The sequence below is a fragment of the Ictidomys tridecemlineatus genome, chromosome 1, assembly GCF_052094955.1.
Source record: "Ictidomys tridecemlineatus isolate mIctTri1 chromosome 1, mIctTri1.hap1, whole genome shotgun sequence".
Taxonomy (NCBI): domain Eukaryota; kingdom Metazoa; phylum Chordata; class Mammalia; order Rodentia; family Sciuridae; genus Ictidomys; species Ictidomys tridecemlineatus.
In genome coordinates this window covers 184,444,093-184,588,271 of record NC_135477.1, presented here as the reverse complement: position 1 = coordinate 184,588,271, position 144,179 = coordinate 184,444,093, and the positions used below count along the sequence as shown (strand labels likewise).

General features: G+C 37.6%; 1 protein-coding gene and 2 pseudogenes across 1 annotated transcript; all 3 read left to right on the top strand.

Annotated features, from left to right (window-relative positions):
* Nucleotides 1–43,854: 43,854 nt before the first annotated feature.
* LOC101958316 (olfactory receptor 14C36-like) lies at nucleotides 43,855–92,977 on the top strand (annotated as a pseudogene).
* A 9,420-nt stretch (nucleotides 92,978–102,397) lies between these two features.
* LOC101958595 (olfactory receptor 14C36-like) lies at nucleotides 102,398–103,343 on the top strand (annotated as a pseudogene).
* Nucleotides 103,344–126,384: 23,041 nt separating this feature from the next.
* LOC101959168 (olfactory receptor 14C36) lies at nucleotides 126,385–127,311 on the top strand. The gene has a single exon (XM_005334137.1). It carries the CDS (start codon nucleotides 126,385–126,387, stop codon nucleotides 127,309–127,311), a length of 927 nt encoding a protein of 308 aa, XP_005334194.1.
* Nucleotides 127,312–144,179: the final 16,868 nt, after the last annotated feature.

The following is a 144,179-nucleotide window of genomic DNA, read 5'->3' as shown; positions in this document are numbered from 1 at the left end:
GTATTAAATAGCTAAAAATACATGTTAATCTAAATGTTGAGCCTTCCAAGATAGAGAAGAATGACAAAAACAACCTTGTGGGGGCAATAGCACTGAATGAAAACCTCACAGTTACTAAATGGAAAGATTAACCAAATACCCAAAGAATGGAGACAGAGATGACTCAAAGAACATACAATGAAGAGAAGTTTTTTTCTTCAAGAGAATATTGAGTCTTGGAGTAAATAATTTAAAAAAGTAAACAAGGAGTGAGAAACAAATGTTCATCTTAAGTCCAAATCTGTGCTCATAATGAGAAGGTGCTTGAAGAATATTCTGGTTCCTACTTTCATATTCATGAAATTTCCCTGATGAGTTTTCTTCTTCTTCATGGCACTAATTCAAGATAACTCACCTGAATTTATACATCCCAGATATCAAAAGAAAATTCAAACTTAAATCATATTTTTAGAATTCAGTAGTTAAATAATAGTCATCTCATGCATGCTATGTTATTTAGAACACTTCATTCTATAGAAATTTTTTTCTAAGCCAGGTGTGGTGGTGCACCTCTGTAATCCCAGTGGCTTGGGAGGCTAAGACAGGAGGATCGCAAGTTCAAAGCCAGCCTCAGCAATGGTGAGGCTCTAAGCAACTCAGTGAGACTCTGTCTCTAAATAAAATACAAAATAGGGCTTGGGATGTGGCTCAGTGGTAAAGTGCCCCTGAGTTCAATCTTTAGTACCAAAAACAAAAAAAAAAAAGAAAAGAAAAGAAAAAAAAGAAAAAGAAAGATTTTTTTCATCTGTTTTTACACAATTATTCATGTTCAAAAAATTAAGAAGCTATTTTCTTATGTTTGAACTATATTGTAGCTGCTCCAGGATATATGCAAATATATTTACTAGCCTTGACTAGCTTATTAAAATTTAAAAAGCTTTTAAATGAATATTTAAATAACTAAGTAAAAAACTTCTAAAATATGAGATCTCAGAATGTGACATAAGCATTTAAATATTTTAAAACACTATGATACAAAAAATATAAATCTAAAGTCTTATCATATAGTTATTGAGAGTCTATGCCTCCAGTAGTGGTTATTATTTTTCACAAGATATCTATTTTTCAATTAGATAAAGAGTTTTAAATATACTCTTAGTGGAAAGAGTCAGAAGGCATGAAGAAATCCCTTTTTAATGCAAACATTTTTATAATGTTATTATATTTTTATACATTTATTTACTTAGTTTTATATGATGCTGAGGATTGAACCCCTTGCCTCACAGTACATGGTAGGCAAGTACTATACCACTGAGCTACAACTGCAGCCCCTAATCTAAACATTAATATACTTATTCTAAATGTGTATGTTTCCATAATTTCTAATGTTACTTTAGTGTAAAAATGGAGCCAAGGATAGAAATAATGGAAAAAGCCTGCAAGAAATATATTGAGTAAAATATAAAGGGTCTAATAAAAAAAACCTCTATCCAATGTGCCTTATTTATTTCAAATTAAAGGCATGAGGGAAATTTCTTGATTCTACAAAAACTAATTTTTGCATGAGTATTATAAATCATGTAATTATGATTTAAAGTCACACTAATGTAAATATAACAAAAATTCCTTGACCAAATTTCCTATTGCTTCTGCAATATGAAATTTATTCCTGATGCAATTTTTCTATCAATATGTATTTACCAGTACAATGGTTCTTCAATCCCCCACCAAACTAAATTCCTTAAGGGAACATTGGCATTTGTACAAGTTAAAAAATATCAACATAATTCTCTTAAAATGATTTTGTCTGAGCAAATTTGCATAAAATAGATTAGGAAACCATTGCTAAGTTTTAACATCACACAACCAAAAATTCAGAGCAAGAAAATTGATTTCACAAAAATCATTTTACCTTGTCATAATATTTATAGATGGCCTCATCCAAGGTGGGACAATGATCATCAGGATCAGTTTTATTGGAAATCCTGTAAAGCAAAAATGTATAATAAAGTAGATGGATAGTATTTTTAATAAACTCTGGTAAAAACTTAGATTTAACTTTATTAAATTGTATTTCTTGACTGATATGATTTAAACATAACTTCTGTTTTATAAAGCTCTTTCTGCCTCCACTTTTATTAAACTATGAAATATTCAATGAAGGTAGTCTTAAGTCCATTTCAGACTGACAGTCAATGTAATGGCAGAACATGAGAATAACTTATTCTCAGAAACTGTCTGTCTTGAAGGCTGAACTTAAAATCCAATTAATAGCTCACACACACACACACACACACACACACACACACACACACACACACACACAAACACATACACTTTTTTTTAACCTTAAGTGGAACACCATTTTATAACCCAAGACAAGGTAGCAAGAAACACAATGGCTTCTTTCTTGATTATCCATGGATCAAAGACTAACTAGTTTAAAATGGTGGTATTAGTTCTTCAGCATGGATATCACCTACTGAAAATACCCCATTGTGCAGCTTGTGGTGATGCATGCTTGTAATCACAGCAAATTGGGAGGTTGAGGCAGGAGTATTCATGTTTGAAGACAGTCTCAGTGAATTAGTGAGGCCCCCAACAATTTGGTGACATCTTGTCTCAAAACAAAACATAAAACAATAGGGCTGGAGATGTGTCTCTGTGTTCAAGCACCCCTAGGTTTTGTCCCCATTGCAAAGAAGAAAAAAAATCAAAAAGAAGACAGCAAAAGTGAGGCACTAAGCAACTCAGTGAGACCCTGTATCTAAATAAAATAAAAAGTAGGGCTAGGGAAATGGCTCAGTGGGCAAATGCCTCTGAGTTCAATCCCTGGTACCAGAAAAAAAAAGAAAAAGAAAACATGAAACCTTAAAAAAAAAGTGAACACTGAATGTTCAAAGTCAAGAAATGAATGTATATGTAATTATTGGTAATACTTATTATTAATGTATTATAAATACATTTTTTCCTGTATAGATCCCAGTTTATTCAAATCTACATAAACTAGCAAGCACCTATAACCTTTACAGGCCCTCAGATACCCAAGTGGAAATATTGCTAGGAAAACAGAGTACTGGTAATCATACCTGTGTTTCCCTAAATATTATTTAAATATCCTCCTATCTCTGGGATTCCACTCCCCAATCTCTCATCTGCAGGACTCAGTGGAACCCTCTAAACTTTAAATCTACATTCTATGAAGATGCAAATTCCTGATACAAGTTACACTCAAAGGACCAAGAGTCACAGTTCTTTCTGCTTGTGGGAAACAAACTGAATGGAGTCTCAGTCACAGGCCTTAGCATAAACATTTTCCCAACTACCTAACTAAAGCTCTTCGATGACTTTTCCAGTCAATTATTTTCATGATCTACTATATGTGCATGTAAGAAGGACATCAATGAGTTAAGAAGAGAAGTAGAGGAGAATGGACACTTGCTATAAGCTGTAGATCCATGTGTCCAACAAATTCTAGTCCCCTGGGTTTTTAGAGTCCGTAAGCCACTCTCACATCTCTAAACTCTGGAGACTTTTCCCAGTGGCTCAAATTATTTTGACATCTTTCAAAAAAACCTTGAATTTTGTCACATCTTACAGTTAAACAAACAAGAAAATAACAACCTATAAGGACTTCCTTCAAATCCTATTTTTAATAGGCCTTTATAGAGAGCTTCCAATATTCTATGTCCTTAATATCCATTTTGTGTTAATCAAGCTGGTCATAAACTCCAAGGTTTTGGTCGATTTTCTGCAACTCTTATTTCTTCTCAACACAGTGCTGTTTCTCTTCAGTTTTGCCCTTCCCTTTGTTAATGTCACTCTGATACTCTATCACTGGGCTTACTTAGTAATCCCAGTCTTATCCACTTTAGTTGGGTTTCTACAGACCCTCTCTAATCTGTTATGAACACATTTACTACACAATGATAATCAGGAAAAGTACTAAGTTAGCATGAAGGAACCTCAGTTTGAATCTTATTGCTATTCCTTTCTATATCCACAAAAGTCCCTTTCCTATCTATACGTTTCAGGGTCATCATTATGACAATCATTTGGCCAGCATGTCAAATATATATTGAAGGGTGAGAGGGTACATTGATAGGTGAAAATTCCTTAAAATTCTTAAATTCTCTGAGCTTTTGATTCTGTCAATAGGAAAAACATGAATATTCAATTGACACAACTTTAAAAAAATAAAGAGAGCACAACAAAAAGTAAAAATAAAAATTCAAGAAAAGATTTTAATCATAGAAAAAAACAAGATTATAAAGAAAAATTCTTCATAAAAGTAAATAGGAAGGAAATTGTAGCTCTTTATTTAATAAGCAGTTTTTAAAAACAGATGTCAAAGATACATGGGGGTAGAATACTGAAGGAAACCAAACTGGGAAATCAGGAAGTAGAGATATCAATTAAAATATTCTCTATATGGAGCCTTAATATATTTAATATAACATGGTTTACACAAAGGTATCCTTAACTTCAAGTAAAATGATTCCTTTCCAGGACTCGTCTGATCTTCTGTATAAAGAAAACACGATACCACAGCTTTGTGATGAACAACAAAAAAAATTTTGTTATCAGTGAAACTGTCAAAAATATAAGGACAAAATCTATACCCAGGCTTCTCAGGTAAATTATGAATCAGAATTAACACACAACTGACTTTGACTTTCTGAATTGATGATACAAATCTGCTTCTTGATTCTAGTACAGCACTGGCATCAACCTACACAGTAGGGCAATACAATGAAGTTGTCAGCCAGGCAAGCTTACAGTGTAACTACAGGCCTGGTACTTATTAATTGTGGGAATATGGGACAATTAGTCAACTTCTATGAATGAGTGAGAACTGCTTAATTAGCAAATAACAGGTTATAATAACACAGGCATTTTCAAAGTCATTGCGATGACTTTAACAAACAAGTGTTAGATACAATTGTCTGTCCTAGACTGGAACACTCAACAAATATTTGTTCCTTTCATCTTCATTCTATAAGTAGCTATCATACAATTTTTTTACTCTATAAAATCTTACCTTTTTAAATTGTCATCCATAGACTCTTCATCCACTAATAAAGAAAAGAGTTAAATATGTATTTAATCAACAATAGAAAATATAAAACATTAAAAGTGTATGAGTCTGATGCTTTTTTATAGAGTATTCCTCTAGGCCCATATATGGAGCCTTTTCTAGAATTAATATTAATTATATTTCTGATAGGAAATTAATGCACTAAGAACTCTTCAGTCCCATACTTTGTACTTTTTAAATGCAAGGAAGATGCATGGGATTTATCAAAATTTGATACCTAAAAGTAAAGGTAAACAGTCCCATGACTGTACTTTTATCTAAAAGTTACAAGATGGACAGAAAACAATATCATTAGCAGATTCAGGAGCATAGAGATGAAAGTGTCAAACAAATACCATGATTTTTCTGGACTAATTGCAGTAGGAATAAATATCAGAGAATATTCTTAGGCTGTTATGATACACAATAGCTCCAGATTTTCAGTCAAAACTGCTCAGGTTAAAATGAAACCCTTTACCACAAGGAAGGTGGATGCATGGACAGTGTAGTTTGCCGCATGGCAAAACTCAAGAAAACAGACCAGGCATTGGAATGCTTACATAGACATTCCAGGTTAAATTTGAGGAGAGCTAAATAGAAATTGATATGTTTACCCTCACTAATCCTGTTCTGCTGAAGATATTATTCTCTTATTTCCAGATGCTTTCTCTCTTATGTGTCATACAAACAAGGCATTACCTTCAATGCGGGCAGTGTGTGTGGGGGGGGCACTAAAAAGATGACATCCTGTAATTATTTTTTCTTTGTTTTTATTGGTTCTTTTAATTTAAACATAAGGATTCATTTTGATCAAATTCTACAGCTTTGTTTTTTCTTTTAAATTCAGCCCCCAGTAGATACCCCTTTTCTTCCCCCCTTGCTTTGTTCCCTTTCATCTACTGTACTGAACTGTTATTTATTAATATACTTTTTTAAAAAAAAATTAGTACCTTGGGGATATACATGTTGATGAGATACACTATGGGGCAGTCATAATTGTACATAGCAAATTTCATTGAGATTCTGTTTTAGTCATATTTTTTATTGTTGTGACTACAGGACCTGACCAGAACAATTATAGTGGGGAAAAAGTTTATTTGAAGATTGCAGAGGTATCAGTCAATTGACTGCCAACTCCATTCCCTGGGACTCAAGATGAGGCTGAACATCATGGTGGAATAGTAAGGCATAGGGAAACAGCTCACTTGTTGAACAGAAAGCAGAGAGAGACTCTACTCACCAGATATAAAATATCAAAGGCAAACCTCCAATGATGCACATCTTTAGCTGCACTTTACCCGCCTTCAGTTACCACCCAGTTAATTCCATCAGGGGATTAATTCACTGATTGGTTTAAGACTCTCTTAGCCCAATCATTTCCCCTCTAAACCTTCTTGCATTATATCATACATGAGCTTTTTGGGGACACCTCACATCCACACCATCAAAGATTCATTCTGACAACTGAAGAGGAGATAACTCTAATTCATGTTTACTATTCGCTTTCTAGAAAGTTTTCCTAAAGCAAGGCTGTAAAATACTTTTTGATGACCACTATATAAACTATGACTTCTTGAGATTGTCAGATTCCACTGAGAAGATTTTATCTGATCCCAGTAGAGTAGGATATTACAGATAGTACTGTGTTGTACAGCATGATCCAATTTTTTTCATTCCTTTTTTATTATGTGGCAAATCGTTATAGACTTCCTGCTTTTCTGCATGTAATCCATATGCCCTCATGTCCTATACTGGTGAACAAAAATTGGAAAACAAGGGCTATAAATGTAGCTCACTCATAGACAATGTGCCTATATCACTTGATGTAATGTATTCAATCACTAGCACCACAAAAGAAAGAAAAACTAAAAAGTATTTTGTAAATGACTACATTTAATTACATTGGAACTTTAATATTTTAAATATACTATACTTTTCCAAATATAAGGTTACTCTGGAAAAAAATATTCCGGATATAATAGAGATCAGTGGTTGGAAGGGGTTACATGTGTGTTGAGGTGATTAGGAAGAGGATAAGGACAATAAAACATTCTGTTTCTGAAGCTACAACTATGAATACATGCTATTATCCATTTTTCTAAAAACCACAGGTTGTATAGCACCAAGAAAGAATCCTAATATAAATTAAATATGTGAGTGATAATAATGTATAAATGTAGGCTCATCATTGGTAGCAAGAGTATGCCCCTTGTAGTGGACATTGATAATGGAGGAGGACGTGAAAGTAAAGTAATCACAGAAGAAAATATCTCTGTGCCTTCCATATTTTTCTGTGAATTTAAAAATATGTATTAGGGACCAAGGATATAACTCAGTGGTAGAGCACTTATCTGGATGCATAATGCCCTGGATTTGATTACAGTACTGTACACACAAAAAGTTACTAAATAAAAAAAAAAAAAACATACTCTCTGAGCTGATCATTAACAGTTAATATATATTATGGCAAGATAGTCACCTCCAAATTGGTGATAAAGATCAAAGCAATAGAATATAGTTATTCTCATAAATTAAAGAAATTGAAAATACACAAATGAATAATTTAATTACATATTTACGCAATAAAATAGTTTAAAAATGCCACAGAGTATTTCACCTCATTTTAATGAGACAACTCATTTTTAGTCACACAAATAACTAATTTTTATTTACTAAATATATTCAGCTTATAGAAAAAAAATACATTTGCTCTTTGGAGCAATCTCAATTCATATTTTGGGTAGATACTGGAGTTCAACATTTGACACATCCCTGGACACACAGACTATAGTTCTTTCTTTTTTTGAGAGAGAGAGGGGAAGAGAGAGAGAGAGAGAGTGAGAGAGAGAGAGAGAGAGAGAGAGAGAGAGAGAGAGAGAGAATTTTAATATTTATTTATTTATTTTTTTTAGTTTTTTGGGGACACAACATCTTTGTATGTGGTGCTGAGGATCGAACCCGAGCCGCACACATGCCAGGCGAGAGCGCTACCACTTGAGCCACATCCCCAGCCCACACAGACTATAATTCTACAGGCAGAATATATGACTTTCTGGCACAACCCTCATAATGCCAAAGTTCTGCAGGTATAAAGGGCTTGCTGCTATGCAGGCATTGACCATTGCCCTGGGCACAAACTAGGACAGTGTGTGCACATACAACTCATGTAAAAGAAATTCTTGACTAGATCTTGCTTTGTGTTTCTTTCTTTTTAATTATTACTTTGTCATTCTGTTTCATTATTTTTATCTTATTGTCATAATTCAATAGAATTTTAAAAATTTTCTTCCAATTTCTCATTCTTTCTTTTTGTAAAATAATTTTTACTTTTATGAACCTTTAACAATTTAGTGGATCCTAAATATTTTATCCCTTTCTTCTCTGTTGTTACTGGTATTCCTTTTTTTTCTTGTTGATTGTTTCTGTATACCTATATCTAGTTTTCCTTCATGCTATATTATTGTTGTTTGTCTTCTTTCATCTGCATTGAGGATCCAGCCCCATTCCTTGAACACATTGGCAGGTATTTTGCAACTTCTAAAACCCACAGCAAAGGTAAGAAAAAATGCATCTTACTTTCCACCAAAGACATACGGACCCACTTATAACTTGACAGGTACTTCAAGTCAAATAACAGGGTAAATAAAAGCCCCCAGCTGACATGTACCCATGTAGGTATGGATCGAATGTACTATAATCCAGTGTCTGGCAGCCACCCTCATAGCATGAGCAGAGAGAGGTGAAACAACTCTGTTTACAGAGTTGTGCAGGTATGAAGTCTGCACCAAGCAGCACCTCAGCCAAGATTGTTGGAGGCCATGACCAAGTCAAGATGGCGCCTGGCAGTTTGCCAGGAGGAGTGGCTTGTAAGGCAGTGCCACTGAGCCATCAAGATGGTGGGGACTCCTTATTGGCTGATTGCTGTATCTATAGGGGAGCAATGCTATGATTGGATGATGCTGATTGGGTCATGCTTTATGTAAATCAGTTAGATATATATACCTCTGCTGTTCCTCAATAAAGCAGTTAACTTCAGTTACCTTCAGTTCCTGCTTCAACCTTCGGTTTCTTGTCACCTCTCGGTTACTTTTCCCAGCTGGACTGTGGCACTAGGTCTCTCCCGTGCCTTTGCAGATGGAAAATTATTAACAAGGCTACAGTAATGACCACAAAAAAAATGCAGCCCACATAATCCACTGCCTACATCATGTGACTCCATTCTCACAAGATTGACAAAGTTGGTCCTTCAGGCTATGATAGTACAAACTGTGACAAAACCCATGAATCACAGTCAGGTAAAACACAAAAGTCTATATAATACAGAGTCGATAATTTGGAAATAATCTCCACAAAATAAACCAGTAGCCAAGGATACATCATCAAGAGAAGGTTATTTCCTAAGAAGACTCTCACATAAATGTAGAATAAACATATATACCCATGGATGCACAAAATTTAGCACAAATATAAGAAATATGAACAAATAAGGTAACATGGATCCTCTAAATGTTCATAACTCTCTAGCAACTGATTCCAATGACACTACAGTAGACAAAACGCCAGAAAAAGGATTAAAAAGATATTAAAAATAATGTATGAATTCAAAGATGATACAAATAGAAGATGAATAAAGTAATAAAAACCTTACAAGGCATTAGAGAACAGTGCAAAAATAGAGCTTCTTAAAAGAAATCAAACAGCAAACTTGAAAATAAATAGCTTAATATTTCAAATAAAAAAAATAAGTCTAATTTTCAATCATAGACTAGATTAAGCAGAAGAAAAAATATCAGAGTTGGAAGGCAATAATGAATGTTACCTTTAGTTAGTTATGACAATGAAAAGAAGAAGAAACAGAATATACAAAGTCCTTGGTACCTGATTTATAGACTAAACTCATGAATTATGAACATAGACAATGATGTATTAGTACAGGCTCACAGGCAATGCAATTTATTTGGAGAAAAAAATAGCAGAAAATTTCTTAAATTTTTTGAATGCTATGGATGTCCAGATACAGGAAGCATTTAGAACACCAAATGGACATGACCAGAATAGAACTTCTCCACGTTCGTTTATAAAAATTGCCCAAAGTACATTGAAAGTTGTAAAAAAGACCAAACCACTTATAGAATAAACTCATAAGAAGAACATAAGAGTTATCAACAGAAACTTTGAAGGCCAGGGAACATGAAATAGTATATTTCAAGCCCTTAAGAGAAATGAAAGAAGCAAAGACAAAAACTTAAGATGGGTGGAAATGATGGCTGTTATGTTAAGCAGAATAAGTCAGAAACATAAATTAAATATCACATTCTCTATAATATATGCAATTTGAAAACAAATTAAGAATGACTAGGAAATGTAAAAGGGGTTATTAGGGAAGAGGAAAGGTAAAAGGGATGAAGAAATGAAGGGACAGATAGAAATGGAAGTAGGGAAAGTGGTTGGGATTCAAGTACTATTTACATATGTATGAAAATATCACTGTAAAATCCACGGATTTGTATACACAGTAAGAGTTGATATCTATAATAAAAATAGAACATTTCTTTTTATTACAAGTCCACTTTGCTACAATGTCATTATATAGGAAAGACAACATAGTAATTTGAATTTTTTACTTATTTTTGCACATAAATATAAAATTTCAGGGGCCAAGATTAAGTTAGCCTAAAATTTCTTCAGACAATATCATTTCTGATTATAAATTTCCTACAATTAATGGCTTAAATAATCATGAATTCTAGATTATTAAGAAAAAAATAAGAACAATATGAATGTAACACATTAATTTTTCCATTGTTCCTTTGCAATCCAAACTTTCTTACTCCTATTTATATACTTACTTTGGTACCTGGAATTGAGCCCAGGAGAGCTTAACCACTGATAGACATCCCAGTCCTTTTGTAATTTTTGAGAAAGTGTCTTGCTAAGTTGCTTAGGGCCTTGCTAAATTGCTGAGGTTGACTTTGTACTTGCAGTCCTCTTGCCTCAGCCTCCTGAGCCACCCGATTACAGGCTTGCCAACATTGCACCTGGCATACTCTTACTTTTCTTATATAAGCCACTAATATCATGATCAATTCACTTTCAGAAGTCTTACCTGGTTTGATATTTTCAGGATGTTTAGATTCTACTGTCATATATTGAAGAACTAATTCCTTGAGGCTATAGATAAAAAATTAATCAAATTAGCATTTTAATATTGATATAAAAACAATAACTAAACATTAAATATATAATAGTATTTTAAACAATATTAGATCTTATATCAGAGCTTTATAATATGCACTTAAAATCTGTAAGCCCATACATTTTATTAACTTGACAATTATTTGTAAATTGTTTGGTTTTCTTTTGTTTTTGAGATGGGATTTCACAATGATGCACAGGCTAGTCTGGAATTCCTTGGTTCTAGCAATTCTCCTGCCTCATTCTCTCCCCCAAGTAGCTGTGTTAAATACACATGCCATTGCACCCATAAGCTTATATTAAGAAAACAAAGTAAGATGAAATGATCATGAATTGAGAACAATATAGGTAAGTATATTAACTGTTATAGCTAGCACTCAGAAAATGTCATGTAAATAATAGCTCTTTCTTCTTGCACAATTAATTTCTTTTAAAATTAAGGGCTTCTGAAAAATAAGGGTTGTACCACTTTAGTTTACAAAGTTGTTAGGAAGACTCAATGAGGTAATATTAAAACATGTCAAAAGAAATAGGAAAATAATGGCATAATTTGATCTTTTTATTCAACTATAATTGGAATCCCAAATAAACCAATGTGTATTCTTCACAGGTTCTAATATTTAAGTGTTGAAATTACTGAAAAATGCTTCTGAGTTCTAATTTTGATTATTGATTGTAGTCTTTTTTGTGCTTTATGTCTCAGGGCAAATTAGACATTAAATAATTTATAACAATTTATTTATAAGTATCATATCTCTTTAGAGAATATATTTATCCCCTATTGTGAAACTAATAAATAACACCAAAAATGGGAAATTAACCAATGCCAAGAATTGGCTTGGACTGCTACTATTTCTTCTCCACCTAGTTGAAAAGAATCAATGGATAATTTTTAGAGGAAGCTAAATCTCCATGTCGAGCTCTGACTGACTTGGAAGACCAAATCCTCTTTACACATGGATACTAATAAGTCATAATGAGGCTTAGCGCTCTAAGATTCAATGAATCTACTTTAAGCTCAGAGAACTTATCTCTTCCTTGTAAGGGAGAACTTGATATATTCTGAAAACTTTAGACTGATTGCAATAGTTTGGGAAATTTTCTTACTTTGGAAAGCAAATCACTAGACACATCCAACCTGGGAAACATTAATATTGGACCTCCTGCAGTAAAAGAAAATATACTTCGAGGGATGAGAGGTTTCGAGGAACAGATATTTTAGGAAAAATGATTGGAAATTCTCATCTCTTCAGTGATATTATTTGAAGCTATCTGATAGTTCTGAATGATTAGATTATGCAAGAATAGACAAAGTCTCAAAGGATAATGCACCCGGAAGGTCTAGGCTAACATGGGGGTTGTTTCACATAAAGGTTTGAGTTGTGAGACAGGGCCAGAATTCTTAATATGTGTGTGGCTAAAGCTAGGAGGCCAAGTTGCCAAAACAGAATTCTGCTGTTTGGGAATAATAGCTGAATAAACAAGCATATGTATATATGAACTAAAAATAGCATTGTAATTTTTAAATCTAAGTGTGCATTACCATGAATACTCAGGGATTGGGAATCAATCAGGACATTTTGTAGTAAAAGTTAATCATCACCAAACTGAAGAGCCAGTTCTAATAGCAACACCACAGCAACAGAATTGACAGAGGAAAATTAACATTTTAAAAGTCCTTCTACCCGCTCTTTAGACTTTACAGAAATTCTCAGGTCCTTGGGAAATTAAAGAAGGGTGGTAGAAAAGCTAACTTTCATAGGAGGGTAAAAATATTTTCTGCTCAACTGGGCATTTTAAGACCCAAATAGCTAATTATAAAAATCAAAGTGTGACACTATTTCTACTCCACAGTGAGGAGTTATATTTGGAATGAAAGAGATAAGACTGGGAATCATAATGATAAAGTTTTTTTTTAAAGAATCCTAAGATGCTGATGAGTGATGTATCTCAGTGGTAGAGAAACTTACTAGCATGTATAAGGGAAAAAGTAAAAAAAAAAAAAAACAGAGAAGAAAGGAACCTCTGAGAAGACTCTTACATTCATCACTATTTTTGTCTAGACTTTTGCAGGGTTCCTGGCTGATGAACTCTAATAACTCATTATTGTTCCACATATAGCTGTACTATAAAAATCTCACCTCATGTGTAAAATGCAATAGTTTTAATTATTTTCAGCCTCCAATCAATATTGATTAGTATTTTAATGTAAATACTTACCTTCTATCACCACTAGCAATAGCATAAGCTAATGCCATCTGCCCAAAGTTATCTGCAGCACAGACATCAATACCATTCTGAAGAAGCATCTCAACTATGTATTTTGATTTTTGTTCCAAAGCAATCATGAGGGCTGTTCTATAATAAGAGAGATAACTTCAACTTTAAGTATTTTAATAAAGTTATTCAAAGAGCTAATTTATAATATTTTCCCAATTCGACATCTTATTTTACAGATACTAATAGACATAAACATCTAAGAGAATAAATATTCACTTTGCAAATCATCTCAAAGTCTAAAAAGAAAAAAAAGGAAATCTCTTTTCCCGATGAGGGAGATGTTAACAAACTTAAAATCCTTTAATGGACAGTAACTATGATGAGGTCTTTTATCTGAAATTGGTAAAACTTTCAATGAAGAAAGCTCTATTTCCTTCCTAATGTGACACAATGTACTGTAACTCACAGTCAGCTAAAGGTCAAGCAGAAAAGGCTATTTGCATGCTAATAATGATAATAAAAATAATAGTCATTATTTCAATTAATGATACTGATAAGTATTTGCTAGACATTGAATGCAATGCAATATGTACAATTTCACAATCATCCTTCAAGCATGTATTATCCTATTTTTCATATCAGGAAATATATTTAGTTATAAGTATTGTTTTTAAGGTGATGTACTACAAAAGCTAGAAATAAAATCCAACTGTGTGAGAATCTAAGGCTTTTTTTTTCTTTTTAAAACCTGCCTATGTCTTATATTTATTAAAGAAAACATTTATTTCTCTAAAGCTACTTTCTTCCCTCTGTATCTTCCAATTAAAATTAAAAGCACCAAAATATGTTAAAAATGAATAGCATTTGGCAGTAACAATGAATAAACTTTTAGGAATAAACTAACATCAATATTCTACATGGAAAGCAATTTAGAACAGTCAACCAAATAAAAAAAATAATTTCCAATGCCTATTTATGATCAACACATCTTTTCCAAAAGAAAAATAAATCAGACACAGAAGTTAAAAATATAATAGAAACCAAAACGTAAACTAAAACTCCATATTTTACAAAACTAATAGTAATAGTAAAACTCTTTATTTAATACAAAATCATGTGACCAACAAACTAATATCAAATATCTGCCAATAATTTTGAATCATATTAATATACTTAGTTGTATTTCTCAATTCGAATAATTGATTTTTTTACCTTAATTGTGGTTTGTTTTTTATATCACTGTATTCTAAATATGTTAATATTGACCTTCTCATTAAACAAGTCATTTTTCCTTGAGTGATTGTTACTATATAAATTATATAATATGTATATAAAATACTATACCTTCCCTTCTGGTCAACTGCATGTATATTTGCTTTGTTCTGAATTAATGTTTCAACCATCTGCTCTCTGTTTTGCTCTATGGCAAGTAAAAGTGGTGTATAGCCACTCTGGAAAACAACAAAAAGTTTACAAAATTATTCAACTGAACTGAACCTCTTACAAAGTGCTGTCTGAACAAATAATATAACAAATAATGTAAATTAAGAGTAACCTCTTTCTTCTAATCTCATTCCACTTTTATATTTTCTGACCCTTAACTTTGCAATGTCTCTCCTCTACTTAGAGTGGCCACATAAACTCTAGTCATTTCTTGAAGACAGAGACCTCTTTTCTCAATATCCCTGTACCCTAAAACAATTAGTAAAGGATTTAAATATTATATTTAATAAGCCAAATTTTTAACTCTATATCATCAGGGTTTATTAATCTACATACCAAAGAATACATACATTTTCAGAAATACCAACCCTTATCAGAAATGTTCCTTGATTCACTGTTAGAGAAACTTTACAAGACTGTGCATTATATATCCAGTACTACAGAAATATCTTTAGTATTGCTTAACACTTCTTTGACATTGATTTTTCATAGCAAACATTTACACATGAAGAACTAAAGTTGCAGGTATATACTTTCCAATAAACATGGAAGTTTTCTTCATGTTACTCAAGTCCTCTTGATTCTATTCCATTTATGGTGTCAGAATCCCACATACCAATATCAGGCATTTGTGCTCCAAATTGTTCACAAAAGAAGGGGGCTCTGAATTGAAAGAATAGACTTTGAGTAGACTATGCTGCTTTTTTCTTAAAGGAAAGGAATTGAGTTTTGTTTTCTGCTATTATTAGATAAAAAAATATTTACCTTCCATGTTATAAAGATGAATACAAAAATATATTCTCCCTGGGAATCAGTGAAAGTCTGTCAGCTACTCAACTAATAGGGGGTTAACATCCAGAATATATAACACACACAACATTATACCCCCAAAACAACCTATTCCAATAAATGGGCAAATGAACTGAGGAGATATTTTTCAAAAGAAGAAAATGAATGAACAACAAATATATAAACAAATGTTCAACATCTCTAGCAATCAGATAAATGCTACAATAAGGGATAATATCACTCCATTTGGAATGGTAATGAGCAAGAATACAAACAACAATAAATGCTGGCAAGGTTGTGTGGATAAAGGAACATTTGTACATTGTTGGAAACAGTGAAGACTAGTATGTTCACTCTGCAAAGAAGTTTGAATATTCCTATAAAATTATAGGGATCAAACCACAATAGAACCAAGAAATTTCACTCCTGGTTATTTTTGTAAAAGAACTAAATAAAATCAGCATTCTATAGTGATATAGGTACTTCAAGTTTATAGTAGTCCAATTCTTAATGACTACATTGTAAAATCAACCCAGATGCCCACTGATGGATGAAAAGATTAAGAAATTGTTGTATGTATACACAATGTCATTCTACTCACCCATAAAGAATAATTAAATTATAGAATTTGCTAGTTAGTGGGTGGAAATGGAGAATATCATGTTAAGTGAAAAAAGTAAAACTCAGAAACTCAAGGGTTGAATGTATTCTCTAATATGCGGAAGCTAGGGTAAAATGAAGAAAAGGAGGAAGGAAGGATAGGATATCAAAAAGACACAGGGAAGATCAGTAGTGTAGTAGGAGAAGATTGAGGTGCCAAGTAGAAGGATAACAAAGGAGAATCAACAAATAATGAATTCTTCAAAAATTATGTTATGTGCATATGTAAATATAACACAGGAAATTTCATCTTTCTGTTTAAGTAAAAAGAACCAATCAAAACTAAATAAATAAAGAAGGGAGCATATGTCTATCAGAGTAGAGGAAAGAGAACAATGGAGGACAGGAAGGACAGAGGGAGAGAGGGTCAGGAAAGGAACTGAATCTTGAACTGAAATCAAATTCCATGCATGTATAATTTTGTTGGGATTAAACCCGACAAAACTACTAAGTATAACAATGACTATATATACTACTATGTATTCAACTTCTATGTATAACTATTATAATCTAATAAAAATAAGATCATAACATATATCCTCATTTTTAATGGTAATTCTGGTACCCTAATTAACATCTGGTTTTCAAGATTCTTTTACTCTTATGCCATTTTAGTTGCTACTTAAAACAATTTATAAATTGAGGCAAAATGTAATTCAGAAATTTTGCATATTGATGAGCTTCATAGTGATCTATATCGATGAACTGTTTTTTTGCATAATGAAAGACACTAAACCAATTGCATTTTTAAGGGAAAAAACTGAAGAGAAAGAGATAGTATTCCTCGCAGTGTGAATAATTGTTTTTTTTTAATTTATAACAATGTGTAACCTAAATAGGCTTTAAAAATTCCAATGGGAATATAATTTTTATAGTATACATAAGAAAATGTGTTTAAAATTCTAATTTATGAGAACTGGAAGATAGCAGAATAAAGAAAGCTGCATTCCAAGCTGTGCTGTGTTAAAAGACCAAATAAGTGGGTATATAGCTTTTCAGCCTAGGTAGGTAAAGGAGAAATTTCACCAAAATTAAATATTGGACATTCAAAGAGACTTAGGGATTTCAAAATTTGAGTGCAAAAAAACTGAAGAAAGAAAGTGCCATAGCCCATAACCAATGGCTGCCAGAAGTGAATTTGGCACAGACTTGTTGACTTACAAGGAGATGTAAAGGAGTTTGCATAGCAAGCTGCATCTTTGGAGTATCTTGATTCAGAGAAATCTCACATCAGAAACACTGACTAAACTCATGTGATCCAGAGACTGCATGCTTAAAAATCATGCTCTGTTGGAAGGGGAAAGGGGAGTTTTATTCATTTCTCCTTTGTGTTTGGCAGCTCAAAGACCATCTGAAAGGGGCCAACAATATGAGTGGTTGAGGGGGAATGCAGTCAAGGCCTAAATCCAGAAAGGCTATGCTCTGGGACTCCAGTGATTGTAGAATCATCCCCCATGAACCACAATTAGATTTCTTGGGAGGATTCTGAGAACCAGATCCATTGAAGAAATTGGCTGCTGTGTAGCCTAAGAGTAGGTCAATCTAGTTTCTTCAAAGAAAGCCAGGTGCAACAAAACCTAATTAGACCTGAGGCCAACTAGATCTCAGTGCCAGCAGCTAGAACATCCCTTAAAGAAAGCTGCAGAAGTGGTAGCCCAGGAGTGCATCAAACTGGTCCTAATGGACACTACTAACTCATCCCACTTCATGCAGGAAAGAAGAAAATATCTCTTATGTAAAACAGCTTCAATCTTAGGCTACTCCAACTAGTAACAAAAAAAAAGCAAGAAGAGGTTAACACCCACTTCCTTTGCACTATCAGTACATAACTAAAAGTTATACACAATTTTAGTATATAATTTTTAGTTGTAGATGGACATAATACTTTCATTTTATTTATTTTTTATGTGGTGCTAATGATCAAATGCAGTGCCTCATATGTGCTAGGCAAGTGCTCCACGACTGCATAACCATCCCAGCCCTCTCATTCTCTCTTATCTTCTGGTAACAACCAAATTCTATTGTTCTCTCTCCCTCTCTTCCAATACCTCTTTTCTTCTATTTTCCTTATCTTCTTCTAATCATTAGTGCCAAATATCTTCTGCACTCTCTCTGTTCACTTTCTTATAAATCTTAACTAACTTTGTTAAGACATTTCTTTTTTTCTACTTAACTGCATTTTTAACATTGTAGTTCCTGCCCCCCCTTTAATGCTAATACAATCATTAGTATTGTAGGTTGTATGACTGACACCTTCCATTGGCTTTAAAGCCACAGCTAGTTCATGGTTATTGTTTATAATTTGACAATTGCTAAATTCACTACTCCTCTTTATGGCTACATTAATGTTGAGACGTCAGAGCAGGATCTAGGTATTAATGTTAACTCTGTGGTATATTATTTGGAACAGTTATCACTACTGTTTCTTTCAACCCTATTCTGTCATGTGTTGAGAAGCCACAGGGACACTAAGAATTCACAGGTTAAAAAATGTGCTGCTGAACTAAACATTTCCTGACATTACTTTATCCCAAACAAGTAAGGAGATAAATCCCCTGAACTATCAACAAGAATCCAAGGAGGAACAAAAGAGAGGAAACTCGGGGCACATAAGTTTGTCAAAGTAAACCAAAGTACCATTTATAATTATAAAACTATAATAATAATTTTAAAAGAAAGAAAATTGCCAATTTCTAAATTCTAAAATTTAATCCCATTTCAAAGATTTTTATAGTTTGTTATACAATCCAAATTCTTTTTAATTGATAAAAATACCAAGGAAAGTATGAATTCTTTATAAAAATATACTATAAAACAAGGGTTGTATATTTATTTATTGAGGAAATATAGATCATCTGAGTGAATGCTACATTTTGCCAGCCGCAAACTAGAGAACACTTATCTATGCTATGTAGGAGGCACTCTCTGCCCACCACACCACACAGTAACATTGCTCAAAGAGGACCTCATTTGGTTCCAGATTTCTGCATCAGTCATCTTAATTTTAAATATGGACACAATGCTTAGATGTAAATTAAATAAATTCATGAGATAAAAATGATGAAGATGGACAGAAATTTCAACAACGTTACTATTCTGATCAATAAAACCCTGCTTAAAAATCCACATTTGTTGAAGAATGTCACACTTAAAACAAATGTATTTTAAATATTTTGGAAATAATCATGTTTGGTGTATACCGTAGTTCTGGCTTCTATATTTGCATTGAGTGAAAGCAGTTTTTCTGCTAGTGATGTTTTCTTCAGAGAAACAGCAAAGTGAAGAGGAGTTTCATTTCGGTTGTTGTGAGCATTTGGATCGGCACCATTTTCTAAAAGGATAGTTGCACATTTCTCTTGCAGATATTGTAGGGCCTGTTGGGTTTATACCAAGAAATAAACTGTAAATTTTGACAATCCAAGAAAAACATTTCATATGTTTTACTAATTAATCACATTAAATAGAATTAATCACTTTTTCTTCTAAGTATTTCTATCATTTTTTTTTTCTGCAGATATTCTTGGCTACATCTACCTTCATCAATGGTGTGTTACCATCACGGTCACAGAGGTGAATATTACATTTTCTCTTCATTAAAAAATCCACCAATTCTGGGTGGCCAAAGGCACAGGCATAATGTAGAGCAGTCCTATGAAGGCAAGAGGCTTTGTTAGAAGTTTATAAAGCATGCTCTCAAAATACATGATTATTTATGCAATTATCAACATTAAATAGTATGCAAGTCCTCTACTATCTTCTAAAGAAAGTACAATATTTACTAGCTGTTAGTACACACTAATAAATTAGCAGCCTATTCTGTTGATTTTTTTTGTTTTTCTTTTTTGGATACTGCTAGGGACTGAAGCCAGGAGCACTCAATCCAGGAGCCATATCCTAAGCCCATTTTTATTATGATGATTTTTTTTTAATTTTGAGGCAGAGTCTCCATAAGTTTCCCAGGCTGTCATTGAACTTGCAATGCTTCTGCTTCATTCTCCCAAGCAACTAGAAATATAGGCATGAGCTACTGGGTCTGGTCCCATTGATCTTTTATTTTTTATTATTTTGTTTTTTTGGTGCTGGCATAGAAACCAGGACCTGGAGCCTCCTAGATAAAGTCTCTACCATGGAGCTATATCCCATCCCAGAGTGTCCTACTTGCCTAGAAAGAGCATGGACCTTGAATTTAGCTCAACATTTGCTTGAATTCTACTTTAACCTCTGTGATATGCTATTTAGTAATCCTATCCATCAATTTTATCTCCAATAAAATACTGATTAAAATTAGTAGTTACCTACTGAGATGATAATGTGATGCTTAAAATTAAAATCTATGTTAAATGTTTGAACAGTTTCTAGCACAAGCAACAGCTCAATAATTGTTGGCTATTGTAATTATTACTATTATTATAAATCAACAGAGTATTTCACTTAATGAAGAAGTACTATTATAGTGATTTTACAAATATCTTATAGGGACTATATATTTCAATTAGTCTTAGAAGCTCTTTTTTTCTATCATTTTGACATCACTGACATTGAAAAGCCACTACAAGTATAATGGCAGCATTCAATTTTTTATTCATACATGAAATAAAGGACCATCACACAGTACCTTACCTTAAGTAAAATGTGATACACACAAGAGGTCTTCAGTGGTTATAGTCATATGAGTGGCATTTAAATTAATTTTAGTTGTTAAAAAACTATAGGTAAGGACAGATGAACAATAAAACAATAATAAAAGACCAAATTAAAACCATAGTAATCCTTGATTTTCTTTTTTTAAAGTAATTTAAAGCTAAAGGAAATGTAGGACTCAAATTAATTAGCATGGTTCAATCTATTCAATATTTAGATTTATAGGATATACATAAATCATATATTTCCAATGTTCAGTTTTTAACATTGTCTTAACTTTTGAAATGGGCAGTTTATAATTTCCTACCACCAGAGTGCTTCTATTTAAAATGGAAGAGGAAACGTTTTACTTGAAATTGAGTCCTATCTCTGAAGTTTTAAATTTCTGATCAATCAAACATAAAGCTTTTGAGGAAGAGTCTTAAGAGTCATTATGTCAATTACATACTAGGTATTCAGAGTATGAGTATAAAAGAATAAAAGAACAGATAAGTATACTTGAGTTCAGTTTTTTAAGCACAAATTATGAAGGAAAGCAATAATTTGGCAGTGGTAATAACCTTTATTACTTGTTTTATTTTTTATCAGCATGCCACTAAAACAGAATTATTAACCCATAATTGCATGTATGTAACAAAACATATCTATAAGAAATGTAATAATATCTATAAGCACAGATGAAAAGTTCCCCTTTGCTTCTACATAGAAATGTACTAGAAGAAAACACAAATGCCTCTTTATACATTTTATATTTGAAAGAACTTTCCTAAGAAAGAAAGAACTTAAAAGAAGACTTCTTTTTTTCTGACCTCTTTTAAAAATATTTTTTTTATTTATTTATTTATTTATTTATTTATTTATTTATTTAATTCTGGTGCTGAGGATTGAATGCATGGCCTTGAGTTTGCTAAAGCCAAAATGATTATATTGAACAATGTACTCTTTTTCAGATGTTCAAGTAGGAAAAATATTTGTGTTTCTGGTAAGAGAAGGAATTTAACAAGAAATGAAATATATTTCAGAGTTACAAAATTTTGAGGATGCAGAGATGTTGTACTTACTCTGCAGCTTAAGGTTCAGCTACTTAAGACTCACTCCTCAAATAGATGATTTGATGCTAAGTTCTGTGCAACATTTAGAAAGTATATGTTTCTACCCACCAATTTTAGTATACTAAATATTCTTTCAGATATTTTCATGTTTTGTATTTTATCCTGACGTACTCACTTATATTTTGGCTGTTGGCAAAGAAGTAATTCATAAAAGTTTACAATGTATTTTGATACCCAGATTGGCAAGACTTTGTCTACTACATAAATATTTTCGTAGTGTCATCATGATCTTAAATACTGCAAGCAGGTGGGACTCAAAAATGTTATAACCCTGATATTTTAATTAATTTTTTATTTTAAAATTTTTATGAAATTGGTAACCATGGAAACACATGGAGACAATGAGTATTCCTTTTCACAAACACTGTCACCAGGGCAAAGACCTACTATGGATAGCCTTTTTTCCCTTGAGAACAAGGCAGAGCAAGGGACATTAGGGGAGAATCAGGCCGCTTGTGTAGCCTGGGAACCTTCTGTTTGCTGCTCTCTTGTTCTTCTGACTGAAGGCCTACACTGCCTGATCCTGTGGACCAATGCTCTGCTCTCTCTGTTTAAATAAATGAATAAACAGTAAGAGATAACTTCAGAAAGTATATTGGAACAGGGGAATCAACAATTTTGTGCAGAAAGCTTTTGGCACATTTTTTAAAAGTGTAATCTGCCTGAAGTGGTACAAAATTAGGAAAGCAACATGTGTTTGATGCTTAGAAAATGGGAAAGCTGCCAGTGAACTCTATTGTCTGCTCTCTTGAAAAGTAACTTAAGTGAATGAAATATTTGCAAAAAATTCAGGGCTATTCAACAAGCCTTGCTATGAAGTTGGTTGGCTAATGAAGATGACATCAAGTTATCCTTCAGAATTTGATGAACTAGTGAGTTAGGCATGTGAGAAATAAATAATATCTAGTGAGGAGTGAAAGTGTTCCTCCTAAATGTACTAGTGTGAATTAAGGTAAAAACCAAAAGAACAACAACAAACGTGGAGCCATGTTCTTAATTCAAAGAGCTCTAATAAAGCTTCCTCAGTAGACAACAGATGGTGGGTTATATTTGAAGAATTTTTTAGTCCTCTTGTTGCTATATTATGAGTAATATTTTTCTCATTATGCACTTTTCTTCAATGTATGTGACCTATTTGTGAAAATGTGTACATTAACAATAAACTGCTGTATGTACTTAATCGTTAAACAATTAGTTTAACAATTAGGAATTATATGCCCCTGGGAAACCAGCTACAGATTTGTTTTTGTTTTACTGCTCATTAAGTCTGCCTGGGTGCTAGACATCCAAGGTTTGCAGGTACCTGGTACAGAAACCTCCATGGGGATATGAAAGTCAAGTATCCTGTTGAAAGAAGGGTTGGTCTCACTCTTGCTCTGCCCCCATGGGCACAGCTTCAATAGTGAAGACCCATTACCATGCTTTCCCCAGTTGGCCCCTTGCCCTTCAGCCCCTGACTTCCCAGATCCCATACCTGTACTTTCTATCTGTGTCATCAACGTGACTTCCTCCACGAGTTAGGAAATATCTCACTCGACGTAAGTCACCATTTCTGACAGCCTCGTGATATTTGTAAATCTTATTTTCCAAGCGGTAGGCAGCAATTTTCCTCCAGGCGGAGCTCATTGTGAGGCATTGGATACTCGCTCCCCTAGGGGGCTTCCTCTGCCTCCAACTCGGATTCTTGGAACTAAAGATTATCTGAACTAAATCGCTGCAAAGCGCCCAACAGTATAGCCGCTGCGAGATTAGTATCTCTCTAGGGTAAAATAGCCGTTGCCAGGCAACACCAATAAACAGAATTCTTTTGGGGGGGCATGGCCTCTTGCTGGGTAGAATCAGCTAGGCCACCAGTGATTGGCTCCTGGCAGATTCACCACCTACTAGTCAGCTATTGGCTCTTCTGTCCAGTAGTAGATAGAAGTGTAGGATATGCAGTATTATACGTGGCACTAGAGCGGAAGTAAAAGTGGTTGCCTCAGGCCCAATACATCCAATATTGATGGGGGAAGGAAAGTTTCACCTTGACATCACAGCTTGCTGCTGCTGCTGCAAGAGATAGAGCTGGATGAATTTTAAGCCTCATGTTGGCAAAACAAAACTTACTGAGCATGGTGCAAGGAGAAGACCTAACTGAGCTTATGGAAGGACAATCTGTGGCATGTAGATTCACTATCTCCAAGGCCACCCTGCTGCACCCAACATTCATGGCAGGCCACCTGGAGTCCCCAATACCCAGGGGCCAGTCTGTAGTTTAGAGAGGGTGGAGTGATGTTTGGACTCACTCTCTTTGGGGCCTATACTCTGGCCCAGCTCTTCTTTGGAGTCCCTGGGTTCTAGCGTCCTAGGCAGCCCAGAGTCATGGCTTGAGATTTTCCACCATGTTGCATGCCCTGTAGTATGCCAGGAAGTACCCTGCCTGAGCTGGAGCAGACACCCACAGGCTAAGAATAAGATTCTGCCAGTTCAGCTGTCCCTGTGTCACTGGGGATATCCCCTCCAAGACAGCTGCCCTTTCCAAGCTGTAGTTGTTTACCTCCATGAAGGCTGAGGACACTGGGATGAGGCTCCAGGTGATGGCTCAAAGTCTGAATTTGTCCAGGGTACCTTCTCTGCAGCCTTCCTGACACCAGACGCTGATGACTGGGTAGATCAGAACATCAGGATGCTGAATGCCTGGTCTCCAAGAAAACTAGCTTAACACAGTCTCCTCAAACCTATATATCCCTCCCATATCCACTTGGTTCCTAGCATGGCTCTAGGGGAATTTAGCACATGCAGTAACAGAGACACAAACTTTTGAGGAGAAGCCAGTAAATTCTCCAGATATAATAAAAAACATTTCTGCTTGCCCCCTGCCCCTTCCCATCGAATTAGCTTTCCTTATATGCTTTCTTCTATTTAATTTCCCATTTTAAAGCTGTAATCAGTCCATGATTTATTGTGGATCATGGTAGCAAGGTGTAAAGCTTAGGAAAGACTTTTTTCCACTGATATTTATTTATTTATGAGGGAGGAAGATGGAGGGCTAGAGGGAGGCAACATCTTGTATTTCTCTGTGATCCAGATCTCACCTAGTCAGAATACTGCATCTCTGAGAGTGTTAGAAGATGCCTATACACCTGCTCTCTGCAGAAATAACCAGCACTGTGATTCTGCACAGGGTTATGGGCCTCAGTTTTAGATCAGGACACCTGGCATTGAAGCAGGACTCAAAGCCCAAAGTTCTAGCCAAAGCAGGGCTTATGAGCACCTTAGCGAAATCACCTATCAACACATCTGCAGATCTCCAAGACTTCACTCTACTCCCATGCAAGTCACTCAGCTGCTACCTTCCCACAGCACAACACCATCGCCCAGCTTCCCCCACCTCACCAGACTCGCTGGCACTGAAAGAAGACTGCCTCTATCTTGGCTCAACAGTATCACCATACTAGGTGGGGGCAGCTCCCAGATCAGATCTTCAGCAGCCAGGTACCAAAATCCCATCCTTCCCCCGTCTCCAGCATTGTTAACCCAACATAGTAGCTGCCCAACACAGGTGTGCAGTGCAACCAAGGAGCTTCCCATGGGAGCCCCTGTGTGAGAGGTTCTTTAATTGAGAACTGCTAAGGGAGACAGGATGAAAGTTTGGAGCCTAACAGAGAAACCAGGAAGTAGGGAATCTCCAGGCAAGATACGGAGATAGTACCAGGTGCTCAAGTCATAGAAGTGACCCCTAAAAAGAGACTCATGAGGTGCAGTCTCCCTGCAGGGACTGGCAGGTGCTACTCCCTGCTTCCAGAATCCCTGCACCAGGACCAATCTTTCCACCCTGGTTACCTCCACCCTCCTGAGGGCAGAGACATCACCTTACAACGGACAACCCCTTCTATTGGATGAGAAGAGAAGCATGAAAGATACAGATCTCTAAAATTAGCAACAACCCTGGTTTCTTCCTTTGAGATATTTTCCCCCTCTTCTTCTCCTCTATCCTCTGGCCCTCACATCTCCAACATATGTGAAAACAAGGACTTTGCATGAAATAGGACTTAGAGGACTGAGTCATCTGAATAATATAGTATAGAGTTATTGTATCTGCCCTTTCTTTCTTTTCCTTTTTCTTCTTTCATTTTTCTTTCCCCTTCCATAATTTGCTATTTTAACATGTGCATTTTTCTAAATACATATGTGTGTTGGTTTTATGTATTCTACTGTCTTCCCAAGTACTTGTCTACCCTAAATTACTTCCTGTCTATTCTCTTGCTACTAACCCTCTCCATTAGATTTCTTTTTTACACTTCCTAAGGTATATTAACTCTATATGCTCACATTCTACTTCCTCAGGATATTATCTTATACTCCACACCCAGTTCAGAAACAGTAAACCTTTTTACAAAACTACTGATTATATTTTAGATAATAATTGAATCCAACATTTCTGTACATTGAGACTAAACTGTAAACGTCTTAATAACAACAAGTTGTTCCTAGGTGGTATATTGTTGATATTGGGTTCTGTTAACATTGTCCTTCCCCACAAAGGAAAAGACCCCCACAAAGGAAAGGTCTTGGAACCCTACAAGAGCACTAAAAACCTATAGGGTAAAACCAATAACACTCCAGACCCACAGAGATGAAAAGGAAGACACATGAGCAACATGAAAAGAAAAATAAATAAAATGTCCCAAATAAATCAAGACACCAAATTATTAGAATCATTGTCAGCCACATCAGAAGAAATTACAGATAAGGAGATCAGGGTGTACATGGTTATAATGTTCTGTGAACTCAAGGAAGATATAAGAGAGCAAATACAGGCAGTGAAAGATCACTTTGACAAAAAGCTACATAAACAAACACAGGAAGCAAAAGATCATCTCAACAGGGAGACAGAGGTTCTAAAAAAGGAAACAACAACAACAATAACAAAAAAATCCATAAATATTAAACCAAATTGAAAGCTCAAATTAAAGTATCACCAACAGAATAGACCACTTGGAAGATAGGATATGAGACAATGAAAGAAAAATATATAATCTTGAAAAGAACAGAGGTCACACAATAAAAATGATAGGAAATCATGAGCAGAACAGTCAAGAAATATTGGATAGCATAAAAAGACCAAATGTAAGAGTTATTGGGATAGAGGAAGGCATAGAGATCCAAATCAAATGAATGAACAATCTATTCAATGAAATAATATCAGAAAACTTTTCAAACATGAAGAATGAATTGGAAATCCAAATTCAAGAAGCCTACAGGGTGTCAAATATAAAAAGTCACATCAGATCCACACCACGGCACATAATAATGAAAACGCCCAATATACAGAATAAAGAGAGAATTTTAAAAGCCACAAGAGAAAGAAATTAGATTACATATAGGAGAAAACCAACTAGGATAACAGTAGATTTTTCAACATAAACCCTGAATGCTAGAAGATGCTGGTACAACATATATCAAGCTCTGAAAGAAAATGGATGCCAACCGAGAATCTTGTATCCAGCAAAATTAAGCTTTAGACTTGAAAATGAAATAAAAACCTTCCATGATAAATAAAAGTTAAAAGAATTTATAGCTAGAAAACTGGCACTGCAAAACATCCTTGGAAAAATATTCCATGAATAGGAAGTGAAAAAAAAATAATAAAATCATCAGAGGGAGGTAGTAGTATCCCAAAGGAAAAGATAATCAAAGAAGAAAATCAAGTCAAGTTAAATAACAAAAATAATCAAATATGGCTGGGAATACAAACCAGGTCTCAATAATAAACCTAAATATTAATGGCTTAAACTCACCAATCAAAAGACATAGGCAAGCAGATTGGATTAAAAAAACAAGACCGAACAATATGCTGCCTCCAGGAGACTCATAGGAAAAGACATACACAGACTTTCACTTTCAAAAGTGAAAGGTTGGGAAAAATCATACCACTCACATGGACTGCAGAAGCAAGCAGGGGTTTCTACCCTCATATCAAATAAAGTAGACTTCAAGCCAAAGTTAATCAAAAGGGATAAAGATGAACATTACATATTGCTCAAGGAAACCATACACCAACAAGACAATACAATCATAAATATATATGAACCAAACAATGGTGCAGTTATGTTCATCATACAAATTCTTCTCAACCTGATATTTATTTATTTGTAATTAATAATTTATTTATTAATTAATGGGGATTGGACCCAAAGTACTTTACCATGAGATACATCCCAAGACATTTTTATTTTTATTTTGAGACATGGTCTCAGTAAACTGTTGAGGCTGGCATGGAACTTGTGCTTTTCCTGATTCTGTCCTGGATTTCTGGAATTAGAGGCATGGCTTACCTTCTCTGGTTTCACATTTTAATAGTATCATTTTTATTTTATTTTATCAACAATAATGCATTTTATATTAATTTTAATTAGTTTTACCTGATAGTAGAATTCACTTTGATTATGCACATTGATATATCTATCATACATAGGTGGGATATAATTTCTCATTTTTCTGAGTGTACATGTTGTAGATTCATACTGGTCATGCATTCACATATATACATACAGTAATAATGTCTGTTTCATTCTACTATCTTTCTTATCCCCATATCACCTCCCTTCCCCTCCCATCACTTTCTTCTACCTAGTCTAAGGCAATGCTATTCTTGCCAACTACCCCCTGCCTTATTGTGGAAATATCATCCATATATTAGAGAAAACATTTGATCCTTGGTTTTGTGGAATTGGCTTTTTTCGCTTATCATGATATTCTTGGACTCCAACCATTTTCTGGCAAATGCCATAATTTTTCTCTTCTTTAAAGCTGAGTTATAGTCCATGAACTATGTGTACCACATTTTCTTTATCCATTCATCTATTGAGAGACACCTAGTTTGGCTCCATAGTCTAGCTATTGTGAATTGAGCTGCTACAAACATTGATATGGCTGTGTCACTATATTATGCTGATTTCAAGTCCTTTGGGTATAAACCAAGGAGTGGGAGAGCTGAGTCACATGGTGGTTCTAGTTCCAATTTTCTGAGAACTTTCCATACTGCTTTCCATAGTGGTTGCACCAATTTGCAGTCCTACCTACAATGTATGAGTGTATCTTTTTCACCACATCCTCACCAACATTTATTGTTGCCTGTATTCTTGATGATTGCCATTCTTACGGGATGTTGAACTTTTTTTATACATTTGTTGATCAATTGTATTTTTTCCTCTGTGAAATGTCTGTTTTTCCATTTATTGGTTGTGTTATTTTTTTTACTTTTTTTTTTTTTTTTGGAGGTGGGTGTGATAAAGATTTTCTCCCAATCTGTAGGCTCAATCCTCATCTTATTGTTTCCTTTGCTGAGAAAAAAACTTTTTAATTTGAATCCATCACATTTATTTATTCTTGATTTTACTTCTTACCCGTTAGGAATCTTGTTAAGGAAGTCAGATCTTATATTGACATGGTAAACATTTGAGCCTAATTTTTCTTCTATTTCTAGACACTTTAGGCACAGGGTCTCTTTTCTAGTGCCTAAGTCTTTGATCCATTTGAGTTGATTTTTGTTTACGGTGAGAGATAGAAGTTTAATTGCATTTTGCTATGTGCCAATTTCCAGTTTTGCCAGTACCACTTATTGAATAGGCTATCTTTTCTCCAGTGAATGCTTTTGTCACCTTTGTCTAGTATGACATAACCATATTTATGTGTGTTTCTTTCTGAGTCCTCTATTTTGTACCATTGGTCTACAAGTCTATTTTGGTGCCAATACCATGCCATTTTTATTACTATAGCTCTGTAGTATAGTTTAAGATCTGGTATTGTGATGCCTTCTGCTTCACTTTTCTTGCTAAGGATACCTTTAACTATTCTGGGTCTCATTTTTCCAAATAAATTTCATGATTGGTTTTTTCTAATTATATGAAGTATGTCAATGGGATTTCAATAGAAATTGCATTAAATCTGTATAATGCTTTTGGTAGTATGGTCATTTTCACAAATTAATTTGGCCTATCCAGGAGCATTGGAGATCTTTTTATCTTCTGAGGTTTCTTCAATTTCTTTCTTTAGTGGTCTATAGTTTTCACTGTAGAGATCTTTCACCTCTTTTGTTATATTAATTCTTAAGTATTTTATTTATTTATTTTTGAGGCTATTGGGAATAGAGTCATTTTCCTAATTTTTCTTTCAGTGGATTCTTTGCTGACTTATAGGAACATGATTCATTTATAAGTGTTTATTGTATATCCTACTACTTTGCTGAATTCGTGTATTAGTTCTAGAAGTTTTCTGGTGAAATTTTTTGGATCTTCTAGATATAGAATCATGTCAGCAGTAAATAGTGATAGTTTGAGTTTTTCTTTACCTATTTGTATCCCTTTAATTTATTTATTTTGTCTAATTGCTCTGGCTAGAGTTTCAAGGATGATATTGAATAGAAGTGGTGAAAGAGGACATCCTTTCCTTGTTCTAGTTTGTAGTGGGAATGATTTCAATTTTCTCCATTTAGAATGATGCTTGCCTTGGGTTTAGCATATATAGCTTTTACAATGTTGAGGTATGTTCCTACTATCCCTAGTTTTCTAGTATTTTGAACATGAAGGTGTGCTGGATTTTGCCAATTGCTTTTTCTGCATCGTCAAGATGATCATATGATTCTTGTTTTTAAGTCTATTAATTTTAATTCTATTACATCTATTAATATGATGTATTATGTTTATATTTTTATATGTGGAACCAATCCTGCATCCCTGGGATGAATCCCACTTGATCATGGTGCACTATCTTTTTAATATGTTTTTGTATGTGATTTCCCAGGATTTTATTGAGAATTTTTGCATATATATTCATCAGGGATATTTGGTCTTAAGTTTTCTTTCCTTGATGGCTCTTTATCTGGTTTTGGTGTCAAGGTGATATTAGCCTCATAGAATGAGTTTGGAAGAGTTCCCTCCTTTTCTGTTTCATGGAAATTTCATGGAATACTTTGAGGAGTATTGGTGTTAATTCTTTGAAAGTCTTGTAGAATTTGGCTGAGAATCCATCTGGTCCTGGGCTTTTCTTGGTTGGTAGGCTTTTGATGGCATTTTCTATTTCATTACGTGAAATTGATCTATTTAAATCATGTATGACCTCCTCATTCAGTTTGAGTAGGTCATATGTCTCTAGAAATTTGTCAATGTCTTTCTATTTTATTAGAGTATAAATTTGCAAGTTTCCATTTTTTTCTGCATTTCAGACATGTTCGTTGTGATATTTCCTTCATCTTGTATTTTAGTAATTTGTGTTTAGTCTCTTTTTGTCTTCATTAGCATGCCAGGGGTTTATCTATTTTATTTAGTTTTTCATAGAACCAACTTTTTTTTTGTCAATTTTTTTCAATTGTTTTTGTTTGTTTGTTTCAGTGTCATTAATTTCAGCTCTGATTTTAATTATTTATTGTCTTCTGCTTTTGGTATTGATTTGTTCTTCGTTTTCTAGGACTTTAAAATGTAGTGTTAAGCCATTTATTTGTTGGCTTTTTATTCTTTTAATGAATGCATTCAATGCAATAAACTTTCCTCTTAGTACTACCTTCATAGTGTCCCAGAGATTTTGATATGTTGTATCAGTGTTCTCATTTACCTCTAAGATTTTTAAAATTTTATCCTTGATATGTTCTACTATACACTCATCATTCAATTGTGTATTATTTAGTCTCCATTTGTTACAGTAGCTTCTATTTTTTTTTTAATTTTATCATTGATTTCTATTTTCCTTCCATTGTGGTCTATTAGAATGCAGGGCATTAGCTCTGCTTCTTTGTATTTACTAAGAGTTGCTTTGTGGCATAAGATGTGATCTGTTTTAGAGAAGAAGCCATGTGCTGCTGAGAACAAAGTATATTTGCTCATTGATGGATGAAATATCCTATATATGTCTGTTAAGTCTAAGTTATTGATTGTATTATTTATTTCTATAATTTTCTTTTAGTTTTTGTTTGGAAGATCTGTTCAGTAGTGAGAGAGGTGAGTTAAAATCATCCAGTATTTTGGTCTGTTTGACTCTTGAAATTGAGAAGGGTTTGTGTGATGTACATGGATGCTCCATTGTTTGAGGCATAAATATTTATAATTGTTATATTCTGCTTATACATACTTCCCTTCTTTTTCTCTTCTGATTAACTTTGGTTTGAATCTACTTTATCTGAAATGAGAGTGGAAACTCCTACTTGTTAATGCAATCCATATGAGTGGTAAGTTTTTTTCCCATCCTTTCATCTTCAGCCTGTGGAATTCTTTGCCCATGAAGTGAGTCTCTTGAAGATAGCATATTGTTGAATCTTACATTTTAATCCAATCTGCCAATTTGTGTCTTTTTATTGATGACTTTAGGCTATTAACAGTCAAGGTTATTATTGAGATATGATTTGTATTCCATGTCATTTTGATTTATTTCTGGTTTTTGATTTGTCTTAGTTTCTCATTTGGTTGAATGTCCTCCCTTTGCTGGTTTTCACTTTTTCCCCCACTTTATCCTCAAGGAATATTTTGTTGAGAATGCTATGTAGTGTAGTCTTACTAGTTATGAATTCTTTTATTTTTGTTTATCATGGATTGTTTTAATTTTGTTTTCAAATTTGAAAATTTTGCTAAATATAAAATTCTTGGTTGGCATCCATTTTCTTTCAGAGCTTAAAATATATTATTCTAGGACCTCCTAGCTTTGAGGATCTGGGCTAAGAAATCAGTTTGGATCTGAATTGTCCCCCCCCCCCGCCCTTATATGTAATTTGATTTTCTTCTCAAAGCCTTTGGGATTTTATCTTTATTCTCTGTGTCAGTCACCTTCATTATAATGTGTCTTGGTGTGGGTCTGCTGTAATTTTGTACTTTTGGGGTTCTGTAAGCCTCTTGTATTTGATTTTCCATTCCATTCTTTAGGTTTGAAAAATTTTCTGCTATTATATCATTGAATGATTTTGGATTCCTTTGATTTGTATCTCTACTCCTTTATCTATTCTGATAACTCTTAAATTTGGACTTTTCATGTAATATCATAATTCTTGGATGTTATATTCATGGTTTCTTACCATCTTCTCCACATGTTCAACTCTACATTCAAGGCTATATATTTTGTCTTCATTGTCTGTGGTTCTGTCTTCCAAGTGATCTAATCTATTGGTGATACTTTCAATTGAATTTATAATTTGGTTTACTGATTCCTTCATTTTGAGGATTTTTATTTTTTTAACTCTTTATTGAAGTGGTCTTTCACATCCATTATTTTTCTTTGATTTCTCTCCTTATACTATACTTCACATATCAGTTTAACCATACATGGTTGAACTCCTTCTTAGACATTTCTTCTACTGTGTTATCAGTGGCTTCTGTAGTTGAAGCATCTTGGTTTGTTTGGGGTGCTTTATTCCCTTGTTTTTTCATGTTGTTAGTGTTCTTTCCTACATAAAAGTATGGATCTAAGTCAAGATAAATTCTACCCTGTAGACCTATAGAGTCCTTGAAGGTTTCCAATGCTTTGACTTTACTGGTAAGACCAATATCAACAGGACCCAATGAACACAATAACTTAACCTTATAACCTAATTACTCCCTTAAACCTAATAACTCCCACTAAGGCATCTACTGCTTTCTCACATAGAACCAAAATAATTAGTTCAATAACTATCTATAGTATAAACAAAATATTTGCTAAAACAATTTATGATTAAAATGGTGAATGAGAGAACAGAGGTAGTGTAGTATGCAATATTCATGAGGGAGGAAGATAGAAGCTAGAAGTAAAAATTCACAGGAAGTGTGGGATAATAACTGACAGAGATTGACTATTGGTCGGAGAAAGAAAGTACAAGAAAATAGAAAAGATAAAGGAAGAATACAAACAAAGAGAAAAAACTAAAGACATACGAATACAACAAAAATGCAAACCACCAATCATATATCATTGTCTTCCACACACTGATGCATAAAAAACAACCTGTTCGAAATATGGTAAAGATTAGTGAATTAAAAAATAAAATAAAATAAATCTTGCTGTAAAGTCGAACTCTCAGTGTTCATCATTTTCTCAGCCCTATCTCTGACATCTCTTGGGATCACCAAACCCAGATCAGCCCTTGCAAACCCAGCCTCTATTCCACCAATCTGAGCTTCAGATACCTCAGGATTGGCCACACTGCAGTCCCAAGATATCAATACTACTCATACTTGCTGAGAGACCACAGGGATACACTCATGCAAAGGAGCAACTCTGAGATCAGCAACAGAAGACAATGGCCACCAGCACTCTCACCAGGAAGACCCCAGGCTCCTCCAAACCTCTGGCACCCCCACACTGGACCTGCATGTCCCAGCAGGAGTCGCCAGATAGAGGCTCTTGAGGTGGTAGACCTACTGGCACCCAGGCACCCACACTGGCTGGTGTCCCCAAATGGGTGTAGTCACATGAAACCAAACCTTAAATCTCCCTCGAAGTAGTCCTCTAGGCTATGGTATCAGCGGCAGTGGTGGTCGTTGCTGGCAGAGAGTCAGCAGTAGTGGTGGTTGCAGCAGTAGCTAAAATAGCAACTGAGGGGGCATTGTCTCTAGGTGATCTCCAAGGTCAACAGCATTGTAGGCTTCAGTTGCATCCAAGGCAGTGGTTTCCTTCTGTGTCAGTAGCATCCAGGAAGAAGACCTCCATATGATCTCAGGTTGGCGGCACAGGAATCAGAGGCAGCAATGGAGTAAGCGGTGCAAGTGGCAGTTGATTGACAGGAGACTTCTGGCTCAGCAGCAGCTACCGCAGAGTTAGCAAAGGAATTCACCTCAGAGGTAACTGAGACCTTGCCCAGAGAGGAGACCACTAGCATGGCAGTGACTTCTGCGGCAGCCCAGAAAAAAGACGTCCAGGTGATCTTAGGCTGGCTGGCAGCAGCGGAATCAGAGACAGCAATGGCGGTTGAGGTGCTGGCAACGGTTGATTGACAGGAGACTTCCAGTTCAGCAGCAGCTACCTCTGAGTTAGCAAAGGAATTCACTTGCGAGGTACCTGAGGCCTTGCCCAGAGAAGAGACCTTCGGAATGTCAGTGACTTCTGTGGCAGCCCGGAAAGAAGACCTGCAGGTGATCTTAGGCTGGCTGCAGAGGAATCAGAGACAGCGATGGCGATTGCGGTGCAGGCGGTGGTTGATTGACAGGAGACTTCCGGTTCAGCAGCAGCTACCTAGGAGTTAGCAAAGGAATTCACCTCAGAGGTAACTGAGGCCTTGCCCAGAGAGGAGACCTCTAGCACGGCAGTGACTTCTGCGGCAGCCCGGAAAGAAGACCTCCAGGTGATCTTAGGCTGGCTGGTGGCAGCAGAATCAGAGACAGCAATGGCGGGTTGGGTGCCAGCGGCGGTTGATTGACAGGAGACTTCACTTCAGCAGCAGCTGAAAGGTTAATAAAATAGGTCACTCCGTTTCTCAATATGCTTAACAAAATACTGTTGAAATCTTAAGAACTGTTTGCTAATCTTGTTCCCAGAATATGTTATCCCCAACTGTGGACTTTCTGCTAATCTTGTTCCCAGAATGAGCTGTCCCCAACTGCCAAAATACAAAATGTAACTTCTCTCCCTGCCCTCTCCAGGGAAAGTATATAAGCTGTGCTCAAGCTGTTCTCAGGGCTCTATCTCTCTTTGCTATAGAGAGCTCGGGCCCCAGCATGCTGGTCGCCATATAAACCCACCCTTCTGCTGTTGCATAAGACAGTCTCTTGTAGTCTCTTCCTCCGATATTTCGCCGCACCCTTACAGGAGCAGCTACCTCGAAGTTAGCAAAGGAATTCACTTGCGAGGTACCTGAGGCCTTGCCCAGAGAAGAGACCTTCGTTAGTCAGTGACTTCTACGGTAGTCCAGAAAGAAGTCTTCCAGGTGATATTAGGCTGGAGGCAGGGGAATCAGAGACAGCAATGGCGGTTGCGGAGCAGGCAGTGGTTGATTGACAGGAGACTTCTGGTTCAGCAGCAGGTACCTCAGAGTTAGCAAAGGAATTCACCTCAGAGGTAACTGAGGCCTTGCCCAAAGAGGAGACCTCCAGCACGGCAGTTACTTCTGCGGCAACCCAGAAAAAAGATCTCTAGGTGATCTTAGGCTGGCTGCAGAGGAATCAGAGACAGCAATGGCGGTTGTGGTGCAGGTGGCGGTTAATTGACAGGGCACTTCTGGTTCAGCAGCAGCTACCTCGGAGTTAGCAAAGGAATACTCCTCAGAGCTAACTGAGGCCTTGCCCAGAGAGGAGACCACTAGCACGGCAGTGACTTCTGCGGCAGCCTAGAAAGAAGACCTCCAGGTGATCTTAGCTGGCTGGCGGCAGCGGAATCAAAGACAGAAATGGCGGGTGGGGTGCCAGCAGCAGTTGATTGACAGGAGACTTCCAGTTCAGCAGCAGCTACATCAGAGTTAGCAAAGAAATTCACTTGCGAGGTACCTGAGGCCTTGCCCAGAGAAGAGACCTTCGGAACGTAAGTGACTTCTGCGGCAGCCCTGAAAGAAGACCTGCAGGTGATCTTAGGCTGGCTACAGCGGAATCAGAGACAGCAGTGGCGATTGCGGTGCAGGAGGCAGTTGATTGACAGGACACTTCCAGTTCAGCAGCAGCTACCTTAGAGTTACTAAAGGAATTCACCTCAGAGGTAACTGAGGCCTTGCCCAGAGAGGAGACCTCCAGCACGGCAGTGAATTCTGCGGCAACCCAGAAAATAGATCTCTAGTTGATCTTAGGCGGGCTGCAGAGGAATCAGAGACAGCAACGGCGGTTGGGGTGACGGCGGCGGTTGATTGACAGGACACTTCCGGTTCAGCAGCAGCTACCTAGGAGTTAGCAAAGGAATTCACTTCAGAGGTACCTGAGGCCTTGCCCAGAGAGGAGACCTTCGGAACGTCAGTGACTTCTGCGGCAGCCCAGAAAGAAGCCCTGCAGGTGATCTTAGGCTGGCTACAGTGGAATCAGAGACAGCAGTGGTGATTGCAGTGCCAGCGGCGGTTGATTGACAGGAGACTTCCAGTTCAGGAGCAGCTGAAAAGATAATAAAAGAGGTCACTCCGTTTCTCTATATGCTTAACAAAATACTGTTGAAATCTTAAGAACTGTTTGCTAATCTTGTTCCCAGAATGTGCTGTCCCCAACTGTGGACTGTCTGCTAATCGTGTTCCCAGAATGAGCTGTCCCCAACTGCCAAAATACAAAATGTAACTTCTCTCCCTGCCCTCTCCAGGGAAAGTATATAAGCTGTGCTCAAGCTGTTCTCAGGGCTCTATCTCTCTTTGCTATAGAGAGCTTGGGCCCCAGCATGCTGGTCTCCAAATAAACCCACCCTTCTGCTGTTGCATAAGACAATCTCTTGTGGTCTCTTCCTCCGATATTTCCCAGGACCCTTAGAGCAGCAGCTACCTCGGAGTTAGCAAAGGAATTCACTTGCGAGGTACCTGAGGCCTTGCCCAGAGAAGAGACCTTCGGAACGTCAGTGACTTCTGCGGTAGTCCAGAAAGAAGTCTTCCAGGTGATATTAGGCTGGAGGCAGTGGAATCAGAGAAAGCAAAGGCAGTTGCGGTGCAGGCAGTGGTTGATTGACAGGAGACTTCCGGTTCAGCAGCAGCTACCTTGGAGTTAGCAAAGGAATTCACCTCAGAGGTAACTGAGGCCTTGCCCAAAGAGGAGACCTCCAGCACGGCAGTTACTTCTGCGGAAACCCAGAACAAAGATCTCTAGGTGATCTTATGCTGGCTGCAGAGGAATCAGAGACAGCAATGGCGGTTGTGGTGCAGGTGGCGGTTGATTGACAGGGCACTTCCGGTTCAGCAGCATCTACCTCGGAGTTAGCAAAGGAATTCACGTCAGAGGTAACTGAGACCTTGCCCAGAGAGGAGACCACTAGCACGGCAGTGACTTCTGTGGCAGCACGGAAAGAAGACCTCCAGGTGATCTTAGGCTGGCTGGCGGCAGCGGAATCAGAGACAGAAATGGCGGTTGGGGTGCTGGCGGCAGTTGACTGACAGGAGACTTCCCGTTCAGCAGCAGCTACCTTGGAGTTATCAAAGAAATTCGCTTGGGAGGTACCTCAGGCCTTGCCCAGAGAAGAGACCTTCGGAACGTAAGTGACTTCTGTGGCAGCCCGGAAAGAAGACCTGCAGGTGATCTTAGGCTGGCTGCAGCGGAATCAGAGACAGCAATGGCGATTGCAGTGCAGGAGGCGGTTGATTGACAGGAGACTTCTGGTTCAGCAGCAGCTACCTCGGAGTTAGCAAAGGAATTCACCTCAGAAGTAACTGAGGCCTTGCCCAGAGAGGAGACCTATAGCACGGCAGTGACTTCTGCAGCAGCCCGGAAAGAAGACCTCCAGGTGATCTTAGGCTGGCTGGCGGCAGCGGAATCAGAGACAGCAATGGCGGTTGGGGTGCCGGCGGCGGTTGATTGACAGGAGACTTCCAGTTCAGCAGTAGCTACCTCGGAGTTAGCAAAGAAATTCACTTGCGAGGTACGTGAGGCCTTGCCCAGAGAGAAGACCTTCAGAACATCAGTGACTTCTGTGGCAGCCCAGAAAGAAGACCTGCAGGTGATCATAGACTGGCTACAGCGGAATCAGAGACAGTAGTGGCGATTGTGGTGCAGGAGGCAGTTGATTGACAGGACACTTCCGGTTCAGCAGCAGCTACCTTGGAGTTAGCAAAGGAATTCACCTTAGAGGTAACTGAGGCCTTGCCCAGAGAGGAGACCTCCAGCATGGCAGTGACTTCTGTGGCAACCCAGAAAATAGATCTCTAGGTGATCTTAGGCTGGCTGCAGAGGAATCACAGACAGCAATGGCGATTGGGGTGCCGGCGGCGGTAGATTGACAGGAGACTTTCAGTTCAGCAGCTACCTCGAAGTTAGCAAAGGAATTCACTTGCGAGGTACCTGAGGCCTTGCCCAGAGAAGAGACCTTCGGAATGTCAGTGACTTCTGCGGTAATCCAGAAAGAAGTTCTCCAGGTGATATTAGGCTGGAGGCAGTGGAATCAGAGACAGCAATGGTGTTTGCGGTGCAGGCAGTGGTTGATTGACAGGAGACTTCCAGTTCGGCAGGAGCTACCTCCCTCGGAGTTAGCAAAGGAATTCACTTGGGAGGTACCTGAGGCCTTGCCCAGAGAGGAGACCTTCGGAATGTCAGTGACTTCTGAGGCAGCACAGAAAATAGACCTGCAGGGGATCATAGGCTGGCTGCAGCGGAATCAGAGACAGCAGTGGCGATTGCAGTGCAGGAGGTGGTTGATTGACAGGACACTTCCGGTTCAGCAGAAGCTACCTCAGAGTTAGAAAGGAATTCACCTCAGAGGTAACTGAGGCCTTGCCCAGAGAGGAGACCTCCAGCACGGCACTGACTTCTGCGGCAACCCAGAAAAAAGATCTCTAGGTGATCTTAGGCTGGCTGCAGCGGAATCAGAGACAGCAATGGCGGTTGTGGTGAAGGTGGCGGTTGATTGACAGGACACTTCCGTTTCAGCAGCAGCTACCTCGGAGTTATTAAAGGAATTCACCTCAGAGCTAACTGAGGCCTTGTCCAGAGAGGAGACCACTAGCACGGCAGTGACTTCTGTGGCAGCCTGGAAAGAAGACCTGCAGGTGATCTTAGGCTGGCTGGCGGCAGCAGAATTAGAGTGCAATGGCGGTTGGGGTGCCGGCGGCGGTGGATTGACAGGAGACTTCCAGTTCAGCAGCAGCTACCTCCCTCGGAGTTAGCAAAGGAATTCACTTGGGAGGTACCTGAGGCCTTGCCCAGAGAGGAGACCTTGGGAACGTCAGTGACTTCTGAGGCAGCCCAGAAAATAGACCTGCAGGTGATCATAGGCTGGCTGCAGCGGAATCAGAGACAGCAGTGGAGATTGCAGTGCAGGAGGCGGTTGATCGACAGGACACTTCCGGTTCAGCAGAAGCTACCTCAGAGTTAGCAAAGGAATTCACCTCAGAGGTAACTGAGGCCTTGCCCAGAGAGGAGACCTCCAGCACGGCAGTGACTTCAGTGGCACCCAGAAAAAAGATCTCTCGGTGATCTTAGGCTGGCTGCAGCGGAATCAGAGACAGCAATGGCGGTTGTGGTGAAGGTGGCGGTTGATTGACAGGACACTTCCGTTTCAGCAGCAGCTACCTCGGAGTTAGCAAAGGAATTTACCTCAGAGGTAACTGAGGCCTTGTCCAGAGAGGAGACCACTAGCACGGCAGTGACTTCTGCGGCAGCCCGGAAAGAAGACCTGCAGGTGATCTTAGGCTGGCTGGCGGCAGTGGAATTAGAGTGCAATGGCGGTTGGGGTGCCGGCGGCGGTGGATTGATAGGAGACTTCCAGTTCGGCAGCAGCTACCTCGGAGTTAGCAAAGGAATTCACTTGCGAGGTACCTGAGGCCTTGCCCAGAGAAGAGACCTTCGGAACGTCAGTGACTTCTGCTGCAGCCAGGAAAGAAGACCTGCAGGTGATCTTAGGCTGGCTGCAGCGGAATAGGAGACAGCAATGGCGATTGTGGTGCAGGCGGCGGTTGATTGACAGGACACTTCCGGTTCAGCAGCAGCTACCTCGGAGTTAGCAAAGGAATTCACTTCAGAGGTACCTGAGGCCTTGCCCAGAGAGGAGACTTGTAGCACGGCAGAGACTTCTGCAGCAGCCCGGAAAGAAGACCTCCAGGTGATCTTAGGCTGGCTGGTGGCAGCAGAATCAGAGACAGCAATGGCGGGTTGGGTGCCAGCGGCGGTTGATTGACAGGAGACTTCCAGTTCAGCAGGAGCTGAAAGGTTAATAAAATAGGTCACTCTGTTTCTCTATATGCTTAACAAAATACTGTTGAAATCTTAAGAACTGTTTGCTAATCTTGTTCCCAGCATGTGCTGTCCCCAACTGTGGACTGTCTGCTAATCGTGTTCCCAGAATGAGCTGTCCCCAACTGCCAAAATACAAAATGTAACTTCTCTCCCTGCCCTCTCCAGGGAAATTATATAAGCTCTGCTCAAGCTGTTCTCCGGGCTCTATCTCTCTTTGCTATAGAGAGCTTGGGCCCCAGCATGCTGGTCTCCAAATAAACCCACCCTTCTGCTGTTGCATAAGACAGTCTCTTGTGGTCTCTTCCTCCGATGTTTCGCCGGACCGTTACAGCAGCAGCTACCTCGGAGTTAGCAAAGGAATTCACTTGCGAGGTACCTGAGGCCTTGCCCAGAGAAGAGACCTTCGGAACGTCAGTGACTTCTGCGGTAGTCCAGAAAGAAGTCCTCCAGGTGATATTAGGCTGGAGGCAGTGGAATAAGAGACAGCAATGGCGGTTGTGGTGCAGGCGGTGGTTGATTGACAGGAGACTTCTGGTTAAGCAGCAGCTACCTCGGAGTTAGCAAAGGAATTCACCTCAGAGGTAACTGAGGGCTTGCCCAGAGAGGAGACCTCCAGCACGGCAGTGACTTCTGCGGCAACCCAGAAAAAAGATCTCTAGGTGAGCTTAGGCTTGCGGCAGCGGAATCACAGACAGCAATGGCGGTTGTGGTGCAGGAGGCGGTTGATTGACAGGATATTTCCGGTTCAGCAGCAGCTACCTCGGAGTTAGCAAAGGAATTCACTTGCGAGGTGCAGGCGGTGGTTGATTGACAGGACACTTCCGGTTCAGCAGCAGCTACCTCAGAGTTAGCCAAGGAATTCACCTCAGAGGTAACTGAGGCCTTGCCCAGAGAGGATACCACTAGCACGGCAGTGACTTCTGCGGCAGCCCGGAAAGAAGACCTCCAGGTGATCTTAGGCTGGCTTGCGGCAGCGGAATCAGAGACAGCAATGGCGGTTGGGGTGCCTGCGGTGGTTGATTGACAGGAGACTTCCAGTTCAGCAGCAGCTACCTCGGAGTTAGCAAAGGAATTCACTTGCGAGGTACCTGAGGCCTTGCCCAGAGAGGAGACCTTCGGAACATCAGTGACTTCTGTGGCAGCCCAGAAAGACGACCTGCAGGTGATCTTAGGCTGGCTACAGCGGAATCACAGACAGCAATGGCGATTGCGGTGCAGGAGGCGGTTGATTGACAGGACACTTCCGGTTCAGCAGCAGCTACCTCGGAGTTAGCAAAGGAATTCACTTGCGAGGTACCTGAGGCCTTGCCCAGAGAAGAGACCTTCGGAACGTCAGTGACTTCTGTGGCAGCCAGGAAAGAAGACCTGCAGGTGATCTTAGGCTGGCTGCAGAGGAATCAGAGACAGCAAAGGCGATTGTGGTGCAGGCGGGGATTGATTGACAGGAGACTTCCGGTTCAGCAGCAGCTACCTCGGAGTTAGCAAAGGAATTCACCTCAGAGGTAACTGAGGCCTTGCCCAGAGAGGAGACCTCTAGCACGGCAGTGACTTCTGCTGCAGCCCAGAAAGAAGACCTCCAGGTGATCTTAGGCTGGCTGGTGGCAGCAGAATCAGAGACAGCAATGGCGGTTGGGGTGCCACAGCGGTTGATTGACAGGAGACTTCCAGTTCAGCAGCAGCTGAAAGGTTAATAAAATAGGTCACTCCGTTTCTCTATATGCTTAACAAAATACTGTTGAAATACTAAGAACTGTTTGCTAATCTTGTTCCCAGAACGTGCTGTCCCCAACTGTGGACTGTCTGCTAATCTTGTTCCCAGAATGAGCTGTCCCCAACTGCCAAAATACAAAATGTAACTTCTCTCCCTGCCCTCTCCAGGGAAAGTATATAAGCTGTGCTCAAGCTGTTCTCAGGGCTCTATCTCTCTTTGCTATAGAGAGCTCGGGCCCCAGCATGCTGGTCTCCAAATAAACCCACCCTTCTGCTGTTGCATAAGACAGTCTCTTGTGGTCTCTTCCTCCGATGTTTCGCCGGACCGTTACACTAGCAGCTACCTCGGAGTTAGCAAAGGAATTCACTTGCGAGGTACCTGAGGCCTTGCCCAGAGAAGAGACCTTCGGAACGTCAGTGACTTCTGAGGTAGTCCAGAAAGAAGTCCTCCAGGTGATATTAGGCTGGAGGCAGTGGAATCAGAGACAGCAATGGCGGTTGCGGTGCAGGCGGTGGTTGATTGACAGGACACTTCTGGTTCAGCAGCAGCTACCTCGGAGTTAGCAAAGGAATTCACCTCAGAGGTAACTGAGGCCTTGCCCAGAGAGGATACCACTAGCACGGCAGTGACTTCTGCGGCAGCCCGGAAAGAAGACCTCCAGGTGATCTTAGGCTGGCTTGCGGCAGCGGAATCAGAGACAGCAATGGCGGTTGGGGTGCCTGCGGTGGTTGATTGACAGGAGACTTCCAGTTCAGCAGCAGCTACCTTGGAGTTAGCAAAGGAATTCACTTGCGAGGTACCTGAGGCCTTGCCCAGAGAGGAGACCTTCGGAACATCAGTGACTTCTGTGGCAGCCCAGAAAGACGACCTGCAGGTGATCTTAGGCTGGCTGCAGCGGAATCAGAGACAGCAATGGCGGTTGGGGTGCCGGTGGCCGTTGACTGACAGGAGACTTCTGGTTCAGCAGCAGCTACCTGGGAGTTAGCAAAGGAATTCACCTCAGAGGTAACTGAGGCCTTGCCCAGAGAGGAGACCTCTAGCATGGCAGTGACTTCGGCGGCAGCCCGGAAAGAAGACCTCCAGGTGATCTTATTCTGGCTGGCTACAGCGGAATCAGAGACAGCAATGGCGGTTGGGGTGCCGGTGGCCGTTGACTGACAGGAGACTTCCGGTTCAGCAGCAGCTACCTGGGAGTTAGCAAAGGAATTCACCTCAGAGGTAACTGAGGCCTTGCCCAGAGAGGAGACCTCTAGCATGGCAGTGACTTCGGCGGCAGCCCGGAAAGAAGACCTCCAGGTGATCTTATTCTGGCTGGTGGCAGCGGAATCAGAGACAGCAACGGCGGTTGGGTTGCCGGTTGCGGTTGATTGACAGGGGACTTCCAGTTCAGCAGCAGCTACTTGAAGTTAGCAAAGGAATTCACTTGCGAGGTACCTGAGGCCTTGCCCAGAGAAGAGACCTTCGGAAAGTCAGTGACTTCTGTGGCAGCCAGGAAAGAAGACCTGCAGGTGATCTTAGGCTGGCTACAGCGGAATCAGTGACAGCAATGGCGGTTGGGGTGCCTGTGGCCGTTGACTGACAGGAGACTTCCGGTTCAGCAGCAGCTACCTGGGAGTTAGCAAAGGAATTCACCTCAGAGGTAACTGAGGCCTTGCCCAGAGAGGAGACCTCTCGCACGGCAGTGACTTCTGCGGTAGCCCAGGAAAGAAGATGTCCAGGTGATCTCAGGCTAATAGCTACAGAATCAGAGGCAACAATGGTGAGGGCGGGGGTTGATAGACAGGAGACTTCAGATTCAGCGGCTTATTTTTAATTTTTCTTAATTAATTACATTTTTTATACTGTGTTTAGTTTGTTTTTTATTTAATTATGTCTTAAATAATTTATTTATATAATTTATTTAGATAGAATACATATGTACAGATTTGATGTTCTTATAATAAATTTAAATTTTTTAATTAAATGTACTACTATTTAATTTCAATGATTTAATAAAATACGACAAATTCTGAACCTGTTTTTGTTTTTTAGTGCATTCCAGTTATAAATAATGGTGGGATCATGGTTAACATTTTCATAAGTACAAATAGTTTTCTTCATTTCAATACTCAGTACTCCCTCTTTTCATGCTTTCTTCTGCCCCCTTGGTCCCTTTGTCCACCACTACTGTTCTTCCATTTATTTATTTATTTATTTATTTATTTATTTATTTTCATTTAAAAAACTGTTCCTTTTAGATCTACATGACAGTAGATTTTATTTTGAAATATTGCACATACATTAAGCATAACTTATTCTAATTAGCATCCCATTCTTGCAATTGGACATGATACACAGATTCATTGGTCTTATATTCATATATGAATAGAGGAGTGTTATGTCTGATCCATTCTATTGTCTTTCCTATTCCCATCCATTCTCCCTTCCCTGTATGTTCCTTTTTCTAATCAATTGTACATATATTCTTTCATCCCCCTGCTCCTTATTGTATGATAGTATCCACAGAGAGAATATGGGGCCTTTTCTTGGAGGGGGATGAGGATTGCTTATTTTACTTACCAAGATATTCTCTATTCCATCCATTTGTCAGCAAATGCTATAATTTTTTTATTCTTTATGGCTGAGCAATATTCCATTGGGATTAGTGGAAAGTGGCCTTTCTAACAGCTCTATGACTCTGAACTCAGTGAGAAAACTATTTTTCAGAGGAGTGAAAAAAAGCACTTGACTGATACTCAATAGTGGACAGATAACCTTGAAGACTGGGAAACTGACGGTACATCAGACAAAGATGAGAATAGAAATTTAGCTGAGCCCCTGGAAATTGTGAGGAAAATCAGGAGAGAAAATGGAAAAATAGTAAAAAGTGCTGGGGAATTCCTGGCATGGGAAATCCCAGGATCAGAGGGGAAGCCTTCACTGAGCTGATCTAGAGGCTATTTGCTCATTAAAATACATGAAATTCAGCTGGGTCTGTCTAAGCCCAGCATGGAGACATTTTGGTATCTCCATGCAACAGTAGCACTCAATCTGGATTGGGAACTTAGATCCATGAGTTTGCCGCTAAGTCCAATACATGAATTCAGCAGACACCAACCAAGAGCTCTAAACTGAGCCTAACAAATTAGCAGAATTTCTGGCATGGAGACCATTTTGCAGGGGGTCATACAGGTTGAAAAGGCCAGAGGAAACCCATGCTCCAATGCTCCCTTGAACCTGGCAGCACATAGGACTAGTTGTAGGTAACTCAGTGAAATCCTATCTCTAAATAAAATACAGAATAGGAGTAAAAATTTTCACTCCTCACACTTCAGATAGAGCCCTAATATCCATAGTATACAAAGAACTCAAAAAATTAAACAATAAGAAAACAAATAGCCCAATCAACAAATGGGCCAAGGACAACAGACACTTCTCAGACAATGATATACAATTAATCAACAAATACACGAAAAAAATGCTCACCATCTCTAGCAATCAGAGAAATGCAAATTAAAACCACTCTAAGATACCATCTCTCTCCAGTAAGAATGGCAGCCATTATGAAGTCAAACAGCAACAAGTGCTGGCAAGGAAGTGGGGAAAAGGGTACACTTATATGTTGCTGGTGGAACTGCAAATCGGTGCAGCCCGTCTGGAAAGCAGTATGGAGATTCCTTGGAAAGCTGGGAATGGAACCACCATTCAACCCAGCTTATTCCCCTTCGTGGATTATTCCCCAAAGACCTAAAAAGAGCGTACTATAGGGGTACAGCTACATCAATGTTCATAGCAGCACAATTCACAATAGGTAGAATGTGGAACCAACCTAGATGCCCGTCAATAGATGAATGGATAAAAAAAAAAGTGGCATTTATACACAATGGAATATTACTCAGCACTAAAAAATGATGAAATCATGGCATTTGCAGGGAAATGGATGGCATTAGAGCAGATTATGCTAAGTGAAGCTAGCCAATCCCTAAAAAACAAATGCCGAATGTCTTCTTTGATATAAGGAGGGCAACTCAAAACAGAGCAGGGAGGAAGAGCACGAGAAGAAGATTACCATTAAACAGGGATGAGAGATGGGAGGGAATGGGAGAGAGAAGGGGAATTGCATGGAAATGGAAGGAGACCCTCAATGTTATACAAAATTACATATAATAGGATATGAGGGGAAAGGGAAAAAAGAGAAATGAATTACAGTAGATGGGGTAGAGAGAGGTGATGGGAGGGGAAGGGAGGGGAGGGGGGATAGGAAGGGGATAGGAAAGGAAGCAGAATACAACAGACACTAGTATGAAAGTATGTATAAATGTGAATGTGTAACCAATGTGAATCTGCAATCTGTACACGTGGTAAAAATGGGAGTTCATAACCCACTTGAATCAAATGTATGAAATATGATATGTCAAGAGCATTGTAACGTTTTGAACAATGAATAAAAAACACAGAATAGGGCTGGCTGGCAATGTGGCTCAGTGGTCAGGTGCCCCCAAATTCAATCCCTAGTAATCCCCCTCACCCCAAACACACACAAAGAAAGGGTATTGGCTCGGAGATCTCAAAGGCAGGTACTTTCATTCACAGAGAGGTCATTGTGATTTTTTCTGTTATAGCAACAGATTCACATTCTTTGTGTTGGCTTAGTAGGTTAACCACATAGTTTGACTGAATATGTGCAGTTTGAAAACAACTTATATGAGAAGCAATGAATCACAAGAGGCAGAGGGATCCAAAGGAAGGTTCTTACTAAGATGACAGAGTGTTGGGAATTGTTCCCTGTAGCATTACCAGGTTTATATTATTCATTTGAAAGCATCAGGGCCTGTGCTGATTGTGGCCAAATATGTATAGTTTGAAAATGGCTTGTAGGTCTCCATATATGTGCTCCCATAGCCTCCAGTGAGCACTCTAGGGAAAAGAGTAAGCAGACAATCATTAGTAGGTGGTACCAGGGTTTTGTAGTCTAATGTAATCAAACATTTAAACTTTTCCTATGTTTTTAAATATTTTTACCCTTTAAATTTAATTAATTAGCTTACTTATTTATTTTATAGTTCTGGAAAAAGAACACAGAGTCAGTCTATAATATAGTTACATCTGCAGGCCTTGCTTATTTTTAGTTTTGAGGCCATCTCACTAAGTTGCTGGTACTTGCCTTCAACCTGGAATCCTCTTGCCTCTATCTCTTGAGTCACTTGGAATTAAATGCATGTACCAATGAGTCCAGACAAGTTTTGAACTTTAAAGGAAACAACAAATGTTTGTCATGAAAGTACATTGAGGAAGCTATTGGTATTACTAAAAATGTGCCATGGGTATAAGAGTTAGAATGACAGTTCTGATTGGTGGAAAGAAGCACATTAGTATATTTGCATCAACTTCACTTTGATCATGATTTGTACATGCACAATATAACCAGGGTGGAATAGAAGGTACAAATAAAGAAATAGTTCCACCCCTTGGCCTAGACATAGTTCTGACCTGCTGAGAAGTCCTGTGGTAAAGTAACTTCCCAGAGAGGCACAGACTAGGGGAAGTCAGGAAGTCCTAAACACCTCCCAGTTTTTACAGATCACAGGGCATTGCATGCACACACAATGCCACATGGCTCAGGGGAAATTTTCTTGGCAGATCTGAGGAGACAATTTCCAGTCAATGTGGGAGAACTAGGGTCTTGTCAGAAACCTAGGAATCCAACCCTCCTTTTAAGCACAGGCGTGAAGGGAAGGGAAGGTATAACAGTGGGAATTTTCAGACCCCCCTAAACCCAGGTGGGCGGGGTTCCTATGATGTTATTGTTGCATGATCTTACCTGGGAGGTGGTGCTCCCACAGTTCAGGGTGTGCAGGAAAGCTGCAACAGTTCACTAAAGCTACCTTGCATTCAAGTGCATATTTAGACACTTTTATGCTCCTTGTAGTGGCCTTGGCTAAGGCAGAGACCAGCAAAGGTACTGAGGGTGTTAGGTGATGCCACACTTTGTCATGAGCATCAACCCCGATCTTCTGCCAATGATAGAACCAAGCCTCGCTCACTGTTACCCTGAATACTATGCCTCCAGAACTTAGCATTCAGTCTAGGCTTTATCCTTTTTGTTGTGCTGTGTCTTGGAACTAGCAGTTCAAGAGGCACCAGTCTCTTCGTACAGCTCCTGAGCACCAGCTGGCAATTAATGACCTTCCCTAGATTGGCTAGGTAATTTAATGCCCCAAGTTAGGGCCCAAAGGACCTTAATAAATGTGATTCTGGGACAGCAGTATGGATGCAAGTTTTCGCACAAGGACATGTCACCACTGGCCAACAGCCTGCAGCCAAGCCAAATTCACAACTTCAGAGAAACTCTTCTGCTCCTCCTAAGAATTCATTCCTCTTTATTCTGACAGCAATCGTCTAATATGTCCTGACACTGATGCTGTTATATCCTGGTCATCACCAATTCCTATGGAAAAAAGTGTACTTCAGTTTAACCAGATTTTCCCAGGAACTTGCTCAAGACAGCATCTCTTCATCTAGCATATGGTTCCCAAACTGTGCCTAATCAAATTCCTTTTAAGTTTGTCCAGAGTAGCATTATTAATCCAATGTGCCAATATTGGACCAAGAGAACACTCAGGAATGTGACTTTCTGGGGCTCCAGACTGGGTGCTGGTTTCCACTCTTACACGGTTCCTAGCCCAACCTGGGGCCAAGTCAAGGACACTTCCTCAGAGAAAAAATTCCCTCTCCCACCCCGAATTTCCTGCTCCCTATTCTTCCATGAATTATTTCAGAATGTCTGAAGCCAGAAACCTTAAATCCCAGCTGTCCTCAATTTCTGTGGGAAGCATTCTATTTAGCTTACCATCCTTCTAATAGTAATTAAGGCAGAGCAAACTTCTCAGTCCATCCCCTGACTCCCATCTGTGATCAATACAGCTCCGAAGTCCTGACAGGGGGGGATTATTCCAGTAAGCAAATCATAGACCAGAATAACCCTGAGTGATGTGACTTTCCAAGTCCTCATCCTGGGTGCACTTATCCATTCATATGAACTTCACACCCAGACCCAAACTTGAGACCAATGACATCCAATGACCAGGAGAACCTAGGCTTCTTTTAGGACATTCTTCCTCTGTTTTTGTAACAAGAATATCCTCAGGTTGTGTGTAAAAGGCAAGTTTTTATCCTGATTCACCTACTTTAAAAGAAAATTTATCTCAACTTTAGAAAACTGATCCTAGAGTTATCACAGGTAAAGTATTTTTGTGGAGGTCCTGATACCCACATGTGACCAATCTTCTAAGTCTTGTCAGGGGAAGCATAGCTCTAATGTTCATGTTTGGCCATAAGAACCTACAGGAATGCCTTTGTAATTTGGTCCTAGTAGGAACAGATCTCCCTGCATGCAACTTTTATATGTCACCACAAATATTTGTCCTATCCAAGCATCCTCACTAATATAAATATTTCTTATATTTCCAGGAATTTCTTTGTCCCTCTTCATCCCATAAATGGCCTCAGGTTGCCTGCAGCTGGCTCAGTTGGAGACTGAGTATCACCTGCTTCTGTGGCAAAAATTTTACTTCCACTCTTTCTGCTTCTCCTAGTAGTTGGGATGCAGTAAGGTTCTTCATCCAGTCCTTGGATATTCAGCTATGAATAATAGATCTCCTTATAAAACTGTCTAGGAGAAGAGAAGTAATTTACAAGTCCAAAAGGTGTGCCAGAAGAATCCTCAGAACCCCTCATAAACATGGCTTTATAAGACATCAGACTTATTGCAGATTTTCATACATGAGCACATCACAACCCATTCATAATCTGTAGTCAAGCCAAGACTGTCCCCTGATAGAAAGTGTTGTTCTCTGCCTAGGAATTACTTCCTCACTCTTATGCCAGAAGCCACCTCAGACTATCAGAGACTGGCACTCTTACAGCATTGGTATATGCTATTTCTTTAGAAAAACTTTGACTTCTATTTACCCTTCATTTTCTTTATATCCAGCACCTGGATCCCACTTGCAATCAATTCATCACTTCCTAAGTATGACTATGGGAGGAGTATTTCACTGAGCCAAGTTTGGGACCAAGGAAACCTCAGGAATGTGGCTTTCTGGGGCCAAATCCTAGTTTCAGGGATCCAGCTCTGCATGCATCACATGCCACCACCAACATGAGGCCAAACAACTCCCATTTCTGTGGAGAACATTTTCTCCTCATTCTTGGAAATTATTTCTCATTATTCCTGCAAGAAAGGTATTCAGATGGCCTGAAAATGGTAAGTTTGCATTCTCATTTTTTTTCTACTTTTTAGTGAATCCTTTATGTCATTTTTTTTCTAAGCTGCATGTAGCGTTATCACAGGCAAGTCCCTTCATGTGTCTGCTGGCTCCCTACATGTGACCAAACTCTCCCCTTCTAACTCTGTCAAAGAAGGGGTTATTGTAATATTTACATTTGGGCCAAAAGAAACCTCAGGAATGTGACTGGGATCCCATTCTGGGATCAGGAGTCTAACCATGTGCACTATGTATCCTGCCTCCAACTTTTAGCCCAGACATGTTTGTTCAAATGTTTCTCCTATTTCCAGGAATTTCTTTACAGCTCTTTCTACCACAAATTGAGTCAAGTTGCCTACCATTGGAACACTGAATCCTGAGTGTCTCCAGATTCTTCTCCTAATGGTTTGAGTCAGACAATTCTCTTCATTTAGCTCCTAGAACCCCAGCTGAGAATAATCAAACTGTCCTTAGCCTGTCCAGGGGAGTGTAACTCCTATTCCCAAAGGTTAGGCCAGCAGTGCCCTCATGAGTGAGGCTTTCTGGGACATCAAAAATCATATAGGTTTCCGTGAATGTGAATTTCACGATCCATTCAGAGCCTGGAGCTGAGCTATGAACACCACCTCAAAAAAATTTATTACTCAGCCATAAAGAAGAATAATTTATGACTTTTACTGGTAAATGAAAGTATCTAGAGAATATCATGCTAAGTGAAATAAATCAATCTCTCAAAAGCAAAGGTTGAATGGTCTCTCTGATATGTGGATGCTAACACACAACAAGAGGAGGAGATAGAGGTTCAGTGGATTAGACAATGAATATTGAAGGGAAAAGATGGGGATAGAAATAGGAAAGATAGTAGAATGAATCTGACATAAGTTTCTTATGTATATATATAAATCCACCACAGTAACATCTCAACATTGTGTACATGCACAAGACTGGGATACTATTTAGAAAGAATAACTCCATCTTTGAATAACTGTGTCAAAAGAGACTCTACCATCATTTATAACTAAATAAAGACAATATATATATACATTTATGTATATAGAAGGAATCAGGACTAGTGTTCTAAAGTATATTAGAGTGACTATTATTAACAAAAAATTATTATTTATTTTGTGTAAAATGAGGACACAGGAGTATAAATGTTTTAAACACAAAGAAATGATAAATGTTTGAGAAGTATACTTATTATCCTGAGTAAGTCACTGCAAATTATATTCATTGATTGAAATACAACAGTGTACCCCATAGGTGTAGACAATTATAATGTGTCAATTGGAAAAGAGAAAGAGACCCTGAAGAGCTAACTAGCCCCTTCCACCACCAGGATGAAGAGATAATGCACTGACTACAAAGAATAGGCCTTAGACAGACAATGTAAATGACAGAAATTTGATCTTGAACTCTCCATCCTTCAGAACTATAAGAAATAACTGATTATTGTTTATAAGTCAAAGAATAATACAAAGTGAATGTCTGAATATAGCACAATGGGTTGTAATTTTACATATAGCTAAAATGTATCAATTAAAAAATGAATAAATTGAATGAAGACCACTAGAGTAGAGAAAGGAGACTGGGGGAGGGAGAAGGGAAGAAAAAAAGGGCATAATATGGAAATTTCAATGGCAAAAACTGTGTTATACACATTTATGAATGTCAGGATGAATCCCTACCATTATGTATACAATGTACTAAAAAGAACTCATAGTAAAATATCATAATAAAAGAGTTATTCTAATACTAGGTATTTCCTTTACCATCTTCTAGAAGAAATGGTTTCAGACTGCCTAAAACTGGCACACTTAATTCCTGTGTGTCTACTATTTCTGTGGAAAAATATTTACTTTACCCTGTCCTGCTTCTCTAGCAGTACAACAAAGGCCATTTTTTTCAGCCCTTGACTCCTCAGAGCTGATCAATAAATCTCATAAATGTGGCCAGGGAGAATTATTACAATGCACTAATGCACTAAAATTGGGTCATAAGAACCCTCAGAAATGCATCAATCTGAGAAATGTGGGTGCAGTTTTCCACACATGGAAAACTTCACATAGCAGCCATAACCTGAGATCAAGCCAAGGAAACCACCTGAGAGAAACATTTCTCCTCCTCCCAGGGACTTCTGATTGCAGCCTACCTGACCTCTTCTCAATTCCTACAACTTTCTGTGGTAGACATCCCATGTGACTGGCATCTCTTAATCTGAAGCTTTGGGTTTCTGCTCACTTCTTTGCTCATCACTCTCTGAGAGGCAGTCCACAGAGACTCTGACCCAGCTACACTTTGCCTACTCTCTCAGGCCTTCTTTTGAAACAATGTAAATTCAATAAGCAGTGGAACTCTCCATGACACCCTAACTCTAAAATTATGCAATCCTGCAGAATGAGCATCTTGTGATTGATGCCAAGATCTAAAATCATGTCAAGCAAAGCCTCCTGAGGATCACAGCTGTAGCAATCTCTGAGTGCCCAGGTAACTTATCATGGTAAAACAAATCCCTAGAGTTCTCTATGCAGAAAGAGTGCCCCACTGGTGTATTCTCAAAGAAAATTTTATTTTTATACCGTTGATCCTGAGATGAGTGTGGTTTTGATATTTCCTGGGATGTCATCAAGTCATCTTTCCTATTGTTTCTGGGGAAGGTTATTGTTGTAATCTCTTTGCCATACTTTCCTTAACCCCAATTTTAGTCACTTTTTGCCATACTTCTAGGTTTTTAATTCTTTTTTCTCTGCTTTCAGCTTATTATCACAGAAAACGTGACCAAATACTGCTAGAAATATCCATGATATACCCTGAATGCTATGCTATCTTGAAATTTCTACCTCCAGATAAATTAGTCCATTCAGCCTCAGAAAGTTTTGGAATGTTGGCAAAATGAAGACAACTTCTTTACCAGAATGTAACACAAATGGCCTCTAGTCCAATTTCTAATAGAGTCTTCCTTTTCCTCTAAACCTCATAAGTATCATTTTTACTGTCCAATGTCTTTTACATTCTGGTCTTCTGAGTTTCCTCCAGAATTACCCATTAAACTCTGCTTAAAACAATCTAAGACTTTTCCTTCTTGTATCTGTAAACTTTCCAAACTCCTTTCCTCATACTTAGCAATGGAGGAAAAAACATTGCTTGGCATTGCCATTCCTTGCCTGGTCTTTATTAATATGACTTGGTCATAAAGGGAAAGCCAAGCCTTGACTATCCTTGCCTTTTGTTGCCTTGTCTTACTTTGCTTTGTCTCACAATTCTTGGCTAAAGATTGAAAGGCCAGTTACTATGGCTTGTCTTTATTTAGAATGCATTGCTTGGATATTGAGAGGAAGCCAAACCTTTTCTTTCTATGTTTTAATAATCAAGGGGAAACCGAGTATTGCCTTGTTGCTTTGCTGTAACTTGCCTTGCCTTTCCATAGGTTGAGCATAGTGGGAACGCATTGTGTATCTGGTTTCCCTTGATTTCCATAGTTTACCTATTGGGGAAAGGCAAGGAAGTCAAGGCAGCTTTGCTTGCTGGCATATTGATAAGCCAGGCCAATCTAAGCCAATCCAATCCAAACTTTGTCTTATTTGGCCTTACCACATCATGGCTTGGCTATTAGTGGAAGCTAGACCTAGCTCATTCTTGTATGTACTTGCCTTGAATTTCCATTATTTGAATATACAGAGGAAGCAAAACATGCTCTTTCTGTGCCTTGTCTTGGCTTGCATTGCTATGCCTTGGCTCTCAAGACAAATCCAAGAATGGCCTTTACTACCTTTGTTTTGCTCTGCCTCGCCTAACTTCATCATGGTTTGGCTATCAAGGAGAAGGCCAGATTTGTCTTACCTTGCCTTGTCTTGAATCCCATGGCTTGGCTTCTAGGAGAAACCAAGCCAAACCAGGCTGAGCCATGTTTTTCCTCCCCTCTCTTGCTTGTCTGCCTGGCCTTGCCTTGCTTTGACTTTAATAGATTGGCTATTTAGGAGAAACCAAGAAAGTGTGGCTGAGCCATGCCTTTTATTGCCTTGCCTTGACATGGATTGAGAAAAAGCCAGGTCAAGCCAATTCAAGACATGCATTCAAGCCTTCTTTGTCTTGCTATCCAGATATAAACATACCATAAGAAATGAAGATGTGCCAATCCAAGACTTGCCTTGCTTATGTTATGGTGCCTGGATGTGATGTAGTTATTGAGAAAAAGGCAAGCAGCACCTTGCCTTCCTTTGACATATGTTGTCTTGCCCTGCTGTGTCCTGACTATCAAGTGGAAGCCAGACTTTATCTTGCCTTACTTTGCCTTGGGTTGTCTTACTTTGTCATGACATGGCTACTGAGAGAAAGCCAAACTAGGCCAAACTTTGCTTTGCCTTGTATTACATTGCCTTTCCATGCCTTGGCTAATAGTGATTAGCCAAGTCAAGGCAATCATAGCAAAGTCTTCTCTTGCCTCCCTTAATTTATCCTGCCTTTTTATATTTTGGCTATTTATAATCCAATTTAGATCAAACCAAGTTGTTGTGCCTTGTCTCCTCTTGTCTTTCTATGGCCTGATGTGAAGAGAAGCCAAGCTAATTCTAGCCAAGTCAAGGCATGCCTTGCCTTACCTTGCCTAGCTGTACATTTCCATGGCTTTACTTGGCTTTACTTTATTTTACTATAAAGAAGACAGGTACAGTAAAGCTATGCCAAGCCAAGCCTTGACTTACTTTGCCTTGCCTTGGCTATCAAATCAAAGCTAGGTTTGCTTTGCCTTTATATGCCTTACCTTGACTTCCCTTTCATTTCCTTGTTTTGCCATTGCTTGGTTATTGGAGGTAAGCCAACACTTTCTAGCTTTGACTTGACTAGTCTAGCCTTGCTATAGAGGGAAAGCCTTTCCTTGCTTTTCAATGGTTTTGGTATCAATTAGAAGTCAAGCATTGCCTTTATTTAACTTATTTTATGTCACCATGGCATGGGTAATGAGAAGTATTCAAGCCTTGTCTAGTCCTGACTTACCTTGATTTTTATTGTCTTGCTTTTCATTGCCTTGTCATCATATGTCTCTGGAGAAGCTAAGCTATGTCCAGTTTAGCCCAGCCCAGCCCAGCCCAGCCAAGTATTCCTTTGCCTTGTCTTGCTTTGCCTTGTTTTTCATTGCCTGGTCATGGTGTGACTCAAGGAGAAGCCAAGCCAAGCCTAGTTACACCCAATCAAACCAAGCCCAGTCATCCATTGCCTTGTCTTCCCTTGCCCTCCTTTGCCTTGCCATGTTTTTGCTATTCCGGAAAAGCCCAGACAAGCCAATCCAAGGCTTGTCTAATTTGCCTGACTTACACAGATGCCTATCCTGTCCCAGCTAATGCCTTTGTTGCTCAGGGACTCCAGCTTGTGCAAAAATCAGTTCTCCCCTGGCTGGCACTCCACTGGAAAGAAGGACTGGAAGGGTCAAAAGTTGACAGGCCTCACACAAACTCTCCTGAGGGGTTTCAGGGATTAATCCACCTAAACTGGGGGCAAGGCACCTGACAAGTACATCCTTGAGATACCTGTAACACACCACTCTCCTCTGGCCTAGAGCTTATTCTTAATGAATGGTGAGGTGGATTTGTGTTCCTACTTCCTGAACCTCCCTAGGGCTCAGTCATCTTTTCCCTTTAAGAGCAGTGTCTTGGTTTCTAGGCTCCCTCATCTTTGCTCAAGAGACCCGGGTATTGAAATTTCTAAAAGCTTTTCATAAGAGACAGGAAACTATACATAGAGGGATGATACAGAGATAATTTCTTACGAGCTGCTCAAATGGGAATAAAGAAATTTTCTTTCATGGGAGCACAACCTTCAAATTTTTCCTAAGGGCACCTTAAATTCTGACCTCATTACCCCTGGATATGTGCAATTTTAGAGTGGCTTATATGAACAAGAGTGAAATGAAAGTATCAAGTAGGTTGCAGATTCAAACTGAATTCACAAATTAGTCCTATTTGAATTGAATTCTGCTGCAGCACAGGCTTCAGTTTCTTCCCAGGGGCTTCGTAGTCAATCAGGCCCAACCAGGCATGATATCTGGATTTGAAAAAGCTAGAATGAGCAGGAGGGAAATGATACATAGTAAGCTTCTCCATACTGAATCAATCCAAATTCTTTATTTTGACATTTGGAGTCATCCCAATGTTCCCATACATCTTTGGGACCCTTTAGGTCCAGGACTCAGATTTGATGCCTATGTGCAATTTGTAAACTGATTTTTATAAAAGCCAGGGAACTTTATTTGGAGAGAGTCTTCAGATGGAATTTATTCATAAAGCTCAAGGGGGCATTAAGGAATTGTCTTTCAACACCCTATATCATGCACATTCATCCTAAGTGCAATTTTTTAGTCAGCTTTTCTTTTCTGCTGTGATTAAAAGACCTGAAAAGAACAGTTTTAGGTGGAAAAGTTTACCTGGTGGCTCACAGTCTCAGAAGTTACAGTTCAAAGAGAGCTGGCTCCATTCCTGGGGGCCCAAGGTGAAGCAGAATAGCATGTTAGAGGTATGAGGTGAAGGAGAGCACATCAGGACATGCCCACCAGGAATCAAAGAGAGAACTCTTCTCAATGTGGACAAAATATATAACCTAAATGCATGCCCCCAGGGACCCACCTGTTTTAACCACACACCACCTGCCTACTGTTACCTTTCAGTAAATACCCATCAAGAGATTAATGTATGGAACAGGTTAAGGTTCTAATAATCCAATCATTTCACCTCTAAACTCTCAGGCATTTTCTCATACATGATTGTTTGGAGGATACCAAAATCTAAACCATAACAGTACTGCAAAAATCCTGAACTCAATACAGCTAAATATTCGCATTTTGAAAACAGGTTATAAAAACAGGAGTGAAATAAATGTGTCATGTATCTTCCAGAAGCCAATTCAAATGAAACCATGAAAGAGTCTTGCAGAATTGACTCCTGCTGACACACAGGCTTCACTAATTACACTGCTCAACAGGGCCGTGTATCTGCCTTTAGAAAAGAGCTAGAAAAATCAGGAGGGAAGTGGGAAGTAGAGAAAATCTCACAATGAAGAATCAAACTGAATTCTTAATTCTGACATTTGCAGTCAACCCTTGTTTTAAGTTTAATGTTTCCAATAATATCTGTGGCCCATTAGGCACAGGACTCAGATTTGAAGCTATGAGCAATTTGTGATCCGTTTTTATAGAAGACTCAAGAGTGTACTTAGAGGGAGTTTGGAGAGATAATTACTGTCATGACACTCAAGTGGATTAAGAAATTGTCTTTCATGGCAAATAAACAAACAAAATTAAACAAAAAGACCTTTACATTCATCTTAAGAATACCATAAGACCTGAGCAAAATACAGCCAAATATGTGCATTGTGAAAACAGCTTATAAGAATAAGAGTGAAATGAAAGTGTCAGGAAAATTTTAGAAGCAGGTTCAAACTTAATTCACAAATGGGTCATACTGAATAGACTCCTGCTGCAAGACAGGCTTTACTTTCTTCTCAGGGGATTCCTAGTTAAAATGCTCATCAGATCTAATAACTAGAATGAGTAAGTAGGAAATGGTACATGTAGAAAGCTTCACAATGCAGCATCAAACTGAATTTTCAGTTCTGGCTTTTAGAGTCACTCAGAACTGTATTCTATACACCAGAATATGAGCATTTTGAAAATGCCTCATACAGGTAGGAATGAATCAAAATTAGGAGGCAGTTTCCCCATGCCAAAGCAACTGAATTCCCAAAGGGGACTTACTGAATTCATTACTTTTTCTATAGAAGATTTATCTTTCTCACCAGGGGTTTAATAAGTACATTGCTCCACAGCACTGAGTATCCACATTAAAAACTAGTAGAATGAGCAAGAGTAAAATGTTACATATAGAAAGCAGTACAATGTGTGATCAAACTGAATTCTCAATTCTTGCATTAGGAGTCAATCCTTGATGAACTACAATATGCCATACTTCTCTATAGCCCCAGGTCTCATATTTGAAGTCTAGGTACAATCTGTACATTTCTATTCATAGAAGATGGGAATTGGTAATGGTAGAGAGTAATCCAATTGAATTTCTTACATAATGCACAAGGGAGTATTAAGAAAAAAGTATTTTAAGTCCATACTGAGTTCACCTGCATTTCCAAAGCATCTTCAGGCTTTTCTCAATGTATCTGAATACCTGAATTTTGAAAATACCTAATAGGGATAGGAGTAAACTGCAAGTGGCAGGCTGTTACTGTGAAATATTATTCCTTAATGACCTTTTGTGCGTTAGATTTAAAAAAAAGTATCTACTCACTTCCTACAACTAATGTTTTCCATCTCCCACATAAGCAACTAACAAATTACACATATATTTCAAATATGAGAAGAGGTTCTAAAAGACCACAGTGAGTTATGGCAATACTGTAGTTCATTAAGAAAGGACTCCCAAAGCCAGAGTTGAACATTAAGTTTTATCATGCATTTTGAAGCTCTGTACATGTACTGTTTCACTCCTGCTCATTCTAGCAGTTTTCCTAATGCAGATATCATTTGCTGGGGAGCATAGCACCTATTATGCCCATGGGAAGAAAATGAAACTGCTGTTGCAGCAGTAATTAAAGGTAAAAAACATTTGAGAATTAAGTTTGCATCATTCTTTGCAAACTATCTGCCACTTACAATTCTGACTTACTGCTATAAGGAGTTTTCAAAATGCACATACTTGTCTGTATGTGTGCAGATACCTTGAGGACAAATGTAAAGTTTTGCTACTGTGAAACAGTACACGTTCATGCTCTCTTGAGCATTAAGAAAGAAATTTCATCTCCTAACTCCCTACCAATACTATTTTCCCATATAATGCCAAAGGCAGTTAAGAAATTGCACATAGATTTCAAATCTGAGACCTGGACTAAGAGCCTCAGTAAGGCATGCCCACATTTTGGTCCATGAAGGAATAACTCCCAATGTCAGAGTTGAGAATCAGGTTTGATCATGATTGTGAAGCTTTCTACATGTATTCTTGCTCTTTCTAGCAGTTCTTCTAATGCACATATTGGATACTATGGAGCAATATAACAATTAAGTCACTGGGAGGAAATTGAAATTGCTGTTGCTGCAGGAGAAAGTTCAATAAGAAACCTTGGTATTCACCATCAACTATCAGTTACATCAGTTTGCATAAACCTTTGGAAACACCTGCCATTTGCAATTTGTTTCTTATTCTCTAAGTTTTCAAATTGCACACTATTCATCTACATTGTATTTAGACCCAAAGATATCCTGAGGACAAACATGAAGAGAGGGTGCTGCTCTTAAATACAATTCCTTAATGTCCTTCCTCCTGAGAATTAGGTAAGAAATTACATCTATTAACTCTCTACCACTACCAGTTTCTATCTTCTAATAAAAGCAGTTTGCAAATTTCACCAAGACTTGAAATCTGAGACTAGAGCCTAAAAGGCCTCAGGGAGGTATTACAACAATATAGTTCATCAAAGAATAACTTCCAATGTCACAAAAGAGAATTCACTTTAATGATTCTTTTTTTCCTTCATTTTCCCCTACTCCCCACAAAAGTATGTTGGCTGGGCTATTGCATTATACAATTGCCTTCATAAGATTGTACATGGTGGTAATTCAGGTACTACCTAGGTTTCTTTACAGCACAAGTTCCTAGAGTGAAATGTAGTATATTTCAGTTTGTAGCAAACAGAGTCACAGCATTAGTCAGCTTTAAGTTCACATTTTAGATTTTTTTTCCTGAGGTATGAATATCTCTATGAAAGAAAAATGAACCATCTTTGAAGTACTGCACTCCTAACACAAGGATAAAAAGAAATGTGCCACCACTTTAAACCTCCTACAGCCCTGCCTTATGGAATAGGTACCCCAAAAGATACAGTGCCCATGCAGTCTGAAACCAGGCACATGGCTGTGTCCCAGAAGCCAAGTGATGGGTATGCTTTTCCTTCTTTGTAGAAACTTATTTCAGCAAAAATTTTAATACCAAGCATTAACTTAGTAGAAAGGAAAAATCCAAACTTCCACCAAGAAGTATTTTTTTCTTTTCAATTTTCTATTAAGAATTTAAAAACAAAGATTGAGTTGAATAGGATGATTGTATAAATCAGCAATAGTTGTAGTTTCTCTATAACCAGCAGAAATTAGCAATATAGTCTCTTCCTTCATGTTTCCTTTTTTGTTGTTGTTGTTATTGTTTTTGAACCCTGGCACAAATAAAAGACTACTAACTTTCGTTTTAAATCAAATTAAAGCAAGCTTGTATTTGTGTACACAAAGGCTAGCCAGCAACCATCTCACCCAAAATCCCAGGCTAGAGATCAGTATCCCAACTTTCAGGAACACAGTTTTATAGCACAAAAAGTTGCAAAGGAATGTGACTTGAGAACTTACAAATAACAGGATTTTGACAAGCATAATACAAAGGCAGATAACAGGTTAATGATGTACGTGGCATGATATTTGAAGGTAGGGAGTAAATTCAGATCCCAACATTAGAATTTATGAGGCACTGCTGAGGTTTCAGAGAGGATTGTTATCTGGTTAGGGGGAGCCAGGATTTATGAGGTTCCACTAAGGTTTAAGAGAGGGTTGTTATCTGGTCAGAGAAATCCAGGCATGGGTGAGTTCAAGGCATGGGCAGAAATTCAAAAAAGTTTAGAAATCATAATAATTTACAGTCAAACAGAAATTAACTTTTCATGAATTTGTGATGAGATGGCTCCCAATCTTAAAATGGAATTAGGCTGGGTTCATCAATCTGGGTGCCAAACAATTCATGTAGCATTCATGAAAAAGTAGCTTAATACTATATTTTAAATTCATTGTAAATGCGTGTACTTCATGATAAAATTTATAAGTAGATGTCCAAAAAGAGAAAACAGACAAATTATCCCCACTCATTTTAAAGGTTTTTATGCTTTTAAGTGTTAGTATTCACAAACCTCCTTTTAAATAAAACCTCCCATAATACATTCATAATTCTTTTATTCATATTTTAATTTTCATACAAAGCATCATTTTTTCTGAAATAACTGTAGGATCAGTGTGAAATCTATTTAACTATTCACCACATTGATTCATTTTTTTAAATTTTATTCAGCAAAGATTGTAATTGCCCACTATTCTCTTCAGCTTGTCATTATGGGAAAATTCAATGAAAAGCATAGACTTTTCTTATTACATGCTTTTTTTTTCCTGGAAGCACAGACTGATTTTTAGTGTAAAATACTGAGCTCCTACACTTTCTCCATTCTTTTGTCTTGTTGTAGCACCCCCTTTCTCCACAGAAAAGTCTTAACTGTGCTTTTACAGAAATATTCACCTTGGCTGATTTTGGAACTGTCAGCAAAAGAGTCTTTACAAAGGGTTCAATGTAAATAAACTTCCTATTTTCATGTTGCCCTGTTTTACTTGGGAAGAAATCAGCACTCCAGGTGCTGGACACCCCCTTACTAGTTTTTCACAACATTTATACAGTATACTAGTTTGTAGAAATGTGTAAACAAGTCCTCTGGCTTTGAGCTGGGCTTCACAGAGATGTCTACATTTTTAAGATAAGTTACCCACTGAGCTCCATGATAACAGCTGGCAGGGGGAAGAAAGAAAGGAGAGAAGAAGCTCTCCTCTTCCAGGTGTTGTCCTTGAAGAGTTAACTTGCCCAAAACACTGAAAGAAAAAGCTGATTTTATGTGAACTTCTGCAGACTGTGAATTTATGAGCCCCTCCCCTTACATGCTGGGTATAAAACTCTGAAATTCCCTGAACTCGGGGTTCAGGAGATTGATTGATTACAGCAAAAGCTGTGCCCTCTGAACCTGGCTGCAGCCAAATAAAACTGATTCCTGTTATCTTCGGTACCTTGCCTTGGCTGTCCCTACAACAGTCTCTTCTTTGCTTTACTCTCTCTTCCATATCCCACTTGAATTTTATGTTTATTAGGATAAACTCTCCTTTCCAGATAACTTCATGTTTCTTTTAAAGAATATTTTTAGTGCATTATAGTTACAAATGACTGTAATTTTGTTTATTTTGATATAATTTTAGAATACAGATTATAATTTCTGCCACTTCAATCCCTAGATTTCCTCCTTTAGTTTCCCTCCTCCCCCTCCTTGTTCCCTTTCCTCTATTCTAATAGACTTTCTTCTATTAGTACATTTTTTAAAAATTAGTGCATCATAGACATACAGAAATACAAAATTTACTGTGCTTTATTCATACATGTACATAATTGAGTTTGGTTAGTTTCATTCTACTGTCCATCCCCTTTTTTGTCCCTCCTCCCTTCCCCTCAATGCCCTTCCTCTACTTCACAGTTACCTTCTGTTTTCATGGGGTTCTCCCCTTTCCCCTTATTTTTGTCTAGCATCCACAGGAGAGAAAAATTTTGACCCTTGACTTTCTGGGTCTCTTATTTCCCTTAGAATTGTGTTCTCTAGTTCCATGTATTTTCCACCAAATGCCATAATTTTATTCTTCTGTATGATTCAGTTAAAGTACATTGTGCATATGCACATTTTCTTTACCCAATCATTTGGGTATGTGGACTTGTTTCATATTTTGGCCATTACAAATTGTGCTGCTCTAAACACTAATGTGGTTGTTAGTGCTGATTTTAGCTCTTTGACTATATACCAAGGAGTGGAATGGCTGGATCATATACAGATTTCATTCAGTTTCCTGAGAGATCTCCATAGTTTTCCAGAATGCTTGTACTAATTTGCAGTCTCCTGAAACATACATAAGTGAACCTTTTTCTCATATCCTTGCCAGTGTTGCTTAATAGTTTTATTATTGATAATTGCCATTGTGACTGTACTAAGATGAAATATTCATGCAGTTTTTATTTGAATTTCCCTGATTGCTAGGGAAATTCATTGAACATATTTGCATATATTGTGTTGGTTATTTCTATTTTTTTTTTTAGCAATGGGTGTTTAGTTGTTTTTTTTCCATTTAATAATTGGGATTTTTCATGTTGCTTTTGAGATTTTTATATAGTCTGGATATTATTTCCCTATATGAGGAGCAGGTGGCAAGGATTTTCCCAAGAGAGGTCCTCTCTTCACTCTCATTTTCTTTGATGTGCAGAAGCTTTGGCATTTGCTGCCATTCCACTTGTTGAGACTGGTTTTATTTCTGTACTTAAGAGTTGTGTTAAGAAAGCTGGTGCTTTTTTCAATATGTTGGAGTGTTGGGCTTAGTTTTTTTTCCTAGCAGTTGTGGTGTTTCTGGTCTACTTCCTAGGTCTTTTATTCATTTGAAGTTGATTATTGTGCAGAGTAAGAGATAGGGATCAAGTTTAATTTTTCTACTTACACATATTCAGTTTTAAGAGCATCACTGTTGAAAAGACTATCTTTTCTCCAACATAGATTTTTAGCACGTTTGTCAAGTATTAAGTGACTGTATCTTTTCATATTTGTGTCTGTATCTTCCCTTGTATTCCATGGTCTTCAGGTTTGTTTCAGTGCCAATGTGATGCATTTTTGTACTAAAGTTTTCTTATACAATATGAGATTGAATATTGTGGTATCTCCAGAATTACTCTTTTTTTCTCAGGATTGCTTTGATTGGTCTCTGTGTCTTCATTGTCTAAACAAATTTTAAAACCTTTTTTTTCTAATTCTGGAAAGAATGTCATTAACATTTCATGGGGACTACATTGAATCTGTATATTGCTTCAGGTAGTATGGCCATTTTGAGAATACTAATTCTGTCTGTACAAGAACAGGAGAGGTCTTTCCATCCTCTAAGTTCCTCAATTTTTTTCTTCAGTGTTCTATAGTTTTCATTGTTGAAGTCTTTTACCTCCTTGGTTATTTTGATTCTCAAGTATTTATATTTTTTAGGTTATAAGATAATGAGATAATTTCCCCAATTTTCTTTTCACAAATACACAATTAGGGTACAGTAAAACAATTAGTTTACCTATGTTGATCTTGTATCCTGCTCCTTTACTATTTGTTGATTTGTTTATTAACTCTCCAAGTTTTGTTGGGTCTTCCAAATAAAGGATCATGTCACCAGCAAAAAGATCATTTTAATCCTTTTTTTCCTATGTGCATACATTTGTTTTCTTCTCTTGCCTGATTGCTCTGACTAGAATTTCAAGGACTAGGTTGAATAGGAGTGGTGTTTTATTCCTGCTTCTAGAGAAAGCACTTTCCATTTTTGTCCATTCTGTATGTTGGTTGGGTTTGTCATGCACATGTCTTACAACATTGAGATTATTTTCTTCTATCTCTAGTTTCTCTAGTGTTTTAAAAATTAATGTGTGCAAAATTAAAAATAAATAATGTGTGCTGGGTGTTTTTAAATTGCTTTTTTGCATCTGTTAATTATTTATTTTTATGTCCTTGAATATGTTTATTTGATGAATTACATTTATTGACCTGCATATATTAAATCAACCTTGCATCCCAAGGATGAAAGATGCTTGATCATGATGTACTATCTTCTTAATGTGTTTTGGAATGACATTTGCCAATATTTTATTAAGTAATTTTACATCATCAGGAATATTGGTCTGAAGTTTTCTTTCATTGTTGTCTTTGTTTTCAGTATCAGGGTGATACTGCCTTCATAGAATAAATTTGGCAGTGTTTCTCTCCTGTTTCATCAAGTAATTTGAGGAGGATTGGCAATAGCTCTTCTTTAAAGGTCTGTTAGATCTTGGATGAGAATACATCTGGTTCTTGGTTTTCTTACACTAGGTTTTTGTGATCCTCCCAAATTTCCTCTACATCTGATAACATCCCTCCTTTTGGTAAACCTTGGGCACTCAAAGGGGAATTTACACAGCAGAAGGGCAGTTTAGAGTCACTAATAAACAAATTTAAATAGAAACTCCATATTGGCTGAACTTTGTTTTTCTAAGGTACTTCCCAATTATTTGAATAAACTATTTTATACATAGCACCCATGCATGCACAGATAAACATTGACATGTTCTGTTGATGACCTATTCTCAAAAATTCTTAAGACATCAGTAGGTTATTTGTCAGAAACTTCCTCTTCATGGATTAGTTCTCAGTTATTTTACATTTAATTGTAAGCTGTTTTAAATCTGCTCACAAATGCCTGCTTCAGGTGTTAGCCAGAGGTGTGGGCAGAAGGTGTCCACAAAACTTGGGGTTCCCACTATCCTCTCTGGCATTTCCCTTCATTTTCCATGAAATGTGGCTATCACTATTTTTTCTAGTTTTGCAAGCCAGTCAGAATATAGATTTTTTGACAAGTTGTTAACCCTCCATCCAGGGCCCTGTTCACATGCTAAAAAATGAATAAAAGAAGAAACTCTTTCAGTCTTGTGTCATTGTCTTCTTCAAGTGTTCAACTTTTACCTCTACCACCTTAATTTGGTCATTCTTTAGTGCCTTTGGGTAGTACTACACTGGTTTCTTTGTATAGAGTTTACAGTTTTTGTCTGTGCCTATGTGCTGGGGATATGAAAAGAGTGTCAGTTACATTTAGAAGTGAACTTCAAAGATCTCTTTTATATTCAAATGGTGTGAAAATCCATAAACTTTCATTTCAAAATTCAATACATATTACACCCAAAACTTCTTGGCACCATCTTATAAAATTTCATGCCCTGTCCATCGTTCTCTCTTCCTTCTACTTTCTTAATGACATTTTTCCTCACTTAAATCTCTCCTCAATTTTAGTGCAAAGCAGTGTGCTAGATATTCTCATCTCTTGAAACCTATTCATTTAAAATCCAAACCAAATGCAACTGTCACTAAGAACATTCCCCTCACTCCCAATGTGTAGATGTGATTGACTTTCTTCGGCCAGCCTTTAATGCTTTGTTTCTCCCAATAACATTTTATTTACTAACACTCTTACTTTTCAACACCACTGGCCTTGCTCTTAATGACATTATAAACTTCACCTTGATCAAATCAAGTATGACTCAGTTTTGCCATGTACCTGCTGCCTCACATATACTTCATTGAAGCTGAGATCTTGAAAACTATATGGGAAATTTTTGAAGAAGGAAGAAAGGATAAGAAACTCTAGGACATTAACTTTCTATGTATTCTCTTATTTGAATGAGACATTAGGTAGTAAAGCATTATTTCTTTCTGTAGAACAACACAATGGTGACAATACTTCTCTTCCTCCCCTCTCTATTCTCATTTTGTTCTTTTCTTACCCCCTTTTTCTTATTCCCACCCACTCCTTTTAACTTTTTTGTCTAATTAATTGTAGTCTTCTTCAATCGTCAGTTATTTAACCTGGCTAGTCTCCTCTTTAAAATGGGAAAAATGCATGTATCTGTATGAGACACTTTTTAATTTTAAATTATTATTGAATCTTTTTGTGCATTATATTTATATGTAATAGGCAAGTTCATTTTGATACAATCATAGAAACACAGAGTATAAGTTGCTCTAGTTCAATCACCTGTGGTTTCACCTTACCTCACTTCTTCCTATGCACAGCCAAAGAAATTTGTTGTTTAAATTATTTTAGATCAATACGAGACATATTCTTTCACCTTTGAGAACTCAAATGAAAACTCAAGTCAAAAGTTTAATGATGGGCTGGGGCTATAGCTCAGTAGTAGAGTACCTGCTTAGCATGTGTGAGGCACTGGGTTCAATCCTCAGCATCACATGAAAATAAATACATAAATAAAATAACATGTTGTGTCCATCAACAAAAAACTAAAATACAAACAACAAAAAAGTCTAGTGATATCCAAAAAAAAGGTTAGCACAACAATCCAAATACATAATATTCCTTATATTGTATAATATTGTAGTATAATGCTGTAGACTGAATTATTGGTTGCTGGCAAGGTAAAATAAAGGAAAACTAACTTATGGAGCAGTTTAAACCATAAATGAGCTGAGCTAATGAGCAGCTGAACTCAACATTTTTGTATTATGATAGTTATCAGCATTACATGTTAGCAAGCAGGAACTATAAAAATATAAGACATTTTTATATTCTTATGCCCAATTTTCCTTTCTAGATAGTGTCATGATTTTCTTAGATATGTTCTGCTGAGATAATAATCTGCTGCATGCAGCCTGTGTTATTTTGAACTTCCCTTCACCCTATTTTCTCACAAGGTCTTTCTTCAGAGAAACATCCTCAAGTATAAGATGGAGCCAAAAAACAAAATAGCATCACTCATGGCAATTAATTTTCTGCACTGTGATTTCCAAAGTTGGTAATCATGGACATTACAAATATTATATTTCCATGAACTATTATAAAAAATACTATGAAGAAGAAATTGTAAAGGTAAGTTAAAGTGAATTATACTAGTGTTTTGAAAAATATTTCTTTTTAAGCTCATTTCAAAAGATATTTAAGCAGAGATCTGTGGGGTAATATATTCCTCTGAACAAATTGAACATATCATCACATCTTCTAAGCCAGCATTTCTATTTGTAGTATCTATACTAGATATTTTTTGAGAATGAAAACCTGCCAAAATATACTTTGGTAAGTTTTGTTGAGTCCTGAAATTAATGGGAAATGATTTTTAGGAAAAAACGCTCTAAAATGTAAATATATTCCCAGACGGAAAATAATAGGTAACCTAGGCTTTCACTAACAATTTTTATTTATAACTCAAAAAAAATTAAAAAAACTAATTTAGTTATGGAAGAATCATAAGAAAGACAATCTGGTCTACTTGTTTGAAGAAAGAGCAATATAATCTTATTTAGATAAATCAGAATTTGATCTTTTAACAGAGAATCTGCATTATATACCACAAATCTTCCTTAAACACTACATTTATAAAAAATCTCCTTTTATCACCTTGGCAGTGTTGAACCTTGACACAAAGAAAAGACCACCAACTCCAATTTTAAATCAAATTAAAGCAAGCTTGTATTTGTGTACACAAAGACAGCAGATCAGCAGCTTTCTGTCCTAATTATGGCTAGGGACCAGAACCAGACAAGCTCTCTTGGAACAAGGCTTTATAGCACAAAAAGTTGCAAAGGGGAGTATCTTGAGAACTTACAGATAACAGGATTTTGACAAGCATAAAACAAAGGCTGATAGTAGGTTAATGATCTACATGGCATGATAATTCAAGGTAGGGAGTAAATTCAGATCCCAGCTGATAGTAGGTGCAGGTGTATTTCAGAGAGTGTTGTTATCTGGTCAGGGGGAGTCAGGATATATGAGGTTCCACTAACATTTTAGAGAGGGTTGTTATCTGATCGGGGAAAGTCAGGCATGGGTAGGAATTCCAAACAAGTTTAGAAATCACAGTAATTTATAGTAAAGCAAAAATTAACTTTTCATGAACTTGTAATGAGATAGCTCCTAATCTTAACATGGAATTAGGCTGGGTTCATCAGCAGAAGAGACTCTTCAATCTTATACTTTCCGAAGTTTTAAACCCTGATTCTTTGTATTTTAAATATCAAGATATATTTTCAGAATGTTGGCCATTTGGAAGTCTTGCAGAGAGCCAAAAGAGAAACACAAATCTAGAGTTTAAGAGTACCTACATTGTGAATCTCTTGTGATAGCATCTGTCTTAAATGTAGGAAAAGTTTCCTTTATACACCACATCATGGAGATATGTAGCAAGATATGTGCTTTATAAAAATCATAATTAACATTATTTCTGGTTATAAAGAGCCATAGTAACTCTAGAATCTAGAAAGTCTGCCACAGTAAATGATCATTTGTCTTACAACTGTAACAAAAAAATAAATAAATTGCTGAGTACTGAAAATTATACTTATTTCCATAAATAAGCCTAAAAATATTCCTTTCTCTCATCACCAAATGCTTTCTACTTTAAAAGTGAAAAAGAAATGCCTCCAAATTGTTTTCTTAATTTATGTTTACCACATTTTATATTCTTTACCATTCTGAATCCATGTTTAATTAAGTTCCACCAATAGTTATAGAGCTAGAGTGCTCGAAAATGTTGTCTTTCACAAATTCTTAGAAATTTCTTACATTTTTTGAAACTTCACTTTGGAATCAGTTTTAAATAGATGTTTTAATTCCAGCAAAGTTTTCTTCAGGCTTCAGGCTTCCATTTCCCAAATGGTTGGTATGCTTTTGGATCCAGGGGTAGAGAAGGGACCCAAATGCATCCGAAGACCTTCATCATAGAGAAAAAAATAAGAAATACATGATGAAGATGACTTTTATATTTCTTTACCAGTTGAATGGCCAGATACTTATAGTACCAACTAAATAACTTCATAAAAGTCACGTGTTTCTTGGTAAATAGGTTAGGTCTATTCTTAAATCCTACTCTAGATTTATGTAATCAAATAACACTCAAGATAATCTAATCTAGCTTGGACCAGGTTTCAATTTCTCCTCAGGCCTGGAATACAATAACCTATTGAACACTTAAGCATATGTGCATACATGCACGCACACACACTCCAAAAAATGTTTTAGTCTACATGTAACTTGGTTTTCTCTCATCTGTTTACTTGGGAAGTTAAAATCTATAATTTAAGAATATTTTTCTTGGGGCTGGGGTTGTATCTGAGTGGTAGAGTGCTCACTTTGCTCATGCAAAAGTTCAATTCTCAGCACCATATAAAATAAGTAAGTGAAATAAAGGTATTGTGTCCAACTACAACTAAAAAATAAGTACTTAAAAATATTTTTCTTATCCTGCTATTCTTTACACACCAAACTTCTTAAAATTACTTCCTAAAATTTTGAGCCTATTGCAAAGAATTCATGTAGAGGGCTAGATTTTGTTTCCAGATGGCAGGAATATTATTTGTCCAATATTAGAAAAAAAAGTGACCAAAATTATTGAAAAGTATGGTTAAATGATTTTCAAGCAACAGAAAATTTATCATCATATCAGTCTGTTTTGTTCCTATGTAAGCCAATGCAGTTTCAGGAAACCAGATAATTTTTCTTAAATTTTAAGGTTTTTTTTAATTTATAATTTTCTAATTTTGAAGAATATTTACAAAGATACTTAATTTTTCACTTATATCAGGTTTGCTTAAAATGTAAAGTTCACCTCTCTACCAACAAATATCAAAAATTGCTTGAGACATTCTGATTGCTATCCCAAAGACCTTTGAGGGGAAAAAAATTCATGTTTAATTTAGAGTCTATCATTTTAAATGAATTGGAGAGCTCTGGTAGACTGCACACTGATTCTGAAGGGATAAGTATTTCAGTTAAATTTTGAAAATTAGAATTCATAATTCAGAACTAGTTCTCATATCATTCTTAAGTGTAATTGTGGTTATATTTCATAAATTTAATTCCAGCTCTGGGAAAGTATTCTAAGTTATGATGTTATGCTCAAGTTTGGGACCCCCAAAAGACCCCAGAGACCAAGATCAATGTAAGCAGCAAAGAGGTGTTTATTGTGAGCTAGCTTAGTCCTCCGTGTGCACACAGCAATTGGTGATGCTGAGAGGCCCCGAGCCCAGGGTTTCCAGCAATTTTATACCCTCTTTGGGGAAGGCAGAGACTTCACGTACATCATAGCATCTCTTAGCAAATCATCACACACTGTGGGAAAATCACAAAACAACTCTAAAACATAATTAGCATATCAAATGGCTGGAAAGAATCTGGAAAGGATTATTGGTTACTTTAAGGGGTTGAAGCACTTAAAAAGATTGTTTTAAACTGTGAGGATATTACAAGGGGGTACATACCAAGCTGCAGGGCTTCTGGTTTAAATATAGGTCACCACACCTAGGTGGGGGCCATCTGGAATTTCATATATTTTGATATTTTGGCCTATCTTAGGTGATCACCATCTGCATTGAGCAGAGCTTTCTGCCAATGTCTCAGCTTGGCACCAGAATCAAGAGCCACCACACACCTTGTAGATTCAAACAGCAATTCTTTATTCCAAACTCACACTGCCTCCACACAGGTCCAGGGGCAATCCAATCTCCCACACAATTCACCTCCTAAAAACTTTTTCTCCAGGAGAACTCAGCGGGAACTCAGGCAGCAGGCACGCCCTACTCCCAGCAGCAATAATCTTCAACCTCCAACTTCCCTAAAACCCATTGTCTTAAACTGGCAATGCCTTAAACTCAAGGAGCCGGTTACTTCCTCAAACCTGATCAGCTCTAAACCCGGATCCGCCTTGGTCCTTGAGCAAGGTCACCTTATTAAAGCATGCATGCAATGTCCCATCGAATGTCCTCTAAGCAGCATGGGGTACACTTGGCAAGGAAATTTCGATGCGTCATTCCTACCTGACAATGGCCCTCAGCACTTTCTGTGGTATTTCCTGACTTTAGGATTGCAGTAGGTCAGGGGTTAAGTTTGAGAGCAAAATGAGGTCCCAAGTAAAATGAGGTTGCTTTGGTCTTTCAATGAGTTATTAGTTTCCAATTGTAGCCTTCAGAATTAATGATGTTTTTCTTTAAGAAACATCATAAATGTGTTTTCCACTTTGTTTTTTCATTTTCCATTTTATTTCTCCTAATGTGTTTTTTGATTTTTTCTTTTCTGTTTTTGTTGTTGTTGTTGTTGTTGTTGTTGTTGCTGTTTTTTGGTACCCAATGATTGAACTCAGGGACACTTAAACACTCAGCCACATACCCAGATCTGTTTTGTATTTTATTTAGAGACAAGGTCTCACCAGTTTGCTTAAAGCCTTGCTAAATTGCTGAGGCTGGCTTTGAACTCACAATACTCCTGTCTCAGCCTCCTGAGTCACTGGGATTACAGGCATGTGCCACTGGGCCCAGCTCTGAATCTAATTTTGATGTGGTTGTTACAAATAAAAATCCCAGAACAACAATATAAAGAGCACTGGGCATATCCTAGTTTGGTGGGGGAGAGGAAACTTCCTTTTAGAGTACTTAAAAAACAGAATCATAAATGTTTCAAAATCTGTAGATTGCACAATGAGACACATACAGGTTAAATAGAAAAGAGATTAGGTCAAGAAATGTAAATGCTCAACAAATCTTCTACTCACTGGACAAGGAGTGTTAGACTAACTAACATACATATAACTCGTCTAGACCTCACATTCCTCATCAATAAGACTATTTAACTAAGTCATTAAAGAAGTTACTTTCAGTATAAAATCCCATGTTTCTATATTTAGAAAATTTGGGGGTTAAAATATTTTTAAAAATACTTTCCATCTCCTAATTTGCAATATATATAGTCCTGTTTCTATTTTTCCACTTATATCTTATGAGTGAGTGTTAAGTTACTCATTCTGATTTTCCTCAGAAGAGGTTTACATTTAAAAATCTCCCAAGTGACTTTCACAAAACACCTAAAGGCAACTGCATTGCATGGAGAAGAAAGAAAATGCAAGTAACCCCCCAAAAAAATATTTCAAAGAAACATTCTGATAGGTTTGCACCCTTCAGATAAGAATAGGTCAAGGTCAAGCCCAAAGTCCCTCAAAGCTTCTGCATCTTAAGTGTTACCACAGTGAAGCACAGGAATAGACTGAATTTGGGCAGCTTCTCTACCACAGTGTGGACTGGCACCACATTCTCAGGGGACAGCTTATTATTCTTCCACCTCATCTGCCTTCAGCCCAATTTGTTTCAAAGCATCTTGTTCCAATGCATCCCTTCTTACTCAACCTCTTTGACATCCACTTAATCATGGCTCTCAAATCCCTATGCTATATGCTGATATTTGTGTTGCAGTCTATTCTTTGTCAAATGTGGTCTAATTCCCTGCATCAAAATCACTTGGGATACTGGTTAACTATGTCATCTTCTTGGCTCATACTGTAGACCAGCACTGTCCAAGAGACGCAGAATATGAGTTCCATGTGCCATTTTAATAAGTGTTCTGGTAGACACTTAAAAATAAAGAAAATAAGTGAAATTATTTTATTTTAATCCAATGCATGCAAATATAGTTTTGATTTTTAAGCAATTAGAAAACATATTGTGATATTTTATATTTTTCCCCTCATCTTTGATATCTGGAACTTTGTACCTGAAATTTATTTCAAGTGCTCAAGAGCCACTGGTTAATAGTGAATATCAAATTGGGCTGGCCTAGCCTTCGGGAGAGAGGATTAAGAGCCAGGAATTTTCCAATACCCAGGAAATTCTACATACTCAATTCTGAGGACCGCCATCTAGATTTTCCTATACACAATACATTCTTCAACCATCACTGACTAACACTTAAAAAAAAAACATTCCTTTAACAAGCCAAACCTAAGAACCTGGAAATCCCTGGTACCTCCAGTTAAGTCTACTCGGATGCCATTCAAATTTCCCTAAAAGTGGCCTTGCTCCTTCATACTACCTATTCTCCAATTAAAAAACATCTTGGGTTCTTCCTTAAAGTTTTCCTAGATGAACATGCAAATGCTCATATTTTCAATAAATATCTTTAACCATTTCAGAGGAATACCATCATTCCAGGTGTAAAAGAAAAATAAAAGTGGAGGACATAGTTTAGACATACCTGAAGTCAAGTTCCATAGCCACATAGCCAAAGTTTATGTCATCTGACATCTCAAAAAATTCTCTGTTTAGTCACAAACACAAGACTCAAGATTTATGGCCAGATATTTGACAGTATGAGCAGTGAAATCAAGCTAATATACTATAGACAAGCAAGTATAAATAGCAGTTGGTCCTAAGAAACTATTTCAGCATGCAAAAGACAATCACAAAAAAGGTCACAGCACTTCCTTCTGCTCTTGACACATTTTGCTTGGCTAAGTCTCCTGGACAACAAACTTTTAGATTCACTAACAACTTGACCTTATTGTATTTTTGACACACAGTGGAAACATAAAGAAATCATTATGCAATCGTTAACAATGAAGGAAATCCTTTGAAGTAGACTCATGTGATGACAAACTTCAGGTCAAGACCCTAAACTATCTGAGGGTCCAAAGCAAATCTCTAACATTTATGGCAATTGTTAGGTAAGACAGATATGAGCCTATTAGAAATATGAACAATGAAAGTGTATTCTTAGCTAGAGCAAAGCACACTGCAGTAGCCCTGTGTGAAAATCCACGGATAGCCAAATGTGGAAAGCAGTCATGGGCCAGATGGCTGTGGGGACAAGTTCATAAGAAATGCAGCATTGCACACTTGCTCATTCCTTGGTCATCTGGAGCACTTGCACCATTGCAAAACAGGTTTCTGTGCACCTGCACTTCACACCCACACACAGCATGCTGTATAAACCAACACAATGTCACTAGGGTAAATCACTATTTTAGTATCTCTACACATACATGTACCTCAATATAAAAGGTACAGAAAAGTACTATAGAGGACTTTTATATCACAATTGTACTCTTATGGGACCACTACCCTCTTAATAGTGATTGCTGTTGATCAAGATGTCATCATGCTACAAATGTCTGTCCTCTGAAAAACAGCCACCAAGGCAGGCAGGAGACAAAACAGGGCCAAATTTGTGAGCCTTCTTATAAAATATCTGCATTTAATCAAATACAGGTTAAATACTTTTCAAAAGAAACAGACTGAATGTCCTAAATATTATTGATTTGTTGTACCTCCTCATGCAGATATTTAATACAACTTTCTCTATGAATAGAAGTTGCATCTATTGGTAAAGATGGCACCCGGCATGCTTCTCTTCAAGGAGTTCAGGAGTGTTGGTAAAGATGGCACTTGGAGCGCTTCTCTTCCGGGAGCTGAGGTCCATGACACACTGAATGGCACGCGAACCATCACCTCCAATCCCTGTGAATGGCGCAGACTTTGAATGGTGCATCTCCAATCCCTGAAGTGGCCCAAACTCCCAGCCACTGAAGAAGCAACAGCTCACTTACCTTGCTCCTTCTCATCCTGTGTTAAGCCCATAAATATTAATACCCTGTTCGTGTTTGCTCTCTTACTCTCTCTCTTCCTCTCCCCCTCTTCCTCTCCTCCTTCTCTCTCTCTCTCTCTCTCTCTCTCTCTCTCTCTCTCTCTCTCTCTCTCTCTCTCTCTCTCCTCTCTATCTTGACTCCCTTCTCTTTTGCAACTGGCTGCTAGGGTCCTGCTAATAAAATTTTGGACAGGTAAATGGTTGTTTTGGCTTGTTGAGTTTACGGAGCTTTTTCCACCATTCTTTGCATTGGTGCTGAAACCCAGGACAGGGATCCCTGTCGCTCAAGGTGGAACCCCTTTCCCAAACTCCGAGCCCAACTGTTCCTGTTGTAGTCCTCTCCTCTGATCGCCTGACTGACATCCACGACCAGCCTGCAGACTGGTGAGTTTCCCCATCTCATGAGCGCTGTGAACTCTAACTCAACAGAATGAGGGAATTGGCTGTTGTGTGTCTGGCAATCCCTCCAGGTGTTTTGGGGGGAGGGGATGCACCTCAGCCAGACCCATCAGGGTCGAGGTGGACCCCGGGTGCTCTGCTAAGACACCCCTGGGAATTGACAACCTGGGACGTAGGATTAATTCTGTCTAACTCCTCTGTCTCCCTTCACTCTTTTTTTTTTTAAATTTTTTATTAGTTGCTCAAAACATTACAATGATCTTGACATATCATACATTTGATTCAAAATGGGGTATGAATTCTTTTTTTTCCCGTGTACAGATTGCAATATCACCTTGGTTTTACAGCCACATTTATACATATAGCCATATTAGTGTCTATTGTATTCTGCTACCCTTCCTATTCTCCCCTCTCTTCCCTTCCTCTCCCATCACCTCTCTCTACCCACTCCATGACACTTTCTCTCTCTCTCTTTTTTTTTCTTCCTCACACCGTCTTATATGTAATTTTGCATAACTATGAGGGTCTCCTTCCATCTTCCATGCAATTCCCCTTCTCTCTCCCATTCCCATGCATCTCTCATCCCTATTTAATGGTAATCTTCTTCTCATGCTCTTCCTCCCTGCTGTGTTTTGAGTCACCCCTCTTATATCAAAGAAGACATTCAGCATTTGCTCCTTAGGGATTGGCTAGCTTCACTCAGTGTAATCTGCTCTAATGCCATCCATTTCCCTGTAAATGTCATGATTTTGTTATTTTTAGTGCTGAGTAATATTCCATTGTGTATAAATTCCACATTTTTTAAATTCATTCATCTACTGAAGGGCATCTGGGTTGGTTCCACAGTCTAGCTATTGTGAATTGTGCTGGTATGAACATTAATGTAGCTGTGTCTCTGTAATATGCTCTTTTAAGGTCTTTTGGGAATAGTCAAGAAGGGGAATAGCTGGGGCAAATGGTGGTTCCATTCCCAGCTTTCCAAGGAATCTCCATACTGCTTTTCAAATTGGCTGCACCAATCTGCATTCCCACCAGCAATGTACAAGTGTACCCTTTTCCCCACATCCTCGCCAGCACTTATTATTGTTTGACTTTATAATGGCTTCCATTCTTACTGGAGTGAGATCGTATCTTAGAGTGGTTTTAATTTGCATTTCTCTGATTGCTAGAGATGGTGAGCATTTTTTCATGTATTTGTTGATTGATTGTATATCCTCTTCTGAGAAGCGTCTGTTCAGGTCCTTGGCCCATTTGTTGATTGGGTTATTTGTTTTCTTGTTGTTTAATTTTTTGAATTCTTTGTATACTCTGGAGATTAGAGTTCTACCTTAAGTGTTAGAAGTAAAAATTTATTCCCAGTATGTAGGCTCCCTATTTACATCTCTTATTGTTTCTCTTGCTGAGAAAAAAAAACTTTTTAGTTTGAGTATGTCCCATTTGTTGATTCTTGATTTTAACTCTTGTGCTATAGGTGTCCTATTAAATAGGAATTTGGAGCCCGACCCCATGAGATGGAGATTAGAGCCAACTTTTATTCTATCAGATGCAGTGTTTCTGGTTTAATCCCTAACTCCTTGATCCATTTTGAGTAAACTTTTGTGCATGGTGAGAGTAAGGGATTCAGTTTCATTTTGCTGCATATGGATTTCCAGTTTTCCCAGCACCATTTGTTGAAGACGCTATCTTTTCTCCATTGCATGCTTTTAGCGCCTTTATCAAATATAAGGTAAATGTAATTTTGTGAAATGGTCTCTGTGTCCTCTATTCTGTACCATTGGTCTACCCACCTGTTTTGGTACCAGTACCATGCTGTTTTTGTTACTATTTCTCTGTAGTATAGTTTAAAATCTGGTATCTCTATACTGCTAGTTTCACTCTTCCTGCTTAGAGTTGCTTTTGCTATTCTAGGTCTTTTATTTTTCCAGATGAATTTCATGATTGCTTTTTCTTTTTCTGTGAGGAATGTCATTGGGATTTTGATTGGCATTGCATTAAACCTACAGAGTACTTTTGGTAATATGGCCATTTTAATGATATTAGTTCTGCCTATCCATGAACAAGGTATATCTTTCCATCTTCTAAGGTCTTCTTCTATTTCTCTCTTTAGTGTTTTGTAATTTTCTTTGTATAGTTATTTCACCTCTTTTGTTAATTCCCAAGTATTTTATTTGTTTGAGGATATTGTGAATGAGGTGGTTTTTCTCATTTCCATTTCAGAGGATTTGTTACTGATATACAGGAACGCCTTTGATTTATGTGTGTTGATTTTATATCCTGCCACTTTGCTAAATTCATTTACTAGCGCTAGAATTTTCTTGGTAAAACCTTTTGGGTCTTCTAGGTATAGGATCATGTCACCCAAAAATAATGCTAATGTAAGTTCTTCTTTTCCTATCTTTATGTCTTTAATTTCTTTTGTCTGTCTAATTGCTCTGGCCAGTGTTTCGAGGACTATGTTGAATAGAAGTGGTGAGAGAGGGCATCCCTGTCTTGCTCCAGTTTTTAGAGGAAATGCCTTCAATTTTTCTCCATTTAGAATGATGCTAGCCTGAGGCTTTTCTTAAATAACTTTTACAATGTTGAGGTATATTCCTGTTATCCCTAGTTCTTCTAGTGTTTTGAACATAAAGTGATGCTGTACTTTGTCGAATGCTTTTTCTACATCTATCGAGATGATCATATGGTTCTTATCTTTAAGTCTATTGATGCAGTGAATAACGTTTATTGATTTCCATATATTGAACCAGCCTTGCATTCCAGGGATGAATCCTACTTGATCATGGTACACAAACTTTTTGATATGTTTTTGTATCCGATTTGCCAGAATTTTATTGAGGATATTTACATCTATGTTCATTACAGATATTGGTCTGTAGTTTTCTTTCTTTGAAGTGTCTTTGCCTGGTTTAGGAATCAGGGTGATGTTGGCCTTGTAGAATGAATTTGGAAGTGTTCCTTCTTTTTCAATTTCCTGAAATAGCTTGAAAAGTATTGGTATTAATTCTTCTTTATAAAACTCTGCTGTATACCCATCCGGTCCTGGGATTTTTTTTTTTTAAAGAGTGAGAGAGGAAAGAGAGAGAGAGAGAGAGAGAGAGAGAGAGAGAGAGAGAGAGAGAGAGAGAATTCCTTTTCAATATTTATTCTTCAGTTCTCGGCAGACACAACATCTTTGTTGGTATGTGGTGCTGAGGATCGAACCCGGGCCGCAAGCATGCCAGGCGAGCACGCTACCGCTTGAGCCACATCCCCAGCCCCTGGGATTTTCTTGGTTGGTAGTCTTTTGATGGCTTCTTCTATTTCCTGAATTGATACTCGTCTTTTTAAGTTGTGTGTATCCTCCTGACTCAATCTGGGCAGATCATATGACTTAAGAAATTTATCGATGCCTTCACTATCTCCTATTTTTTTGGAGTATAAGATTTCAAAATAATCTCTCATTATCTTTTGTATTTCTGTAGTGTCTGTTGTGATATTACCTTCTTCATCCCGTATGCTAGTAATTTGAGTTCTCTCTCTTCTTCTCTTCATTAGCATGGCTAAGGGTCTGTTGATGTTATTTTTTTTCAAAGAACAAACTTTTACTTTTGTCAATTTTTTCAATTGTTTCTTTTGTTTCAATTTCATTGATCTCAGCTCTGATTTTAATTATTTCTTGCCTTCTACTACATTTGCTGTTGTTTTTCTCTTCTCTTTCTATGGTTTTGAGATGGAGTGTGAGATCATTTATTTGTTGTTGTTTTTTTTTTTTCAGGAATGAACTCCAAGCAATGAATTTTCCTCTTAGAACTGCTTTCATAGTGTCCCATAGATTCTGATATGTTGTGTCTGTTTTCTTTTATCTGTAAAAAATTTTTACTTTCCTCTTTGATGTCTTCTGTAACCCATTGATCATTCAGTAACATATTGTTCTTTCTCCAAGTGATATAGGATTTTTTCTTCCTTCTTTTATCATTAATTTCCAGTTTCATTCCATTATGATCAGATAGGATGCATGGAATTATCTCTACTCCTTTATAATTTCTAAGAGTTGCCCTGTGACATAATATATGGTCAATTTTTGAGAAGTATCATGTGCCGCTGAGTAAAAAGTGTAACCACTTGATGTTGGGTGGTATATTCTATATATGTCAATTAAGTCTAAGTTATTAATTGTATTATTAAGTTCTATAGTTTCTTTATTCAACTTTTGTTTGAAAAATCTGTCCAGTGGTGAGAGAGGTGTATTGAAGTCATCCATAATAATTGTATTGTGGTCTATTTGACTCTTACACTTGAGAAGAGTTTTTTTGATGACCATAGCTGCACCATTGTTTGGGGCATATATATTAATGATTGTTATGTCTTGTTGGTGTATGGTTCCTTTGAGCAGTATGTAGTGTCCTTCTTTTCCCTTTTGGTTAATTTTGTCTTAAAGTCTATTTTATTTGATATGAATATGGACACTCCTGCTTGCTTCCAAGGTTCATGTGAGTGGTATGATTTTTCCCAATCCTTCACCTTCAGTCTATGTAGGACTTTTCCTATCAGATGAGTCTCCTGTAGGCAGTATATTGTTGGATTTTTTTTTGATCCATTCTACTAGCCTATGTCTCTTGATGGGTGAGTTTAAGCCATTAAACATTTAGGGTTACTATTGAGATATAGTTTGAACTTCCAGCCATCTTTGTTTATTTTTATTAGTTAACATGATTTGTTTTTCCTCTTTGATTAGTTTTTCCTTTACTGTACTACCTCCGACTGTTGGTTTTCATTGTTATTTTTTATTTCCTCTTCCTGTAATGTTTTGCCAAGGATGTTTTGTAGCACTGGTTTTCTAGCTGCAAATTTTTTTAACTTTTGTTTATCATGGAAGGTTTAAATTTCATCTTCAATCCTGAAGCTTAATTTCCCTGGATACACGATTCTTGGTTGAAACCCATTTTCTTTCAGCATTTGAAATATGTTGTTCCAGGATCTTCTAGCTTTCAGAGTTTGTGTTGAGAGATTAGCCATTAACCTGATTGGTCTACCCCTAAATGTAATCTGCTTCCTGTCTCTTGTAGCTTTTATAATTCTCTCTTGATTCTCTATGTTGGGCATCTTCATTATAATGTGTCTTGGTGTGGATCTCTTGTGATTTTGCACATTTGTTCTAAGGACATAATTAAGAATATATACATGGACATAGTTACAAGATTGTTTATCTCAGGATCACTTATAATAGTAAAGAATTGGAGGTAATTGCAAATGTCCAATATAAAAGGAGATTGGTAAGGTAAATTATAGTATGTGTAGACAGAGTATTTTGAAACCTTGAAAACTGATTTTGCTGAAATGCATCTACTGACATACAAGAAGTTCACAATAAACTAAGTTCTAAAAAAAGGAAAAGATTTAACATCAATGTGTCAAATATAATGCTATAACTTGAAAAAATAAATAAATAAATTTTAACAGACAAAAAAAACAAAGAAAAAAAATAAGAGACCTTACCTTGCAAGTGCACAAGCCCCTGGGCTTGCATGACCTCGCACCAGCCTGTGGAGTGAGTGCTACAGCCATGTAGAATGGACAGAGCCTATTTGGAAGCTCTTCAAGTGTAAATTAGTAGAATACAGAAAGCTAGTGCAGGTGAGTGGTCATTCAACAAAGCCACCAGGTATTAGTTCATTAACCACTGTGCAGGAAGTCCTGCACTTGCTACTAAAAGGAGAAAAACTTGAATGATACAATGTCCAAAATCAAGTAATTTGTACTAATGACTTGATTATTGATTACATAGTGATTTATTAAAAATAATATAACATACTGATTTCTAATAGTGCACAAAAGTGGAAAAAATTAAAATTCTACAAAGTCCCAGAGAAATCTATTTTATCTGAGCCTCCTGGTGTCCCAATACACAATAATGGAGAAAATTTGTTTTAAGAAAATTTCTGGTGGAATTTTTTGGATCTTCTAGGTGTAGAATCGTATCGTTGGCAAATAGTGCTAGTTTGAGTTCTTCTTTCCTATCGGTATGACTTTATTTCTTTTGTCTGTCTAATTGCTCTGGCTAGATTTTCAAGAACTATGTTGGATATAAGTGGTGAAAAAGGGCATACCTGTCTTGTTCCAGTTTTTAGAGAACATGCTTTTAATTTTTCTCCATTTAGAATGATGTTGGCCTGGGGCTTAACATAGATAGGTTTTACAATGCTGAGATATGTTCCTGTTATCCCTAGTTTTTCTAGTGTTTTGAACATGAAGGGGTGCTGTATATTTTCAAATGCTTCCTCTGCATCTATTGATATGATCATATGGTTTTTATCTATGAGTCTATTGATGTGATGATTCCATTTATTGATTTCCATATGTTGAACCAACCTTGCATCCTTGGGATGAACCCTACTTGATCATGGTGTACTATCTTTTTAATATGTTTTTGTATTCAATTTCCCAGAATTTTATTGAGAATTTTTGCATCTATATTCATTAGTGGTATTTATCTGAAGTTTTCTTTCTTTGATATATCTTTGTCTAGTTTTGGAATAAGGGTGCAATTAGCCTCACAGAATGAGTTTGAAAGTGTTCCCTTTTTTCTATTTTATTAAATACTTTGAGAAGTACTGGTATTAGTTTTTCTTTAAAGGTCTTGTAGAACTCAGCTGTGGGTCCATCTAGTCCTGGGCTTTCCTTGGTTGGTAGGCTTCTGATGGTGTCCTCTATTTCCTTGCTTGAAATCAATCTGTTTACATTGTTTATATCATCCTGATTTAGCTTCAGCACATCATATGCGTCTAGAAATTTGTCAATGTCTTCAATATTTTCTATTTTATTGGAGTGCAAATTTTCAAAATAATGTCCAATTATCTTCTGTATTTCTGTAGTGTTTGTTATGATATTTACTTTTTCATCATGTATGTTAGTGATTTGATTTTTCTCTATCCTCTTTCTTAGCATAACTAAGGGTCTGTCAATTTTATTATTTTTTTGAAAGAACCAACTTTTCGTTTTCTCAATTTTTTTCAATTGTTTCTTTTGTTTCAATTTCATTTATTTCAGCTATGATTTCAATTATTTCCCATCTTCTAATGCTTTGGGGAGTCAATTTATTTTTCTTTTTCAAGGGCTTTGAGATGTAATGTTAGGTAATTTATTTGTTGACTTTTTTTATTTGAAGGAGTAAATTTTATGCAATGAGCTTTCCTTTTAGAATTGCCTTCATAGTGTCCCAGAGATTTCTATATATTGTATCAGTGTTCTCATTTACCTCTAAGAATTTTTTAATCTCCTCCTCTCTATACCACGATGTGAGCTGACTTCATGAAAGAAGGTTTGAAAAGCCTTGAGAAAATTCTAGGAAGTTTTAAATTAAAGAGACAAGACTCTAATTACCTTTAAAACCAGCTCCAGGATGGCTCATCCCAGCTCCAGGCTCAAGCCACCAAATGTGGTAGTAAGGTTTACTGAAGAGGCTAGCGAGAGAGAAGGAGATCATGCCAAGGAGTGGACTTTTATTGGGGAACAAAAAATTCTGGGGAAAATCCCATTCAATGAATATTAAGGGGGGCAGCATCCCAAGGTCAGGGGCGATGAATGGGTCTTTGGGGCAGTGGCCAGACACGCCTCTGCACAGACAAGCCCTCAGACTTGGAGAAGGATGGGGAAAGTTCTGACAGAGCTGTGCCTAAATGCCTCTCACCCAGCCAGGGTGGTAACTCAAGTCATGTGCTAGGACGGCCTCCCACACTTCTTGATATCTTTTGCAACCCATTGTTCATTTAATAGCATATTATTTAGTCTCCAGGTGTTGAAGTAGCTTTTATTTTATATTTTGTCATTAATTTCTAATTTTATTTCATTGTGAGCTGATAGAATTCAGAGTCATATATCCACTTTTTTGGATTTGCTAACAGTTGCTCTGTGGCATAATATACAGTCTATTTTAGAAAAGGATCTGTGTGCTTCTGAGAACAAAGTGTATTCGCTCCTTGATTAATAATATATTCTATATAAGTTAATTAAGTCTAAGTTATTTATTATATTATTGAATTCTATAGTTTCTTTGTTCAGCTTTGGTTTCAAAGATCTATCCAGTGGTGAAAGAGATGTGTTGGAGTCACCCAGTATTATTGTGGGTGATCAACTTCTTATGATTGCCTTTTCAATTCATATAATCTAATACGTCTATATTCTCAATCCTACCTCATAAATATCTCAAATAATTATTATTATTTGACTCTTACACTTGAGAAGAATTTGATTGATAAACATAGATGCTCAATTTTGGGGGACATATATATTTATAATTGTTATGTCTTTTGATGTATGTTTCCCTGAAGCAGTATGAAATGTCCATCTTTATTCCTTTTGAGTAACTTTGGCTTGAGTCTATTTTGTTTAATACAAAGATGGAAATCAATGCTTGTTTATACAGACCATGGGAATAATATATTTTATTCCATCCTTTCATCTTCAGTTTGTGTATGTCTTTTCCTGTGAGATGAGTCTTTTGAAAGAAACATATTATTGGGTCTCTTTTTAAAATACAATCTATCAGCCTATGACTTTTGACTGGTGAGCTTATGCCATTAACATTCAGAGTTATTATTGAGACGTGATTTGTATTTCTGGTCATTTTTGTTTATTTTGGTATTTAACTTGACTTGTTTTCACCTTTGTTTGGTGTTTCCTTTATTATACTTCTTCCCTTTGCAGATTTTTATTGTTGTTTTTTACTTCCTCCTTGTAGAATATTTTGCCAAGAATTTTCTATTGTGCAGGCTTTCTTGCTGAAAATGCTTTAACTTTTGTTTATCATGGAAGGTTTTTATTTTGTCATCAAATATAAAGCTTAATTTTGCTGGCTATAAGATTTTGGGTTGGCATACATTATATTTTAGAACTCGATATATGTTGTTCCAGGATCTCTGCCCACCCCAGTGCCCTGTGACCAGAAAACTGGAGAGAGATGCCCCATGCTAGGTTCTTTATTTACCAAAGCATGGCTCCACAACCCAACATTAGGTTACACATAGGATTGAGGCCGTCATCACCATGAAACTGAGATATCACTGCTTCTATCAAAAAACAATGATAAGGACCTAGTAAGACATCACCCTGTTTTCACACTGTGCTTGCTATAGATTAGAGACTCAATGCATCCCTCTAAGGAAACAGCCCACAGGACAACTGGATTTGCTCCAGCCCTAAGCACAGGCCTCCCACCTCCACAGAGGCCACCATGCCTAGGAGGGGCAGGTCTCCACCCCACTTGCCCCACTCTGGAAAGTGCTTGATGAATGTTGAGTTCATGAGGAGTCTGTGGCTGGCTCTGCCCTTAACAATGTGGCTGACCTCTCCAAGGTCCTAAGGGATGGGAGGGAGGAAATAAAATTCCAATAGTCCAGGGACAGTCCAAGGCCAAGATGGACAGGATTCCAAAGCAGGTGACAGTGGTCCTTTCACTCCATGGCCTGCAGGTAGATCAGCACTGTGACCTCTGGACCCCTCTGGGCCTCCAAGAAGCCTTTTCTTCTTCTTCATTAGTCTTCACTTTCTTTCCTGTTTTCTTGATCATTCCTTCTTATAAATATAAAAACAGAGGAGTCCTTTTTATCTGGGATCCCTCACCTGTGGAACACTGCTGACGGATTGAAGAGAAGGTGTTCATCCACATCATTCTTTCTCCATTAAACTTGTTTCTAGGCATATGACTTGGTATTCTTTCATAATGGTTTTTATATTCTGTACTTTCTTCCTAGACATAGGGAAGGTTATACTAGAAATGATAGTTGACTTGTGAAAACTACACCAATCACCAGTACACCTGAGGTACTTTTGAATGCTGTTTGCAAGTATCTTGGTCTTATTTTAGAAGCTACATTGTTCTGATGACCAATACCAGGTCCTGCTCACTAGTCTCAGATAAAATGTCCATAAAGGAGTGGAGGCTGCTGGCCTTGGCCCAGGGTCTGCTGAAGATCATGAGTGAGACAAGGGGACAATGCTCATGGTTCACTCTGTGACCCTCCTTCAGCATGCTTCCCTCTGTGGCTCATCATTATCAGTGTTACTTCCCTTTGCTGGGCTCTGGGCCTTAGTTTGGTCTGTACCAATATAAGTACAGAAGGTTAAAGATTACTTTGTAACTTTTGAATTTTCAAAAATGTAGGATCACCTTCTAGCTGTACAATGCTGACCAAGTCAAATACTGAATCCTGTTCTTGGACATTTTCCTTCGTTTCATTGTCCATGAGACTCAAAGTCAAATAAGGTGCATAGATGTAATAAATAGTGTTGTCTCTACTGCAGATGAAGCCACTTACATTGTACTCTTTTCCTAGCCTTGGAGCCCCCTGGGACTGTGCAGTAATATGCCTGCTTATTGGGTCTTTCAATCTCACAGACCTAGTGGCCTGAACACCAAGGTGGCCATCATTCCTATGGCTATAGATACAGGGTTTTTGTTCTCTCTTTTTCTGGATCAACACAGATTTATTTTCTTCCTTATTTTTCCTTTAGGACAGGCACAAGGTGGGGGATGAGTAGCTAAGACAATATGGAAAAGGCCATATTGAAATGAAGACCAGAAGATAATAGATCTGATCAGAACATAGGCCAACATTCTGTACAAAACCTAGCAAAGCAAATCCAGCAGCATATCAGATGGATTATAGAACACATTCATGTGGAATTGCTCCCAGGATACAAAGAAGCCCCTATACAAGATTACCAACAAATCTCACTTCATGTTACCACAGTGAAGAGCAAAACATCTATCAGTGGATGCATGGATTTTTAAAGTGCTGGTGTATATATATAATGGACTGTTATTCATCCCTTAAAAATGAAATAGTGATAAATGCTACAATGTAAAATAATTTTGAAAACATCAAGCTGAATCCACATCATAAAAACAGCACATATTGAATGATTCTAGTCAAACAAAATGTCTGGGACATATAAATTTTTAAAAATGAAGATTATACACAGTGGTTTCCAGTGACTCTAATTAATGATAAGCAGAGATATTGTGTGTAATGGATTAGATGGTTCATTTGAAGAAATACAAATATTCTGTAACAAGATGTAGTTGGATATTGTGCAATTTTAAAATATAGTATATAACACTGAATTGATAACCATGAACTCTAGCCAAAGTTATCTTTAAATCATTTGCATTTTATCTCAAGGATAAGAAATGTTGCTGCTGAAATGCAGACACTGTTAGAGGTTTCTCACTTACAGGTTGATGAGTGAGAGTTGCCCACCACCCTTAAAGTTAACTGATCCCTGTAAACACTCCTCCTTCACATTGAGGAGGGCAGAGATTAAAACACACAGTGAACACCATCAGTCTGTCCTCAGTGTTACTCAATTTTCAATAATGACTTAGGGTGATGCTCAGCAGAGGAGTTCCACTGTGTCATCCACTGTCCACCTTGGCACATAGCCAGGTCCTCTATCCTGGGCTCTGGAGGTGCTGTTGCCTGGTGGTGTGCTCAGGCCTCCTGCTGTCTCTGCAGGCTGAGCTCTAGGCTCCCAGGGGCCCTGCTACCACTGGCCAGGCACCAAGTTCACATAAAGCACACATGACTGAGATTCCCACATACCACATTGTACAGAGCTGGCTGGACTGGTCCATCTGGCTGCAGACACAGTGGATGGGAGATGCCAAGGAGAGACAGGGTTCTGCTCCCAGGTGGAGAATGAGCGACACTCAAGAGTGAGTACTTGGAAGTTAGAGTCCAAGCTCATCTGAGCCTAATTTTGATTCTGCTCAGCAAATTGCAATCACATGCATATTTTGAGGTATCTCAATAAGTGCTTGGTTAATTGTACAAGAATAACAGGCACAGAGAAGTCTTGTAAACACTGTAGTATTTGCTGTGTACATATTAGTGTAGTTGGTTTAAAATTATTCTTTTCAAATTATTTTATTGACCATACTCTTAGAAAATGCACAAAATTATCTGCACAGATAAGAGAGGTGACCAGGAAAACATTTGTATCATGACAAGAAAGAAAATTGCCAAATAGTTGAGTTCGTTTAGCAAATGATATTCTTATTTTTCAGTAGCATTGAAAATAAAACTTCTAATATACTATAAAATTGTCATTGAAGTATTTTGAATTCACCAACTTCACCTTTCTGTCATGATGACAATTATGATCTCCTTTTCAATAATTTTTCACATTTCATACTAAAGTTATATCAGGTGTGATGAGGATTATGTGTCCAGTGTAAATAATATAAAAATACAGTGGTGCAGCCTTTGGAAGCTCATTATCAAGCTCAGCATATGATAAGTGCCTCTCAGCATTCCCCAATGGCTGATCAATAGCATTAATCCATAACTCCTAATACAGAAAAATATAATTTAGAAAATGATTAATTCCTGTCTCTTACAACCCAAGAAATAAATGGATTATGCACAGAAAAGTGAAAGAAGGGGAGGCAATGTGGAGATCAGAAGGATGGTGGAATGAGACAGACATTATTACCCACTATACATGTATGATTACACTACTAGTATGACTCTGCACCATGTTCAGCCAGAGGAAGGAGAAGTTGTGCTCAATTTGTGTACAATGTGCCAAAATGCATTCTGCTGCCATGTATAACTAATTAGAACAAACTAAAAAATTAAAAAAAACATTATGAGCCAAAAAATAAAAGAAATGCTTTGCATTTTTACTTGCGATCCATACACTTCTTCATTTTAAGCACTATCAAGAGAAGTAACAAAAGGAAAAAAAAATGTCAGCTGTCCCCGGTTACAGAGGGAAGCACTTGGAGCGGTCTCTCTACATACTTCTGGCATTAAACATATGCTAATATTTCATTGTACTTATTTTTTGTACCCTCAAGATATCTAATCTTGTTTTTCTTTATGCCCTACATTTTGGATTTTTTAAGGAAATATTCAATAAGCAATTTTCACCCATTAAAGGAGAATGTAGTTCTGAACACTCTAAAATCATGGAGGTCAAACTGCAAAAATTAAAGTCAATTTCTTATTTCACAAAATCTGGATTGATAAAGTATTCATATTTTTAAGATATGCAGGAATACTCTGAGGACCTATGAGAGTTAGGTGATAATTCATGTATTTACTGTATCACATCCATAGTCTGAAGTTTTCTAGGAGATTCATCCATGAGAAAATTAAGATAAATATAGAGAAGTTTTCAAGTTGTAGTTAAATCACATAAGCAAAAAAAGGACATCAATTAAGTAGAAGTAATTCAAAGTACTTACTAGAGAAATCACTGTTGCAAAAACAAAGATAGTAAATGGTTTAGTATAAAAAAGTGAAACAAATAAAATGCCTCAAGTGGTTCTACTCCAGCTTCCAAATCCTAACAGATAGTTGATTTTCCAACTAATATTTTACACAAATGCCTGGGGTTGGTCAGCAATCACCCATGAAGGGTCCAGAAGTCAGTACAGAAGGAGAAAAAGCTGCTAGGTTTTTAATATGGAATTATCTCATCACCCATCACATTCTCAATTTGTCATATGTATTTACACCTTATATATTGTGTTATTATATTTATCCTCTAATGGTAATCAATTTATTTTAAAATACCAATATTTTTCATCTTTTCAAATCCTCAAGGTCTGAAATACCTGTCACCATATTTATGTCCTTAGTAATATTTGTTGGGTGAGTACTGCTTTAAAGAAATCTAGATTTGTAAGTGAACTTGACCTCACACTACCCTGCACTGTGTGTGCCACAGCAGTGCAGAAGGGGCAGAGCCTACTTGGGAGCTCTTCATCTGTAAATCAGTGGCATAAAAAAAAAACAGTCTAAGTGAATGGTCTGAACTATGCCAGCTGGTTCTAGGTATTTAACCACTGCACAGGAAGTCATGCACTGCTACTGAAACGTAAAATGATGAATAATATAAGGTCCCAAATCAAGGAATTTGCACCAGAGACTTGGGGTGATGAATGTATATTGATTAGCTGAAAGGTTGTATACTATGTTGATTTCTAACACTCAACAAAATTGGAAGAAAAATTAGAGATTATGAAAAAGGTTTAAGAGGAAAGATTCCAGTAGAGTCTCCTTTAAAGCCCAATACCTACTAAGGGGAAAAATAAATTAATACATCACAGTAAAAAAAGTCAGCAGTGAACAAGAGGGTCCCTCAAGCTGAGAGTCAGGTATGTGTCAGGAAGAACAGATTGCAGGTAGACTGACCCCTTGAACTTCACATTCACCACCAAATTAACAACAACCTACATGAGTCTGACCACCCACCTATTGCCCTGGGATACACACAGACTTCCAGAGGAGCCCAGGCAGGATGAGACAAAAGGCCTTTTTTCTAAGAGCCTGTGTTGTTAACCTGGCAATGTGCTGTGGAGGACCCCAGTTTACAGAGGGCTGAGGAGATAAAGATGCAGGTGACTCAGAAGTGAATTGGACTGAACTGCTACAGAAGTGTTGAAAGTATGAGCAAAACCTTCCTTTTAGGGTTTACAGCCAGTTTCAGTTTGTGAGATTGTGACATTGATAAGAAAGCAATATAATAGTAGGTGTTACCAAGACAAGAAAGCAATATAATAGAAGGTGTTACCAAGACTAAGGCAAATTATGTTTTGGACAAAAGACGCTTAAACTTCTTGGTGCTGAACATGAAAACAGAACAAGGTAAAGGTAGAAGCTTAGGTCAATGTCAGCTGGGCTGGGACCTAGAGGTTGAAAAGAACATATGCTGCTCAGTTGGAGAGGAAAGAGCCTCAGGGAGGCTGGGACTGGTCTGGCTGAGGTCCTTTGGCCATAAGAAAGAACTATGCATGTCCTGGGGGAGCAGCAGGGAGAGTGGAGGCCTGCAGGCAAGTCCAAGTGCAGTCAGGTCACCTTAGTTTTCACAACACCGGACCTGTGAGCCTGGGTGAGAAAGTAAATTCTTGAGATGATTTCCAAATGAGCCAAATTTATTCGTGTTCATGAAGATATATTCTACACCATTATGAATAGTTTCCTATATATTAAAAAAGTAGAAAGTAATTATTATTTGCATTATTAAGTGTGAATACAATTGAAAAATAATGTGGAAATTATATTCATGGACTAAAATGAAGGTAAATAAATTGGAGAATATTAAAGAATGCACTATCAGACAGGAGGCCATGAAGGAGAAGAGGGAAATGTTGGGGTTTTTAGCCCCCCATTCCCTCCTGACCTGTGGGAGAGATGGGGGAGCACACCCCACTAGGACAGGCCAAGAAAGGTAAAGGTCGAATGGCCGCCCACACCCAGCCCTTCCTCTCTGGAGGACAATCAGACACACTAGGGAGAACTGTCAAAGCAGGATCTCCTTTAATGTGAAAACATACACAGCTAATATAATGTACAGGAGCCAATCAGGATAAAGGTCAACAGGGTGGGGAGAATTTACATCTACACCCATCCTACAGGCAGTAATATCCACAAGGGCAGAGGGGTTCTGAGCCTATCCTAGAGGTGGTTCCATTCTTCATCCCAACCCAGGGCAATGCCTTCTGGCTAATCGCTAGGTGCTCTCTGAGCCACATGTGACCCCAGGACTGGGAAGTGAGTGAAACCAGCAAGTTAATTTTCCTCTTTTCTGATGCAACATGCCCCACATTACATTATGCCCTACAGGGAAAACCCCTAGAAATGCTTCACACAGGAGTCTCAGAAGGTCACAGGAGGCCTGATGGGGAGCCGTGGACAAGCCCTGCAGTTCAGGTCCAGACCCTGGGCTGCAGACCTCCATACCTGCACCTGGAGATGCACTCCGCTCAAAATGAGTAAACATATCAGAAAACCAAGAGTGATCTTCCTCTACAGGGAAAGCAATTGCCAAATACATGAAAAATACTATGAAAAAGAATATACAAAGTAATTGCATTTTTTTTCAAATGATCAATGAATGTTTTTTAACACATGCTAGACAGGTACTCTATGACTGAGCAACAATACCAGCCCCAAGTAATTGTATTTATCATGTTCTTTTTTTCCTTCCTCTCTCTTATCTCTTTATCTTCTCAGACAACCAGAATTTCCAGAAAATGGCCAATGCCACCATGGTAACTGAATTTTTCCTCCTGGGCTCTCCTGAGGGCTCGAATCTGAGTTTCCTCTATTTCACAGTATTCCTACCTGGTTACCTTGTTAGGGAATCTTCTCATTGTCACTGTTACCAATGCTGACCAAACCTGAACACACTCATGTACTTCTTCCTCAGGAACCTATCCATCTTGGACATGGGCTTCATTTCCATCACTGTCCCCAATGCCTGTGTCAACTCTCTCACTGGCAACATGGCCATTTCAGTGCCTGGCTGTGCAACACAGATCTTCTTGGTCATTTTTTGTGCATATGTGGAGATGCTATTTCTCACCATCATGGCCTGGAACTGCTATGTGGCCATCTGCCAGCCCCTCCAGTACCCGCTCATCATGAACCCAAAGTTTTGTGTCCGCATGATCCTGGCTTCCATGCTCAGTGCTCTGCTGTATGCAGGTGTACACACTGGGAACACATTCCGGCTGTCCTTCTGACAGTCAAACGTGGTCCATCAGTTCTTCTATTATGTCCCCTCTCTGCTGAGGCTCTCCTGCTCAGACACCACCAGTAACTTGGTCCTCCTTCTTGTCTCTGCTGTGCTGATTTGTGGTAGTTGCTTTACATTTATTGCCATGTCATAAATTAACATATTTTCTGCTGTGCTGAAATTTCCCACTGGGAAGTCATCGAAGGCCTTCTCCACCTGCACTCCTCACATTCTCGTGTTTTCTGTGTTCCTCAGTTCTGGCACAGCTGTGTACCTGAGGTCCTCAGCAACCTCTGACACCCTCCAAGACATGGTTCTCTCTGCTTTTTACACCATGGTTCCTCCCTTCCTGAATCCTCTCATCTACAGTCTCAGGAACAAGCAGGTAAAAGAAGCTGTGGGGAGAGTAATGCAAAGACAGTTATTCTCAGGGAAATGATAAAGATGCATTTCAGCATCATCCTAATTTGTCTGAGTGAAGTTCAAGATTAGGGCAAATGCTCTTCATATCTGGGTGATACAAGTTAAATTGCTTACTTTAATGTCACTTTGTGTGAATATGAATCCTTTATAAAATGTGTAATTTAATCAATGTGTTTTTTAATGAGTTAATATAATTTAATATATTTGTTGAAATCATTTGTGGAGGCATACATTAAAGATTCATCAAATACGTTGCAGTGCCTGTATCAAGTATTGTCACAGAGGAAAACTTTACCAATCAAATCTGAAGAAAACTTACACTCACATAATATGCTATTATTCAGAGAAGTGTCAAGCAAAATTCTAAGCACTGTGGTACTTAACTGTATCAATTTAACTACTTTGAATATATGCAATAATTAAATACTGAAGGAGTTATAATCAATCTATTTGGAACATGAAAAGAGTAATTCCTTGTCCATAAATAAACAGAGAGCCCTGTTTACCACACCCTGTGTTCCAACAGTCAAATCCATCCACTAGAAAGAGCACCTAGTGCTTCCCTGGCAGTGGCAGCTGCCAGTCTTTTATTATGTCCATGAGTGACTCAGTGTGGGAGACAAAGCATGCAGCATGAGTTGCAGGTCAGCTCTATGATTTACCTCCCACACATCTTACTTATGTGACATCTATGCCAATGTGCCATGCCTCAAAATTATGACATGGTGGACCATTATTTCTTGGCCTAAATTTCTGATTGGGTCAACTATAAAATTCCCCCCAGTTTACTGTACTTGTTTCTTAAAGTACATCTGTCTGTACTTGTTCCCTGAAACCTTATGGAAGTGTATTTGCTCTGATTATTATTATTTTTTAACCAAAGATTGCACTTAAGGTCTCATACCCAGTCCTTTTTTGGGTTACTTACAATAGGGTCTTGCTAAGCGGTTTCAGGTCTTGCTCCCTTGCTAATGCTGTCTTGGAACCTCTGATCCTCCTGCCTTAGCCTCCTGAGGCACTATGATTGCAGGCTTGCACGACCACACCTGTCTTGTGGCAGTCTTTCATCACCTCCCACAAGTTATTTCTCCCCAAGTATTCTAGTGCCCTCACTGGCATATACTTTGAAATTATCAATAATAAATGACATATCCTGAAGGACAATTTTATTTAGGTTTACTTATATAACACAGTGAGAAAAAAATATTTATATAATATCACATTCAAGATTTTAAATTACAAATTCTGAAAAACAATTTGTTCAACATTACACTATGAAAATATGGAGAAATGCATAAATGTACTTATTACCTAAGAAAATACAAAATAATAAACATATATGATTAATTGATGAATAGACTTATTAAAGTTTTTAGGCAAGAGAATTCTTGTGATAGGAGCAGATGAGTACCCCAGCACTGACTGCTGCAGGAAGCCTTGAATTGCTTAACAGGATCCAACCATCCCCACAATGTGTCCCATGGCTTTTGGTTCTCACTGCCCCAGTGTTCCCTGCTAGAACAGAAAGACCTTCACAGAACCCCAGATGAATTCTGTACACTCCACCTTTACATGCATTTCCTCTACAACTATAGCTTACTGAATCCTAGTGAGTAGTATTGGACATTTCACATAGATGAGAGGGCTACTTAAATTAATTTTAAATTTAATGTAAAAAGTTGGAAAGAAATTAAATTATAAACACCAGTTCTTTTTTTGTATAGATGGTATTTTTTTATTTGTCCTAATTAATCAATTTCACATGGCAGCAGAAGGCATTTTGAAACATTGAACATAAATGGAGCACAACTTCTCATCGCTGGCTGTACATGAGGCAGAGTCATGTGTGGTGCGATCACACATGTATATAGAATAAAAATGTCCTCATTCCACTGTCTTCCCAACCCACACTTCCCTACCCTCACTCCCCTCTGTCCAATTTAAAGTTTCTGAATTCTTCTCTAACCCATCCACCATTACATATCAGCATCTGTGTATCAAATAAAACATTGGGCTTTTGGTTTTTAGGAATTTGTGTATTTCCATCAGCATGATATTCTGCAGCTTCGTCCATTTACCTGCAAATGTTGTAATTTCATTCTTCTTTAATGCTGAGTAATATTCCCTTTATATATACCATATTTCTTTTATCCATTCATCTGTTAAAGGGAAGTTAGGTTGGTTCCATAGTTTAGCTATTGTGAATTGAGCTGCCAAAAATATTGATGTGGTTGTGTCACAAAGTTTGCTGACATTGTCCTTTGAATATAAACCAAAGAGTGGGATAGCTGGGTCAAGTGGTGGTTTGTAGGAGATTTACATTTGAGATTGGGTCTCTGATAAACTTCATGACTGTGGCACATTTGGTGGTTAGGAAGTTTCTGTGAAAAGGTGCAGAATGCCTGGCTCTTGGAAAACTTCCATGTTATAGACATGGGAATGCCTGACCACTATAGCAATGCTCTTCCCTGAGGGTTTCCATCTTGACCTTAGGCACATAGCTCCTGGAAATAGAAGAATTTGTTGGCTAGATAACTATAATTTTTCATCAAGCATGCTTCTGGAACTGTCCATCTAACAGTAACTTCAGAAAATGGACTTTCTGGAGAGCTGTACAAAGCTCCTGACATCGCATATTGTAACTATGAAATGTAACTGCAGAATAAGCAATCTTACTGATACTGCAAATAATAATGTGGTTGTGGTACTAACGACCTAATGTAACCTATTGATATAGATAAATGTGGCCACTTGGACAAAGAGTAACTCTTCCACCTTGTTTCTATGTCTCTTTTGAGATTCTTTTCAGTGGTTCCATTCTAAATTTTCTGTGGAATCTCCATACTGTTTTCCAGAGGGTTTGCACCAATTTTCATTCCCACCTGCAATATATAAGTGCGCCTTTTTACCCATCTTCTTGCCAATGCTTATTTGTATTCTTGATAATTTCCATTCTGATTGGAATGACATAACTTAGAATAGTTTTAATTTATTTCTCTAATTTCTGCAGATGTTGAACATTTTTCATATATTTGTTGATTAATTGTATTTCTTCTTCTTGTACAGTGTATGTTCAGTTATTTAGCCCATTGATTAAATGGATTTTTTGTGGGTTTCTTCTCTCATGTTTTGAGTTAAGTTTTTTGAGTTTTTTATATATCCTGGAGATTAGCGCTCTACCTGAGTTGAATGTGGTAAAGATTTTCTCTCATTCATAGGATGCCTTTTCATGTATTGTTTATTTCTTTTCTGAGAAAAAGCTTTTTAGTTTGACTCCATTCTAAAAGTTGGCCCAAATTTTTATCATGTCAGCTTAGCATTGGACTTACTTAACAAGACTCAAAAAGCTCAAGAAGGAAAATTAAGAATCAACAAGTGGCATGGATTCAAACTAACAAGCAAACATCTGTTCTATTGAAAGGTGTCTCTCTTGATTAAAGACGTTGGATATTTAGCACCTGTTTAAAGATGTTTTTATCACAAGATCTGGTAGCAATAGATACAAAAAAAGGAAACATTGGTATAAGGACTTTGTGATATCTCAAATCTTGTGTCAAATAACACAAAACCCTGCAGGTACATGAGAAAGGTATAAAATTTCTGCAGAATTGAGCAAAAATATTTTCTTTGTGTATTAGTCATCTACAAAGAAATAGATTTTTATAGTAATACAAATTATGTGAGATACCTATTGGAAAGAGAGCTCTTCTGAAATGTTAACTCTACCCTTTAAGGAAACAATATTTAAGAATACTTGTTAGAGACCTTATTGTGATTATGTTTTTTCAGAGCTTTGTAGAATCAAAATTTCAGAAGACAAAAGACTTAGAACAACACATAGTTAGAAACTTGATGAGAGTTTAGCAACCAACAAGAAAATGTAGTAACTTATTCTATAGTGTGTTTTATGGTAATATTCATGACTGAGACTATTATGCCAGAATATTCAGAATTTTCTAAGTTTTATAAAGACTTTAGAATATTTACATTAATACCAGAGATATATTGCATTGTAAAAAAAAGCAGTTGTTTATATTAGTAGAGTTTAAAACAAAATTGGATCAGAGTTTTAAAGGGATTGTTTAGGAAACTAGGGCCAAGGAAGTTGTAATTATAATAGATACCAGCACGTAAAGAGATGCTAAGCATTTCACACAGAGACAGCAGGAAAGTGGCTGCAGCATCTAAGGATATTTTTTTTCCTTTTTGCAGTACTGGGGTTGAACTGAGGATCATTCAATCACTGATGCATATATTGGAGACAGGGCCTCACTGAGTTGGTTAGTGCCTTGCTGTTGCTGAGACTGGCTTTGAACTCGAAATTCTCCTGCCTCAGCCTCAGGAGCTGTTGGGATGATATGCATGCACCACAGTGCCTGGTGGTTTTTTGTTTTTGTTCAGGTATTTTTGTCACAGCAATGCAAAGCTCACCGAAACAGTTTCTAAACATAATCATAGAGAGTGTAGAGTGTTTACCAGAGAAGTCAAATATGGCAAAACATAAGATAACCAAACAAATCAGTCAAATTATACTAGAGAATAAAAAAATATGTCCACAATAGATATGTTGATTAAAATATTTCTGGCGTATGCAAATAATTGTTTGTCCTTAATCTTTCAGAAATGAACAAATGATGCATACTACAAGGTGGACTAATTTCAATGATGTTATGCTCACTTCAGCCAGAATACACATCATATACTGAGTGACTTTATTTATATGAAATTTCACAAGTATGTAAATTCAAAGATACAGAATACATTTAGGGTTTTCCAGTGATTGCAATTAGGGATAATATGAACAATGTGTGTAATGGGTTAGGTGGTCAATTTGAAGTAAAAAGTATTATGGAAAAAGATGTAGCTGGAAATCATACAATTATGCAGTGTGATAACTCACACTGACTTGAGAACCATAAACTGTTACAAACGTTAATTTTATATCATGTGGATTTCATCTTAATGATATGAAATTTTTTTGCTGCTGAACTGGATGTAGTTTTAGATGTTTTCCTCTTACAGGTTGGTGAATGAGTGAGAGCTGCCCACCACACTTAATTTTAACTAATCCATACAAACACCTACCACTAACTTACACTGAGGTGAAGGAGGGCAGAGATGAAAACACACAGTGAGCACCATCAGTCTCTCCTCAGTGTCATTAGTTTCTCAATAATGACTAAAGTCAATGCCCAGCGAAGGAATTTCTGTGTGTCATCCACTGTCCATACTGGCATGTGGCCAGGTCCTCTCTCCTGGGTTCTGCAGGTTTCACTGCCTGGTGGTGTGCTCAAGCCTCCTGCTGTCTCTGCAGGCTGAGCTCTGGGCTCCCAGGAGCCCTGTTCCCACTGGCTAGGCACCATGCTCACATCTAGGCACCATGCTCACATAAAGCAGTGGTGATCAAGCTCCCAACATCCTACATGGCAGTGGGCTGACTGGACAGATCCACCCTGGCTGCAGTCACAGTGGATGGGAGAAGCCAAGGAGAGATGTAGTTCTGCACCATCATGGAGAATAGGAGACACTCAGTAGTGAGGACTTGCATTTAGAGTCCAAATACATCTAAGATTCATAATTATTCTGCTCTGAAAATTGCAATTTCATCCAAAGAGTCAGCTAGCCCAGGAAGGGTTTGGTGAATTCTGAGAAGAGCACAGGAAGCACAGAGGTCCTTATAACTACATTATGGTGTTTGCTGTGATTGCCATGGCTTTAATAGGAACACAGGGACCTTGGGGACATCTGCATGGTATATGGAAGTAAAGTGTGTAATAGTTCTTTGTGTTGCTTCTTGTTGGTTTAAAATTCTTTTCTTCAGATTACTTTAACTTTTAATACACTTAGATAACACCCAAAGTAGTTTGCACAAAAATTCCATAGAAGACTAATAAAAATATTCACATTAAGACAACAAGAATAAAATGCAAAACATGGTATAGGATAGGTAGGTAGATAGGAATGATTTTACATAGCTGATACACATGCACCTAAGTCAATAACTGGGAAATATATTTAATGTAGTAGGCAAGATTCATTGAAATATTTTGAACATTAATCTCACTCCTTTCTTTTGTTCACAAATACATGTTTTCAATTATTTCTTTGTTTGTTTGGTGACAGGGATTGAACTCAGGGCTGCCTAATCATTGAGCAACATCCCAGCCCTTTTGAACATTTATTCTGAGACAGGGTCTTGACAAGTTGCTGAGGCTAGCTTTGAACTTGAAATCTTCTTGTCTCAGCCTCCTGTGCTGCTGGGATTATAGGCATGCACCACCATACCCAAGCTTTCAATTATATTCTTAATTTTTTATACTAAATATATGTTACCTATGACTATGAGGATGTGTGTGTCCAGTGGTATAAATATAAAAATAAAGTTGCGTAACATTTGGAAGCATATTTTTATTTTCAGAATATATGTACCTCAGCATTTTTAATGACTTATCAGAGACACTAGTCAATAATTCCTAATATGGAAAATATAATTTAGAAAATAATTTATTCTTATGTCTTCCAAACCAAATAATATTTGCAGTTTTGAAGTGTTCTTTTTTATTTTGTAATTCATTATTTGAAACACTATCAACAGAAATTAAAAAGAGAAAACTCTCAGCTTTTACCACTTACAGAGAAAGCACCTGGGCAGTCCCTCTTCATGTTCCTGGAGTTAAAAAATGCTAGTTCTCGTCACACACATTGTGCTGACTCTCACTTCTACCAACCCTTTCTGTTATTTATACCTGAATTTTATTGTCTTTATGAGAGAATTCTCTATAGGCATTTTTGCTCCTTTAATGAGAATGTAGAAATGAATCACACCAAAATATTAAGGCCAATCTATGCAATCTAAGCCCTACTTTTATTTTAAAAATCTAGGTTCAAAAAGTCATTCTATCTTTAGAATCTACTGAAATTATCTGAGGCTCTCTGTAAAAATTAGGCGGTGCTTTGTACATTTATTTTATTGTATTTATACATGACTTTGGATTGGTGCTCCATAAATGGAAGTTTTTGAAGGTTGATACATAAAAAAAGAAAGACAAATTCAGGAGAATTTATCAAACAAAAGCTAAATCACACAAAGGAGGACATCAAGTAAGTTAAGCCTCAAACTGGTTTGTGGAGAATTTGATGAGTTCTATTGGAGAAGGAAAGGCAGTATTTGCCTTAGTGTAGTAAACAATAATAAAGAAAATGTCTCTGTAGTTTTATGCATCTTCTAGATTTGAACCCATGTTGATGTCCCATCTGTATGTGACAGGATGTCCTGAGGTGATCAACAGGAGCTCCTATAGCTCTTGGAATCCAGGTTAAAGGGTAAAAACTTTGGCAGATTTCCTTATTAGTTAGTATCATCATATATCAAATACAGAATTTTTCATATTAATTTGAATTTTTATATATGTACCATTTTATGTTTTTTCCTTCAGAGTACTCAAATCATGTTTTTTAAAAGACAATGTTTTACTAAAACTCAGTATCTGCAGCAGATTTTGCCATATTATAAACCATTAGTAAATATTTGTCAAGATTGCCTGCTTTAAAATCATCTTTCTGCATAGAAGTGGGGGTATGTTATTTCAAATGAACACACACTGTATTCTTACAGAAGTGAAGAAAGGACATCACTGATTTAGAAGGTACTCACTTGTAAATTAGTGGAATCAAGAAACTTAGTTCATATTAGCAGTTAGTCAATTGTGCTACATTGCATTTTTATTAACTACTATGCATGAAGTCACTTACTTGCTAAAATCAAGGAATTTATACCAGTGATTTGAGTGATTAGTACATATAGATTTACTAAAAGGTATAATAACATGTTGACTTCTAACACTAACAGAAAAATTAAAGACTAAGAAAGGGTTTCAGAGAAAAAGTTACAACAAGAAACTTAGCTCATATTAGCAGTTAGTCAATTGTGCTACATTGCATTTTTATTAACTACTATGCATGAAGTCACTTACTTGCTACTAAGAGAATAAAAAGATGAATGATACAAGGTCCAAAATCAAGGAATTTATACAAGTGATTTGGGTGATTAGTACATATAGATTTACTAAAAGGTAAAATAATATGTTGACTTCTAACATTAACAGAAAAATATAAGAAAAATTAAAGACTAAGAAAGGGTTTCAGAGAAAAAGTTACATTTTACCCTCTTTAAAGAGCAGTATATACTAATAGGGTAAATTAAATCAGTTATGGCTTGGTAGAAAAGGGGCTCTGTCAACAAGTTCCAGGATATGGTGTGAACAAGGAAGTCACCGACGTGTGAGTTCAGGTTTGTGTCAGGGAAGAATGGGGGATGGGGCTAGCAAAAGATTGTAGGTAGATTAAGTAGGACACCTTAACTTCACCCACACTGTGAAATTAACAGTAATGTTCACGAGTCTGGCCACCCACCAATGACATTGGGGGACACATGCATTTTCAAAGGAGCCCAGGCAGGCTCAGCAGGAAGGTCTCTTTTCTTTTCTTTTTTTTTTTTTTTTGGAAGGTCTCTTTTCTAAGGGTGAGTGTTGTTAACATGGGAAGGTGCTAAGGTAGACCCAGGTTGCAGAGGGCTGAGGAGATAATGATTTTGGTGACAAAGGATTGAACCAGTCTGAAGTGCTGCAGGAGTGCTATAACTATGAGCAAAACGTTCCTTGTAGGGTATGCAGTCAGTAACGTTCTGTACACTTATGATAACTTTAAGAAGATTGGTATATAAGGGAGGTGTCAAAAAGAAAAGGGACAATGATTGTCTAAACAAAGGAATCTTCAACTTCATGGTGCTGATCACTGAGTAAAAACATATTAAGGTAAAAAGTAGAAGTTTAGTAGAATGTCAGCCTCTAAAGTCCTTACACTGATCTACTTGAGAGAAAAATAGCCCCTGGGGGAGCTGAAACAGGTCTGGCTGAGCATGTGTGAGTTTTTCATGTTCGTGATGATAAAGTCTCTGACACCATTCTTACAAAAATATTTATAAATTATAATTTGAATTATTTAGTGTGGATACAAAGGCAAAAAAAGTGGTGAAATTGCATTTATGGAAGGCAATGAGGTAATAAAATTACAGAGCATTAAAGAACGTATTGTCACACAGGTGATCAAACAGGAGAGAAGGTGACCAATACTTGCTAGTGCTCTGCTTAAGAGTCTCAGGAGGTTAGAGGAGCCTTGATGGGGAAACTGAAGACAAGCCCTGAAGGCCACACGTAGACCATGGGCTGAAGGCCTCCACACCTGCACTGGGAGATGCACTATGGTTAAAAATGATTAAAAATATCAGAAAAAGAAGAGTGACCTTTCCTTTGCAGGGAAAGCTAATGTGAAATACAAGAAAACACTCTGGACATAAAAATGTAAAATAATTGTATTAATTATTTTTTCCTTCCTCTTTCATCTATTTATCTTACCAGGCAACCAGAATTTCCAGCAAATGGCCAATGCCACCATGGTGACTGAATTTCTCCTCCTGGGCTCTCCTGATGGCTAGGATCTGAGTTTCCTCTATTTCACAGTATTCCCAGTGACCTACTTGGGAATACTGTGAAATAGAGGTTTCCTACCTTGTTAGGAAACCTTCTCATCATCATGGTCACCACTGATGAACAGAATCTGCATATGCCCATGTACTTCTTCCTCAGGAACCTGCCCATCTTGGACATATGCTTCATTTCCATCACTGTCCCCAATGCCTTTGTCAACTCTTTCATTATCAACTGGGTCATTTCAGTGACTTGTTATGCAACACAGATCTTCTTGGTCCTTTTTTGTGCATACGTAGGTGTTTTGATTCTCTCCATCATGGCCTGGGACTGCTATGTGGCCATCTGCCAGCCCCTCCAATGGATCCTCAGTTTTGTGTCCGCATGACCTGGGCTTCCCTGCTCAGTGGTCTGCTGTACTCAGGTGTGCACACAGGGAACACATTCCGGCTTTCCTTCTGCCAGTCAAACACGGTCCACCAGTTCTTCTGTGACATCCTCTCTCTGCTGAGGTTTTCCTGCTCTGACACCACCAGCAACAAGTTTCTTATTCTTGTCTATGCTGTGGTCATTTGTGGTGGTTACTTTACATTTATTGCCATGTCATACATTCACATATTTTCTGCTGTGCTAAAATTTCCCACCAGAGCCCCAGGGAAAGTCTTCTCCACCTGCACCCCTCACATTCTCCTGGTGTCCATTTTCCTCAGTTCTGGCTCAGGTGTGTTCCTGAGGTCCTCAGCAACCTCTGACACCCTCCAGGACATGGTTCTGTGTGCCTTTTACACCGTAGTTCCTTCCTTCCTGAATCCTCTCCTCCACAGTCTCAGAAACAAACAGGTAAAGGAAGCTGTGAGGAGAGTAATGCAAAGACAGTTGTTGTCAGGGAAATTATAAAGATGCCATTCAGCATCATCCTAATTTCATTGATCATGGTTCTTAATTAGATACAATCCTCTTCATATTTGAACTTTACAAGTTACTCTGTCTACCTTTCTATTGCATTATTAGAAGCTGAGTTATTTTGTAAGGTATATTTCTGTGACTTACCATATCATTTCAAGGGTTCCTTCATAGATTGTGTTATTTCATCAATGCATCTTTTAATGATTAAATATAATTCAATATATTTGCTAAACTCATTCGTGGTTATATATTTTAAAGAATCATCCCATATGTCAATTACCTATATTAAATACTGTCACCAAAGCAAACCTATAAAATCTGGAGATTACTTATTCTTATATAATTTGCTATTGTTCAGAACAGTGTAGAACCTACTTGTAAACACTGTGATACATAATTTGTCAATTTACTTACTATTAAAATATATAAAAAATCAATCTTAAAGAAGTTATAGCCAAAATGTAAAGAATGTCACAGTAACATTTTTCTCCATCTGAACCAGGCCAAAAAAAAAAAAAAAGAGTCTCCTTTCTGTGAAGTAAAGAGTGGCAATGATTAATGCACCTCATGTCCCAACATTCACAACTTTCCACAGGGAAAAGCAGCCTGTGCTTCTTTGGCCATGACAGGGGCTAGTCCTTGATTATGTCTATTGTAAATGGGGTAGTTTTCCTCACTTCTCTCTCAGAGTATTTGTCACTGATATACAGAAATGCCTTTAATTTATGAGTGTTGATTTTATATCCTGATACTTTGCTGAATTCATTTACTAGTTCTAGAAGTTTTCTGGTGGAGCTTTTTGGATCTTCTAGGTATAAAATCATATTTTCGTCAATTAGTGCCCATTTGAGTTTTTGTTTTCCCATGTAACTCTTTAATTGTTTTCATCTGTCTAATTGCTCTGGCCAATGTTTCAAGAACTATATTAAATAGAAGTGGTGAAAGAGGGCATCACGGTCTTGTTTCAGTTTTTAGAGGCAATGCCTTCAATTTTCTCCATTTAGAATGATGTTGGCCTGGGGCTTAGCAGAGATAGCCTTTATGATGTTGGGATATGTTCCTATTATCCCTAGTTTCCCTGGTATTTTGAACATGAAGGGGTGCTGTATTTTGTCAAATGCTTTTTCTACATCTAATGACATGATCATATGATTTTTATCTTTAAGTCTATTGGTGTGATGAATTACATTTATTGAGTTTCACATGTTGAACCAACATTGTATCCCTGGGATCAATTCCCACTTGATCTTGGTGTACAATATTTTTGACATGTTTTTGTATTTTATTTGCCAGAATTTTATTGAAAATGTTTGCATCTATGTTCATTAGAGATATCGGCTAAAGATTTTTTTTGTTTGATGTATCTTTGCCTGGTTTTGTAATCAGGATAATATTGGCACCATAGAATCAGTATGGGAGTGCTCTCTCTTTTTTATATTTAGTGAAATAAATTGAAGAGTATTGGTGTTACTTCTTCCTTAAAGGTCTTGTAGGATTTGGCTATGTATCCATCCAGTCCTAGGCTTTTCTTGGTTGACAGACGTCTGGTGGTGTATTCCATTTCATCACTTGATATTGGTCTGCTCAAATTGTGTATATCATCCTGGTTCATTCTAGGCAGATTGTATGACTTAAGGAATTTGCCAATGCCTTCAATAGCTTCTACTTTATTGGAGTATATGGTTTCAAAATAATTTCTAATTATCCTTTGTGTTTCTGTAGTATCAGTTGTGATATTACCTTTTTTATCACATATGCTGGTAATTTGAGTTTTCTCTCTCCTTCTCCTCATTAGCATAACTAAGGGTCTGTCAATTTTATTTATTTTTTCAAAGCACCAACTTCTTGTTTTGTCAGTTTTTTTAGTTGTTTCTTTTGCTTTGATTTCATTGAATTCAGCTCTAATTTTGGTTATTTCTTCTCTTCTACTGCTTTTGGTGTTGATTTGCTCTTCTTTTTCTAGGGCTTTAAGATGTAGTGTGAGGTCATTCATTTGTTGACTTTTTCTTATTTTAAGGAATTAACTCCTTGCAATAAACTTTCCTCTTAGTGCTGCCTTCATAGTTTCCCAGAGATTTGAATATGTTGTGTCTATGTTCTCATTTACCTCTAGAAAATTTTAAATTTCCTCCTTGATGTCATCTGCAACTCATTGCTCATTCAGTAGCATATTGTTCAGTCCAGATGTTGGAGGAATTTTTATTTTGTCATTGATTTTCAATTTCATTCCATTATGAGCTGATAAAATGCAGGGTAGTATCTCTACTCTGTTGTATTTGCTAAGAGTTGTTTTGTGGCATATTATTTGGTTTATTTTAGAGAAGCATCCATGTGCTGCTGAGAAGAAGGTTTATCCACTTGATGCAGGTTGAAATATTCTATATATGTCACTTAAGTCAAAGTTATTAATTGTATTATCGAGATATATAGTTTTTTATTCATTTTTTGTTTGGAAGATCTATCCAGGTATGAGAGAGGTGTGTTACAGTTGCCCAAGATTATCATGTTTTGGTCAATTTGGCTCTTGAATTTGAGAAAAATTTGTTTGAGGAACATAGCTGCTCCATTGTTTGGGAAATATATATTTATGATTGTTATGGCTTGTTGGTATGGTTCACTTGAGCAATATGTAATTTCCATCTTTTTCCCTTTTGATTAACTTTCGCTTGAAGTCTACTTTATTTGATATGAGGATAGAAACCCCTGCTTGCTTCTGCAGTCCATTTGAGTGTATGATTTTTCCCAACCTTTCATCTTCAGTCTGTGGATGTCTTTTTCTATCAGATGAGTCTCATAGAGGCAGCATATTGTTGAGTTTTTTTTAATCCAATTTTCTAGCCTATGTCTTTTTATTGGTGAGTTTAAGCCATTGACATTCAGGGTTATTATTGAGACATGTTTTGTATTCCCAGCCATCTTTATCTTTTCTTTTTTATTTAATTTAACTTGACTTGATTTTCTTCTTCGATTAGTTTTTCCTTTAGGGTACTATTTCCCTCTGCTGATTTCATTGTTTTTTTTTTTGTTTGTTTGTTTGTTTGTTTCCTCTTCAAGGAAATTGTTTCTAAGGATATCTTTTTTTTGGGGGGGGGGGGGTTATATATAACTTCTTGCATTTTGCTTTTTATTTTTATTTTTTTTATTTTTTTTTATTTTTTATTTTTTTTATTGGTTGTACACAACATTACAAAGCTCTTGACATATCATATTTCATACATTAGATTGAAGTGGATTATGAACTCCCAATTTTACCCCAAATGCAGATTGCAGAATCACGTCGGTTACACATCCACAATTTTACATAATGCCCAATTAGTAATTGTTGTATTCTGCTACCTTTCCTATCCCCTACTATCCCCCTCCCCTCCCCTCCCATCTTCTCTCTCTACCCCATCTACTGTAATTCATTACTCTCCTTGTTTATTTTCCCATTCCCCTCACAACCTCTTATATGTAATTTTGTATAGCAATGAGGGTCTCCCTTCATTTCCATGCAATTTCCCTTTACTCTTCCTTTCCCTCCCATCTCATGACTCTGTTTAATGTTAGTCTTTTCTTCCTGCTCCTCCTCCTTGCTCTGTTCATAGTTGCTCTCATTATATCAAAGAAGACATTTGTATTTTTTTTTAGGGATTGACTAGCTTCACTAAGCATAATCTGCTCTAGTGCCATCCATTTCCCTGCAAATTCTATGATTTTGTCATTTTTTATTGCTGCATAGTACTCCATTGTGTATAGATGCCACATTTTTTTTATCCATTCATCTATTGAAGGGCATCTGGGTTGGTTCCACAGTCTAGCTATTGTGAATTGTGCTGCTATGAACATCGATATGGCAGCATCCCTGTAGCATGCTCTTTTAAGGTCTTCAGGGAATAGTCCGAGAAGGGCAATAGCAGGGTCAAATGGTGGTTCCATTCCCAGCTTTCCCAGGAATCTCCAAACTGCTTTCCAAATTGGCCGCACCAATTTGCAGTCCCACCAGCAATGTACAAGAGTACCCTTTTCTCCACATCCTCGCCAGCACTTGTTGTTGTTTGACTTCATAGTGGCTGCCAATCTTACTGGAGTGAGATGGTATCTTAGGGTGGTTTTGATTTGCATTTCTCTGACTGCTAGCGATGGTGAGCATTTTTTCATGTACTTGTTGATTGATTGTATGTCCTCCTCTGAGAAGTGTCTGTTCAGATCCTTGGCCCATTTGTTGATTGGGTTATTTGTTATCTTATTGTCTAATTTTTTGAGTTCTTTGTATACTCTGGATATTAGGGCTCTATCTGAAGTGTGAGGAGTAAAAATTTGTTCACAGGATGTAGGCTCCCTATTTACCTCTCTTATTGTTTCTCTTGCTGAGAAAAAACTTTTTAGTTTAAGTAAGTCCCATTTGTTGATTCTTGTTATTAACTCTTGTGCTATGGGTGTCCTATTAAGGAATTTGGAGCCCGACCCCACAATATGTAGATCGGAGCCAACTTTTTCTTCTATCAGACACAGAGTCTCTGATTTGATATCAAGCTCCTTGATCCATTTAGAGTTAACTTTTGTGCATGGCGAGAGGAAGGGATTCAGTTTCATTTTTTTGCATATGGATTTCCAGTTTTCCCAACACCATTTGTTGAAGATGCTATCCTTCCTCCATTGCATGCTTTTAGCCCCTTTATCAAATATAAGATAGTTGTAACTTTGTGGATTAGTCTCTGTGTCCTCTATTCTATACCATTGGTCCACTCGCCTGTTTTGGTACCAGTACCATGCTGTTTTTGTCACTATTGCTCTGTAATATAGTTTGAAATCTGGTATCGCTATACCGCCTGATTCACACTTCCTGCTTAAAATTGCTTTTGCTATTCTGGGTCTTTTATTTTTCCATATGAATTTCATGATTGCTTTATCTATTTCTACAAGAAATGCCATTGGGATTTTGATTGGCATTGCATTAAACCTATAGAGAACTTTTGGTAATATCGCCATTTTGATAATGTTATTTCTGCCTATCCATGAACAGGGTATATTTTTCCATCTTCTAAGATCTTCTTCTACTTCTCTTTTTAGGGTTCTGTAGTTCTCATTGTATAAATCTTTCACCTCTTTTGTTAGGTTGATTCCCAAGTATTTTATTTTTTTGGAGGATATTGTGAATGGAGTGTTTTTCCTCATTTCCGTTTCAGAAGTTTTGTCGCTGATATACAGAAATGCCTTTGATTTATGCGTGTTGATTTTATATCCTGCCACTTTGCTGAATTCATTTATTAGTTCTAGTAGTTTCTTTGTAGACCCTTTAGGGTCTTCTAAGTATAGAATCATGTCATCTGCAAATAGTGATAATTTAAGTTCTTCTTTTCCTATTTTTATGCCTTTAATTTCTTTCGTCTGTCTAATTGCTCTGGCCAGTGTTTTGAGAACTATATTGAATAGAAGTGGTGATAGAGGGCATCCCTGTCTTGTTCCAGATTTTAGAGGGAATGCCTTCAACTTTTGTCCATTCAGAATGATGCTAGCCTGAAGCTTAGCATAGATAGCTTTTACAATGTCAAGGTACGTTCCTGTTATCCCTAGTTTTTCAAGTGTTTTGAACATAAAGGGATGCTGTACTTTGTCGAATGCTTTCTCTGCGTCTATTGAGATGATCATATGGTTCTTATCTTTAAGTCTATTGATGTGGTGAATAACATTTATTGATTTCCGTATATTGAACCAGCGTTGCATACCAGGGATGAATCCTACTTGATCATGGTGCACAATTTTTTTGATGTGTTTTTGTATTCGATTCGCCAGAATTTTATTGAGGATTTTTGCATCTAGGTTCATTAGAGATATTGGTCTGTAGTTTTCTTTCTTTGAGGTGTCTTTGTCTGGTTTCGGAATCAGGGTGATGTTGGCCTCATAGAATGAGTTTGGAAGAGCTCCCTCTTTTTCTATTTCCTGAAATAACTTGAAAAGTATTGGTATTAATTCTTCTTTAAAGGTTTTGTAAAACTCCGCTGTATACCCATCCGGTCCTGGGCTTTTCTTGGTTGGTAGTCTTTTGATGACTTCTTCAATTTCATCCATTGATATTGGTCTGTTCAAATTGTGTGTATCCTCCTGACTCAGTCTGGGTAAATCATATGACTTAAGAAATTTATCGATGTTTTCACTATCTTCTATTTTATTGGAATATAGGTTTTCAAAATAATTTCTAATTGTCTTCTGTATTTCTGTAGCATCTGTTGTGATATTGCCTTTTTCATCCCGTATGTTAGTAATTTGAGTTCTCTCTCTTCTTTGTTAGCATGGCTAAAGGTCTGTTGATCTTATTTATTTTTTCAAAGAACCAACTTTTAGTTTTGTTAATTTTTTCAATAGTTTCTTTTGTTTCAATTTCATTAATTTCCGCTCTGATTTTAATTATTTCTTGCCTTCTGCTACATTTGCTGTTGTTTTGCTCTTCCTTTTCTAGGGCTTTGAGATGAAGTGTGAGCTCATTTATTTGTTGGTTTTTTCTTTTTTTGAGGAATGACCACCAGGCGATGAATTTTCCTCTTAAAACTGCTTTCATTGTGTCCCATAGATTCCGATATGTTGTGTCTGTATTTTCATTGATCTCTAAGAATTTTTTTATTTCCTCCTTTATGTCTTCTGTAACCCATTGATCATTCAGGAACATATTGTTCATTTTCCATGTGATGTAGGATTTTTCCTTCCTTCTTTTATCATTGATTTCCAGTTTCATTCCATTATGATCAGATAAAATGCATGGTATTATCTCCACCCCTTTATATTTACTGAGGGTTGCCCTATGGCATAATATATGGTCTATTTTTGAGAAGGATCCATGTGCTGCTGAGAAAAAAGTATATCCATTTGATGATGGTTGATATATTCTATATATGTCAGTTAAGTCTAAGTTATTGATTGTGGTATTGAGTTCTATAGTTTCCTTATTCAACTTTTGTTTGGAGGATCTGTCCAATGGTGAGAGAGGTGTGTTGAAGTCACCCATAATTATTGTGTTGTGGTCTATTTGATTCTTGAACTTGAGGAGAATTTGTTTTATGAATGTCGCAGCGCCATTATTTGGTACATAAATATTGATAATTGTTATGTCTTGTTGGTGAATGGTTCCTTTTAACAGTATATAATGTCCTTCTTTATCCCTTTTGATTAACTTAGTCTTGAAGTCGATTTTATACGATATGAGGATGGCCACCCCTGCTTGCTTACGAGGACCGTGTGCGTGGTATATTTTTTCCCATCCTTTCACCTTCAGCCTGTGTATGTCTTTTCCAATCAGATGTGTCTCCTGGATGCAGCATATTGTTGGATTTGTTTTTTTAATCCATGATATCAGCCTATGTCGCTTTATTGGAGAGTTTAAGCCATTAACATTCAGATTTACTATTGATATATGGTTTGTACTTCCATCCATGTTTGATTATTTATCCTTTTTTAAAAAAAAAAATTTAGTTTGTTTTTCCATGATTATTTTTCCCCTCGCCCTCTGTCTTTACCGAGGCACTTCCCTCTGATGGTTTTGGTTATTGTTTTTCATTTCTTCCTCGTGTAGTGTTTTGCTCAAAATGCTTTGCAATGCTGGTTTTCTGGCTGCAAATTCTTTTAACTTTTGTTTATCATGAAAGATTTTTATTTCGTTGTCATACCTGAAGCTTAATTTTGCTGGATACAGAATTCTTGGTTGGCATCCATTGTCTTTCAGTGTTTGAAATACATTGTTCCATGACCTTCTTGCTTTCAGTGTCTGTGATGAAAAATCCGTTGTTAACCTTATTGGTTTACCCCTGAATGTAATCTGTCTCCTTTCTCTTGTAGCTTTTAATATTTTCTCTTTGTTCTGTATATTGGATATCTTCATAACAATGTGTCTTGGCGTTGGTCTACTGTGATTTTGTGTGCTCGGTGTCCTGTATGCATCTTCAATTTGTATATCTGTTTCCTTTTTTATTTCTAGAAAGTTTTCTGTAATTATTTCATTCAGCAGGTTACTCATTCCCTTGGTTTGAATCTCTGTACCTTCTTCTATCCCGATGACTCGTAAGTTTGGTTTTTTTATGTTATCCCATAACTCTTGGATGTTTTTCTCGTGATTTTTTACCAGCCTTTCTGAGTTGGCTAGGCTCTTTTCAAGATGAAATATTTTGTCTTCATTATCTGACGTTCTGGCTTCTACTTGCTCCACTCTGTTAGTGATACTCTCAATTGAGTTTTTAATTTGGTTTATAGTTTTCTTCATTTCTAAGATTATGGTTTGATTCTTTTTTATAATCTCTATCTCCTGATAAAGATGCTTAACTTCTTCTTTTATCTGTTTGTGTAATACATTCTCAATGTGTTCTTTCGCTGCTTGAATTTGCTGTCTCGTATCCTCTTTAAGGTTCCATTCCATGTGTCTAAGGTGTTCCTTGAGTTCTTTATATGACCATTTTTCTGATGACTCTAGGTCCTCCTGAATATTTAGGCTGTCCTGCATTGTTTGTACTCCTTTTCTTCCTTGCTTTTTGAAGCTGCTCATGTTACTTCTTGTTCTGTTTGACTGCTGAGTTACTGTTTACTCCTATAAATTTATTTGATGCCTGGGAGGAAAGGTATTAGAAGGGAAGGGAAAAAGTCACTAAAGAGAATGAGAGTAAGCAGGTAGAATTCAAGGAAGGGGGGATAAGATAATTGAAAAGAAATGAAAAGACAAAAGAAGAAAAAAATAGGAAATAAAAAAAGAAAAAAAATTTTTAAATAATAAAAAAAATTAAAATTAAAATTGGAAGAAAAAAAATTAAAAAAAATTGTAAAAAAAAATAAAAAAACAAGAAAGAAAAATGAAAATGAAAGAAAACCCGAAATCAAAGTTAAAAAAAAAAGAAAAAAACAAACAAACAAACAAACAAAAAAACTAATAAATGCAGTCTTAGAGTTTGATTAACTTCTCTTCCAGTAGGTGGCGCTGTGACCACCAGGCCAAGTTTCTCCTATCAATACGCGGAAACCAATCACTGTGCAGCAGCTCCTCCTCCCAGACTGGGCGAGTCTCCAATCCTGGGTGCCTAGGGCGTCCTCTTGTGTCTAGTCACCTCCCCACTTTTCCTCTAGCCAGGCCCCTCTCACAGGTGCCGCTCACCACAATACTGGGTACACGCCAGGTCTGCTGCTCCCAGGAGCCCTGTTGTCATGAATGACTGGGCACACTCTTTCAGTTTGCCAATCCCTCAGACCCTAAGTTTGTAGAGCTTGGGGCTGAGAATCCTCAGTGAATTTTACTGCCCCTCCGGTAGCCACACCCCCGGTAGCTGGTGCAAAAGACCTCAGCTGTCAGCACTGGTGGGAGCGGTAGTCCCGTGCCACGGGTCCCGCGCCACCTCTAATTCCCTCGGTCTGGCTACCATGCTCACGGGAAAGCTGGGAGAGGCCCTTACAGGAGAGCTGGGATTGGCCCTTAAGGTTTCCCCGATGTGTGGAGAGGGAAGGCTAGGGAATTACACACCTGTAGCTGCAGGTTTCAATAAAGTTATCCCCTCCGCCGCAGTCTGATGATGTCAGTTGTCTGCCATGGTGGTATCTCTTGCAAATGGCGACAGTTCCTTTCCCTTTGCCGGGTGACCAATGCAACGGGTGGGTCCTTACTGTCTCTCCCAAGCCCCGTTTCAAACCTGTGGCCACTACCTATGAAGGATTGGTTGGCATTTACCTCTGTAGGATCAGAAGGGCTGACCAGTTGTTTCAGCCGGATGGATTAGTGCTGAGTCACAGCTGTTTGTCTGCGGGAAGCAGGTGAACGGGAGCTTGAATTCAGCCGATCTGGGTTCAGTGTGTGTTCTGAGAGGCCCAGACTGCTCATCCCAGATCCACGTCAGCTCAGCATTGCCTAGTGATCCTGAGAAAACAGAATTAGGCTGTTTACAACTCCCTATGCCTGCACAGTTGAAGAGGTCAGAGACTTGATCTCTCCACGCCCGCCGCCATGTTGGAATCCCTCTCTAAGGATATCTTGTAGGCCAGTTTTCTAACTATAAATTCTTTTAATCTTTGTTTATCATGGAAAGTTTTTATTTCTTCATCAAATCTAAAGCTTAATATTGCTGGATACAAGATTCTTCGTTGACATCCATTTTCTTTCAGAGCTTGATATATGTTGTTCCAGGATTTTCTAGCTTTTAGGGTCTGTGTTAAAAAATCTGCAGTTATCCTAAATAGTTTCCCCCTGTGTGTAATCTGATTCTTTTTTCTCATGGCTTTTAAAATTCTTTCCTTATTCTGTGTGTTGGGTATTTTTATTATAATGTGATTTGGTGTGGATCTTTTGTGGTTTTGTACATTTGGCATTCTGTAGGCTTCTTGAATTTGGATTTCCAATTCATTCTTCATGTTTGGAAAGCTATCTAACATTATTTCATTAAATAGATCATTTATTGCTTTGGTTTGGAACTCTGTGCATCTTCAATCCCAATAACTATTAAATTTGGTCTTTTTATGATATCTCATATTTCTTGAATGTTCTGCTTATGGTTTCTTATCTTTATCACTGCATGTTATTTTCAAGATTATATATTTTGTCCTACTTCATAGGCTGAGTAGGATCCCTTGAACTTAACCCACAGTGTGCAAGAGCAGCACTCTACCTGTGTCTGGCCACGCAACATCTATCCCAGGAGACACACACATTTCCAGAGAAATCCAGGCAGGCTTAGCGGGATGGTCATTTTACTAAGGGTGAGTGTGTTTAACCTGTCAAGGTGCTGAGGAGGACCCAGGATGACAGAGGCCTGAGGAGATTATGATGATGGTGACCTGGGATTGAGGTGGTCTGAGCTGTTACAGAAGTGTTGAACTAAGAGTGAAATCTTCCTTTCAGAGTATTCAGTCAGTATTTTTGTATGATTATGAAATTGTGAAGAAACAATATAGACCTGGGTTGTGGCTCAGTGACAGAGTGCTTGCCTCACACATGTGAGGCATTGAGTTCAATCCTTAGCAACACATAAAAAGAAATAAACAAAATAAATATATTGAAATAAATAAACAAATTGATAAAATACATTGAATAAACAAATAAAGAAAATGAATAAACAAAATAAAGCTATTTAAAAGGGAAGAAAGGAATATAATGTAAGGTGTCAAGACTAAGGCAAATTAATTTTTAGACAAAGGAATCTTTAACTTCATGGTGCTGAACATGAAATAAAAACACAACAGGGTAAAAGTAGAAGTTTAGGAGAATGTCATCAGGAGTCTTTGAAGACCTTACTCTGATCTGTTGGAGAAGAAAAGAGAGCCCCAGTGCAAACAGGAACAGGTACCTGTCTGATGGTGTGACCATGAGACAGCACCACTCATGTCCTGGGGACCAGCAGAGAGAGTAGAGGACTGCAGAAAAGCCAGGTGCAGTCAGGTCACTTCAGTTTATTGTAACACCAGACCTGTGAGCTTCAAATGGAAAAGTGTGGGGGAGAACTTTCCTCATGAGAATTTTATTTTTGTTCATGAGAATAAATAATCCAGAATTATGAATCATTTCCTACCTAAAAAAATTATAAAACAAACATGATTTGAATTATTAAATGTGGAAAAATGAGAAAATAACTTGGACAATTATATTAATGAAATAAAATGAAGGTGACGAAAATGGAGAACAAAAGGAATGCACAGTGACACCCATGTTCATGGGGAAGAGGAGGTGGGCAGTCCTGGAGTGTTCTGCATGGAGTTTCAGGAGGCCTGATGGAGAGCTGAAGACAAGCTCTGAAGATCAGGCCCAGACCCTGGGCTGCAGACCTCCACACCTGAACTGGGAGGTGCACTCTGCTCAGAAATGAGTAAACACATCAGAAAACCAAGAGTACCTTCCTCTGCAGGGAAAGCTACTGAAAAGTACAAGAAAACATGTTGGACATGAATGTGTAAACTAACTGTTTTATTTTACAAATATGTTTCAGTTGTCTATGAACGTTTATATTTTATTTATTATTTTATTTATATGCAGTGCTAAGATTCGATCCCAGTGGCTAACACATTCTATTCAAGTGCTTTACCACTGAACTACAGACCCAGGCCCAAGTACTAGTTTTAATCATAATTTTGCTTCCTCTTTATTCTCTCTTTATCATCACAGACAACTAGAATTTCCACTAAATGTCGAATGCCACAATGGTTACTGAATTTCTCCCACTGGGCTCTCCTGATAGCTGTAATCTGAGTTTTCTTTATTTCACAGTATTCCCACAGACCTACCTGGGTACCTTGTTAGGGAAACTATTTCCATCACTGTCCCCAATGCCTGTGTCAACTCTCTCACTGGCAACAGGGCCATTTCAGTGGCTGGCTGTGCAACACAATTTTCCTGGTCATTTTCTGTGCATGTGTTGAACTTCTGTTTCTCACCATCATGGCCTGGGACTGCTATGTGGCCATCTTCTAGCCCCTCCAGTTCCCCTCATCATGAACCCTCAGATTTGTGTCCTCATGGACCCTGGCTTTCCTGCTCAGTGGTCTGCTGTATGCAGGTGTGCACACTGGGAACATATTCTGGCTCTCCTGCCATCAAATGTGGTCCCTCAGTTCTTCTGTGATATCCCCTGTATGCTGCGGCTCTCCTGCTCTAACACCACCAGCAACATGGTCCTTCTTTTTGTCTCTGCTATGGCAGTTGGTGGTGGTTGCTTTACTTTTATTGCCATGTCATATATTCTCATATTTTCTACGGTACGACAATTTCCCACCAGAGAGTCAGGGAGGCATGCTCCACCTGCACCTCTCACATCTTCGTGTTTTCAGTTTTCCTAAGTCCCATCATATTTGTCAAAAGATGGCCTTCAGTGACCTCTGACACAGTCCAGGACACAGTTCTCTGCCTTTGACCCCAGTGTTTCTCTCTTCTTAAAGCATCTTACATAAAGTGTCAGGTAAAAACAGGTAAAGCAAACTGTGAGAGAGTGATGGAAAGACAGTTGTTCTCAGGGAAATGATAAAGATACTTTCCAGCATTATCCTCATTTCATTGAGTGGAGTTAAATGAGATCAAATGCTCTTTTACCTTGCCTATCCTATTATCACCTCACTAAAATCTCAGTTATTTTATAGCATAATTTTTTTTATTTACCTTATTATTGCCACAGATCCTTCATAAAAGTTTAATTTTATCAATCCTTTTTAGTATATGAAATTGATCCAATATATTTTATGAAAAAAATTCTGTTGATATATATTAAAGTTTCATCAATTACTGTCTCAGATGAAATATTTACAAATAAAACATGAAGATGATGTACAGTCACATAATCTGCTGCCAAACTGTGATACAAAATTGTGTCAATTTAATCACTTTGAAAATATATATAAATCAAATCCTTAAAACTTTGTAATAAAAAATGTAGAGAGAATCACAATGATACTTTTTTCCATTTAACTTATATAAAAAATGAAGATACTCCTTGTCCATTAAGAAAAGACAGAGCAAAGTTTACATCCATCATGAACCAATATTAAAATCCATCCACTGGGGAAGAGCACCTTGGGCTCCCCCAGCTGTTATGGCTGCCAATCTTTTATTATGTCTAGGATGGTCTAGTATGGGGGACACAAACTTGGGGCTGAGTTGCAGGTAAGTTTTCTAAGGGTTTTCCTCCCATACATATTACTTCTATAATAACTATGGTAATGAGTCATACCTGATCATTATGAAAAAGTGGCCAGGAATTGTCTAGCCTCACAGTCTGACCCATGTAAACTTGAAAATTTTTCTCAGTTTTTTTGGAATTTGTAAAGTAAACCTCTAGATGCATTTCTGGCCATTTTTTTGGTTGTTGTTGCTGTAGTTGTGCTCAGCAGGACTGAACCAAGGCTGCATCCTAGACTTTTTTCTGTTTTTAATGTAGTACTCCAGGAGTTTCAGAGTCTTACTTCATACCTGTGATCATGTTCATCAGCCTCCTCATGTGTGGGATTACAGGTGTGCACCCCTGTGCTCAGTTTGTGGCAGATCATAATCTCACATGAGTTATTTCTCTCCAAACATTTTAATGTCCTCATTGGCATGTGCTTTGTTAATTGTTAATTATGACTGACATAGGCTCCATATCAAGTTACCTAGGAGTACTGATATAACAAAATGAGAATAAAATATTAATACCAAAAAACAATCAGTGTATTCAATTCCAAATTCTAAACAATCAATTTTGTTCACCAAAACACTAATAAGAAAATGTGGATTAAAAATAAAAATGAATTTATTACCTAAGGCAATATAAAAGCCTATATGTATGATATTGATTAATAAAAGCATTTCTTAAATTTTCAGACAAGGGAATACTTGCAGTAGGAGCCAAGGAGCACCCCAGTGCTGCCTGATGTGGGAAGGCTTGACTTCCTCTATATGATCCACCAGAGTTGAGGCTCCACCCACACACTATGTCCATGGTTTCTGGTTCTCACTGCTCCAATGTTTCCTGCTAGAGGAAAAGACCTTTGGAGAACTCCAGATAAATTCAGCAAACTCCATGCATTTCCTCTTCAACTATGGCTTCCTATATCTAATTTTATGAGATTTTTTTGTTGTTGGTCGTTCAAAACATTACATAGTTCTTAATATATCATATTTCAGGGGAGAGGGGATAGTAGAGGATAGGAAAGGCAGCAGAATACAATAGACATGAGTATGTCGATATGTAAATCAACGGAAGTGTAACTGATGTGATTCTGCAAGCTGTATACGGGGTAAAAATGGGAGTTCATAACCCACTTGAATCAAAATGTGAAATATGATATATCAAGAACTATGTAATGTTTTGAACAACCAACAAAAAAAATATATCATATTTCACAGTTTGATTCAAGTGGGTTATGAACTCCCAATTTTACCCCATATACAGATTGCTGTATCACATCAGTTACCCTTCCATTGATTTACATATTGCCGTTCTAGTGACTGATGTATTCTGCTGTCTATCCTATTCTATACTATCCCTCCTTTTCTCTCTCTACCCCCTCTACTGTAAATCATTTCTTCCACTTGTATTTTCTTGTCTTACCCCCTCCTTTCCTCTTATATGTAATTTTGTATAACCCTGAGGATCACCTTCCATTTCCATGCGATTTCCCTTCTCACTCCCTTTCCCTCCCACCTCTCATCCCTCTTTAATGTTAATCTTCTTCTCAAGCTCTTCATCCCTACCCTGTTCTTGGTTGCTCCCCTTATACCAAAGGAGTCATTTGGCATTTGTTTTTTAAAGATTGGCTAGCTTCACTTAGCATAATCTGCTCTAAGAGTTGAGGTGTCCACATAAATGAAGTTTAAATTTAACAGATAAAGAAGGAAAGAAATTGAATTGCAACCATCAATCCTATTGAGACGCATCCTCTGGGGTACATTTTTGGATATTTAACATATGTTTTATTTGGAAAACCTTGAGTCAAAGGAGATGAACAAAAAATATTGATATAAAGACTTTATTATAGCTCACATTGTGTGTGAAATAATGCAAAGACCCATCAATTAGTGTGGTATGGATCATATGCAGAAGTTGGTAAAAAATTTACTTTGAGTATTAGTCATGAGCCAAGAAGCATATTTTTATAATAATATCATTATGTCAAAGATATATTTTGGATAGCCAACTTTTCTGAAATATTAGGTCTATTTATTAAGCCAGTTTTCATAAAATATTAGGTTTACTCTAATAAGGAAACAATATTTAAGAGTACATGAGTTGCCACCTCCATGGCCATTAATTCAGATACAAGACAGGGATGACCAGAGATTTTTTAAAAACACACAAAAACCTTTAGAGAGAATGCTGGGATCAGGTGGGACACTCATCTCTGGTTATTTGTGGAAAAATTTCAACAAAGCAGGCAGGTGTGAGGCTCCCATACCAATGAGACATTGTGGTTCTTGTTATCTATGCTCAGAATCTCTGATCCCTGGGAGATAGTATCTCAGTTTCAAGGTTCAGACTGATAACTCTGAGCCTTTGCCCTGATTTTTCATAGGCAGAGTGTCACCATAGTAACTGGGGGATCTTCAACTGTGTATTTGCTCAGGGAGTTCCCACTGCAAGCAGCACATGACCACCATAAGACAATCACAAACCTGATGCACATCACCATGTCCCATGGTTATCAGTGTCAGTGTCTGTGGGATGAAAGCTGCAGAAGACGGAGCCTGAGCCCAGTACAGAGTTAGAAGTATAATGAAAGTTTAGCAATCAACAAGGCAATGTAGAAACTTATTCTATAGAGACTTTTAAGATAATATTCACAACTGAGAGTTATGCCAGAACCATCTGACTTTTTCCACCTTTATAAATCCTTTAGAATACTTATATCAATGACTTTAGAGTATTATATCAACTGCAAGGAATCACTTGTTTGTATCAGTAGAGTTAAAATCTAGATTTGATCAGAATTTTAAAGACATCGTTTTAAAAGTTGGATCCAAAAACTGAGTGGTTGTAAACTGACTGCAAGCCCTAAAGAGATGCAAAGTATTTCATACTTGTTCAATAGGAAAGGAGCTAAGAGCATTTAATAAATTTGTAAGACCATACCTATTGCACACTCAAGAATGTAGAAAGGAATATTCCCTTGAGAAGTGTCTTGTGGCCACCCTGTTTGCACAATGGGCACAAGAAGTTGTTTTACCATGCTAAGCAAGGAAAACATTCAGAAACCACCATTGTAATAATTTGGGGGACCCAACTATGGTGAGGTGGCATCAGGCTTTAGCATCATTTACATTGTGCCAGTTCTACAGGAATGCAGGGTGCTCAAATTAATGCCTTCCACCATCAATTCAAAGAAAGGCTTGGTAGACCAAGTGAACTGTAGCATAGTTTGGGGCCCTAAGGGCTCCCCCTTACAGGGTAAATAGGTAAAGCTGTGAATGTGAAGCCAAAGTTGGCATGGAATCCCAAGACATTAATAGTTACCAGTAGCATAAACTCTTTGCCAAGAAAAGGCAAAGAGAGACCCTGTGCTCTGCAACTGGAACTACCAAAGAGCAGGAATTACCAAACATTTTGGAAATATTGTCTTACAGTCAAGAGTCCTAGCTGTTACATGAGGAATTACAGATGGAGTTATTTTCTCAGCTGGTTTTGTATTTCCTCTACATCACCCATTCTTTCCACAGCCCTACTTAGTCCTTTTGGAATAAGAAGGTTTATGTTCTACAGTGGATATTGATGCATGTAACTTGCTTTTGATTTTTATGGGGCCTCAAAACCAAGATTTTACCTTCAGTTTTAGGTGAGATATTTGGCTCAAACTTTAGGGTAAAGTTGGAATTGTTACAACTAACAGACAGTTGGAGATGGCCTAAATTCATTTTGCATTGTGAAATGGACATGAGTTTTGAAGGTCTTGGGTTGAAACATTATGGATGGAATGTGAGGTATCTCAAAAAGTCCCTGAATTGAGACAGAATTTTAAAAGGCAGAATGATAGGATTATGAGAGCTGCAACCTAATCAATCCATCTTAATTTGAATGAATTGACTGAGTGGTAGATTTAGGCATTTAGGATATTACTGGAGAAGGTGGCCCACTGGGATTAATCCCTGATAGCTTTCCTCTAACCTGAACCCTAAACTAACACTCATTCTTCTTCCCTGTCTTTGTTTTCCTGGAGCCATATGCTGAGCATCTTCCCTCTGCTGTGTGGGTCCTCAGTGTTCCCCCACCATGGGCACAAAATCATGAAATTGGCCAAAGACAGACTAAAACTCTGAACCCCTGAGTCAAAATATGCTTTCCCAAATTGATTGGTTTTTGTTTATTGTGGGTGTGTTTTTTGTTTTTTAACCAGGTATTTTGGTCACAGCCATGCAAATCTGACACAGTTCTTTATCATAATCACGTAGAGTGCAGAGTGTATACTAGAGATGACCAAATGGCCAAACTTATAATACACAATAAATCAGTCACATTATATTACCAGATTGAGGATAAATAAGTCCACAGATAGATGTGCTGATTTAAAAATCTGTGGAATGTACCTGTAACAGAATGTCCTTCATCCTAAGGAATGTACAAACAATGCCTGTACAGGGTGGACTGATTTTGAAAAAGTTAGGGTAAGTCAAGCCAGAACATATATTGAATGATTTTATTTATATGAAATTTCACAAATATATAATTTCAGAGGTACAGAATATAACTAGAGTTTTCTAGTGTCTGTAAGACCATGTGTAACAGATTAGATGGTTCATCTGAAGTAATAAAAGTATCTGGGAACAAGTTGCAGTTGGATGTTCTACAACTTGGTAATGTAGTAAATATCACTACATTTATTACCATGAACTGTCACAAAGGTAAACTGTATGTCATGTGAATTTCATGTCAATGATAAGAAATTTTTATGCTGAACTACAGTGTGAATAGTTTCCCACTTACAAGTTGGTGAGTGAGTGAGAGTTGCTCACCAGCCTTGATGTTACCTGATCCATACCAACACCCTTAATTCATAATGAGGACAGGAGGCCAGAGATGAAAACACACAGGGAGAACCATCAGTCTTTTCAGTGTTACTCACTTCTCAGTAATGACTTACAGCCATGTGTGGCAGAGCAGTTCCACTGTCCATGCTGGCACATGGCCAGGTCCTCTCTCCTGGGCTCTGGAGGAGCTGCTTCTTGGGGGTGTGCTCAGGCCTCCTGCTGTCTCTGCAGGCTGAGCTCTGGGCTCCTGGGGGCCCTGCTCCAACTGGCCAGGCACCAGGTTCAGATAAAGCAGAGGTGACTGAGCTCCCCACATCCTACATAGCACTGTGCTAACTGGACAGATTCACCCTGGCTGCAGACACCATTGATGGGAGAAACATGGGGAGACATGGTTCTGTTCCATGTTGACAACAAGTGACACTCAGGAGTGAGTAATAAGCAGTTAGAGTTTAAATGCATCTGAGCTTCACTTTTATTCTGTTCAGAAAATTGCAATGGGGTAGAGAGAGAAGATGGGAGGGGAGGAGAGGGGGAATAGTAGAGGATAGGAAAGGTAGCAGAATACAACAGTCACTAATATGGCAGTATGTAAAAATGTGGATGTGTAACCAATGTGATTCTGCAATCTGTATTTCGGGTAAAAATGGGAGTTCATAACCCACTTGATTCTAATGTATGAAATATGATATGTCAAGAGCTTTGTAATGTTTTGAACAAACAATAAAAAAAACAACAAAGAGTCAGCAAGTCCAGGAAAGGTTTTAATTCTGAGAAGAACACAGCAAGCATGGAGAGTCCTTAAATGTGCACTATGGTTTTGGGAGTAATTGCCACTGCTGCAATAGGAACACAGGAACCTTCGGGAGGTCTGCACAGTGTATGCAAGTATAGTGTGTGAAAATTCTTCATGCTGATTCTGGATAGTTTAAAATTCTCTTCTTCAGATTACTATTCCTTATAGCATACTTGTAAAATTCCAGAGAAAAATAAATACATTCACATTAAGACAACAAGCACAAAATGCAAAATATGGTATGGGATAGGTAGGTAGATAAGAATATTTTATACAACTGATAAACATGCACATATGTAAATAACTGTGGGAAATAAGATATTTAATGTAGAACACAATTTTCATTGGAATAGTTTGAACATTAATCTCACCCCTTTCTTTTGATCACTATACATTTTTTCACTTATTCATTTTGTTACTTTTTGTTTTGGGGTTTCAGGGATTGAACCCAGGGGTGCTTAACCACTGAACCACATCCTAGCCCGTTTGATTATTTATTCTGAGACACAGTCTTGACAAGTTGGGAGGCTAGCTTTGAGTTTACCATCCTCCTGTCTCAGCCTCCTGAGCTGCTGGATTACAAGCATGTGTCACTGTGCCCAAATTTTCAATTGTATTCTTAACAATTTTTACTGAGTATATATTAAGTATGACTATAAGGATGTGTGTGTCTAGTGGTATTAATATAAATTTCAAGTTGTGCAACATTTGGAAGCATATTTCAATTTTCAGATTATATGTACCTCAGCATTCCTCAATGGCTTATCAAAGATACTAATCAATTTCCTAATAAGGAAAATGTAATTTAGAAATAATTAATTATTGAATCTTTCAAACCAAAAATTTTTTAGCAGTTTTGAAATGATCTATTTATCATATATTTAATTATTTGAAACACTATCAAGAGAAATACAAAAAATAAAAAGTCCTGGCTTTTCACGTGCAGAGAAAGCACCTGGGCAGTCCCTCTTCATGTTCCTGGAGTTAAAACATGCTAGTTCTCCTCACACACATTGTCCTGACCATCACTTTTACCAACCCTTTCTGTTATTTATGCCTTCATCTTATTGTCTTTAAGAGGGAATCTTCTATGAGTATTTTTTGCCCCTTAAATGAGGATGTCATACTGAACCATACTAAAATTTTAAATTCAACCTATGCAATCTAAGCCATATTTTTTCTAAAAAATCCACCTTCAAAAATCACCATATATTAGAATCTACTAAAATTTTCTCAGGCCCTTTGTAAAAAAAATAGGTGATGCTTTGTACATTTATTTTATTGTATTTATACACGACTTTGCATCAGTTCTCCATAATTGGAAGTTTCCCGATATTGACTGGCATATGAAAAAAAGAAAGTTGAATTGAGATGAATTTATCAAACTATACCTAACTCTCACAAGGAAAAGAGGACATGAAGTAAGTTCGTATAATTCAAACTAGTTGTGGAGAATTTTCTAAGTTCTATTGGAGAAAGAAAAGCAGTAAGTACTTTAGTGTTAAAAACCATAATAAAGAAAGAGCACTGGGGACATATCACAATTGATGGAGTGCTGGCCTCACATGCACCAGACTCTGGGTTCAACACTAAGCACCACACACACAGAAAATTAAAACATTTTTTTTTAAAAAAAAAGAAAATGTCTCTATAGTTCTATGCAACTTCTAGATTTAAACCCAAGTTTATGTTCCATCTGTATGTGACAAGATGTTCTAGGATGATCAACAAAAACTCCTGAAGATACCAGAATCTAGGATAGAAGGTGAAAAACCTGGCAGATTTCAATAAAGAAACCTGATTAGTCTAATCATATATTACTTTCAAATTTTTTCATGTTTATTTGACTTTTTACATATGTACCATTTTATTTTTCCTTCACAATACTCAAATTATGTTTTAAAGATGATAATTTACCTCTTTTACTAAAACCAGTATCCAGAGCAGATTTTCTCATGTTATTAATCATTAGTAAATATTTGTGGAAAGATTACCTAATTTGAAAAGATCTTATGTTATGCCCAAAGGCAAGTGTGACTTATTTCAGAAGAAGGAACACTGTATTTCTTACAGATGTAAAGAAAGGACTTCACCAATTTAGGAGTTACTCGATTGTAAATAAGTCAAATAAAAACTTAGTTCATGTTAACAGTTAGTTGATTATGCTATATTGCATTTTTTAGTAACTACTATGCATGATGTCATGCACTTGCTACTATGAGAATAAAACTTGAAGCAATACATGATCAAAAATCAAGGAATTTGCAACAGCATTTCCAGCGATAAATCATACTGATTTACTGAAAGGTAAAATAACATGTTGATTTCTAACACTACAGAGAAATAGAAGAATAATTAGAAGCTACAAGAGGGTTTCTGAGGAAAAGTTGCATTTGAGCCTCCTTTAAAGCTCAGTAAGTGGTAATGAGGAAAATGGAATCATTATATCACAGTAGAAAAGGGCCTCTGTCAGCAAGTTCTAGGGCATGTTGTGAACAAGGGGGTCACTGAGGTGTGAGATTCAGGTTTGTGTCACGGAGAAATGGGGAATAAGGCAAGCAAGAGATTGAAGTTAGACTGTGTAGGGGTCCTTGAAATTAACTGTGAAAGTAACACCAAATTACCTGTGTCAGGGCACAAACCCCAGTCCATGGAGGACACAAAAAATTTAAGTAAAGGCCAGACAAACTCATGAGGAAAATCGCTTTTCTAAGGATGAGTGTGGTTAACCTGGCAAGGTGCTGAGGTGGATCCAGGTTTTCAGAGTGCTGAAGAAACGATGATTTTAGTGATTTGGAATTGAATCAGTCTGAGCTGCTTCATAAGTGCTATAAATATGAGCAAAATCTTCCTTCTAGGGTATACAACCAGGATCACTTTGTATAATCATGACATTTGGAGGAAAGGATTAAAATGGAAGGTGTCAACAAGAAAATGACAAATTATTATGTAGACAAAGGAATCTTCAACTTCATAGAGCTGAACACAGAGTAAAAACACATTAAGGTAAAAAATAAAAGTTTAGGAGAATGTCAACTGGGCTGGAATCTAGAGCTTTAAATACCTCACACTGATGTGTTGGAGAGAAAAAGAGAGCCCCAGTGGGAACAAGACCAGATCCCTATCTGAGATTGTGTGGCCTGCATACAGCACCACCCCATCATGGGGAGCAGCAGGGAGACTAGGGGACTGCAGGAGAGTCCAGATGCAGTCAGATCCCCTCAGTTTACCACAGCACTGGTCCTGCAGCCCTGGAATGGGAAACTTTGAATACTTGAGATTCTTTCCTCATGAGTAAAATTTTTTCATGTTCATGGAGATAAATACTCCTACATTATGAAGAGTTTCCTATGTAAAAAATATTAGAAAATTAATTATAATTGGAATTATTAATCATACTTTGAATTATTTAGTGTGGAAAAATGGCAAAATAATGTTGAAATTGTATTCATGGAAGAGAATGTAGGTAACTATATTACTGATCATTAAAAAAATTTAAAAAAAAACATTGTCACATGCTCTGCATGGAGTATCAGGAGGTCAGGGGAGGCCTGTCATCAGGAGGAACTGAACACAAGCCCTACAGGTCACACCCAGACCCTGGGCTGCAGACATCCACACCTGAACTGGGAGGTGCACTCTGCTCAGAAATGAATAAACATATCAGAAAAACAAGAGTGACCTTCCTTTGCAGGGAATCTAACTCCAAAATACAAGAAAAAAAATGGTGCATATGAATATATAAAGTAATTGCATTGAATCTGTTTTCTTTCCACTTTTATCTCTTTATCATCCCAGTCAACCTGAATTTCCAGTAAATGGCCAATGCCACCATGGTAACTGAATTTCTCCTCCTGGGCTCTCCTGATGGCTGGAATATGAGTTTCCTCTATTTCACAATATTCTCAATGACCTACCTTGGTACCTTGTTAGGGAATCTTCTCATCGTCACTGTCACCACTGCTGACCAGAACATGCACACACCCATGTACTTCTTCCTCAGGAACCTGTCCATTTTGGATATGTGCTACATTTCCATCACTGTTCCCAATGCCTGTGTCAACTCTCTCACTGGCAACAGAGCCATTTCAGTGGCTGGCTGTACAACCCAGATCTTCTTGGTCCTTTTTTGTGCATGTGTTGAACTTCTGTTTCTCACCATCATGGCCTGGGACTGCTATGTGGCCATCTGCCAGCCCCTCCAGTACCCACTCATCATGAATCCTCAGATTTGTGTCCACATGACCCTGGCCACCCTGGTCAGTGGTCTGCTGTATGCAGATGTTCACACTGGAAACACATTCAGGATGTCCTTCTGTCAGTCAAACGTGGTCCACCAGTTCTTCTGTGATGTCCCCTCTCTGCTGAGGCTGTCCTGCTCTGACACCACCAGCAACATGGTCCTTCATTTTGTCTCTGTTGTGGCAATTGGTGATGGTTGCTTTACTCTTATTGCAATGTCATACATTCGCATATTTTCTGCTGTGCTGAAATTTCCCGAATCAGGGAAGGCCTTCTCCACCTGCACCCCTCATGTCCTCGTGGTGTCCATCTTCCTTAGTTCTGGTGCAGGTGTGTACCTGAGGTCCTCAGCAACCTCTGACACCCTCCAGAACATGGTTCTCTCTGCCTTTTACACCATGGTTCCTCCCTTCCTGAATCCTCTTATCTACAGTCTCAGGAACAAACAGGTAAAGGAAGCTGTGAGGAGAGTAATGCAAAGACAGTTGTTCTCAGGGAAATAATAAAGATGCTTTTCAGTACTATTCTAATTTCCTTGTTTGGGGTTTTTGATTCGAGATCATGCTCTTCATAGCTGTGCTTCAGAATTTATACTGCTTACTCTAATGTCACCTTATTGGGTCCTGGTTACTTCAACTTAAAAAATAATTTTTATTTTAATTTACACCATCATTTCTATTTATTCTTCATAAAATGAATAATGTTTTAAAATGCATCTTTTATAAATGAGTATAATTCAAGTTGTTTGCTATAATCATTTGAGATTATATATGTTTATGGTTCATCGAATAGTTTGTAGTACTTTTTTCAAGTAAAGTCACAGATGCAAACCTTACAAATCAATCATGAGAACATCCTGAAATCATTTGATCATATTTAGTGATTTCATTTAGTGATGTGTGAAATAAATATAGAAGATCTATGATACACAATTGTGTGAATGTAAATACATTGGAAATAACACAAAAATCAAATCCTAAAGAAGTTATAACCAAAAGTGTAGAGGGAATCATAGTAACATTTCTCTCCTTCTGGAACATAGAAAAAGAGGAAAATACTTGTCCATGAAGTAAACAGAGGCCCATGGTTACCAACCCCTGTGTCCTGACAGTCAAATCCATCCCCTGGGGAAGCCACAATGCCTTCCTAGGCCGTGTTGGATGCCAGTCTTTTTTATGTCCATGATTGACCCAGAGATGGGGACCAAACCTTAGGGGTAAGTTATAGGTGAGCATTAAGATTGTTGTCTCCCCCATGTAACTTAATTCTCTAATATTTAAGACATTTGTCTTGCCTTATAAAAATGAAATGATAGATACTAATTATCTGACCTAAGTGTCTCCCCTATGTCAACTATCAAATTTCTGTAAGTATGTAAAGTAAGCCTGTATCTGTACATGTCCTCTAATGCCTTTTTGCAGTCATTCATCCTCTCACAGAGTTTATGTCTTTTGAAATATTTTAGTGGCCAAACTGGAATGTGTTTTGCTAGTTATTAATTGCAACTGACATATACTCACTGTCAATGGATCTAGAAATTTTAATATAACAAAATAAAAAAAGAGTCCATATATATTGCAGGCAATGCATCAAACTCCAAATTCTGAGAACAATTTTTTCACCAGTTCACTAATAAGAAAATAGTGGACAAAATTATAAATATATGTATTACCTAGGAAAATACAAAAATCTAAATATATGTGAATAATGAATAACAGCATCTCTTAAAGTTTGCAGACAAGGGAATACTTGTAGTAGGAACCCATGAGCACCCAGACAATCAGCAGGAAGCCTTGACCTGCTGTAACAGGATCCAACCAGAACACAGGCTCCATCCACTGTGTCTCCCTGCTCCAATGATCCCTGCTAGAGCAGAAGGCCCTTCAGAGCACCACAGATGACTTCTGTGACCTCCACCTTTACAACTATAACCTACTGAATTCTAATGAGTGGCATTCAAAATCTTACATGAGTTGAGGTGACAATTAAGTTTAACTTTAATGTATAAATTTAGAAAAATAAATAAATAGCATAAAACCAGTCCTATTGAGAGACATCCATCTTGGTGAAAGTCATTGGATATTTAACTTGTATTTTAAAATGTTTTATACCAAAAAAAGCTGGTTGCAAAGGAGATGTGAATAACTAAATATTGGTACAAAGACTATATGGAATCCCATATTGAATTTCAAATTATACAAAGCCATGAAGATAACTTCCCAAGGACAGAAAAAAAGAGAACATCAGTTAAAAATAGATAATAGCAGCAGCTAATTATTAAGATATTTCTTTTGCATATAAAATAAGGGATTGTTTTAATCTATTTAATGTTGTTCTTTTGTTATTTATTAAATTATCTGCATCAAGAGACAATATCACCTTTACAGACATGGATATGAAAGAAGTTACTAGTGTGGTCTACTGTTAAATGATTCAAAACAGAATGATAAGTAATGTCATTGTGACTTGGTGAAATTGGCCATGTGAAGGCTCAGACTGGGGTGACAGAGGCATAGGTACTGAGTTTGGACTCTTGGGTTCAAGGGGCAAGTCTCAGCAGCATGGCTTGATGAGCCAGTTCCTAGGAGCAGACTGACAGCTGATGAGCTCACAATGGGCCCCGACTTACTGGATCAAATGAGTTTCCTGAGCAAATGCTCAAGTTACTCTGGTTTTTTATTCTGCTTTCTTTCTTTATTTCTTTCTTTAAATATTTATATGTATTTTAGTTGTAGTTGCACCCAATACCTTTATTTATACGTGGCACTGATGATCGAACCCAGGGCCTCACTCATGCTAGGCAAGTGCTCTACCACTGAGCCCTAGCCCCAGCCCCTTGATTCTATTTCTCAGTAAGAATTTACAGAACCCCATAATTTATTAGTGCATCTGGTGATGCAAAGCTGGATTGTTAGAATATGCAACCCAGAGATGGAAGTGACCAATTCAAAAATGTGCCCCAGTGTTCACTGAATTATCTGTGCAGATCGATATTTACATCAAGATCAATTCAAAGTTTTAGATGTTCTTCTAATTTTTGTAATTTTATGGATGCAAACATAGTTGTTCAACATTTAAAAAATCAAAGATGCACACCAACTTAAGCAGAAAAGTAGAATCAGAGTCTGTGGTGCATTTCCACCTGGTCCAGCAGCCAATCATGCTCCAGTCAAAGATATAAATGTTCCTTTCTAATGTACCAACAAAAGTGGATTTCCTATGAGTAAAATTGCTCCTACTTTGATTACTGGTTCTAATGCAATGGCATGAAAGTCCACAGACTTCTATAGGACATAAGATTCCCAGTAAGACAGGATGTTCTTCCATCATAGGAATCCAGCATCATGTCCAGATTTGCTCTGTCAAACTAACATGTGTCCAGCTCAGTCTATTCATCAGGGTGAATATTTTATTGTGTTTGAAATATCAGTAGCACTTTTCCCCAATTTAGCAAGCCTTATTTAAACTTAGAATTGTATAGGATCTAGGATAAAAGATGGGGTGCAGAACTTCCTTTCAAAAGTCAAATTGTTGATTTTTCAACTGGAATTGAGCTTTTATGCTACCTTAGTCACATCTCTTATGATGAAAGTGGAATATGCAAGGCCAGTATCAGTCCTAGATGTTTTAAGGGTTGATGTGAATCTAAGAAGCAATCCCTGGGAACTACCCCTGCCTGGCCTAGTACCATGACGCAACATTTGCTCAGTGGCTGTCACCACATACCCGTCCCTGTGGAAATGCAAATAATTTATTTTTGGTAAAATACCTCTTTAGAATTGTCTAATAGCACAGTGTGGGCCTCACTTCTCAAAGCTGGTATTTAGGTGGAGAGACTTCAAGTAGAAAGATCAGCAAACTGAAATAAAAATAAGCAGAAAACCCCAACTAATGAGTTTACTGTGAGGTTCCCAGATGGAAGACTTTAATTTTGTTCACTGACATCCATAGTCCTTCTCTAAGCTCCATTTTTGTGAAAGTATGGAGAAGTGCTTTTAGCCTGACACCCACACTGGCTTCATGAAAGAAGGTTTGATTGTGAGAAAATGCTAGGGAGTTTTAAATTAAAGAGATAAAACTCTAATTACCTTTAAAACCAGCTCCAGGACTGCTCCTCCCAGCTCGAGCCTCAAGCCACTGAATGTGGTAGCGAGGTTTACTGAAGTGGCTAGAGAGAGAGAGAGAACATGTGGACTTTTATTGGGGAACAGGAAATTCTGGGGAAAACCCATCCAATGAAGATTAAGGAGGGGTGATGATTGGGTCTTCAGGGCAGTTTCCAGACATGTCTCTGCAGGGACAAGCCCTTGGACCTGGAGAAGGGTGGGGAAAGCTCTGACAGCTGTGTCTAAGTGCCTCTTACCCAGCCAGGGAGCTAATTCAAATCATGTGCGAGGATGGCCTCCCACAGTGGCTAAAGTCTACAGAAGGCCAACATGTTATTTCAGCAGTCACACTCCATTCTGCCTTTTACTTACTGGGCCTCATGGAATTATGGTCACTTGCACTTGGGATATTTTCATCTAAAATGCTGTTTCATGTTTGAATGGAGTCAGGTAGGAACATAAATAAATCACCACCAAATCTTAGTAACAAGTGGATCTTGGTGACTCTCAAAGAGAAATAAGGACAAGCACAACATTGGCTTGACAGTTTTAGGCAGATCCTGAGTCAAATCAAACCACATGTTTCTTTTTCATGGAGAAAGTAGGAACATTAAGAAGAAGATGACAAGAGTGACAGGAAAGAAGAGCTCCAGTTGGTAAAAATACCATAATGCATCGTGAGTCTTAAACAGGAAGGCAGCAAAGCAAACAGCTCAGACAGGAGAAAGCACTTAGCCAAGGAACTGTGATCAGCAACTTCAGATGGACAAGGGCTGCCTGGTGTCCCAGGAACCTGGGAAGGCTTCCCTCTGCATGACAGTGAACACTGGCTCTGCAATGTCCTTTACAGAGTCCAGATTTAATTCTCCTCGTTGGCAGCCTGTAGTCATTTCCAGGATGACTGCTTAGTTTTAAGTCTGAAGGAGAAGTCCACAGGGCACACTATCAGGATCTCACTGACAGGCTAGCTAACCACAGTTGATGAAGGCTCTTTTCAAATGGATGCAAAGTCCACGTTTCTCTGCACCCTCGTCTAAACTGTAGTCTCTTATCTGTGGGGAGCATTTATCATTGTCAAGAAGTTTAAAACTATCATATCTGAGTTGCTTACTGTCTAAGAACCATTGACTTGGTTTGACTCTCTTCTTTTTGGTACTAACTATGAGCAAACAAAAAAAAGAATGAGTGCCATCTTAAACAGTGATGTGGGAGTCTCCCTGAGAGGATCCCCTGTTCTACTTTCCATGTCACTTCTGGAAACCTGTGGCCAAGCTTACAGCCACAGCAGAAGTACCATCCATCTTGTATCTCCATGCACCTGGGTGGCAGACTCACAGGGAAGCAGGAGGCTGTGTCAATGAGCCCACCTTCACTCACAGGATGCACCCAACAAACTCTGACCTCAGAAACACTGCCCTGTCTGGGGTTGGCTCCTGCTGTCCTTGGGTCAGTATCCGCCCATCAGTACCAACTCACAATCATGAGCCCTGACTGAAGGAATAAGTCTCCATGGATCCATGAAACCCCAGAGTCCCAGCTTTCCAGCACATTCCTCACCTGATCCAGGATGCAAACCTTAACTCCCAGCAAATCTTAAGATGGGTTCTGTTAGAAAGAGCCATTGAAGTCCTGCCAAAGCTGCACAGAAACTGTTAAGTGTTGCCAGCCATCTGGTAAAGACCTACAGTCTTCTACTAGGGTGACTGTGCACCAAGGGAAATAAAATAATGAGACCTTTTTTGGGCTTTCTGACATGGGCAGTTGTTTTTTCCCAGTATAATTTAGTACAGGCTACTGGAAGCAAACTTCTTTCACCTGGTAAGACCAAAAACATACCTTCAGTGTCCTGTCAGGTACATATCCACATTTCAGCCTTACATCAGGATTTTTAGCAAAAACTTGACAACCTGCATCATCTCCAGGACTAGCAATGGTCGATTGTGCAATACTGATTGGACCCACCAAACAAGAAGCAGGAACTGCTCTTGGCTGGCTGGCAATAATTTGTGTGTCAGAAACTGAATAAAAACAATAAAACCTCAGGGGTCTCACATATCAGGAAAACGGCTATGATATCATGGTCTGGGTCATTAGATTTGCCCTGTTATGTGAAGTATAAGTCATTATACCTGGTCTCTTCTACAACTGAAAAGAGTCATGCTAGATAGAGAACTTCTCTGAATCTTCAAGACATCCTACTAGTTGCATGGGTGTGCTACTTCAGCCCATTGACCAGGTAACCATGAAGCCTCTGACTCTCAGTGGGAAAGAGAAGAAGAGAAGGCTCTGTGGCAAGTCCAAGCTGGCATGCAAACTTCTAAGTCACTTGATCCCTAGGATCCAGCAGAACCAGACATGTCTGAAGTGACAGTGGCTTTCAGTGACACTGCTCAAAGCATTTGGTAGGTCCCTATATGTGAACCACAATACAGACACCAGATTTTGTAGCAGATTCTTGCCATAATCTGTGAATACATTTCTTCCTTTTAATTGGTATATATTAATTAATTTAAAATGGAGCTTTGTAGAGACACAAAGCACTACAGGAAACCAGCATGAAGAAATGCATGCTGAGCAGCAGAGGAGGAATCCTGGAGTGAGGAAAGGAATCTTAAGTTCATGCACCTGCCATAGGCCAGGTGCATGAACTACAACCTCTGTTCAGACCAGTAATGTGCAAAGTGAAAGTATCTGTGGGAAGTTATGAATCAGGCATAAAAGCATCTTCCTGAAACTTCTACTTAGCAAGGAAGACTTTATGACAAATAGATAAGATAGAACAAGAGCATGCATACAATAGGATAGGGAGAAGAGAAATTGTCATTGTCATTGTCTGATATACAGAACTCACACACGCCTGTGCAAACACACACCCAAAAATAATAATTGCAAAATTGATAGCACATTTAAAATAAAATTTTATTTTATTTACTCTGGCTTGGGGTGGTGTGATATATTTTAACCACTATTATCAGTCACATGTATCCCTGGTGCAGAAAGAAAGTTAAATATAGATGGAGAACTTCATCATCTTTAGATCTGTATCATAAGTAAACATATTGTTTGAATTGCTTAAGTTTAGGAAGATAAATTTAATATATAGCATCTGCTTTTTATCTCCAATATTTTACAAGGATAAATTTTTCAAAATTATAGTTGTATACAAGGGTAACTTTATTGATCAATGTAGATGTTAGATATTTTAAAGAATATAAAGAAAGAACTAAAGTTGAGGAAATTATGCTTCCTCCCAACTAATCATTTACTTGTAGTGTCAGCTGCCGGTGGGCACCCATTGGCACCACCAATGAGGCCATCCTGGCCATCAGCTGGCCTCATAATGCATGGTCCAAGAAATCTCCTTTCTATCTTCTGTGTCTAAAAATCTGAAAAATGACCTCCAAAGAATCTATAATAAATTGTATTTATAACACATTGCATAATGCTAATTCATTTTCAAGCAATCCATTTCATGACACCAATGTGAATCTTTGATTTTGCATGCAGCTCAACACTGATTTTGATGTAGATTATCATGTTAATTTGAAGTCTGCTCATGAAGAGTCAGATGAAAAAATACACTTGATCTTTTGATTTGGTATGCTGACATCTTTTCCCATGTTGCAAATGTTTCTCTTAAATGACTAGAATTTCATTTTACTTTTTGGAAATCATCTTTTAATATTAATGCATGCTATAATTTAACTACCTACACAATGTCTAGCATATAAAGATTGCAGTGAATATGTTGATCTAAGAAAATGAAATAGACCAATGCTTTTAACTTCAAATTTAATTTTGACTCATGTCGATTTTTATTTTATTTTTTTAGCTGAGATGTAGTGTCTGTATGTGTTAGACAGAACACCATGTTAATGTGATCCCCTGTCAAATGTGTGACGATCAAAGCTGAGCAACCTCCTTAGACCTTGGTCTTTCTGTGTGTTGGGCATGCAATCCTCCTCTTCTCTAGTCCTTGTGAGACCTCGCCCCACCTACTCTCTCCAGTAGCTTCCCACTGCCATAAGGCAGGTCCAGGGTCCAGTCCCCTCTTCTCACTGGCTGGGTGGCCACCCTGACACTTCTTTCTATCCTCCCTTCCCAGGCCTTTTGTGTCTTTAGTGATACCATCCCATTCTCTTCTTCCCTCAGATCTGCTTTTCAGCTTTCACAAATGAGTTAGAGTGTGTGGTGTCTGCTTTCTAGGTACACTTTATCCCACACAATGACCTCCCTTCCACCAGTCTGTGTCCAGCCTCAAGCGACAACATTTCATGATTTTTCACCCTGAGTACCGTTCTTTGTGACCATATTCCACATGTTTTGCCATTCACCCACTCAGGGGTATCCAGATGGAGGCCATGCTTCAGCTTCAAGGATTAGACCATCTTGAAACTGTTATTGAGATGATGTTTCTTGTTAAAATTTCTCATACTCAGACTTCATAATGTAAGTAAAATACTGTAATAAATAAGTTCATAAAAAGATGCTGTGATGTTTAAGTTTTCCTAATTCATTTTCATTATAAGTAACACATAATAATTTTGCCAATAATGAGATTCATTGTGAAAATGAATAGTAAATGTGGCTCCACCAGAAAACTTCTAGAACTAGTAAATGAATTCAGAAAAGTAGCAGGATATAAAATAAACACCCATAAATCAAAGGCATTTCTGTATATCAGTGATAAAACCTCTGAGGAGGAAATGAGGAAAACAACCCCATTCACAATAACCTCAAAAAAATAAGACACTTTGGAATCACCTTAGCGAAAGAGGTGAAAGATCTATTCAATGAAAACTACAGGACCCTAAGGAAAGAAATCAAAGAAGACCTTAAAAGATGAAAGATCTACCTTGCTCTTGGATAGGCATACTTAATATTATCAAAATAACCATTCTACCAAAAGCACTATACAGATTTAATGCAATTCTGATCAAAATCCCAATGGCATTCCTCATAGAAATAGAAAAAAGCAATCATGAAATTCATCTGGAAATATAAGAGACCCAGAATAGCTAAAGCAATCTTTAGCAGGCAGAGTGAAGCTGGTGGTATTTCTATACCAGACCTTAAACTATACTACAGAACAACAGTAAAAAAAAAAAAAAAAAAAAAAAAAAAACAGCATGGTACTGGCACCAAAACAGACTGGTAGACCAATAGTACAGAAAAGAGGACACAGAGATTAACTCACAAAATTACAATTATATTAGACAAAGGTGCCAAGAATATGCACTGGAGAAAAGATAGCATCTTCAACAAATGGTGCTAGGAAAACTGGAAATCCATATCAAAAAAAAAGAAATTAAACCTCTATATCTCACCATGCACAAAACTTCACTCAAAAATGGATCAAGGACCTAGGAATTAACACAAGGAAAAGTAGACCCTAATCTCCATCAAGTGAGATTAGGCCTCAACTTCCTTAATAAGATGTCTATAGCACAAGAATTAAAACCAAAAATCAATAAATGGGATGGAATCAAATTAAAAATTTTTTTTCTCAGAAAAAGAAACAATCTGTGAGGTGAACAGAGAGCCTACATCCTGAAAGCAAATTTTTACTCCTCACACATCAGATAGAGCACTAATCTCTAGGATGTATAAGGAACTCAAACAGCTAAGCACTGAAAAAACAAAAAACCCAATCAATAAGTGGGCCAAGGACCTGAACAGACACTTCTCAGAATATGATATATAATCAATCAACAAATATATTTAAAAAATGGCCTAGACATTCTTGACTGTCCAAATCTCCACTAAGCAAGTTTCTAAGCAGTGACTTGAGACTATGCAGGTTACTTGATTTTATAAGTGTCACCATTATTTTTGGCCTCTCAACTTACCCAGGGGATCAAGTGATAATCATGCCCCAGTGTTTAGAAACAAGCAAGCACAGTATCTCTGCAAAGCTATATCAATAATGCATGTGCCAGGAAAGGGCCCTCAGCAAATGCTTTTGTTCACCCCTCAACTGTCACTGATGGAGGACCTACTGCTATGCAGACACTGAGGCTGAAGCCACCATCACACTGAATAGATTTACGCAGATTCTTCTCTGGGTGGTCTCTGTGATTTAACTAATGTCTTCCCACATAATTTTTCTGAGCAGAAAATAAAAACTAAAGAAAAAGAGAAGCCCCTGGAGCACTCCTGTGAGAAAGCATGGTCCCAGGGAGCAGGGGAAGGGGAGGCCCTGTGCTGGGTCTCCACGCCCCTACAGGGGGTGGCACCCTATACAGGCTGGACTTCAGCCAGCTGGCTTCCTGTGCGTGAGTTTTCACATATGGCCCAGTCAGTAACTATATATTCCACTTGACACTTATGTTTCCAAACAGTGAAAAAATATGGAAAAATCCAATATTTGAAATGACAGCATTTTATACACTTAAAGAATGTGCAATTAAATTTTACCTTTGCAAATGTTCATGAAAATTAAAGGATTAATGGAAATTAAATTTAAAAAATTCATGTGTAACCAAAAGAGTAGAGATAAAAATTCATAGAATAAAACTACAAAATTGTTCAGGCAAAGATTTTTAAAAAGTAAACTATATTTTTACTGGAAAAATCCATTTGGTGCAACAATAACTGAAAACAGGAGAAAACAGCAACTGAAGATAATGACTGATAGCAGAAATACTCAAGTCCTAAGTCTATGGCTCCATTCCAGCGGCAATACAGCTTCATCAAATGCTTTTTCTTCAAAATACAGGCACTAGATGTGTTTTTGCACATGACAGGAAATTGGAAAGCTTTCTTCAAACATTAAACATGACTATAGAACTTGATATCCCAATGAAACCAGATGTCACTTAATATATAAAATATACAGAGAAGAAACTCACTTATGAGCATCAGTAGAACATTCTACCAAACTTCTAAATAAAATGGGGTATGAACAATAACACGTATACAGACACACACACACAAACACACACACACATACACACACACAATGCAGAAAATTGGAGATTAATTGACAAAAATAAGAGGTGGCAGCTTTATAGAGCATGATACAATGTGTACCTGGGCTTCTAAGACAATGCCTGCCCTCCACATGCCCAGTGTCCCTGGACTGGAATAACAATCTCTCTTCACCCTGAGGATGATATCACCAAGAATTACTGAGGGCAGAGACTGAGAAAGGTGGAATCTCAATTCAATTCCCAGTCTCTGTGAACATATATGTTAATTCCATAAACAAAATTATTTGGATATTGTAACCAAGTAGGTGTGTTGTAGGAAGCTATGGGAACATCCAGCAAGCAGTATCAAAGCTCAGACTATACTCTTTATTATGTGGGTTTATCTCAGGTTAACTTCCTTATATTCTCTTGCTTTACCTGCTACACATCACAATGACCATTCTATAATATTCAACAATGAACAAGTAAAACTCTTATATGGAACTTGAGTTATTTTTTAAATATTGAAAGAGAATTGGCATACATATAAAATACAATCTTTATTGCTGCTGTTTTCATTCATTTTCATATTATAATTAAAAATAACTAATGCTCTGTTTTGAATGTGTTTTGAGTATTTACTTTAAAGTTTTATGTGCTAGAAGAATGGTCCTCAATTAAACTATACAGGTGGTGTTTATCCTAAAGAATTAAAGTCAGCATACTGTACTGACACATGCATACCCATGTTCATAGCAGCACAATTCACAATGGCCAAACTATGAAAACAGCCCAGGTGTCTCTCCTTGGACAAATGGATAAAAAGTTTTGTGGCAATATATACAAAAAATTATTCATCCATAATGAAGCATGGAATTATGACATTAGGAAAATGAATGGAGCTTGAGAAAATTAGATTAAGTAAAATAAGCCAAACTCAGGAAATCAAGGGCCATATATTTTCTCTCAGATGTGAAAGCTAGGAAGGACAAAAAGGTGTGTGGGGGTGGATCTCATGGAAATCAAAGGGAGATCAGTAGAGTAGAGGAAAAGGTGCAGTGGAGGAAGGAGGAGAGGGAAAGGGGAAAGTTGGGGCATGCTATTGACCAAATTATATTGTTGTAGGTCATATGAATCTGTGACCATTTATCCCATCATGTACCACTGTAATGCAACAATGAAAAATAGGAAACAAAACAGTCCTGAGGTGGTGAGGCTTTGGGTGATTCCACCATCTGAGCAGCACCATCTGATGAAACTGAGTCAGTCCTATAGGACTAGATTCCTTCTTGTGAGACAAGGTTTTTATAAAACAGTGAGCTCAGTTCCTTCCTTCCCTCATGCTTCCTGGCTCACACAGTGTCCCTTCCTCACCTGACCAATTCTCTTTGTGGTTCTTCATTGTTTTGGCATATCCAGTGTGGTACCATGATGTTTGGACCATGCTATCTGGACTCCCCAGCCACCAGAATGGTAAGCCAGTTAATTTTGTTTCCTTTAGATATTACCCAAAGCTGTATACTCTTACAGCAACACAAGCACCAAGAAAAAATCTTCTTTAAACAAAATTATGAGAAGTCAGCAAGATCATGTGCTATGAAGTCAGAAACAATTAATCCACATGGAAATATTGAATATCTATAGATTGACCAAAATAGACTTATGAGAATTATGGACACTCTTCAATGACCCATATTAAACCAGTGGATGTCCAATCACCAAAACACACATCAAGTAAATTGGGAATTTTGTAGAGTCTTTTTTTCTTTCCTTCTTTTTATTTTTTTAATCTTTATCACATCATGACATAGACAAGAAGAGGTAGTCCAATTCCTAGTTTCCTCCCTTGGAAGGAAAGGGACAGAATTTGATTCATCCTGTCATGTTTGTGGAATATCACAGGAGTTACTTCTGTATCACTTGGCTCACAGGTCAAATAGTAATAGTGGCAAAGTTGGCTGCCAAAGCGGGAAACCTCCAATTGCTGTGACAGGTACCACAGGAATGAAAGATAAAGGACCTGCAGATATGTGAGGGCAAGAGATCTTAGGCCAAGGAACATAAAAGAACAATCAGTTACTGAGGAGAAAAATAGATAAGAATCTCAGAAAAAAATGAAGACATTTAAAGCATCCATGAACTTGGGAGGATTGTAGGGAGACACTTGCACAGGGAAGGGAAGACACATGCTGAGAAAAGATGCCCTCAGTGAGCCTTCAATCAAGCAGGTTTCTAGCACACACAGAGCCAGGCTTCAATGACAGAGGTTGTCTTATAGTTGATGTCTTATATAAAGCCCATTTGTCAACAAAAGATCACAAGACACACAAAGAAAAGGGAAATGTGTCCCATTAAAAAAACAAAATTAATCTATAGATACTAATATAAAGACACTAACTTCAAATTTAATAGACAAAGACTAAATATCCATTGCTTTAAATAATTCAAAAAGATAAGGGAAAATACTAAGAGAGCATGAAAGCAAAAAAGAAAAATATACATGAAAAAAAATAAGAGTACTAAGATAATTGTAGAAGTTATAAAGTAAAGTAAATGGAAAAAAATTCTGAAACCAAAATTAAGAAATGAATTGAAAAGTGTAGTAAAAGTTTCAATGTCAAATTTAAACACATAGGAAGAAGAATCAAGAATTGGAAGACAGTTAAATTGAAATGATCAAGTCTAACAAACAAAAAGAAAAGAAAATGAAAACAGTAAACATTCTTAGAAACTTACAGGATAATATCAAATTGTAGAGAAAGAAGTTAAGACCTTCTTTAAAAAAATTAAAAAAATCGCCTATTCAAAGATATGATATGTACATCTAAGACATTCATGTACTCCAATAAATCTAGAGATGAAGACTAAGAGTCATAACTATCAAAGCCAAAGGTAAAGAGAATATTGAAAGGCATAAGACAAAGGCAGTTCATCACACAAAACTAATCTTCTATAATATTACTGGTCAGTATCTCAGTAGAAACTTTGCACACTAAATAACAGTGGTTTGATATATTTAGCACAGAAAAATAAAACCCATCAGTATGAATTCCCCAAATGACAAAACAATCATCTATCTCCCTAAAATAAGAGAGAAATAATGATACTCTATGAAAAAAAGCAATCAACTTAATTAGTACTATACAGATCCAACGAGATATGGTTAAAATAAAAATAAAATGACACTAGATAGTGATCTGTAGCCATATAAAAATAAAATTCTCTGGTAAAGGAAAATATAAAAACTATTAATATTGGTATTTCAGTTTATTACTCCACATTTAACTTTTCTTAGGGATTAGAACAAAAAAGCAACAAAATGATTTTAGGTCTGTTAATTGGTAGACCATATGTGACATCAATAATATAGTGTATAAGGTCAAAACTAAGAAAGTAGAACTTTTGTACATGATCAAAGTTAAGTTGGTATCTGTTTAAAACAGATAGTTATAAACCAAGATAAACTAAGATTGATAGATGTAATTCCCAAAATAACCACACACACACACACACACACACACACACACACACACACACAAACAATATCTATATGTATTGCTTCAATACAAATGAGAAGTGAATCAAATATCACTACAAAAATAATCAAACACAAAGGACATAAATAAAGGAATGAATAAGAATGAAAAGAGCTCCAAGACATACAGAAAACAATAAATGGCAAAAAGAAGTCCTTCCCGTCATTAATGTCATTAAAATTAACTGGATTTGATTGTCTAATCAAATTGCACATATTGGAAAATAGGATTTTAAATATCATACAACCTTGTTCTGTCTCCTAGAGTATTGACTCAGATCAGGATAAGACCAAAAGGATGAAGAATGCATAAACAGCAACCCAAAGAGTCCAGGGTGCTACAACAATTTAAGAATAAAATTAATTCAAAGTCAAAAACGTTTAAAAATATAGTGATCATTACATAATGATAAAAGTGTTAATGTACAGGTGGTATTAACAATCAAGAGAACATACATAACACGTATCAGAGCTTCACAATAAATTGAGAAAGATTAGGCAGGAAGAAAAGAGAGAGATAGCTCTGAAATAATATTCATACACTTCAATATCCAAATGTATTTAACTAGTACCTACAACACAGAGAGAAGAAATAGAAACACAGAAACTAGAAGAGCACCCCAGTCCTACATACCCCACTCCACGCAGTGATGGGGAAGGCATGGACTTTGGTTCACAATGGATTGCAACTACATAGCAAAGACAGAATGGTAAAATATGGTAAATATACAAATATGTGTAAATTAACATTGTCTCCTATGAAAATAAGAGGTCAGAAGGGAAGTTGCCTTCTCTACCAGAAAATCTCCTTATAAAAATGAAGTAAAAGCACAACACACTGAAATTGAAAGGATGCAGAGAGAACAGTGGGAAAGGGAGATTTGTATTTGAAAATACTCAGACTCATAAAAGAAAGATTTCATATCAGTCACTTAACTTTACACACTGAAGACATAGAACAAGAGAAACAAATTAGACACGAAGTTAGTAGCAAGTGGAGTAATAGAGATAAAATAAAAGGAAAATAAAATACAAAATCCTCAAGAAAAATCAATAAAACTTAGATTATTGATTCTTCAAAACAAAGATTTAAAGAAATGACACCAATATTAGCAAATCAGCATGATTCTCTCTCAAAAATGATAAAAAATAAAAACATTGAAAAGGCCTGTGGATGGAGCTCAGTGTTAGGGAGACTTGGGTTCAATTCCTAGTACCACTAAAAAGAACTTTTATAAAACTCATACAAAAACAAAAGGCAGAAAATATATCCTAACTCATTTTTTGAGACTGGTATTACCTCATAGAAAGCCAAAGTCAAATTAAGAAAATTAAACCCAAAACAGATAGCCCTGATGAGTATTTTTAAAATCATTCACCTTGGTACTTATCCAAAATAACTAAAACCAGCATACTACAATGAAACAGGCTCATCAATGTATACAGCAGAGCAATTCACTCTGGCCAGTCAAAGACCCACCCAGAAGCGTACCAACAGATGACTGGATTAAGAAAATATGGTACAAATACACAATGGGGTTTGACTCAGCCACAAAGAGGAAGGAGATCATGGCCCTTTCAGGTGAATGGATGGAACTGCTGAACATCATGCTCAGTGAAGAAGACAGATTCAGAAGTCAAGGGTTGAGTGCTTTCCCTAATGTGTGGAAGAGCAAAATTAGTAAAGAAGTGAGGATGCCATGAATGTAGAAGGAAATCCATGGAGTAAAGGTCAGGAGTTAAGGGGAGTGAGGAAGGATGGGAAAAAGATCAAACTATTGTATGTTCATATGTGAATACATCCTAATGGATTCCACCTTCAAAACATCAAATGAAAAAAAATGAATTGAAGGAATATCAGAAGAGCAGATGAAAGGGAACATGACGAGGGAAGAGAGGAGAGGAAGAGGAGACACTAGGGACTTGATTAGAAGAAACTATGTCCCATGCTTGTATGACTGTGTTATTATAATCCCCAATATTATGAATAACTAGACTGCACTAATAAAATACTGAAATATGATATCAAACAGAGTTTAAAAGCACAATGAAAATGTTACACAGCAAAAATAAGTGGTGTTTATCCCTAAATGCAAGAGAGTTTCAATACACACACACACACACACACACACACACACACAAATCTATCAATGTCACAAACAGTCTAGGAGTCATAAGGGAGAAAAATCACTCATGATCCACTGGTGGAGAAGAAGCACTCTGTAAAACTCAGTATTTTCATGATCAGATATTAAACTGGAAATTGAAGGAAATAGGAATCCACAAAGAGAAACAATAGGAATAGAGAAAGAATGTGAATCATAAGAAGTAAACACTAAGAACAAAACTACCTCCAAATAGTCAGAGTCTCATAGTAAATACCACAGCAAAGACAATGACCAACTCTGAACATCTGGGAGGTTCTTTAAGACAAAAATAAGACAAATTTCCTGCTTTCACTATTTTCACTTAATGAAGTACTGTATGTCAAAAGCAGAATTATGAATTAAATAAAAATGAATAAAAGACATCAGACAAAGTAACTGACAGAGTAAAATTATCTTATTTTTCCACCATAATGTGATCTTTAATGTTTTAAAAAAACAGTTTCCACAACAAATTGTAAGAATTACTAAATCAGTGCAGCTAAGATGCAGAATACAAAAACTAATAGAAACAGACATTGATCTCTATAACAGAACCATGAGCAATCAGAGGAGATAAAGAATTCCATTGTAGTAGCACCCAAAAGAATAAACATGATTGTCTTTTGCTCTGATTTCCTTCCAGTGTTGACTTGAGGTCTCTCCCTTGACAGT

Excerpts from the sequence above, each read along its gene's own strand:
- LOC101959168 (XM_005334137.1), top strand. The coding sequence starts at position 126,385 with ATGGCCAATGCCACCATGGTAACTGAATTTCTCCTCCTGGGCTCTCCT.